Genomic DNA, 144,179 nt, shown 5'->3' on the forward strand with positions numbered 1-144,179 from the left:
AGATCTGTTTAAGGGGACCCCCACTAGACATGTATGAAAGGGTTGTTCAGGCTGAGCTAAGGAGGCACAAAACTGCGTCTGGTTCAGGCTCCGCATCAGAGTCACCCAAACGTTGTGACTCCCCTCCCAAGGTGTCGGCAGAAGGACTATCGGCTGGTGTCCTCTTGTCAGCTCCAGGATCCAAATCAGGCTTAACACACCTGGTGGGAAACCACCGCGGCCCTGCATCTGTAAAAACACAAGCATATTCACATCCCCAGGTAACTAAATCCCACGGGCCTGTCCACTTTCCCGTTTGCAGGTCTCATGCTAAAACCTTTGCCCTGACAAGAGGATTGCCTCCCTGCAAAGACAAAAAATGAGAGATAATTACAGGACACTCTTTCCCGGCTGGCACAGTTAAATGATTCAATGTGTACACAGCCTTCCATAGGCGAGCATGTGGGGTCTCAGAGCTCATTCCCCCCTTTTTGTTTTTTGAGAAGTTGCTTCAGAGTGTGGTGCACTCGTTCCACAATGGCCTGGCCGGTTGGGGAACGCGGAATGCCAGTAACATGTTCCACCCCCCAGGAGGTGAGAAATCGGGCCATGCGTGTAGATACATATGTCGGCCTGTTTCGGAATCCCAAGGGCAGCCCAGGCTTGTAGAAGATGTGAGATGGCATCGATTGCTTTCTCGCCAGCATGGGCCAATGCCCACACGACCTTAGAAAAAGTATCCACAGAGACATGAACATATTGTAGTATGTGTGTTACGTCCGTTTGCCACAGGTCCAAGGCTTGGCAGCCGCACGAGTTAACCCCACGTGGAAACAGCAGTCCGGGACCTAGGCGTTGACACTCCGGACAAGCGGCGGTGATAGATTTCGCGTCTGCAAAAGAGATCTTGAATTGACAGACTAATGCCCGAGCCCCTTGGTGAAAAAACTGGTGAGACACAAATGCTTGATGAACTAGGTCTGGCACTGGAGGGGTCCAAGCGGGGGCTGCAAGGGCGTCGGCACACGCGTTCCCTTCACATATGAATCCTGGCAGACCGGTGTGGCTGTGAATATTCAAGATATAATACCTATGCATACGTCGGTGCACTACAGTCCGTAGCATTTTTAGCAACGAAAAGAATTGTTCTGAGTTTACCTTTTTTTGAGCAGCGCACGATCAACACGCTGCGCAATGTCTGCTACATAAGCAGAGTCCGTAACAATGTTTACAGCACAATGTGAAAATGTTTTAAAAGCAACAATGGCAGCACTAAGTTCAACCAATTGAGGTGATCCCTGTACTAAATGCACCAATTCCTGCCATTGCCTTCCATCATACCAGGTAACTACTGCTTTTCCCGGTTTTCCAGAGCCATCAGTAAAGACTGTGGGGCCTTGCACTGGGCTATCTGCTGCCAGCGGCTTTTGAATCACTTGTAGCTCTGAATGAGTTTGTAATAATTTGTGACTGGGAAGATGATAAGATACCTGCCCTTCAAATCCTTCCAGGGCCAATTGAAATGGTAAACTGTTTGCCATACACCAGCTTACATAATCGCATTCAATGGGAATTATCAGTCGACTGGGGTCTCGGCCCGTGAGTTGAACGCATCGTGTGCGTCCTTTCGTGATTATTTTTGATATCAGCTCAATCTGAGTGCTCATTGTTTTTCGTGGTTGAATGGATAAAAACAGCCACTCTAGAACGTGTAGCAGATCCTGCCAGCGCTCATTCCCCTGGCCCAGTAATCCCATGGGATGACAGTTGGCAATGGCTACATATAAACTTACTGGTGTCTCTAAATCCACATGATGTATCTTTTTCTGCTGCATACCATTGACATATTGTGGGACTGTTTTTCATGCCTTGCGGTAATACCGTCCACTGATATCGTTGACAAGGCGCCATGTTGTTCCTACTAGGTATTGAAAAAGCTAATTTGCATTTGTCAGTTTCATGTAAAGGGATGGTGAAAAAAAAACAATCTTTCAGATCAATAACCAAAACGTATAGTCTGCATCAATAACTCCTGGTAAAACAAATAGACCTTGCAAGGTTACACTAGGACGTCCGAGTAATACTACACTTAACCCGTTTCCAATGGGTCCCACTGTCACCGAAATCGGGATTAAAACCTCTTAACACCAATGTAGCATTAAGAAGCAGGCATATCTTTATTGCAGCGCTGGGCAGCACGGGGGGTAGCCCCTCCAAAGTCATGCGTGCCCCCCTCGATGATTCACCTCATATTTATACAGAAAAATATTACATATTCATCACGTATCCAAGGACACCTATACATATTCATATCTTTTCCCCGAAAAGGCGGTCTTTATTATAATGAGTTCTGAGAAATCTTTTCCATAGTCTCCGCCTTTAACTCCTCCTGGTTACACACGCGCAGTTTCTCCTGGTGGTCGTGGGCCGGGGTCTCTGAGATGAAGGCTGTATGTCTTCCTCGCTGTGTACTTTTCACCTTTTCCTTCTTGTGCAGGCGTAGTAGTCCCTTGGCTCTCAATCAAGTCTCAGGATCAGTTCTAGTTGGTCTTTAACGTGTTGCAACTTGTCCATCCAGTAACTCCATTGTATTCAACTAAAGTCCATGACGGTCTCTAACAAGAAGTCCAGCAACTTATCTAATGGGGTTTCTATGGTTACCTACTTCAAACCTAACGGTGCCTATGGTTACCTGTTTCAAACTTAACAATCCTATAACTAGCTTTACAAACTCTAATACAGAACACAAACTTATCATTTTATAATTAAATTGAATTTCTTTTAATTTCAACTATTTGTAACACCACGGCATTCATTGGTACCTTATGCACTCTGCTATTCTCTATTGTGATTGCGGTTGCTGTGGTAACATCCAGTCCGGCACTCCCTGCGGTTCGGGCTGTGAGTTGACTGTTTAGGGCTGGAACTGGTTGGGAAGATTCATTTGTGTCAGCATGTGGTTCCCTTCCGCGTTCTTTCTCCAGTTTCCCTGCACTCTGCAGCTGGTTGTTATCAGCTGACCTTGAGCATTATACTGAGACCTGCACAGCTTCACAAAATGCCCCAGCTTCCCACAGCAATGACACATCAAAACAGTTACCTCTCCCACTCAGCTGTGACTTCTTAAGGCATTTTTTCTTAAAGTGACCTTCTTGCCCGCATGTATAACAACGATGAGCTACCTTAACTGCTTCTGCAAATGTTTTTGCTAAATGCTCCATCTGAAATGTGGTGGTTCCTACTTTCCCGCAAGCATCCATTAGTTCGGTTAAGGTGGGGTTACGATTTGCCATCCCTGCAATAACTTTCCTGCAATCCTCATTTGCATTGTCCTTCGCTAACTGTAGTAACAACGCTTCTTCAGCAGCCCCGTTTTTATTTGTTTGTCTAAGGCAAATCACTTCCCAGCTAAATGACTCCCATTCGGGTGGGCCGCTTCCGTCCCCTCGATATACCAGGCAAGCTAATACCCCGTCACCCATAGCAGCCGCGGCCCCAAAATCACCATCCGCAAGTGCGTGCTCTCTTAATTTTCTCCAGAACCTGGCTGGGTTCGGGCCAGACACAGTAACCTGGACTGGCTGCAACGTGAATAACTCCTCCACGCTACCGCCTGACTTTCACTACCCTCGGGCTCTGCAGCAATTATGTCCTGCTTCCACCTCTTCAGAAAGATCTATTAAGGGTGGCTCAGTCTCAGATTCGGGTAATGGGACGGTAGAAGGATCAATGTTCCGCTGCTCTTCTCTGGGCGGTGGCGGGGGGCGGGGAGCTCTGGCAGCGCGGAGGGCGGTGGGGGGGGCTCTGGAGGCGCGGAGGGCAAAGTCACTGTGAAAGGAGCTGTAGCCGCCTCAGCTGCCGCCGCCTTTGCCTCTCTGTCCTCCTTCATTTGCTCCAGTGAGTCTATAACTAATCTTCAAGTCGTCAACGATGCAGTGGTGATCTTGTCCCCCCTTGAGGCAGCCTCAAAGAGAGACGTTCCAGCGCTTTGCCACGTACTAACTTCGAAAGCTGTCTGTGCCGTAGCTGGCAAATTATTCTTTTTACACCATATCAATAGTCTCCGGAGCAAACGTTAATCGTATTTTACCCCTCTCTTAGAGAGGATATGTAGGAGAAGCCTTACTATTGCACTTTCTTCTTTAGAGATATTTTGGCCCATCTCCATTCCCCCGGCTGCTCACCTCACTGGGTGTCCCGTTGCAACGTACATTCCTTATTCTGCGGGTCGTCCTCCGCCCCACCCCGGTCTCATTCCCGCTGAGCCGTTCTCCAGACGGTGTATCTCCTTCTGGGCTGTTCCCTGAACTTGCCGTCGATTTACCACTAAATCAAAATCACGTCGGGGTCACCATCTGAGGAGAAGAAACTGGACTCCACACAATCCAATGTGAATCAAAGTGAAGACACTTTATTAAGTGTAGGCTGTCCCTTTTATACATTTGTACTTTCCCTGGCTGCAAGCATGTGCATTGCTATTGGTTAATATTACTGTCCACACTTCAAGCATACTCTTCTTTGATGTGTTGATTGGTTACTGCTCTGCCACTGGTCCTTTTTTGATTGCATCCACCAGTTTCTTCTCCTCCGTGTCCAGCTCCCCTCGGCTACTCCCTCAATTCTTGTTTGCTCAACTGCTGTTTTTCCTCATTTCTTCTCTCCAAGGTCAGCTTATTGACACTAACTACATGACTCTTGTCACGCAGCTAGGCTCTCACTCCATACTCTCATACATCTGGCTCATTACATGACCATTCTCCTCCAGAAACCCCTCTACACCCAACAGATTCCTTTCATGCACCACAGAGACTTTATCTCCTTCTACTGTATGTAAAAGGTCTGACTGAGCAGGGCCAGCTCGATTGATAGATCCCCTGGTGTTAACTAACCAGGTAGCTTTTGCCAAATACTTATCCCAGTTTCTGCATGTCCCATCACCCACTGCTTTCAGTGTTATCTTCAACAGTCTATTACATGGTTCCACTTTCCCGGCAGCTGGTGCATGGTAGGGGATGTGATATATCCATTCAATACCATGCTCTTTAGCCCAGTTGTCTATGAGACTGTTTTTGAAATGAGTCCCATTGTCTGACTCAATTCTCTCTGGCGTGCCATGTCGCCACAAGATTTGCTTTTCAAGGCCCAGAATAGTGTTCCGGGCAGTGGCATGGGGCACAGAGTATGTTTCCAGCCATCCGGTGGTTGCCTCCACCATGGTAAGCACATAACATTTACCCTGGCGGGTTTGACGCAGTGTGATACAGTCCACCTGCCAGGCCACCCCATATTTATATTTCAACCACCACCCCCCATACCACACAGGTTTTAACCGTTTGGCTTGCTTAATTGCGGCGCATGTTTCACAGTCTTGGATAATCTGTGCAATAGAGTCCATGGTTAAGTCCACCCCTCGGTCACGAGCCCATCTGTATGTTGCATCTCTCCCTTGATGACCTGAAGTGTCATGAGCCCACCGAGCTAAAAATAGTTCACCTTTATGTTCCCAGTCCAAATCTATTTGGAACACTTTAGCAGCCTGATCCGCTTGTTGGTTGTTTTGACATTCCTCAGTGGCCCGACTTTTAGGTATGTGAGCATCTACATGACGTACCTTCACGACTAGTTTCTCTAGCCGAGCAGCAATATCTTGCCACAATTCAGCAGCCCAAATAGGTTTACCTTTGCGCTGCCAGTTGCTTCGCTTCCACTGCTTTAACCACCCCCACAAGGCATTTGCTACCATCCATGAGTCAGTATAAAGATACAGCCTTGGCCACTTTTCTCGTTCAGCAATGTCTAAAGCCAGCTGGATGGCTTTTACCTCTGCAAATTGACTTGATTCACCTTGTCCTTCTGTGGCTTCTGTGACTCGTCGTATGGGACTCCATACAACAGCTTTCCACTTCCGATGCTTTCCTACAAGACGGCAGGATCCATCAGTGAACAGGGCATACTGCTTCTCATCCTCTGGTAATTCATTATATGGTGGGGCTTCTTCAGCACGTGTCACCTCCTTTTCTGGTGGCATTCCGAAGTCTTTGCCTTCTGGCCAGTCCATGATCACTTCTAAGATTCCTGGGGGATTAGGGTTTCCTATTCGAGCCCTCTGTGTAATTAATGCAATCCATTTACTCCATGTAGCATCAGTTGCATGATGGGTAGTAGGAACCTTACCCTTGAACATCCATCCCAGTACTGGTAATCGGGGTGCCAGGAGAAGCTGTGCTTCAGTACCAATTACCTCTGAAGCAGCTCTAACTCCTTCATATGCTGCCAGTATCTCTTTTTCAGTTGGAGTGTAATTGGCCTCGGAGCCCTTGTATCCTCGACTCCAAAATCCTAGGGGTCGACCTCGAGTCTCTCCGGGTACTTTCTGCCAGAGGCTCCAGGTAGGACCATTGTCCCCAGCTGCGGTGTAGAGCATATTTTTAACATCTTGTCCTGTACGGACTGGTCCAAGGGCTACTGCATGCACAATCTCTTGTTTAATCTGTTCAAAAGCCTGTCGTTGTTCAGGGCCCCACTGAAAATCATTCTTCTTTCTGGTCACTTGATAAAGAGGGCGTACAATCTGGCTGTAATCTGAAATATGCATTCTCCAGAAACCCACAACGCCTAAGGCGGCTTGTGTTTCCTTTTTGTTAGTTGGTGGGGACATAGCTGTTATTTTGTTGATCACCTCTATCGGGATTTGGTGACACCCATCTTACCATTTAATCCCTAAAAACTGGATCTCCCGGGCAGGTCCCTTGACCTTGCCTCTTTTTATGGCAAAACCAGCTTTCAGAAGAATTTGAATTATTTTCTCCCCTTTGTCAAAAACTTCTGCTGCTGTATCACCCCATACAATGATGTCATCAATATATTGCAAGTGTTCTGGAGCTCCACCCTTTTCTAGTGCAGTCTGGATCAGTCCGTGGCAAATAGTAGGACTGTGTTTCCACCCCTGGGGCAGTCGATTCCAGGTATACTGGATACCTCTCCAGGTAAAAGCAAACTGTGGCCTGCACTTTGGTGCCAAAGGAATAGAGAAAAACACATTAGCAATGTCTATGGTGGCGTACCACTTGGCTGCCTTTGACTCCAGTTCGTATTGAAGTTCTAGCATGTCTGGCACAGCAGCACTCAGAGGTGGTGTAACTTCATTTAGGCCATGATAGTCCACAGTTAATCTCCATTCCCCATTGGACTTTTGCACTGGCCATATAGGGCTATTAAAGGGTGACCGAGTCTTGCTAATCACTCCTTGATTTTCTAATTGTCTAATCAGTTTGTGAATGGGGATCAGGGAGTCTCGATTGGTGCGATATTGTCATCAGTGCACCGTGGTAGCAGCAATTGGCACCTCTTGTTCCTCTACCTTCAGCAACCCCACAACATAAGGATCTTCTGAGAAGCCAGGCAAGGTAGACAGCTGTTTAATGTCCTCAGTCTCTACAGCTGCTATACCAAAGGCCCATCTACACCCTTTTGGGTCCTTAAAATACCCTCTCTTGAGGTAGTCTATGCCAAGGATGCACGGAGCATCTGGGCCAGTCACAATGGGGTGCTTTTTCCATTCATTTTCAGTTAGGCTCACTTCGGCCTCCAATACAGATAACTTTTGAGATCCCCCTGTTACTTGCAAAATACTGATAGATTCTGTTCCTTTATGATTCGATGGCATTGGGGTGCACTGTGCACCAGTGTCTACCAGGGCTCGATACCTTTGTGGTTTTAATGTGCCAGGCCATCAAATCCACACAGTCCAATAAACTCGGTTGTCCCTCTCCTCCACCTGGCTGGCGGCAGGGCCCCCCTAATTAAGGAATGGATTCATGCTGCTCACGGGGATTGGACCTTCATTTCCCTTATTCACATTTGGGATATAGGGATTTGAGGCCCATCTACCCTGACTGGAGTCCTGCTCACTGGTAACTGGAGCAGCCATCCTTCTAGAAAAATTCTCTCTGGTATTTCTTTTAGCTTGCAACTCACGTACTCGTGCCTGTAGGGTACTGGTAGGTTGTCCATGCCATCTGCTCATGTCCTCCCCATAACCACACAGGGCAAACCACAGGATACCTCATGACGTGTTCCGTTTCCTTTGAGCCGGTCCTGTAGGAGTGAGTTTTCTCCTAAAGGCTGCAACGTGGGCCTGTGTAGGTAGAGAGTCAAGTTTATTCTCGATCATGGACAGTTTGTCTGACAGTTGTTTACATGAGTCCTGGTTTTCCTTAGTCAGTTTTTCCACAGCCGAGTTGCGTGCCTGCAGTGGGGAAGAAATACTATCTTCATACTGTCGCATACAGTTAGCCATTTCGCCCACAGTAGGTCGTGCCATATCATCTTCTCCCCAGACTAATATTGGCAATGTATGGGTATATGCTGGTGGAGCGCTCTTCACAACCTTCCGGAACATGGATCAGTTGCATTCCACTTCATCAGGATTTACAGGATCTACAATGTCCTGAGGGTGTCTATAAATGATCTCTTGCACCGCTAGTTCTCTAAGGTAGTTAATACCTTTTTCTATAGTGGTCCATTTGCTTAGGTGGCTCATAACATCATCTTTATAGGGATACCTGCTCTTTACAGCTGACAAGAGTCGCCTCCAGAGACTGATAGTGTTTGACCTTCTTGCAAGCACCTTATCAATACCACCATCTCTGGACAGGGATCCCAACTGTCTGGCTTCTCTACCATCTAAGTCCATGCTCTCCGCCCCATTATCCCAGCATCAGAGCAACCAGGTAATAATTGGCTCACCATCATAACGGCTGAAGTCTTTCCTTATATTTCACAGGTCCTTCAGGGATAAGGAGTGGTAGGTTATCTCTACGTCCGAGTCCTCCTCCTGGGATAGTTCTGCTTTAGAAGGACCTTTCTTCTGTGATGGGTCTGCTTTAAAAAGTTGATCAAGGAGACCCTCATCTGTGTCGGGCCCTGACTCTGCCTGAGAAGGGCCCTCATCTAGGTCATATGATGCCTTAGAAGGCTCTGAGTCATCATCCTTCTCTTCACGAGCTGATTTCTTTTGGTATTTCTTTCTGGTTACAGGGGCGGTTGGTACAGATTGGGTAGATGCTGGGGTTTGAGTGGATTTAGTGGCTGTAGCGGCAGCATAACACCTACAGCTGTCCCTGAACCGACATTTAATCTTATACCACATCAGAAACTGAAACACATTCAGGACACCCGAAAATAAAAACATGCCCCATCCGAATTTCGCAGAATCTAGTGGAATGAGCTTGGCAAAAAAAGGGAAGGTACTATTTCCCGAAGTAAAATTGGAAGTGTAATCATTAACAGAATCAGCTAAAGGATGCCTGGAGTGCGCAGATGAAGTCGCTGCTACCAATTCACAATTAAAGCTGCCCATCATTGTGTCATAGAGATAAGAGAATGGAATAGGAACTACCCAGTTTCCCACAACATAAACATGTAACAAACTCCATAGCAAAATGAAACGTTTCGAGCAGCGCCCACTGTTAAACCACATGTAAACATTCATAAGAAGCAAGAAATAATACGCTGCATACGGCAGGTAAGGCAGCATTGCAATACTCAGCTGTGAAAGAAACTGTATAATGAGATAACACGGTGTTCAAAAGTGACATTTCCATCTTAGCTATCTGTTTTAATTTCCAACCCCTCGTAAATCTCAAAGGAAGAAATCTGATACTCTCTCGGCTGAGCTCTCCGGGTCTCCTCCCGACGGAGATGGGATTCGACTTATCAGAGCAACCTGTCGGAGCTTCTCTCAGGCCCCATGTTGGGCGCCAATAAATCTGTCACGGTTTAAGGCTGTGCTGGCTATTAAACTGGTGGCAGATGCTCTCTGTTAACCCTCCCCCCGCCCCCGAAGGGAAAGGGAAAGGGGAAAGGGAGAGAGACTTCTGGGTTGGAAATTTAAAACAGTTTTAATAAACTATAATAATGAAAAAGAGTATAATAATAATGGAATAATCAAATATGTACAAATATATACAAAACCAAGATTGAGATCCCCCGATGTCGGCCATGTCACTACCGGCACTGCAGAGCAGGTTCTGGGAAGGCCCAGGCTGGGCCTAGCGACGGTCGAGAGCTGGATTCAGGAATGCACGGATCGGGATCGGGGGCAGCAGGAAAATGGACAGAGTCCTCTTCGGACACCGGCCATAGCAGAAAGAGAGCGAGACCCTCGTGATTCCCCTGCTTTATACTGAGAATGACGTGTATGGGATGGAACACCTTAGTTGGTCAATTTTGGGTCACCTGTCTTGTCCGCTCCTCCCTGCAGGTGCAGCCCTTCTACAGCTCTTCACTCGTAAGCAGTGAGGAATTTAGCAGTGACCTTGGTTTCTCTAAGAATAAGTACAAGCAAGATCCTTTCTGCATAACATCCCTACTGGTGCCTCAGTGATAACTATAAACTTTGAGTGTTATCAGTCCTAGAAGTAGACACTGTCTGCAAAACATGCAGTTAGTTTCAGAAAGTACAGTTACTTAGAAGAGACTTAGCTGAAAGTAAAAATCACTGAAAGGAAAATTGGCCTGGTTTAGGCCAAAACAGGACACCCCCTTCCTTCTTTCCCCAAGAATCAAAAACTCTATCATTTCATGGTTGCTGTGCCCAAGACAGCCTCCAACCACCACATCTCCCACCAGACCTTCTCTGTTCATAAACAGCAGGTCTAGCAGGGCACCTCCCCTGGTGGGCTCACTAACCAGTTGTGAGCCCACTCCAAGAACCTCCTAGACTGCCTCCTTTCTGCCGAGTTGAGTTTCCAGCAGACATCCGGCAAATTAGTGTCTCCTACTAGAACAAGGGCTAGCGATCATGAAACATCAGCCAGCTGCTTGTAGAAGAGCTCATCTGCCTCTTCATCCTGGTTGGGTGGTCTATAACAGACTCCCACCAGGATATCTGCCTTGCTGGCCTTCCCCCTGATTCTTACCCATAGGCACTCAACCTTATCATCACTATCCTTAAGCTCTATACAATCAAAATACTCCCTAATGTAAAGAGCCACCCCACCACCTCTCTTTCCTCTCCTGTCCCTTCTGAAAAGCTTGTAGCCATGCATTACAGCACTCCAGTCATGCAAGTCATCCCACCACATTTCCATGATGGCGACTATGTCATATCTTTCATGCTGCACAATGACCTCCAACTACTCCTGTTTGTTACCCATGCTGCGTGCGCTGGTGTAGATGCACTTCAGCTGGGCTATTGGTTTCTCCCCCAACTCTGGCATTCCACCCCTAGGCTCATTTCCAGCAAGCCAGGTTTTATCCCCCTCCCCCTTCAAGCCTAGTTTAAAGCCCTCTCAATTAGCCCTGCCAACTTACAGGCTAGAATCCTTTTGCCCTTATTAGACAGGTGAACCCCATCTGTCTCAAGCAGGCCTGGTGCCACATAAACTGCCCCATGATCAAAAAAGCCAAAATTCCACTGATGGCACCAGTCTTTAAGCCATGTTTTGATCAGGTGGGTTCTCCTTTTCCTTTTGCCATTCTTGCCTGCTACAAGAGGAATCAAGGAAAACACTACCTGTGCTCCTGACCCTTCAACCAGTCACCCCAGTGCTTTGAAATCCTTTTTTGATTGCCCTAGGGCTTCTCTCATCAACCTCATCACTGCCAACCTGAACAACCAGCAATGGGTAATAATCAGAGGGTTGAATTAGTCTAGGGAGCCTCCTGGTAATATCCCTTACCCAGCCCCAGGGAGGCAGCAGACCTCCCTGTGAGATGGGTCTGGTTGGCATACAGGGCCCTCAGTTCCCCTCAGAATGGAGTCCCCCACTACAATCACCCTTTTTTCTTTTTTAACACCTGTAGCTCTGATCCATCTGGTTGACTGACTTATTCTAGGCAAGCCCCCAGATGGACCTTCTTCTCCACTATCATCTGCCTGACCCTCAAGTTCCAGAGCCACATACCTATTCTGTAAGGGCACTTGGGAAGGTGAGGGGGCCTGGAGGGGGATTTTCCTATCCCCCCAAGCAGGGACCTGTTTCCACTCCCCCTCATCCTTTGGGTCCCCTCCTTCCTGATGGTGAGAGGATTTGGGCTCCTCTGACTCTTGCTGAGTTTCCATCTGCTGTATTTCTCTCAGGGATGGAAGGGTGTGACTCCACCAGTCAATTTCTCTTTCATACTCCCTGATACTCCTCAGCCTCTCTACTTCTTCTTTAAGCTCTGCTACCAGGCTGAGGAGATCATCTACCTGTTCACACTGTGCACAGGTGTCATATCTGCTGTCTCTTGATACTAATGCCAGGTTCAAGCACTCCCTGCAGCCAGAGACCTGGACAGCTGTGTGCTGCTTAGGGGGCTCCATCTGGGTCGCCACACTCCTGCTAGCCACAGCTTTCAACCTTGTGGAGACCATGACTGGATCTGTTCCAAATTGGAAAGGCGAAGCCACCAGGTGTGCTCACCCCAGGAATCGGGAGGGTGTCTGCACCCTACCTGCTTGCCCTGTCCGCGCTAACTGCCACGCCCATCCTGGTCGCTCGCGTTCCCTCAGTCGCAGTCGCCACCCCACCGACTGACTGTTTTGCTCTTTCCGCGTTTAAATCTCCTGCTGTTGCTCCTGGCAATGCCCCCTCCTCGCCTGATTGGCTGGCGAGGGCTTCCGGGTGCTGACGGGGCTCGGGGCTGCTGCTCGGGTGTCCCTGAGCTCGGGAACCCCCTGTACAGCCTGATCTAACACTCGCCCCCGGACACACCTCAGTCGTTGTTTTTGCTGCTGCCAACGACGACGACTGTCCTTATCTCTACCTTATCTAGAGGGTAGATTTAGATTTGATACTAGGAAGAAATTCTTTACTGTGAGGGTGGTGAGACACTGGAACAGGTTGCCCAGAGAAGCTGTGGATTCCTTCTCCCTGAAAGTGTTTAAGGCCAGGTTGGATGGAGCTTTGAGCGATCTGGTCTAGTGGAAGGTGTCCCTGCCCATGGCGGGGGGGGTTGGAACTAGATGATCTTTAAGGTCCCTTCCAACCCAAAACATTCTATGATTCTATGATCTTGACCCATGAGCCTTTCATCATATTTTCTCTCCCCTGTCCAGTTGAGGAGGGGGAGTGATTGATAGAGCAGCTTCGTGGGCACCTGGTGGCCAGCCAAAATCAATGAACCACAAGTAGGATGAAACAAACCTGGTCAGGAAATCTTACGGTCTGTGCCCTGTGTGCTGATGGCAAATTATGATTTTTAATGGATTCAGTCTTCCTGCACAGCAGGGTCAGTAGTAAAAAAAATCCACCTGTATCATGAACTATGTATAAACATTTAGTTTATATCAGTTTCTTTAGAGCAGGATACTGGACAGAGAATTGCAAATTTGCCCAACCTGAAGAAGGCAGGTTTTTACCAATTAGGACAGCTGTCCCTAGAGCCTGCTTCTGCATGCAGAAGGGGAAATGATTTTCTTGTTTTAAGGAAAAGGACATGAGGAAGAAGGAGGATTTAATAATTTTGTGCCAAGTCTTAAGGCAGGAGAAAGAGAGCAAGAGGCTGATAGTGATGTTTTCATTCCACAGGGAGATGGAAGCTTCTTTGGTCTCCTAATCCAAAATATTGAGGTTTTTGTCTGGTTAAGGTGGTATCTACCTCTTTAATAGGACAGTGACTCAGAGAGCAGGTGACGGCTGCTTCTTTCTGTGTATAGAACTACAATCCTTCTCAGTTATCAAAGACATAAATTACTATTATTTCCTTACCAGATCTAACATTTTCCTTAAATATGTGAAAGAAAAAAAAGCGAGTCCAGAGGAGGGCCACAAAGATGATCAGAGGGCTGGAGCACCTCTCCTATGAAGACAGGCTGAGAGTTGGGGCTGTTCAGCCTGGAGAAGAGAAGGCTCTGGGGAGACCTTCTAGCAGCCTTCCAGTACCTAAAGGAGGCCTACAGGAAAGCTGGAGAGGGACTTTTTACAAGGGCAAGTAGTGACAGGATGAGGGGGAATGGTTTTAAACTGAAAGAGGGTAGATTTAGATTAGATATTAGGAAGAAATTCTTTACTGTGAGGGTAGTGAGACACTGGAACAGGTTGCCCAGAGAAGTTGTGGCTGCCCTCTCCCTGGCAGTGTTTAAGGCCAGGTTGGATGAGGCTTTGAGCAACCTGGTCTAGTGGAAAGGTGTCCCTGCCTGTGGCAGGGGGGTTGGAACTAGATGATCTTTAAGGTCCCTTCCAACCCAAACTATTCTATGATTCTATGAAAAATTGGATGTTGTCTAGTGAATTTTCCTCTTGGAAAAGCTGCCTATTCTTAATATACAACTTTAATGAATATCCAAAAGTTTATCAGTGCAAAGACTGTATTCTAATAATTTATCTGCCAGCTTCTTAGCTCATATTTTGATACTTTGAATTAAGAGACATTTTTGTAATGCCTTCATGTAAAAGTAATCAAACAGCACTTTTCACAGGCCTATCATAATATCTATTGATCATAATCAAACTACAGAGAGTGTTAGTCTTAGAGGGTCCTGTGTAGGACAATTTGTCAATCACCAGAGAAAACTGATTCTGATTGTCGCAGGACGTTATTTTCCTTGGCCAATATAGCTCCACCAGATTTCACCTTATGAAGAACTGCCATGAGGCAATGCTCAGGGAGTTTGCAGGTAAATCAGATATTTTTTGCAGGCAAGTCAGATGTTTTCACACTTGCTGGGCTCAATGACACTCACTCATGGGGTAATACAAGGGCTATTGGATGAAGTCTCAGTGTTAGTAGTATCTTTAACAGCCTGCTCTGGAAAAGTGAGATATCAGAGAGTGGGAAAGAACAAAGTGCTTATCTTCATAAAGTGGGGCAAAATAAAGAGTAGTTCAGAATTATGGCACTCCCAAGTTATTCTTAGTTCCTGGAAAATGTTGAAACAATTAACACAAACTGTTTTTAAACATCTGGGAGAAAAACAAGTTGAGTAGAAGCAAGCATAGATTTGCCAAGAATAAACAATGCCAGTCAATCTAACACCATTTGATAAACAGTTTTCAGACAGAAAAACAGGAGTGAGCCAATTTTTTTAATTTAGGGAGATTTTCATGCTCTTTCATATGACTTTTTCCTAATGTGACTAAGTAAGAATGGCCTGGATGGGGCAGCTTCTAAGATGGGGGCAATATTATCTGAGTGACAAGAAATAGCCAGGATGTACTACTAAAATAAATTGTAGGTGATGAGATTCTGCAGGAGTCAGTCCTTGGTCCAAATCTCTTCAATATTTTTAGTATCAAGCTACATGGGGGAAAATAAAGCATTCTTATTAAATTTTCAAAAGGCACCTTATTGGGACTGACCACAGAAAATTTGGAAGATAAAGCTAAAGCTAAAAATTATCCTGACAGCTGGGGAAGATGCTCTGAAAAAGTAATGTAAAATGCAAGGAACTATTCTTGGGAAGGCTACAGCAAATAAACATAGGATAGAGACCAGCTGACAAAATACAGGTTCTTCATGAAAGCATCAGAGGAAAATTGTGAATCATGAGCTGTGGAAGAAGAAATATTTGCAAAGCCAGTAAAAGTTATAGCAGTATAAACAGGGTAACCGAACACTGGAATAGGCTGCCCAGAGAGGTTGTGGAGTCTCCTTCTCTGGAGACATTCAAAACCGGCCTGGACGCGTTCCTGTGTGATATGATCTAGGTAATCCTGCTCCGGCAGGGGGATTGGACTAGATGATCTTTCGAGGTCCCTTCTAATCCCCAACATTCTGTGATTCTGTGATCCTTCCACTCTGTTCAGTCCCAGTGAGCCCAAACTGCCTGCACAGCTGCAGGATTGTGTCCCGTATTGGGTGATGTCTTTTGAAAAACATGTGGATCAATAGTAGAAAGTCCAGAGGAGACCACTAAAACTGACCAGGAGTCTATAAAGGAAGTGAATAAACCATCTGAGGTTAGCCTAAGTTGCAGAGGACGGAGGGAGGAATCAACCCTAACAAACATAGCAACACAAAATTGCAGAAGGGGATGATTTGTTTTCCACATCCATGGTGACCCGGACAAGTCTTAGGCTTAAGCTGGAGCAATTTAAATTCAGGTGAGAGACTAGGAAAAGCCTGCTACTGGGAAAGATAATGAAGGACTGGAACAGAAAGCCTGAGCTACAAGGAAGGTCATCCCAAAAAAGGATGCATAATGAAAATTGCTGTCAATTGGAAAACAAATTCCTTTTTTGAACAGGGGCAATGTGATATGATATGAATAATCAAAAATTATACAGATATCATTTTTTAATGCAGTATAGTGCAGTATAGAAAAGGGCCATAACTTTCTGGAAAGCTACCAAATTATTTCTGCTATGACCTGCTAGTCTGACCAGTCCCTGCAGGGTAAGGCCTGTGGGCTTGCTGCTCAGCAGGACAAGGTCAGCCTCACATCTAGGTGGCCTCCTCTGTGGAGGTGGTAAATGATGAGGAACATTTCCCTTTGGGTCAGTGGCAGAAACTGTTGAAGAGGTTAAGGGAGACTGGTGCTGCTCTAAGCCGGCTGCAAAAGAGCTCAGAGGAACTTGGTAGGCAGTTGTTCTTTACAGCTGTGCATCCTGCGCACTCTCTATGGGCTGCCTTCTGGTGGACTTGTGTGCTTAGAGCGAAGAGAAAGATGTCACATAGTGGCAGCAGCTACTTCATTAAAAAAAAATTATAAGTATAAGTATATTCCTTCCTCCCCGGTCTTACTGATCTCAACCTTGACAGATTTTTTTCCTAACTCCAGGTCTAGCCTATCTAAAAAATTCTGTGAAAAATCAGACACGATGGAATTCAAAAAAAATTAGAGCTGATTGAAAACCATACCTAGAGAAGAAGTAAAAATTTTATTGGATGAAACATTCACTGGACTTCTTGAGCCACGACTTAATAATAAATAATAAATACTGCCATTTAGTGTGGGAAAAAAGTCTGTTCATTTTTATCATATGCTGTAACATGGAACAACTTTATGTAGCAAGTTCATTGCCTCTGACCTCATGCTTGCTAAATGGCATCCATAAGTACTGAACATGCCTGTGAAATATTTTTGGTGTCTCAGATTACACATTTCTGGAGTTTAGGGAATGCTTGACCAGGGTGAATTTCTTTGGCACATCATCTTTGTCCAGAACATATGTTCTTGGATCTATCCCAAAACATACAGAGGGATGGTCCAATGTTTCTGTAGACAGTCTTGTTCTTTTCCTTGGGCAGTTCAACTTTTGTTTTGAATGCAAACTAATCCTATTATAATCTAAGCCTGTTTATTGTTTAATGTTCATCCCCCAAGAAAAAAAAAGAAGGTTCTAGAAAAATTCAGTCAATTCTAGTAGAATCAGCCAATGTTCAACCAACTCATTAGTTTTGGATACTTCTTAATCATTTCTATTCATTGTTAGTGTCATGGTTTAAAGCTAGGCCAGCTATTAAACCTGTGGCAGACGCTCTCTGTTAACCCTCCCCCCCACACCCCAAGGAAAAGGGAAAGGGAAAAGGGAGAGAGACTTATGGGTTGGAAAGTTAAAACAGTTTTAATAAACTATAGTAATGAAAAAGAGTATAATAAGAATAATAGAAATAATCAAATATATACAACACCATGATAGAGAGCTTAGAAATCCTCCTCAGGCAGAGTTGCTCCCCCCAGCACAGGCAAAGGAGAAAATGCAGTAGCTCCCCCTGCCATCACACCTGCAGGCTTTTAACTGCAGAATAGGCAAAGCTGGTACCAATCAGTGGGAGACAGGAGGGCCCCTCCCTCCTGGGCCCCACCTCCAGGAGGCAGTGGGTTAGTGATAAATAGGAAAGTGAGAATGACATGTATGGGATGGAATACATCATTGGTCAATCTTGGGTCACCTGCCCTGTCTGCTCCTCCCTGCAGGTGCAACCCCCCCTTTGGCTCTTCACTTGTAAGCAGTGAGGAATTCAGCAGTGACCTTGGTTTCTCTAAGACTAATTGGCCTGGTTTGGGCCAAACCAGGACATTCCACCCCTTATTCCATACCATTCACATCATACTCAGATCACCACTACCTTTTCATTTTCAAATATATATACACATATCACTAGTTTATGATTCATCTTTATGCAAAAAGTTCATCAAGTTCATTTAGTTCAGGATTGTGGGTTTCCATCTGGCTAGCAGTCTCTCAGGGCAGGAGACATGGTATGAGTTTTGTCACAGTTCATGCCCACGGGTTGCAGGTTCAAAATGTCAGTCTCGAGGAGGTTACTGGACCCCACTTGCATCTAGCTCCGGTCTCATCACCATTGTCTTAACCTGAAAGACACTTATGCAGTAACAACATACAGTTCAGAATTAAGTAGTCTCACCCAGAATCAGATCACCTTCAGGGACACATCGGACTCCACCATCTTGCAACATGACCCACCAAGTACATCCAGGTCCCTGAGCAAAAGCAATCCCACGAATGGGTTTACCTTTGCCCGTTGCAGGAAGAACCCAGACAGTTTTTCCAAACAGATTCCTTTCATGCACCACAGGGACTTTATCTCCTTCTACTGTATGCAGAAGGTCTGATTGAGCAGGGCCAGCTCGGTTGATAGATCCCCTGGTGTTAACTAACCAGGTAGCTTGTGCCAGATGCTTATCCCAGTTTTTAAAGGTTCCACCCCCCATTGCTTTCAGGGTAGTTTTTAACAGCCCATTATACCATTCAATTTTCCCAGAGGCTGGTGCATGATAGGGGATGTGATATACCCATTCGATGCCATGCTCTTTGGCCCAGTTGTCTATGAGATTGTTTTTGAAATGAGTACCATTGTCCGACTCAATTCTCTCTGGCGTGCCATGTCGCCACAAGATTTGCTTTTCGAGGCCCAGAATAGTGTTCCGGGCAGTGGCATGGGGCACAGAGTATGTTTCCAACCATCCGGTGGTCGCCTCCACCATGGTAAGCACATAGCGTTTACCCTGGCGGGTTTCAGGGAGTGTGATATAGTCAATTTGCCAGGCCTCCCCGTATTTATATTTCAACCACCGCCCCCCATACCAGAAAGGTTTTAACTGTTTGGCTTGCTTAATTGCGGCGCATGTTTCACAATCATGGATAATCTGTGCAATAGAGTCCATAGTTAAGTCCACCCCTCGGTCACGAGCCCATCTGTATGTTGCATCTCTCCCTTGATGATCTGAAGTGTCATGAGCCCACCGAGCTAAAAATAGTTCGCCTTTATGTTCCCAGTCCAAATCTATTTGGAACACTTTAGCAGCTTGATCCGCTTGTTGGTTGTTTCGATGTTCCTCAGTTGCCCGACTTTTAGGTACGTGAGCATCTACATGACGCACCTTCACGACTAGTTTCTCTAGCCGAGCAGCAATATCTTGCCACAATTCAGCAGCCCAAATAGGTTTACCTTTACGCTGCCAGTTGCTTCGCTTCCACTGCTTTAACCACCCCCACAAGGCATTTGCTACCATCCATGAGTCAGTATAAAGATACAGCCTTGGCCACTTTTCTTGTTCAGCAATGTCTAAAGCCAGCTGGATGGCTTTTACTTCTGCAAATTGACTTGATTCACCTTGTCCTTCTGTGGCTTCTGTGACTCGTCGTATGGGACTCCATACAGCAGCTTTCCACTTCCGATGCTTTCCTACAAGACGGCAGGATCCATCGGTGAACAGGGCATACTGCTTCTCATCCTCTGGTAGTTCATTATATGGTGGGGCTTCTTCAGCACGTGTCACCTCCTTTTCTGGTGGCATTCCGAAGTCTTTGCCTTCTGGCCAGTCCATGATCACTTCTAAGATTCCTGGGGGATTAGGGTTTCCTATTCGAGCCCTCTGTGTAATTAATGCAATCCATTTACTTCATGTAGCATCAGTTGCATGATGGGTAGTGGGAACCTTACCCTTGAACATCCAGCCTAGTACTGGTAATCGAGGTGCCAGAAGAAGTTGTGCTTCAATACCAATTACCTCTGAAGCAGCTCTAACTCCTTCATATGCTGCCAGTATCTCTTTTTCAGTTGGAGTGTAATTGGCCTCAGAGCCCTTGTATCCTCGACTCCAAAATCCTAGGGGTCGACCTCAAGTCTCCCCTGGTACTTTCTGCCAGAGGCTCCAGGTAGGACCATTGTCCCCAGCTGCAGTGTAGAGCACATTTTTAACATCTTGTCCCATACGGACTGGTCCAAGGGCTACTGCATGCACAATCTCTTGTTTAATCTGTTCAAAAGCCTGTCGTTGTTCAGGGCCCCACTGAAAATCATTCTTCTTTCTGGTCACTTGATAAAGGGGGCGTACAATCTGGCTGTAATCTGGAATATGCATTCTCCAGAAACCCACAACACCTAAGAAGGCTTGTGTTTCCTTTTTGTTAGTTGGTGCGGACATAGCTGTTATTTTGTTGATCACCTCTATCGGGATCTGGCGACGCCCATCTTGCCATTTAATCCCTAAAAACTGGATCTCCCGGGCAGGTCCCTTGACCTTGCCTCTTTTTATGGCAAAACCAGCTTTCAGAAGAATTTGGATTATTTTCTCCCCTTTGTCAAAAACTTCTGCTGCTGTATCACCGCACACAATGATGTCATCAATGTATTGCAAGTGTTCTGGAGCTCCACCCTTTTCTAGTGCAGTCTGGATCAGTCCGTGGCAAATAGTAGGACTGTGTTTCCACCCCTGGGGCAGTCGATTCCAGGTATACTGGATACCTCTCCAGGTAAAAGCAAACTGTGGCCTGCACTTTGGTGCCAAAGGAATAGAGAAAAATGCATTAGCTATGTCTATGGTGGCGTACCACTTGGCTGCCTTTGACTCCAGTTCATATTGAAGTTCTAGCATGTCTGGCACAGCAGCACTCAGAGGTGGTGTAACTTCATTTAGGCCACAATAGTCCACAGTTAATCTCCATTCTCCATTAGGCTTTCGCACTGGCCCTATAGGGCTATTAAAGGGTGAGCGAGTCTTGCTAATCACTCCTTGATTTTCGAATTGTCTAATCAGTTTATGAATGGGGATCAGGGAGTCTCGATTGGTGCGATATTGTCATCAGTGCACCGTGGTAGCAGCAATTGGCACCTCTTGTTCCTCTACCTTCAGCAACCCCACAACATAAGGATCTTCTGAGAGGCCAGGCAAGGTAGACAGCTGTTTAATGTCCTCAGTCTCTACAGCTGCTATACCAAAGGCCCATCTATCAGTGTTCGCGAGAGGGCACAGAGACACCGAACGCAGACCAATATGATCGTTAAGCAGATCTCGTTTATTTACGTGTCTGAGGGTACATTTATACTATTCTGTTTTTGTACACACTCTGTGTACATGTCATTTCTATTATGATTGGTTAGTATGCTTTGATCACACGCCTCTATATTAGTTCTGATTGGCTTATGCTAAAAAGCTATATCTTGCAGGTGCAGCATTCTTTCTAATTTTTAACTTCCCCATATCTTATTTTTCTCATAGCCAAAGTCCTTGTTCTTTATTATGGTTGGCTAGTTCATTACCACCCCATTACCACCCCCGGACATGCCTGGACATAGCTTGTTCAGTACCTCGTTCCCACCATTGTCCCGTGGGAACCCCACAAATCCCCCTTTTTGTTTTTGAACGAGCCATGTCCTGTCTCATCCTTTTTGTCTTCGTTTCTTATTTAAACCTGGTTCCCTGTGTCTCGCAGAGCCCGGTCAGAGAATCCCAGCCTTGGTTACCCACAAATCCTGCTCTCTGTTGTTGTGCCAAAAAGGCTGTATTGACCATTCGTTGTACAGTTCTCTGCAAACATGCAAACAAACAGGGTAACACAAGTAGGATAATGCCTATTATAAACATTCCCATAAGCAGACTATCTACAAAACATGCAGTTTGCTTCAGAACATACTGTTATTCTCTATTATTCTAGCTGAAAGGAAAGTTACTGACAGGAAAGCTGATTCTGTATAAAGGTAACACAGAGCAGGCCTTTTAGAGCCTACACTGAGGCCTACTCTTGCTAAACCGTTGCTAAACCATCCGGTATCAATTTCCCCCTTTGGAAGTAGTTAGATTTATTATCTCACTACTTCCATATACTCTTCTCAATGATTGTCTTAACACAACCCACGCAGATCCCTATGATAACTATAATCACAACTATATAAGCTATTCCCTCTAATAATGTGGCTAACCATCCTTTTAGAGACAATCCACCTAATTCTTGCAGGATTTTGTTGAGCCAATTATTTCCTGCTGCATCCCTGATTGCCCTGCTGTCTTCTGCTACTCTCTGTCGGATCTCCGGATCTAGATTCCACCTCCACATATGGTTTAATACACTTGATCGGAAACCATCATACTCCTGTGCCTGAAGAGACAGAAGCATAACCTCGACCCATTAGTAATAGTTCCCCTGGTCCTAACCACTCGTTAGTACCTGGTTCCCTATACCACACTTTGCCTTTGTTTTGCACATAGCTTGCTCCCTGTCGATCTGCCTCCCAATGTATTACAACTGGGGGTCGCTCCTCATCTCCTGCTAAAGTTAAATGGTTAAGTACATAAACAGCTTTTGCAAGTCTCTCAGAAGGTTCAGTCACCTCTCCCCCTTTTTGTTTTTGCAGAAGCTGTTTCAATGTACTATGAGCACGTTCCACAATCGCCTGACCTGTAGGCGAATGAGGATCCCAGTGACATATGTAATACCCCATAGTTGACAAAACTGATGAAAAATCTGTGAACAGTATGCTGGTCCATTATCAGTCTTAAGTTGTTGTGGAACCCCAAGACTTGCAAAGCAAGCAAGTAAATGTCGTTTGACATGACAACCTGTTTCCCCAGTTTGTGCTATTGTCCATATTACATATGAAAACGTATTAACAGATACATGAACATATTTGAGTCTTCCAAATTCTGTAATGTGAGTAACATCCATTTGCCACAGTTGCAACGCACTCAATCCTTGAGGATTTACCCCTATTCCAATTCCCATGCCAATTTTCTGACAACTAGGACAAGCACTAACTAATTCACGTGCTTGTGCCATGGTGAGGTGAAATTGTTTCGCTAGCATTTTTGCTGATTGATGAAAGAATTGATGGGATAGGCGCACTTGTTCAAATAAATTTGGTAATATTTGCGTATAGGACACAAGTGTGTCTGCTTTATTATTGCCAATGCTCAAACCTTGATCAAATTGATGACTACGAATGTGGGTAACAAAATAAGGTACCTCTCTGAGGTTTATTGCCTGATGCAGCTGTAGCAAAATGGTGTAAAGTCATATATTCTTCACTGGTCGTATAAAAGCTCTCTCAATTCGATTTACAATGTCTGCTGCATAAAGAGAGTCTGTTACAATATTTACAGGTAAATCCTTCCAATTTAAAAAGACCTGGTATATTGCAAAAAGTTCAAGTGTCTGCAATGAGTCCTCAGTTTGTCCTGAGAATTTACAATGTTTCCATTGTCCATCCTCTTGCCAGGTAATAACTGCTGAATGTTAATGCTTTCCTGCATCAGTAAAAACAGTTAGTCCAGTCACAGGTATCTCTGATCTGATAGGTTTTTCTTCCCAATCCTGTTTGCAAATAAACTGTAGCTTTATATCTCTTGGCAAATGTGTTAACAATTGTCCAGTAAAGTCCTGTAAGGCCATTTGAAAAAGAGTTGACTGATTTGTTAACCACTGTAGATATTCCTTTCTCATAGGTAAATAGGTAGCATCTGAGTCTAGTCCGATAATGTCTGTAATCCTTTTATGCACTTTGACAAGCAATTGTGCTATTGCTTCCACTCTGGTACAAATTGTTGTTTTAGGATGAAAAACCAAAGAGTCCACTCGAGCATTGCCTTCTGCAATAAACCCAGGCAAATTAGTATGATTTCTTACATGTAAAACATAAAACAATGCAGTTCGGATTTGAATTTCTTGCCACAGAGCTCGCAGCAATTCAAAAACACACTGACTACATATATGCTCTATAACAGATCTATCCAATTGTTTTACAATGCCAGCTACATATGCTGAATCAGTAACCAAACTAAAGGGAATGGGAAAATTCTGAAATACTTCTAATACAGCTCGTAATTCTACCACCTGAGGTGAACCGTTTTTTTTTGTACTACCATAGATTCCCACTTGCCGTCAGAATACCAGACAAGGCCCGCCTTGCCTCTGTTCCCAGATCCATCTGTAAAAATGGTAATTCCATCCACGGGAGTGTCTGTACACCACACTCCCGTGGCAATTGGAAGTTCCACACTCAACAACCTGTCCCGAGAAATTCTGCATAGCTGTTTGTAAAGCAAAGCTATTAGCCATACATCACTCAAAATACTGAGCTGCAATAGGAACAGTTAGTGATGCAGGATCTCTGGCCACAAGCTCCCAACATCGCATCCGTCCTTTGATGATAATCTGTGCCAATAGCTCTGTAACGAATCTGATCATTCTGAATTCCATTGACCAATTATTGCATACGGAATTTGCCTATCAAACAAAGTGATAATTTGTATTTCCTGATTCAAATCAATACGATGTACAAATTTGGAATGTAGCCTGCTTTCTATTTCTGTAATCAGTTGCTGTACCTCTGAAGTAGTGTGTCGTGGTGCTGTTAAAGTTGTGTCCCCTGCTAACAATTGGAATAGAGACTGCAATTGTGACGACGTAAGCCCCAAGTACGGCCGCAGCCATAACTTGAGCCTTATGTTCCACAGTACCCACTTTTGCACATGCCTTTATCATAGCATTCAAATCTGTTTTTCCAGGTAAAGCTTCAATGATCTTTTGACAATCAGCATTAGCATTATCCCTGTTTGCCACAGGTCCAAGATTTGGCCGCCGCACAGGTTAACCCCGCGTGGAAACACCAGCCCTGCGCTCTGCAGCTGGTTGTTATCAGCTGACCTTGAGCATTATACTGAGACCCGCACAGCTTCACAAAATGCCCTAGCTTCCCACAGCAATGACACATCAAAACAGAGTTGTCTCTCCCACTCAGCTTCAACTTCTTAAGGCAGTTTTTCTTAAAGTGACCTTCCTGCTCGCATGTATAACAACGATGAACTACCTTAATTGCCGCCGCAAAAGTTTTTGCTAAATGCTCCATCTGAAATGTAGTGCTTCCTATTTTCCCGCAAGCATCCATTAGTTCAGTTAAGGTGGCATTACGATTTGCCATCCCTGCAACAACTTTTCTGCAGTCCTCATCTGTGTTGTCCCTCGCTAACTGTAGTGGCAATGCTTCTTTTACAATTTTCCAATGTAACGGTTGCCAAATATTTCTTCCCTCAGGACCCGCACCCACTATCACCGGATATGCTTGTGGAATTATAACTCCTAATAACACATCTCGAATGATCCTTTTCCATTTTACTCCTCCCCCCCTTTCCCCGTATACGCGGGCGGACGCTGATTCTCTCCCTCACCTCCACATTACCAGATGGACGCAAACCTCCCCCCCGCCCTGATCTAAAGGTGGAGTAGGGATTTGCAAAGGAGGTTGAGGTGGCCCTAATACTTGTCCCGAACACAGAGGGGGGTTTTGGGGAGACATAGTCACGTGTCCTGAGGCGTTGGCTGTACGATGCTGCTGCAATTCCGTCTTTAATTCTTCCAGTCGTCTACCAAGCTCTGTCATGTCAAGTTCATGTCCATTTCGTGATGGTAACGGTCCTTTAAGTCCTTGTGACTCTGGTACTGCTGACTCCGTAACTGGAGACTTTAACGGTGGTTGTTTAGCGCCGGAATGTAAACTTTGTTCAACAGACTCAGGAAACGGCGAATCCGGTAAAGGTGGATACGAAACAGTTTTACCCTCCTTCTTGTCCTCCTTCTCAGCCTCATCCGTAGAGAGATCAATGAGAGGGAGGGGGTTTTGGCCAAATCTCCTGTTCAGCGTCTGAATCAATTAGTCCAAATCGAGCTCGTGTTTTAGGGCGCACTATCAGTCCTGATGGATCTGTATCTATTTTACTCGCTCCCCGCTCGTCAGCTTTTTTCGGAGCCGTCCGTACCCACGGTGATAAAGGAGCTGCCACCGGTACAGCCACCGGGGCCGTGGGAGGTGTTGGTCCCGCAAACAGTGAGGGGGTAGTAGGCGCCTGTGGCCCTAAAGCCATAAAAGCTGAATGTGTGACTTCTCTCTCTGCTTTTATTCCCTTTAACGCTTCACTAACCAGCTTCCATGTAGCAGACAATTTAAAGGCTTCCTTATCACCACTTGACACCGCATTCCAGAGAGAGTCACCAATCTTCTCCCATAAAGGCACTTCAAAGACATCATTAGAGGTTGTAAAATGTCCTTTGTCTTTTGCCCAAAACAGTAACTGCTTTAACGCAGCTTCGTCATATTTAATTCCTCTCTCAGAGAGTATAAGTTGGAGGAGTTTCACCACTGCCACTTCTGTCTTGGTCAGGGTAGACCCCATTCCTCCCTCAGCTGCCTGGGAAGCCCTACCCAGGTTTTCCTTTGCTAGCAAAACTCGGGCTTACCGCATCCGTTCCTGCCGGTGCGAAAATCCAGTGCCGGGGCAGCACTCTACAGCTGGCTTCCTCTCATCCCCCTTTCGGTCCGCTGTCCGCTGCTTCTCCGCAGTCTCCAGGCCGAAGAGTCCCTGTCCCGGGCGCCACTTATCAGTGTTCGCGAGAGGGCACGGAGACACCGCACGCAGACCAATATGATCGTTAAGCAGATCTCGTTTATTTACATATCTGAGGGTACATTTATACTATTCTGTTTTTGTACACACTCTGTGTACATGTCATTTCTATTATGATTGGTTAGTATGCTTTGTTCACACGCCTCTATATTAGTTCTGATTGGCTTATGCTAAAAAGCTATATCTTGCAGGTGCAGCATTCTTTCTTATTTTTCAACTTCCCCATATCTTATTTTTCTCATAGCCAAAGTCCTTGTTCTTTATTATGGTTGGCTAGTTCATTACCACCCCATTACCACCCCCTGGACATGCCTGGACATAGCTCGTTCAGTACCTCGTTCCCACCATTGTCCCGTGGGAACCCCACACCTATCTACACCCTTTTGGGTCCTTAAAATACCCTCTCTTGAGGTAGTCTATGCCAAGGATGCACGGAGCATCTGGGCCAGTCACAATGGGGTGCTTTTTCCATTCATTTTCAGTTAGGCTCACTTCGGCCTCCAATACAGATAACACTTGAGATCCTCCTGTCACTCCTGAAATACTGATAGATTCTGCCCCTTTATGATCCGATGGCATTAGGGTGCACTGTGCACCAGTGTCTACCAGGGCTCGATACCTTTGTGGTTTTAATGTGCCAGGCCATCAAATCCACACAGTCCAATAAACTTGGTTGTCCCTCTCCTCCACCTGGCTGGAGGCAGGGCCCCCCTAATTAAGAAATGGATTCATGCTGCTCACAGGGACTGGACCTTCATTTCTCCTATTCACACTTGGGAAAAAGGGATTTGAGGCCCATCTATCCTGACTGGGGTCCTGCTCACTGGTAACAGGAGCAGCCATCCTTCTAGAAAAATTCTCTCTGGTATTTCTTTTAGCTTGCAACTCACGTACTCGTGCCTGTAGGGTACTGGTAGGTTGTCCATGCCATCTGCTCATGTCCTCCCCATAACCACGCAGGGCAAACCACAGGATACCTCGTGATGTGTTCCGTTTCCTTTGAGCTGGTCCTGTAGGAGAGCGTTTTCTCCTAACAGCTGCAACGCGTGCCTGTGTAGGTAGAGAGTCAAGTTTATTCTCGATCGTGGACAGTTTGTCTGACAGTTGTTTAAATGAGTCCTTGTTTTCCTTAGTCAGTTTTTCCACAGCCGAGATGTGTGCCTGCAGTGGGGAAGAAATACTATCTTCATACTGTCACATACAGTTAGCCATTTCGCCCACAGTAGAACGTGCCATATCATCTTCTCCCCAGACTAATATTGACAACGTATGGGTATGTTTCGGTGGAGCACTCTTCACAACCTTCCGGAACATGGATCAGTTGCATTCCACTTCATCAGGATCTACAACTTCCCGTGAGTGTCTATAAATGATCTCTTGCACAGCCAGTTCTCTAAGGTAGTTAATACCTTTTCTATAGTGGTCCATTTGCTTAGGTGACTCATAACATCATCTTTATAGGGATACCTGCTCTTTACAGCTGACAAGAGTCGCCTCCAGAGACTGATAGTGTTTGACTTTCTTGCGAGCGCCTTATCAATACCACCATCTCTGGACAGGGATCCCAACTGTCTGGCTTCTCTACCATCCAAGTCCATGCTATCCGCCCCATTATCCCAGCATCGGAGCAACCAGGTAATAATAGGCTCACCATTGTAACAGCTGAAGCCTTTCCTTATATTTCTCAGGTCCTTCAGGGATAAGGAGTGGTAGGTTATCTCTACGTCCGAGTCCTCCTCTTGTGATAGTTCTGCTTTAGAAGGACCTTTCTTCTGTGATGGGTCTGTTTTAAAAGGATGATCAAGGAAACCCCCATCTGTGTCAGGCCCTAACTCTGCCTGAGAAGGGCCCTCACCTGGGTCATATGATGGCTCTGCCTTAGAAGGCTCCGAGTCATCATCCTTCTCTTCATGAGCTGATTTCTTTCTGTATTTCTTCCTGGTTACAGGAGCAATTGGTACAGATTCGATAGATGCTGGGGTCTGAGTAGCTGCAGTGGCCATCTTGGGGGGCATAGCAGCTGTGGTACAGGCTGCCGAGGTTTCAGTGGGTTTAGTGGCTGTAGCGGCAGTACACACTGTAGGATCTGAGGTGGCTGCATAACACCTACAACTGTCCCTGCACCAATATTTAATCTTATCCCACATCAGAAACACATTCAGGACAACCAAAAATAAAAACATGCCACCTAGACAGCACTGTCCTAATTTCGCAAAATCTAGTGGAATCAGCTTGGCAGAAAAGGAGAAGGTACTATTTCCCGAAGTAAAACTGGAAGTGTAATCATTAACAGAATCAGCTAAAGGACGCCCAGAGCGTGCAAATGAAGTCGCTGCTACTGATTTGCGATTAAAGCTGCCCATTATTGTGTCATAGAGATAAGAGATCGGAATAGGAACTGCCCAGTTTATCACAGCATAAATCAGTATCAAACCCCATACCAAAACAATACATTTCGACCAGCGTCTACTGCTAAACTGCATGTAAACATTCTTAAGAAGCAAGCAATAACACAGTGCCCACAGCAGGTAAGGCATCATTGCAATACTCAACTGTGAAAGAAACTCCATAAAAAGACAAGATAACACAGCATTCAAAAATGACATTATCATCTTAGCTGTCTGTTTTAATTTCCAACCCCTCATAAATCTCAAAGGAAGAAATCTGATACTCTCTCAGCTGAGTTCTCCAGGTCTCTTCCCCCTAGAGCCAGGATTCAACTTATCAGAGCAACCTGTTGGAGCTTCTCTCAAGCCCCACATTGGGCACCAATAAATCTGTCACAGTTTAAAGCTGGGCTGGCTATTAAACCTGAGGCAGATGCTCTCTGTTAACCCTCCCCCCCCCCCCCACCCCAAGGAAAAGGGAAAGGGAAAAGGGAGAGAGACTTATGGGTTGGAAAGTTAAAACAGTTTTAATAAACTATAGTAATGAAAAAGAGTATAATAAGAATAATAGAAATAAACAAATATATACAACACCAAGATCGAGAGCTTAGAAATCCTTCTCAGGCAGAGTTGTTCCCCCCAGCACAGGCAGAGGGGAAAATGCAGTAGCTCCCCCTGCCATCACACCTGCAGGCTTTTAACTGGAAAAGTTGGCAAAGCTGGTACCAATCAGTGGGAGACAGGAGGGCCCGTCCCTCCTGGGCCCCACCTCCAGGAGGCAGTGGGTTAGTGATAAATAGGAAAGTGAGAATGACATGTATGGGATGGAATACCTTGTTGGTCAATCTTGGGTCACCTGCCCTGTCTGCTCCTCCCTGCAGGTGCGACCCCCCTTCGGCTCTTCACTCATAAGCAGTGAGGAATTTAGCAGTGACCTTGGTTTCTTTAAGACTAATTGGCCTGGTTTGGGCCAAACCAGGACAGTTACTCAGATTTTTCATGAAATGCTAAAACACACTTAAGAACACTCCTTTTCTGTGTCCCTTACTAATTTATTACCATTTTCTGAAGGCCATTTTCTGTTATCCTTGAAGATAATGAAAAACTCCCCTCGGCTTTAATATCAGCAGAAAATTACCCAAAGTGAGCAGTTTTGTCAATTGGAAATTATTTATTTCTTAAAGGACTTAGGTCTGTGAGTTACTGAATGGCTGCTAGTAAGGCATGACAACATTCAGCTTCCACTGATGTCCATGGAGGCTGAAAGCACTCAGTAGCTTGCAGTACTAGATCAAAATTAACAGAGAGAAGTAATTTTAAGTAAAGTGTAAAACACAAAGTAACATCTTTTCTGACATCTGTATTTTTTTATCACAGTATATAACCTGAATGCTGTGTGGAAATTATACCTTTTCAGTTATAACAATTTTTGCAACGTTTAGACACATTCTTACAATGAGAAGTGTCTGCCACATTATGTTCATGCTCATAAAGTCATGACTAAGATAAATAGATTTTAGAGAAACATTAGAGTGGGAGTATGTGGGAGGAATTTCATATTACTAGCTCTTTTTTTTTAGCAGATAGATAGAATTTTTAAAGCTTGTTGAATTTTGTGCAATGGTTCCTATAGAATATATATCCTTATAGAATAGTACATTCATCTTTATTTCTTAGTTGGGCTGTCTCGTTAACCCTGCTCTTTCCTCCTGTCTGCTTGATAACACCTCCAGCCTTCCTCAGTCTGAGACTTCTTGACAGCAACAGTTGAAAAGGGGACACTCAAGATGCTCCTTTGCATCCATCTGGAGAGACTGGGAGTGCTCTTGGGACAAAGCAGACCAGCCACTGGGCCCCCACGGCAGCTAACGTGGCATGGGTGCTGCTGTTTGCTCTGGGAAGCTGAAAAGAGGGAGGGTTTCCAGAGGTACCGTGACACCGAGGTGACTCTTCCAAGCATGGTGGCTACTCCCTCTCTTCCCTTGGGCATGAGCAGGGCAAGCAGGGTTGTAACATTGGTTTATAGGCCCAATGAATAAATTTAACAAGGAAAAATTTATTTGCTATCTATTGCTAGTTACATGCCACTGCCAAGTCCTACTCACCAGAAAGATCAGCTGTGGTTAAAGGTTTGCCCATGCAATCTGGAGATGCACCCAAGCTGCATTTATTGCAACACTTGAGGGTGTTGAATCCATCTGTGCTATTTCTGCTTTCAGCCTCCTGTGACTTTAACTGGAATGCTTGCATTGACTCTAAGATCACTAAGAGAGAATATCTGTCAAGAAGTAATGAATATTTGCCAAGCAACCATGTTAGTCACCTCATTTCAGTCTGCTTGTATATTTACATCAACGTGACTGCACAATGTGCCTCGCTTGGTATTCATGCGAAAAGTCACACTAGCCATGGGAAGAATGGAAAAGCCGCCTGGTGCAACTCTGGAGCATGGTTGCTGCCCAGCTGTGCTCAGGCAGGTGCAGGGTTGGTGTGCGCCAGCACGGCTGCCTCTCCTGAGCATTAGTCTCTTTGGCAAACAAAACCATTTACCTTTGTGAACATTTCCAATTCGGACTTGGGTGGAGTATGAAGGATAGAGTGGTTAGCAATTTTTAAATAGATAATTATTTGTGAGAAAGATGACAGCAAGTTCCTGGATGATTTGCAGAAACTCACCTCCCAATTAGCTGTGGAGAGCTCACAGTCTGGGGGGGTTCCAAAGCAAGAAGCAGTTCCCAATATGTGGGGCTGGGAGCGCTGGCAGCTCACTGCATTATTTGCATAGCGCCTGCTTCAGTGGGTGAAATCCCCGTTTAGCATCCCTAGAAAGGGAAAGAGAAAAGAGAAACATGGGGCCCAGGCCTGGAAAGTGCTTCAGCGTGGGAAGGACAGCACGCTGTGATCCCTGGGAGCAGGTGGCACAGGCTGCCAAGAAGTAGGTTTCCTCTCTGGAGGGATTATGTCAGTGTATGTTGGCTTTGTTTGGTTAATTAGACAGATACCACATCTTCATGCTCATAGAGGGTGGTGACTCACTTTAAAGGAAGGGCTGAGAAGTCAGGAAAGGGACAGAATAAAGAAAATCCACAGCAGGATGTTTGCTATGCTCCAGCTCCTCTGCATTTAACCAGTGTTTTAATCCTCATGTTGAGCTTTTCCATCACACGTTAATTTCAAATGCAGGCTCATTGTTTTGAAGGGCACTTTGTAATGGTTTTATCCAGATTCAGATTATTTGCAGTCCAGGGGGAAAGAATGCATTCTTTGCAAGGCAAGTAGAAAACATCTGAACACAAAGCAAAAGAATGATTACGGCATGCATGCTCTGTACCCATTACCAGTCCTCAAGGCTCTTTCTTTTTGTTTAGGCACTTTTTCTTCTGCTGCCTCTGGTTGGACTGGCTGTACACTCAGCAATGAATAAGAATGGTTAAAATGGATAACATAAAAAGATGTGACATTCTTGAAAGACCCCATGTTTCAAACTTAGATTCAAGTGAAAACTACCAAAGGAACACCTCCCAGTGGTCTCAAGTAGATCTTTCTTCAGCACATCAGAGGTTTGCATATCCATCTGTCATAGGGTGCTCTTCTGATCTCATTTCAATCCCAAGCAAGCTCAGATTCACTGTGTAATGAAAAATGGAATTTGCACAAAGTGGAGAGAAAAAGCATTGTTTCTACAGCACATTATGTTTTACACTGCTCATGAGTGTTTCATATCCCATAAAAAAAACATTCTCTGTAACTTACTGTGCATGCTAGAAAAAGCAACATTGTGCCTTTAAAAGAGATGTCTTATTTCTGAAAACACTTTATCTCTCACATTTCCCTGTGTCCTGGTTTGGACTAAAACAGAATCAATTTTCCTTTCAGTGATATTTAGTTTTGGCTAAGTCTCTTCTAAGTAACTGCACTTTCTGAAACTAACTGCATGTTTTGCAGACAGTGTCTGCTTCTAGGACTGATAACTCTCAAAGTTTGTAGTTATCACTGAGGTACCAGTAGGGATGTTATGCAGAAAGGATCTTGCTTGTACTTATTCTTAGAGAAACCAAGGTCACTGCTAAATTCAGGGAGGAGTGGACAGGAGAGGCAACCCAAAATTGACCAACGAAGGTATTCCATCCCATACATGTCATTCTCAGTATAAAGTGGGGGGGATGATCATGAAGGTCTCGCCTCCTTCTTCTACGGCCGGTGTCCAAAGAGGACTCCTCTGTCCATTTTCCTGCTGCCCCCGATCCCGATCTGTGCATCCCTGAATCCAGTTCCTGTCTGTTGCTGGGCCCAGTCTGGACCTTCCCTGAGCCTGCCCTGCAGTGCTGGTGGTGACATGACCATCATCGGGGGGAGCTTGATCTTGGGTTTTGTATATATTTGTATATATTGAATTATTTCCATTATTATACTCTTTTTCATTATTATAGTTTGTCAAAACTGTTTTAACTTTCCAACACATAAGTCTCTTTCCCTTTTCTCTTTCCCTTCCCCTTCTGGCGGGGGGAGGAGGGTTAATAGAGAGTGTCTGCCACCGGTTTAATAGCCAGCCCAGCTTTAAACTGTGACACCCTGTCCACAAAGTAACCTGTGTTTATAAGCAAATCCACTCAACCCCCTAATAATGACCTAGAGTAAATATCTGACATGCACTGCTTTCAAGCTCCTCTTTGTTTAGGCATGAATTGTTCATTTTTATGTCTTTTGCATATTGCCTAAAGGAAAGACAAATGATAAAAGGGACGTTTTACATTATCAATTGTGGCAGAGGTTATGTCTGTGTTTATCTGATCCTCTTTTATTGAATTACAAATGGTAAGATAAACTGTCAGGCATAAAACGGTCATCAATTTCAGGGCACATTTTTCACATTGGATTTTTAATTTAAAGTTTATTAGATGCAAGATAGCCAGTTGTCAAGGTTCCTAGTCATTTGCAAAACCTGTGGTAATCTCATGTAATAAAAAATTTCTTTCCAATATCAGTGCTCAACTCATTTTAAAATATGAGTGTCTACTCTATTTGCATTAGGAAACACCTATTTTTCTGCCTTCTCAGTTTCACAGTTCAATCAACTGTGGCAGTTTTGGTGTCCCATCTTGCTGAGTATACTCTCTTCTGCCATCCACCACTGCCAAACAGCATAAAAACCTGTTAAATGTGAGACTACACAGGGTGAGAGAGAGGAGGGGGGAAAAAAAAAAACAAAACAAAGAGCATGGTGGATACATTGCTGTAAAATACTGATGTATCTGAGTGCACCCTCTGCCCTTGCTGCAATTATCTGTCTTGGGAGAGTTTAATAAAATTAATACAGAACTTTGAAGGGGAAAAAAAAAAAAGCACACAGAAAAATATGTGCTCTTTTTTTTCTTCTGGGCTTAAGATTTCTTTGCTACTTGACAGGACTCGCTGTCATATACACTACTTGCTTCACCTGAAAGTAGTTGAAGCTCCAAACATAAATCTATCAATTAAGCAACTTGCTGCCTTGCTTTTCAGCTCTGGATCTTGCAAACGACAGCCAGTTTTCAGAGTTTTCTGAGAAAAAAAAAACAAACACTAGAAAAATGTTTACAGTGGAGGCTGTGCCTCAGCTCAGTATCACCCGAAGAGCCGAAGCACAGGCAGAGATGGTAGCAAGGACCATAGCTGAGGATACCTAATGCTTCCTAGCAAAGGTACCTGTTTTCAGCTTCCCACAGCTTTGCTGTGGCTTGGTCTGGCATTTCTGTGCTTCCTGCTCCAGGAAGAAAAGAAGCATTTTTTGAACTTTCAGCAAAAAGCATTCAGTGAGCTCCGAGAATGAGGGTAACAAATAGACAGTTTTGTTACCAGCCCTGGGTTTTGTTTATTTTGTACCTTTGATGGCCTCTAGCAGTCTGAAAATTGGCAAAGGAGCTGTCCAGTGACTAGGCAGGTGTCTTTTGCTGTCCTCATGAAGGATACTAAAATGTAACTAAATTACGCTATGCTGCATGCTGAAAGAAATTAGTGAGCTCTAGTCCCAACTTTTCCCCTTGCAGTCTGTTTTTTTGAGAGCTGTTTTATACGTAACTGGGAGGATGATACTTCAGGTAAATATTGTCCTCCTGATCTAATGCAGAGAGGCGAAAAACGGCTTTGTAGGATGCCTTCATGTGTTCAGTTGCCAGAAGGTGAAGAACTATCTTTGAAGACGCTGCCTTTTTCCTCCTGGGTCTTTGCAATAATCTTGTCCCCTAAATTCCAGACCTGGCAAAACCCATAACTGTGCGAAAACTCCGAGGAACTGCTTCCAAAGTTCAAGTCAAGGAGTGATTTTTTTCCCCTCCTCTGTGGGATCACCTCACTCCTCTCCACCAAGAGAGAAGGAAGGATGACCTCATTTCTGACACTACAGAAGCAGGTCAGTGTTTTCTTTCCACAGACATTTTGCTTTCATTGCAAATGCTATGGGCAGCTCTCCTCCTACTCCCCATCTGGGCTCTTCATATGGTCCCCAGGGAGGCAAAGGGCAGGTGGTGGCAGACTCTGGGGACCCAGGGCTCAGCATTGCACAGGTGCGCTCTGTGCGCTCTGCATGGGGGAGAGGATGTAGCCGAGGTTGGTTAGGGGAGCTGCGGGGTGGAGTGTGAATTATTTCACTGGTTATTTTCTTGTTTCTTATAGCTTGTGCGGGGCAGATGAGCTACTTCTCATTAGATGTAAGATCTATTTGTTTCAGCCTGAGAGAATAGCAGGACCCTGGAGTTACATGGGGTTCAGTAGACACTGGAGTTACGTGGGTTGTAGACTCCAGGACACTACAAGACATTGTGCATTTAGCTTTTTTTGGCTCTTTCTGTGGCTGCACCAATCCTCACCAGCCCAGCTACACAACTCTGTAGGAAGAGAAATGACAACAGGGTACATCCAGGGCTGTATAGTCTTGTCCTCAACTCCGCTTCAGAATTACACTTCCCTGAGAGTTATATTCCAGTATTGATTGACTCTAAATAGCAGTAGCCCAGCTCATGGTCTTTGATAAAATAAATCTTACTTAGGGGCTAATATAAACAGAAAAGAAACCACATCCCTGTATACAGGGCACGAAACAGCAGGTGGGGCAGGGGAAAGAAGGTTGAAGTCATCTTATTTAATATTACCAAAAGTGCAAGCAGGTGAAAGTAAAGTCAGTTATATTGTTTTACTTTCTGTTATTTGCCTGCTCCCAGTGAGCCACATAGGTAGGATGCTGTGCAGAGAAAAGAGGGGTGAGTATGAATCACTCTCAGGTAGGCAATAAGCTGTATAGGGGGCTCATGGATATCTGCAGAGGATAAAGGAGGATGACATGAAGGAGTTGGAAGGGCATAATTCTTGTTTCCAAGTGCTTCTCTCCCTTTTATCGCATCCATGTTCCCTGTAGGCAGGAGTGTGTCAGCACCAACTTGCTGCCATGTGACACCTACATTATAATGTAGTGTTGCTGTACCCTAACTGTCTTTCTGGGGCTAATGAAGGCCATGACAGCAGTCTACTCACAGCAGCATGAAATGCAATGCCTGCTAACTGCCCAGATATTTGACTTGCTGCCTGAGCCAGTTTGTCATCCTGCACTGAATTTCATGCTGTCCCATCTTGACTTTCCCAGTACCTGGTTGGGATTTCTGGGAGCCAGCTTGGATGTGTCTGAGCCACACAACAGGCTCAGCACACGGTGTAGCCACAGCACACGATGCTTGCCCCTAGAGAAAAATCTGGGGCAAAAACCAAAGAAAATAAACATCTAAAATAAGGTTACTACTGTAGCCATTTTCTGCAGCCCTTAACCACCTTACTGTCCCCCAGGCTCAAAAGGTTTGCTTGTGAACTGAAGGATCCCTGTGACTATAACCCCCTCCCCAAAAAAATGCTCTGGCTGGGACAAGGGTTCTGCTAAATTCAGTTACCAGTATTACCTCCTTGTGCTCCCTCAACTGATGTTCAGGTGGTGCAGTGACAGCTGGGCTGGTATTACCTCCGTCAGGCATCTAGAAAGCAGCAATTTCCCATCTGGAAAAAACCCACTCACATTCCCTGAACATTAAGGTGAAACTTTTTCAGTTTTGGGTACCAGCTCACACTAAACAATTGCTCTTTCCACATCAAAGCTGAGCAAATATTTGGGGGTGAATAATTTATTTAATCATTTTTGCTTCCTTCCCTCCCCTCTCTTCTAAAAACTCGAAGGGATTCCTGTCATTGCCAGCGATGTACCCCAGATGAATTCAGTGTCATGTGGTGGGGGGCACAAAGACAAGTCATTAAGTTTTAGAGGCAGATCCCATGTCCCCTTCCAGAGGTGAGTCACACCATATTTATTTGCAGATTAAGGCTGGTTCATGTGACTGAATTTGGGTCCTCTTGACAGAAAGAAGTGGTCTTCTCCACATCTACCTTCTCCATCTCCCCAGCTGCTGTTTCTAACCGAAGTAGACAGGCTGTGTTTTCTGTCCTAGAGTGAGGAGAAGGAACACGCCTCCACAAAATCCAATGTGAATCAAAGTGAAGACATTTATTAAGCATAAGCTGTCCCTTTTATACATTTTGTACTTTCCCTGGCTGTAAGCATGTGCATTGCTATTCGTTAATATTACTAAACATACTCTTCTTTGATGTGTTGATTGGTCACTGCTCTGCCACTGGTCCTTCCTTAATTGGCTCCATCAGTTCTTGTTTCTTCTCCTCCGTGTTCGGCTCCCACCGGCTACTCCCTCAATTCTTGTTTGCTCAGCTGCTGTTTTTCCTCATCTCTCGAAGGTCGGCTTGTTGACACTAGCTACATGAATCTTCTCACGCAGCTAGGCCTTCACTCCATACTCTCATACTTCTGGCTCATTACATGACCATTCTGCTCCAAAAACCCCTCTACACTAGAGGGCTGAGTTTTAGTACTTTGCACCACTGCTGCATTCATTGCAAAGATGACCACGCTTTAATAGGAGAGGAAGCGATCCCTGTGTAGAGTTGGTATGTCCGTGTGGGTTTATAAAGCAAGCTGTGGTCCTTTGGGAGGAGAGGCACCACGGAAATGTAAGATCATAATCATTATAATCATTAAACACACACAGCAAAAAAAAATAATATTTTTTCCCATATAATAAAATCAGTCGCAATAATCAGTTTATTAGACAGTCACAGGAGAAAACAAGTAATGAAGGGGCAGAGAGGGAGACTTTCTTTTGTCTCTTGCTTTGTTGGGAGGAAGGAAGCGGGGGGAAGAGATAAGAAAGAGCTGTTGTCTTACTGCAGTAGCTCTCCATTTATTAAAAAGGAAAATGTCTGGAATTTGTGGTGAAAAGATGCCTGTCTCCATATTCATCCTAAAGTACAGAGGGGCTATCTTCTGTGTTTCCCCAGGGCAATAAAAGAGAACAAGTTTCTTCCCCCCCCACCTGCATTGATTCGCAAAGCACAGGAAAGGTGGGAACACAGAGGGGAGAAGCAGTGGCTTCCCCGACTGATACCTCCCCAACCCTGCATGCAGCTACACGAAAGCTGAGGGAATTAGACTCTTTCTGCCAGCTTCAGCAGGCTTTGTGGAGGGCTCTAAAAAAACACCTCAGAGCATCAGATCCTAATTTTCTTGGGGCTTATTAGGAAAATGCATAGCTGAAAGTAAAAAAAAAGACGAAAAGTTTCTCTTCCTCCCTACTGTTTTTCTTCCCACTCTCAAATTTCTGAACTTGAGATATTATTCTTTTACCTTATATTGTAATTTATGACTGACAGCACCATGTAAGAACATGAGAAAAATAAATTAAAAAGAAAAGATCACACTAACATCAAAACTTGGTGATATAATAGCATTTTAAAAATTTTTTTTTTGCCGTTTTTATGGATTAGCACACGAAGGAAATGGCAGATATTAGCTGATGATAAATGTGTACAAACATATAAATGTATGTGAGTAGCTGTTGAGTCACGTCTGAAGGGATTGATCAGACTGGAAATTGTTCTGGTGATCTCTCACATAAACAAAACAACTATATAACTGAAAGTAGTCCAGGGTTGCTAAAGCTAACAATAATACGCACACAGAATGGTTTTAAGTTGGGCAAGTTATTCTCTAGATAAAGGGTGTATCAGTAATTCTTATTACACTGAAATAAAGTCTAAACATTTCCTGTGAAGAGAAGAGAAATAGGCTTTATGCCCTGAATTAGTGTTTTGACAAATAGAGAACTGGCTTTTAATTTCTTAATTTTTTCTCCCAGTTTCTTTCTTGCGTTATGCTGAGTGCAAGGGGCTTGGTCTGGTCAAACACCTTGTCATGTGCTCAGACACCTTGTTTGACAACTCTGACTGGAGGAGGGGATGGGTGCTACAGAGGCCTGCATGTCTGGCAAGAGGTAAGGGCCTTGGGAGCAGAACAATGCCTTAGCTGTGCCTTAATTGGCATGAATTACAACTCTGGCAGGAGGAAGAGATAAGTCGTGCGGAGGCCGGATGGTATCTTTTCCTTGGGGCAACATCTTTGCAACATGAAGGCATCAACCATGCTTGTGCAGAAGCAGGGTCATACAGCGGACACCACAACTAGGAGGGATTGCGACCACCAGACACCCCCCCCCCCCGGGGGACCACGGACTCATTTCCAGAACAATCTAAGACTACAAATGCGCAGGCGTCCCAATTAGAATGAGAAGCAAGCGGGGGGGGGGAGACAAGAGAGATGTTACCACCCTCTCCTATCTCACATGCAAATGACCTAAAGTATTTAGAACTTCTCGCTTGGAATGTTGGTGCGCGCTAGACCGATCCTGCAAGCGATTTACCGGAGTGTAGGTAGATTAGGGTACGGCGACCGGAAAATCTCGGGCTGTAACGGAAGGTAGGCGTGGCGAAAGGAGCAGGATGTGTCATTATCATGCGAGTTCGTACGGGACAAGACGACTATATAAGGCTGTTGCGCAGTTAAATAAACGCCATTTGTTGCATCCTCACATTGGTGTCAGTGCTCTATGGCCCTGGGGTGCGGATAGCCTCAGGCCAGCCAGCAACCGAACGGAGCTTGCTGCAGACAAGCGGCAACAAGTGGTGACCCCGACGTGATTGCTGGGCTGGCGGACCGCAGGCGGTCGGAGTGGGTTCGCGAACCATGGAAACCTTGATAAAGGTGATTTCGTTACTGGGCGGGGAATTTAAGATTTCTGTGAAATCGAAAGACGTAGCCCAGTGTGTGGACCGTCTCGTTAAAGGGGGGGGCGGTGGCAGGACCGGCTGATTGTTTACAGCCAAATACCTGGGAGCGGTGCTCGATGCAGCTCGCGGAGAGAGCTATGGCAGCAGGTTCTGCCAAAGAATTAAAAACATGGGGAGTTATCTTGTGGCTGCTACGGGCTGCGCGGGAGGACCGGGTGACATGGGATGCGGCTCGGACGTGTTTACATGGGGTCTACCCTGACCAAGACAGAAGTGGCAGTGGTGAAACTCCTCCAACATATACTCTCTGAGAGAGGAATTAAATATGACGAAGCTGTGTTAAAGCAGTTACTGTTCTGGGCAAAAGATAAAGGACATTTTACAACTTTTAATGATGTCTTTGAAGTGCCTTTATGGGAGAAGATTGGTGACTCTCTCTGGAATGCGGTGTCAAGTGGTGATAAGGAAGCCTTTAAATTGTCTGCTACATGGAGGCTGGTTAGCGAAGCGTTAAAAGGAATAAAAGCAGAGAGAGAAGTCACACATACAGCTTTTATAGCTTTAGGACCGCAGACGTCTACTACCCCCTCACGGTTTGTGGGATCAAAACCTCCCACGGCCCCGGTGGCTGTACCGGTGGCAGCTCCTTTATCACCATGGGTACAGACGGCTCCAAAAAAAGCTGAGGAGCGGGGAGCGAGTAAAATAGATACAGATCCATCAGAACCGGTAGTGCGCCCTAAAACACGAACTCGATTTGAACTAATTGATTCAGACGCTGAACAGGAGACTTGGCAGAAACTCCCTCCGAAACCCCCTCCCTCTCATTGATCTCTCTACGGATGAGGCTGAGCAGGAGGACAAGAAGGAGGGTAAACCTGCTTTGTATCCACCTTTACCGGATTCACCATTTACGGAGTCAGCAGTACCAGAGTCACAAGGACTTAAAGGACTGTTACCATCACGAAATGGACACGAACTTGACATGACAGAGCTTGGTAGACGACTGGAAGAATTAAAGACGGAATTGCAGTAGCATCGTTCAGCCAACGCCTCGGGACACGTGACTATGTCTCCCCCAAAACCCCCCTCTGTGTTCGGGACAAGTATTAGGGCCACCTCAACCTCCTTTACAACTCCCTACTCCACCTTTAGATCAGGGCGGGGGGGGAGGTTTGTGTCCATCTGGTAATGTGGGAGGTGAGGGAGAGGGTCAGCGTCCGCCCGCGTATACAGGGGAAGCGGGGGGAGGTGAGGGAGGAGTAAAATGGAAAGGGGTCATTCGAGATGCGTTATTAGAAGGAGTTGTGATTCCACGGGCATATCCGGTGATTGTGGGTGCGGGTCCTGAGGGAGGAAATATTTGGCAACTGTTGGATTGGAGGGTTGTGGGAGAAGCATTGCCACTATAGTTGGCGAGGGACAACACAGGTGAGGACTGCAGAGGGGTTGCTGCGGGGATGGCAAATCGTAACCCCACCTTAACTGAGCTAATGGATGCTTGTGAGAAAGTAGGAACCACCACATTTCAGATGGAGCATTTAGCAAAAACTTTTGCGGCGGCAATTAAGGTAGTTCATTGTTGTTATACATGCGAACAGGAAGGTCACTTTAAGAAAAACTGCCTTAAGAAGTTGAAGCTGAGTGGGAGAGATAACTCTGTTTTGATGTGTCATTGCTGTGGGAAGCTAGGGCATTTTGTGAAGCTGTGCAGGTCTCAGTATAATGCTCAAGGTCAGCTGATAACAACCAGCTGCAGAGTGCAGGGAAACTGGAGAAAGAACGTGGGGGGGGAATCGTATGCTGACACAAATGAATCTTCCCAACCAGTTCCAGGCCTATGCAGTTAACTCGCAGCCCAAACCTCAGGGAGCGCAGGACTGGTGTTTCCACACGGGGTTAACCTGTGCGGCTGCCAAGCCTTGGAGCTGTGGCAAACAGGGATAATGCTAATGCTGATTGTCAAAAGATCATTGAAGCTTTACCTGGAAAAACAGATTTGAATGCTATGATAAAGGCATGTGCAAATGTGGGTACTGTGGAACATAAGGCTCAAGTTATGGCTGCGGCCGTACTTGGGGCTTACGTCGTCACAATTGCAGTCTCTATTCCAATTATTAACAGGGGACACAACTTTAACAGCACCATGACACACTACTTCAGAGATACAGCAACTGATTACAGAAGTAGAAAGCAGGCTACATTCCAAATTTGTACATCATATTGATTTGAATCAGGAAATACAAATTATCACTTTGTTTGATAGGCAAATTCTGTATGCAATAATTGGTCAATGGAATTCAGAATGATCAGATTTGTTACAGAGCTATTGGCACAGATTATTCATCAAAGGACGGATGCGATGTCGGGAGCTTGTGGCCAGAGATCCCTGCATCACTAACCGTTCCTATTGCAGCTCAATATTTTGAGTAGTGTATGGCTAATAGCTTTGCTTTGCAAACAGCTATGGAGAATTTCTCGGGACAGGTTGTTTACCACTTGCCCTTCCATCCTGTTATAAAATTGAGTGTGGAACTTCCAATTGCCACAGGAGTGTGGTGCGCAGACACTCCTGTGGATGGAATGACCATTTTTACGGATGGATCTGGGAACACAGGCAAGGCGGGCCTTGTCTGGTATTCTGATGGCAAGTGGGAATCTATGGTAGTACAACAAAAGGGTTCACCTCAGGTGGTAGAATTACGAGCTGTATTAAAAATATTTCAGAATTTTCCCATTCCCTTTAATTTGATTACTGATTCAGCATATGTAGCTGTCATTATAAAGCAATTGGATAGATCTGTTATAGAGCATACATGTAATCAGTGTGTTTTTGAATTGCTGCGAGCTCTGTGGCAAGAAATTCAAATCCGAACTGCATTGTTTTATGTTTTACATGTAAGAAATCATACTAATTTGCCTGGGTTTATTGCAGAAGGCAATGCTCGAGTGGACTCTTTGGTTTTTCATCCTAAAACAACAATTTGTACCAGAGTGGAAGCAATAGCACAATTGCTTATCAAAGTACATAAAAGGATTACAGACATTATCGGACTAGACTCAGATGCTATCTATTTACCTATCAGAAAGGAATATCTACAGTGGTTAACAAATCAGTCAACTCTTTTTCAAATGGCCTTACAGGACTTTACTGGACAATTGTTAACACATTTGCCAAGAGATAAAAAGCTACAGTTTATTTGCAAACAGGATTGGGAAGAAAAACCTATCAGATCAGAGATACCTGTGACTGGACTAACTGTTTTTACTGATGCAGGAAAGCGATCACATTCAGCAGTTATTACCTGGCAAGAGGATGGACAATGGAAACATTGTAAATTCTCAGGAATTTACTGAGGACTCATTGCAGACACTTGAATTTTTTGCGATATATCAGGTTTTTGTAAAATGGAAGGACTTACCTGTAAATATTGTAACAGACTCTCTTTATGCAGCAGGCATTGTAAATCGAATTGAAAGAGCTTTTATACGACCAATAAGAAATATGCGACTTTACACCATTTTGCTACAGTTGCATCAAGCAATAAACCTCAGAGAGATACCTTATTTTGTCACCCACATTCGTAGTCATCAATTTGATCAAGATTTGAGCATTGGAAATAATAAAGCAGACACACTTGTGTCCTATACGCAAATATCACCAAATTTATTTGAACAAATACACCTATCCCATCAATTCTTTCATCAATCAGCGAAAATGTTAGCGAAACAATTTCACCTCACCATGGCACAAGCACGTGAATTAGTGGTTGTCCTAGTTGTCAGAAAATTGGCATGGGAATTGGGATAGGGGTAAATCCTCGAGGGTTGAGTGCGTTGCAACTGTGGCAAATGGACATTACTCACATTGCAGAATTTGGAAGGCTCAAATATGTTCATGTATCTGTTGATACGTTTTCACATGTAATATGGGCAACAGCACAAACTGGGGAAACAGGTCGTCATGTCAAATGACATTTACTTGCTTGCTTTACAAGTCTTGGGGTTCCACAACAACTTAAGACTGATAATGGACCAGCATACTGTTCATAGATTTTTCATCAATTTTGTCAACTATGGGGTATTACACATGTCACCGGGATTCCTCATTCGCCTACGGGTCAGGCGATTGTGGAACGTGCTCATAGTACATTGAAACAGCTTCTGCAAAAACAAAAAGGGGGAGAGGAAACTGAACCTTCTGAGAGACTTGCAAAAGCTGTTTATGTACTTAACCATTTAACTTTAGCAGGAGATAAGGAGCGACCCCCAGTTGTAATACATTGGGAGGCAGTTCGACAGGGAGCAAGCTATGTGAAAAACAAAGGCAAAGTGTGGTATAGGGAACCAGGTACTAACGAGGGGTTAGGACCAGGGGAACTATTACTAATGGGTCGAGGTTATGCTTCTGTCTCTTCAGGCACAGGAGTACGGTGGTTTCCGATCAAGTGTATTAAACCATATGTGGAGGTGGAATCTAGATCCGGAGATCCGACAGAGAGTAGCAGAAGACAGCAGGGCAATCAGGGATGCAGCAGGAAATAATTGGCTCAACAAAATCCTGCAAGAATTAGGTGGATTGTCTCTAAAAGGATGGTTAGCCACATTATTAGAGGGAATAGTTTATGTAGTTGTGATTATAGTTATCATAGGGATCTGCGTGGGTTGTGTTAAGACAATCATTGAGAATAGTATATGGAAGTAGTGAGATAATAAATCTAACTACTTCCAAAGGGGGAAATTGATACCGGATGGTTTAGCAACGGTTTAGCAAGAGTAGGCCTCAGAGTAGGCTCTAAAAGGCCTGCTCTGTGTTACCTTTATACAGAATCAGCTTTCCTGTCAGTAATTTTCCTTTCAGCTAGAATAACAGAGAAAAACAGTATGTTCTGAAGTAAACTACATGTTTTGTAGATAGAGTCTGCTTATGGGAATGTTTATAATAGGCATTATCCTACTTGTGTTACCCTGTTTGTTTGCATGTTTGCAGAAAACTGTGCAACGAATGGTCAATACAACCTTTTTGGCTCAACAACAGAGAGCAGGATTTATGGGTAACCAAGGCTGGGATTCTCTGACTGGGCTCTGCGAGACACAGGGAACCAGGTTTGATTAAGAAACAAAACCACAGAATTAAGATTCTTGGGGAGGGGGAAGGATTCCCAGACGTAATTCCTGTCAACTACCAATCTCACATTTTACATCGCCCTCTTTATTCTTTAAATCATTTTGCCCGGGGAGACCAAGAGTGTGCCCCAATTGAGCGACATTGGGGTCCAGGGGTGCCAGAAGTGGGCCCCCCAGTCAAGGTTCGGTTCCCTGGGACAGCGGAGTGTGAAACAGGTTGGGAGCTGCTACATCACGGGAGGGGGTATGCCGCCATCAAACGGGATGATGTTATACAGTGGGTCCCTACACGCTGTTTGCGCCCTGATTTAAAACAAAATCCTAACCCGAAGTAATATGTACGCTGTCCGAGCTTTATGTTTTGCAGGAGTACCTGTGGGGGAAGCCGAAACAGCACCAGCCTCGACCTTCAGACGTGAGGAGTCATGACAGTACAGAGCGTCTGGTAAAGCGGCGGGGTGCCAAGAAAGATGAGGAATGGCGGCCGTTGCTGAGTGAAACAAAAGCTTTGAACAATGTGCTCATGATTAGCTTGCTTTTGCTTTGCATCTCAGGAGTTGCAGGGGAATCTTACTGGAGAACCTGGGCTCGGGATGTTGTATCCACCAGCTACGCTTACGCTTTGACGCAAGGCTCCAGAATCAGCGATACGCTTTACTTCGCATGACTTGAAGCATGGGGAGGGGGAAATGTAGGTAGATTAGGGTACGGGGACCGGAAAATCTCGGGCTGTAACGGAAGGTAGGCGTGGCGAAAGGAGCAGGATGTGTCATTATCATGCGAGTTCGTACGGGACAAGAAGACGATATAAGGCTGTTGCGCAGTTAAATAAACGCCATTTGTTGCATCCTCCCATTGGTGTCAGTGCTCTATGGCCCTGGGGTGCAGATAGCCTCAGGCCAGCCAGCAACCGAACGGAGCTTGCCGCAGACAAGTGGCAACACCGGAGGAGCACCTCTGCAAGCAATTTACCAACTCTACAAACAACTTACATCGCTGGATCCAAGGGTGGTGATCTCTCTTTTCCTCTCTCTCATATTCTCTATCTTCTTTCTCTTTTTCCTTTTCCTTTCCTCTCTTTTCTCAATGCCTTTAGAAACCCAAGACAGTTATGACCATGCTACTTTCCCTGTATTAATAAATCGTTCTTAATTTCATATCAGTTATTTGGTGTCATTTCACCTTAATTTACTCCAAGAGATTTATGAACTAGTTGCAACCAGGTCGTAACAACCACAAACTCTTTCAGCCTCCTTGATATTGCATCTATTCTTCCACCAAAGCAATTACCCCGCATTGTGGCCAGTGCCCAGAAAAATCTCCTTGCCAGAAATACTGAAAAACCTATGACAAAAATGAATGAGACCCAGGTATGTCTTTCCTTTAATTCAATATTTTCAGTATTTGTGACCCTCAACAGAGCATCATAGATAGAGCACAGCAGAAGGGTAAAAAGGCTTTTTTGGAAAAATGCAAAGGAGCAATAAGTCAGAGTGACAGTGAATGTCATTTCTCTGCTCCTATAGAGGACAGGACTGCTCTCGGATCTTCTGCTCCTTATCAGCCAATGGCAGACTGTCCTGGTTTCATTGGGATTTGGTTTCAGTCAGTGGATATTAGACACTTCAAAGCAATGCCTTTTTCTGCTTACCTACATACTTTTCTCTCAGATATCTGCTTTCAGATTTAAAGTCTTTCCCTCTCATTGGATCACAGCTTTATCTGCCATATTTTGCTGCAAATGTTTAATTTATGCAGATTCTTTTTAACTCAGTTGCTGCTAAAGGGAGAGATGGCTGGCTCATGCAGTCCTGCAAAACCTCGGACTTAAGGCCATGCCGCTTATTTTGAACACTAGGTTATTCAGAAGTGAAGAAGGCTGAGTGCGTACGGAGTCCTGAATTTTGTGTGAGGCTTGCTTTTTTTCTAGGCTATAGGCAATGTGGGACTACAAACCTGGATCAGTGCTTGAAATAAGGTTGATTCAAGCCACCTTTTTTTCCTGTCTGCATAAAACGAAGTTGAGAAGATCAATAGATCAAAGTAGTTGGTGCCCAAAATCTGCAGGATAGGCATTTCAGAGGTTTTACTGTGAACTAGGGACAGCCTGGTTGGGACTCACCTCTCAAGCACAAGTGCTGCTCCAAACCAACCATGCAAATGTAGATGGACCTCCTCTGATCCCATGTCATATCAGCACAGATACAAGTGGTCTGTAGTATCTTTATATCCAGTGCCCAGTGCTGAATTTGTTCCTGGGTTATAATGGGGATACAGGCGATGCCACGTTTTCATTCAGGTGTTGCCTTCATCCAGGTATTCCTATCTGCTGGCAGCTCCCTCCCTGAACCAACCTGATGGGCCTCTGCTTCTCATTAAAGGACACTTCTTCCCATAAAGCTAAGTTCTGCTCGCAAAGAAATGTTAATAAATAGGCAAGTGTGCATATTTTTAAAGTTGTAAAATCATGAAATTAGGAAAAATGATGTCTGAAGTATACATGCAATTGCTTCTGTCACCTCCCTGTGTGAGCCCTGTCTGATTGCCTGGGCACTTACAAAGGTGCAAAGTAAGACATGCTGTCAGGTTACTACACTAGTTTTGGAAGTGAATGGACTAGATGACTTCCCATCTTAATTTATTATAATTCTGTGCTATTCATCCTATTTGATTTTAAGAATGATGTGCTGTCAGAGGTAGAGGTGTCCCAGAAAACTTGATGCTGAAGCAAAGTGATAAATTGTAAAGGAATAAGTCACCTGGTTCAGTGGAAGGCACCCAGCAGCGTCTGAAGGCTTAAAGATTAAATGGCTGAGCTGAAGCAAACACAACCACACAGAAACTGGAAAATTTATCTGAAAATTTATGCATGGAAAATGCTGTATTTAACTTCAAAAGTGAATGACCTGGAAAATCTGGCATGCCAGTTTTTGAACTGTTGGAATTATAATTAAAACAATAAAAAAGCATTAAAGATCACAATGTAGTCTAATTAGCACAGTTTCTTCAAATAAAAATGGTGCCTCTTTATTCTCCTAGAATGTACTAATAAATGAATAGGGGATAAAATTTATTTAGACCTTTGATAGCTTTTAGTATAGTCCACCAAGTAAAGCTATAAAAGAAACAAAGTGGCCAATTACAGAGAGGAAAAACTCTCCTGCTTTGGAAACTGGCTAAGGGACACAAAAGAAGAATAGGCTGTAAATTGCTGAAATGGCAAAGGTTAACAGTGGGAAGTTTTGATTGTGTTTTTAATAGAACAGGTTTCTGCTTAAAAAAAAAAAAGCAAATTTATTTAAATTCCATTGTCTCACAGGAACATGTTGATTTAAATGAAATTTGCTATGGAAAAGGTCAAAATGAGTGATATGAACTTTACAGATTTAATTATGTTGCAATGTGTCATTATAACTAGAATTTCCTTTCATGACATCAACACTTAATGTTGCTATTTTACTTATATTTACAATTTACTAAAAAATTCAAACTGCCAAAGCAAAAATATTTGGGCAACATTGAAATTAAATATATCCAAATTACAGAGGAAGAAATATCTCAATTGTCTTAAATTCATTTTTTCCCAGAACTTTTGTCCTGCATGAAACTGAAATTTTGTTTCTGGACAAGAGTTTAAAAAAAAAAAAAAGAAAAAAGCTTTCAAACTACTGACATTTTCTTTAGGATGGTGCTTTGCTTCACTTCATAATAAAAAAGATTGACCAAGTCCCACTCTAGAATTAGCATTCCCTAACCTATTTGTTAAAAACGAAAAAAAATGGGAAGTTGAGTTAGAGCTCTTGCAATAACCCTCCCATTAGTGTTAATCAAACACTGAAAAGATTTAGAGGAAATTCCCATGCTGAGACAAGCAAAATGAACACGAGGCAGCAGTTTGGTAGGTGAAGCTCAGTGTTGCTATCTATCTGAAATGTAAGGGGGGAAATGGTCTGTCCTATGCATACATTATTTTTCGGAGTCATTGCTATGGACAAAGACCTTAGCTCAGCAACAGCCAGCAATGCTACCAGGGTGTAAGGATCCATCATGAACAGATTGAAGAATAACATATAAGACACCACAATGCAATCATATAAATCAAATGTATGCTCTCACCTGGAGGGCTGTGTTCAGTTCTCATCACTCCATCCCACATATGTGACAGAAATGGTAGAAACTCTTCAGAGAAAAGAAAGGTCTAGAGGGCTGGAAAAGCTCTCGTACCATGAGGTCTGGAAAAGACCAGGAGCACTTATGTATGTGTTTTGCCCTGCAAGGAACATCCCAAGGTCAAAAGTATGCTGAGCTCTGTCCCCTGAGTGAGCAATGGTGTTGAGGTGTGTGTGAACATGATCCCATGTGAAAAATGTGTGTGGCTCCAGCCTTGGGAAATGGCTTCACTTGAGCTTCTCAGTGCAGGCTGATCTTGCATGCAGAGCACAAAAAGAGAAAGGGACACAATGAAAGTATGTCAAATAATGAACGGTATGGAAAAGGTGCGTTAATAAAGCCATATTTAAATAAGCAAAAGATGGCACATTAAAATGAAATAATTGCTTTTTCACACAGCACATAAACCAGATTACAGAACTTGTTGCCACCATGCAGAACTGAGCCAGATTTAGCAGAGTTCAAAACAGAATTAGAAGCAGAGGTAGACTGCAGGAACATACAGTGGTAAAGTGGTAAATAGTTTTCAGCAGAACTTTGTAATCATAAAATTCTTGTGTTAGGGTATATAGACTTTCTGTAACGGGGGTTGGACAGGAAAATTAAGTCAATTATCTTTAAGATTGAGTTTTGATTTTTTTTTTTTTCATGTAGTAATGAAAGTCTTTAGACTGTGGAATTCTGGAAATTGTGGAAAACACCTAGTTCATAGAGAATATTATACCCAATGTATAACTGATTGTCCTGGTTTCACTGAGATTTGGTTTCAGTTTGTAGCCAGCCATAGTGATCAAGGCCCTCAGCAGTTAAATCCAGGGCAGCTGACCGAGGCTGGCCCACAGGTGTATTCTATATCATTGACATCAAGCTCACTATAAAAGAGAAGGTTTGGTAGGAAGAGGTGGGGCTCCTTCCCCTTGCAACTTGCTAGTGATTTGTGGATAAGTATGCTTTTGTCTGTTTTGTGTTGTCATTTATATTGATTTTGTCCTTTCATTAAATCTGGTTAACTTCATCCTACAGGTCTCCCTCTCATTTTCCCAATTCCCTTCCTCATTTGGGGAAGGGACATTGGGTGAGAGGAAAAACTGCTATTGTTTAGCCCTGGGTGCAGGCTAAATAAAGACAGTTTATCTAGTGCCTAATGTAAATAGATCACCTGGGAGAACCATAGACTTTTGGTTTAAGAGTCTTTGAGGGCTGAAGTTTTCAGACTTTACTGTTTTTTGGTACAGACAATCATCATGTTGGTGTCAGTAGCAGAGCCACTGGGTGGCATTCTCTGGTGTTCGGTTTTATAGTCACTTTTGGGATGGCTAATCAAATGTGTGGTTTTGCCATTGTTTGTTACTGGTTTTGTGTGGTTTGTCACTTCTGGGTATGGACTTAAAGGTATCACTCTGCTATGTGGTTTGGCATTGGTTTATGGTATTATAAATTCATTTGGAACTGTGTCCATTTCTGATTTCTATGGAATGGAAATGAGTGACCTGTATGTTCTTTTTTCCTTGAGGCTGATCTTACTGGCTTTTGAAAATTTTGAATACCCATGGGATATTTCAACCACCGTGCTCATATTGTCAGGCCTTTTGAATGTTTTTCAGTTCTTGCTCTCGCTTCAATATTGATGTAAGGGCAGATATGGCACAGCTGCTGCAACCACTGTAACAGACACTGCAGCTGCCCTGGCCCCACAACTGGAATCACAGATACTCAGACCCTGCCAGTCCTTACAGCAGGCACCCTGGCTACCCCAGAGGCTATTCAGATCTCTGCACTGGGTACTGTGATTGCTCAACTACAGGAAGCACTTGCTGTGATTACCTAGACCTTGGCAACAAGGGCTGCAGCTAATCAGCCCCCAGTGATGGGTGATGCAGCTAACCTAGGGAGTCAACCAGTGCCAGTATCAGTCGCCCCTGTACAGAAGACAAAAACCACAAAAAAGAGCGGGTTGTGATGGCCTACCAGGGACATCACAGGAGGCCGAGCCAGAGGTAACCACTCAATCCCTATCCCTGAGTGATCTGCGAGACACATGTAGAGATTGTAGCTGTCATGATGGTGAGCAGCTTGTTACTTGGCTGCTCTGCTGCTGGGATAATGGAGCCAATAGTCTCAAGTTAGATGATGGTGAAGCCAAGCAGCTGGGACCAATGTCTACAGCAGTGGGTATTGATAAGGGTCTTGCAACTGGTGCAGAGCCCCTCACTCTCTGGCAGTGACTCCTGCCAAGCATAAGGAACAGGTATCCCTTTAGGGATGATGTCATATACCACCCAGGCAATTGGAAAACCATTGAGAGAGAGGGGTTAAGAATCTCAGGGAAATAACTGTGCGGGAGCTGATTTTTGCTGACCTGGATGACCTGCAGACACCACCGGATCCAGACGCACTCAAGGTTACCAGACCCATGTGGCGCAAGTGGGTACAGACCACGCCACCGTCATATGGCAACTCATTAGTGTTATTTAGCTGGGCAGATGCCGATGCACCAACAGTGGGCAACATAGATAATTGTATGCGGCAATATTCAGACACTCTCATTTCCTCCACACAGGCCACTGTCTCTGCCATGGAAAAACCATCTGACAAATCCACAGAACTGCTCGGTAAGGTGTTGGACAAATTCTCACAGATAGAGGACAAACCCTGCTCCCCCCCTGCGCTGAAGAATGTCTCAGCCTTCAGGAGACAGCATTCCCCTGCAAGACCTACTCGGGAGAGACGGTATACATCATGAGGCGCCCTGTGGTTTTTCCTGCATGACAATGGAGGAGATATGAGGAAATGGGATGGAAAAGCTACCTCAGTTTTGCAGAAACACGTACATGAGTTACAAGGTGAACAGATTAGGAATGGGGCTTCTTCCAGGAAACTTGTTGCTCTAGTTTCCAATGGGAAGCTCTCCAAACAGCATAGATGGGCTTCAGATCTCTATTTACCAGATGTGAATAATGGGGATCAAATCTATGTGAGCTGCTTGAACTGAGTTGTCGATAATGAACACTGTGTTCAGGATTAGAGGGGCCCTGCCTCCAGCCAGGTGGAAGATAGGGACAACTGTGGTTTTTTTTGGACTGTGTGGGTTCAATGGCCTGGGACATCAGAAATACAGCAGTATAGGGCTTTAGGGGATACTGGTGCACAATACACCATAATACTGTCAAACTACAAAGGGACTGAAATTATTTCTATCTCTGGCATGACAGGGGACTCCTAAGAACTGACTGTGTTGGAAGCTGAAGTGAGTCTGACTGGGACTGAGTGGCAGATGCACCCTATTGTGACTGGCCCAGATGCCCCATGCATTCTTGGCATAGATTACCTGAGCAGAGAGTATTTCAAGGACCTGAGGGGGTACTTGTGGGCATTTGGTGTAGTGGCTGTGGAGATGGAAGAAATTAAAATGCAGAAGGGAATTGGGGAAAAAGAGAGGGAGAGTCATGGGATGAAGTTAACCAGATTTAATGAAATGAAGAAATCAATATAAATGACAACACAAAACAGACAATAGTATACTCATCCACAAATCACTAGCAAGTTGCTCCAGGAATCACAACAACAAACAGGGAAGAGAGGCAAGGAGAGCAGGGGAGAAAAAAAAAACCCACCTCTCCTTAGCAAGCCCTCCCTTTTATAGTGAGCTTGATGTCAATGATATAGAATACACCTGTGGGCCAGCCAGGGTCAGCTGCCCCGGATTTAACTGCTGAGGGCCATGATCACCATGGCTGGCCACAAGCTGAAACCAAATCCCCATGAAACCAGGACAGGATTCCACCCCTTATTTGATATCATTTACATCAAGTCACTACTATTTTCCCCATCCCTCAACATAAATACACATCCACACAGATAATTTATCCAGTCCATTAAATCAATTCAGTCCAAATCCATGGGTTCCATTTCTCAGAACATTTCTCAGGGCAGGAAAAAATGTTGGTGTGGGATCCACTCAGTTAGGAGCTTGGGACTAGGCCTCAATACGGTGTTATGGACTGGTGAAGTTGGGCACAGCAGGATGGTGTATTGCATCTTGATCTTGCAGTGCATGTATCTGCTGCAGCCCATGTTCAAGGTCTGGGGTGATTCTTACTATAATAAATGACACTTAGCATCATACAGTTATGGGCTATTCTCACCCAGAACTAAATCTCCTTGGGGTACACATTTAACTTCCCCATCCTCCTGCATCATCCTCCTGCATCATCCACCAGGTGCACCCAGGTCCTTGAGCAAAAGCAATTCCACACATAGGTTTGCCTTTGCTTGATGGAGGAGTAATCCAAACTGTTTTCCCCAACATATTACTCACTCTTTCCCGTTGTCGGCATCTATTGGCAGATGGTCTAAATTATCTTGTGAGTCTAGCCTGGACATTGCAGGATCTGCCTTGAGAGGTATCCCAACTCAAGGGGAAATGCAGGGTCACAGCCTGCTGCCATCCCAGAGAGCTCAAAGGGTCTCGCTTAGGATCAGTATTTATAGGATCACAAGATGATTGACTTTGGTCATTATTTTTTTTTTTTTTTTGAGATGGCCATAATTTTTGTCAGGTAGTCTTGGCACCTTTCAGAGAGGGAGATGGTCCAGTGTAGGAGGAGACTGTGGCTTCTCAGCCAACAGGAGTTGGGTATGGTTGGGGAGTGCCCAATCATCCCAACTCGTTGTTTTTGTCTATTTCCTAAGCAACAGCAGTTGCTGGTGCGGTTAGGGTGTGCCTAATCATACTAACTCACTGTACTTGTGCCTAGGATGGGGAGGTACCAGGTCGTCTCGACTTACTTACTGCACCAGCAAGCAGGATCAGAGAGTGCCTAATTGTCTCATCCCACTCACTGTTCCCTGATTAATTTTGGCTGGTCCTGACATTATAATGCGGCCTGGGAGGGGGGTGTCTGCACCACCACAGTGATCTCCCTGTCCTTATCTCGACCCACGAGCCTTTCATCATATTTTTCTCTCTCTGTCCAGTTGAGGAGGGGGATTGATAGAGTGGCTTGGTGGGTACCTGGCATCCACCCGACTTCAGCCCACCACAGACTTTTTTGAGCATATAGTAGATATCCATGTAATTTAAGTGAAGCTGCCTATTTTTAACACAATATGAAATCTATCTGAATATAAATACATTCCATGTGGTACTTTGTGGTAGTGTCTTGAAAATATTGTAATAATTAGTGGAGAACCACAGTAGAAAACCTTTTAATTCTGTGCTGTTATCCTCCCATTCCTTGGTATCACAGATGAAACAGAATGGATCACATCTGCAGTATTATATAGGGTTTCGTTTGATACACAGTACTGCATTATACACATATTCAAAACTGTAATAACACTGAAGTGTAAAATAGCTTACTCCTGAAAGCATTCATGGCAGGATGTAGATGCAGCCTTTTGCTCCTTAGCCAGCATATATATCTGGATCAATGACTATGTTGTGGTTTAACCCCAGTAGGATGCTAAGCACCACACAGCCACTCACTCACTCCCCCCACAGTGGGATGGGGGATGGAATAGGAAGGGTAAAAGTGAGAAAACTCATGGGTTGAGATAAAGACAGTTTAATAGGTAAAGCAAAAGCCGCGCACACAAGCAAAGCAAAACAAGGAATTCATTCACTACTTCCCATCGGCAGGCAGGTGTTTAGAGCCATCCCCAGGAAATCAGGGCTCCAGCACACATGTTGGTTACTTGGGAAGACAAACGTCATCACTCCTAACGTCCCTCCCTTCCTTCTTCTTCCCCCAACTTTTATTGCTGAGCATGACATCATATGGTATGGAATATCCTTTTGGTCAGCTGGGGTCAGCTGTCCCAGCTGTGTCCCCTCCCAACTTCTTGTGCACCCCCAGCCTACTCACTGGTGGGGTGGTGTGAGAAGCAGCAAAGGCCTTGACTCTGTGTAAGCACTGCTCAGCAAGAACTAAAATATCCCTGTATTATCAACACTATTTTCAGCACAAATCCAAAACATAGCCCCATGCTAGCTACTATGAAAAAATTAACTCTGTCCCAGCCAAAACCAGTACAGACCAGAACTGGCAGGGGTCTGTTGGAAGGAATCCATTACCAGGGTCTGCCATGCCACAGTTTTGTGCAGAGAAGCTGAACAGTGGAATAGGAGCAATCAAAATACGTATACAATAAATCACTGGCAAAATTTTTCTGTTCAGTTTCCATAACATATTCCCTCTGTTGTTACCTTCTATTACAACTGACTTTTTTTATATAGCAGAACAATGATAAAGAAAATGTTTTACTGGAGCCTAGGCCTTTTCCATTGTGCCACTGCCCTTGGAATCAATTTCTTTATTCTTAACCTGACCTTTGTATCCATTTTCCTCAGTATTCAACTGAGCTGTAAAATCTTGAACTTCTTTAGACCTTCCCCCATCTCCCAGATATCCAGTGAAAGGGGCATTTGTACAAGGAAACTAGAGACTGAAAGGCTCTTGCAAAGAAAAATCGTAACTAGATAAACAGACCTGAATGCACTCAATCTAACATGTGCCTCATTTACACAAAACACCATTAGCCCGATCCTGTTTACTCAGAGTACAGCAGAGGCAACTTAGCTTGCATGTCTGAATAGGGTGCTTTAGATAATACCGTGTGTCTACCGCAAGAACTATTTCCATAATATATAAGGAAAATTGTTATATTTAATCCATCACCAGTGGGTTCATGGAGCATAAGGATTGGATTTCTTTTTTTCACATTCTTACATCACTGCCTGCATTAATATTAGTCTGAGATTGAAGTGAAAATGAAGTGCCAATTTCAGCATATGAGCTAGGGAAGACAAGCAATCAATAAAAGAGGAAAAAAAAAAATTCTTAGCAGCAAAAGAAATAAAAACATTTAAAATGAATAGTCTGCATTGCAGAAGCTCTCACTGTCTCTCTCTCTCTCCGCACCCCACAAGCCCTGCCGGGAAGCCATCGGTGAGGAGCAGCCTACTGCACTAGTCCTTGGCAAAGGGAAGCGAGGAGGGCAGGGGCGAGGGCTGGGGTGGGCTGCTGCGGGGTGGCCAGCGTGCCCCAGCGGAGGGGTACACGATAAACACATGGCGGCTGGCAGAGCAGCTGCAGCCCATGACCTGGACACCACAAGGCCTATGCCAGAGGGTCTTCACCCTGCAAATGGCATGGCTCCCAGAACAGTCATGTATGCCGGGAGCCAAGCAAAATGAGAAAAAAACAATCAGTCATGGAAAAAGTCCAAGAAAGGTGCTGGTTGTCCCTTGCCAGCTCTTCTGTGTCACTGCAGAGGATGTAGTAAGACGTACCAGCATGGGATGGTATGCCACCATGTTAACCTTCAGCCTTCCTCCAGGGCAGGTTTCTGTTGGGGTGCATCCCATGAGTGAGGGGCAGGTGCAGAAGGTGCCTGGGGCCCCCATCTGGAAAGATGCTGAAGACGAGTAAGCAAGGTCTAGTTCTAGGACTGGAAAGTTTCTTACACATGTGCTTGGGTCTCGGTAATAATAGCACTCACTCTTGTCCAGGGATGCCTTCTTGTCTCCACAGCTCCAAGTCGGGCTGACTAGCCTCCACCAACACAGAGATGGCTTCCCTGACTCTGGAGCAATTGCAGGGGGAAAAAATCAGGAGCGAGCCTGTGGAAGTGTTACCTACTGTATTAGCATGAGATTTTTGAAATAAAAGATATATTCTTGGTGTGACAGAGAGAGCAGCTGTACTGGTGATGTAGAGAAGTCCCATGCCTGGCTGGGGCTCGCAGACCCCAGGACTGCAGGATGTTTCATTTTTGTTACCACAGCCAAGCAAACCGTTAGACTCGTTGCACTTTAGCTAATGACTAAGATAAACTTTTCAGAGGGGATGGTTTCACTTCAAAGCTGTGCTTGCCCATGCTTCGCAGCACCAAGGATGATGCCAGGGCAGCCCTGGCCCCGCAGTGGATGTTCCAAGCCCTGGGGATGGGGCTTGCTTTCCTCTGGGGGACGGTGGTTTTGGGGGCCGGGGTCCACCTGCACAGTGCGCAATCACCTTGGGGCTGCCAGGCTGCCCCCCACCTGCCATGGCTGCCCATGTCCCATTGCCACCCCCGCGCGCATCTGAAGAGTGAATTAATAACCAGGAAACAAGACAGAAATGGGATCCAGAGAGATCTTGGCTTTTGAATGTCACCACAAATATGCAGCACGGGAAAGTAAAGGTTTCTTTCCATCCCTGTGTTTACTGCTGTCTGTGCATTGACTAGTCTCCTGACACAAGCCATGACTTGAAGGGAATTCAGGCTCCAGCAAATTTTGCATCACCTTTCAGTGTGGCCTCTGGGATTGAATAAGGACAAATCTATTATAGTGTTGCCATGGCGACCCTGGCACAGCCCCGATGAGAAGCATTTATGCTGACAGCCCCCGCACTTGACTGTAGCACGCAGGCGCGCAGCCGGACACAGGGCTGACCCGAGGGGTGCAGCACCCTGCTTCACCCGTGCCAGGCGAGGCTGCCCATCGGATGTGTGCATGCCAGATGGACAGAAGCAGCAGAAGACACCGAGTCCTCTCCCAGGTTCTGGCAAAATTAGTCCTTAATTTATTTGGGGGGGGGGAATCAGGGTCCTATAGTATAAGTGAGAAGGGTGTCCTTCGCCTTGGTTCGTACAGGCAATGAGAATCCCGATGTCTAGCTATTTAGGGATCAATGGCAAGCCTGTAAGGACAGTCTGTGCTTACTAAGGAAGGTGATCACAGTGATGGATTTTAATCATTAAAATTATTTTATTACAAAGAAACAAAGGAAGTTGTTCTTTCTTTTCTTCTTCTCTTTCTTGTGAGCAATGTCAGCTTTGCAGATATTGATTCTTCTTGCTTGGACAGACTTTATTTTCTATCATGGATGTGAATGTTTAATTTTGGTAAATTATATTTTAGACGTTTTGCCTTCATCTTTTTCCCTTTTAAATGGTCAGCAATGGAAGTTCATATTTCCCCTTTTTGCTCAAGCAATGATGTTACAGTTTGTCGTGAGCTGCAATCATGACAATACTTTGATTCAAAGCATCTCAGCTTCAGCATACAGTAACTAAGCCCAGGAGTGAAAAGCACTAACAATAGGAAACTAAAACCTGCCTCCGACACTTGATAAGATTATTATAGAGCACAAAAAGCTTTTGCTTTCTTTTCTGCTGCTTTGCAGACCTCATAAGGCCCCGCTTAGATTTCTGCATAGTTAATTTATTATTTTATAAATTACCACATTACGTTAACGCTGAATGCTTCAAAACACAAATATATGCACAGAGAGCTTGAACATTTGAAGTGTTTTAGTACTATAGGGAAATAATGTTGTTGTCAAGCTGTAGCAGATATAGAAATGCTAAGGGATACATGACCATTTCATCAGGACGGTGTCGATGATGGCTTATGAACATCCAAGGGGGAAATCATCTTTTGTCACTATTGAGTAGCTTGCAGGTCCAGATGGAGGATAAAATATGCATGAGTTGCCTGCAGATCTGAAAATAATTATACTAATTTGCCAGAAATGTAGAAAGTGCATCCAACCAAGTTACTACCCATCATAGTGACACTCCATTTGCATACTGATGAAGTTTAAAGCCAGAGACAATGGTGTTGGTATCAATAGCAGAGGGGGCTGAGAATCACTAGTGCTATAGGATTAATAGCACCATCATTTTATATTATGCAGCATTTCACTTATATTGCATATCAAAAAACTCCTGGCACTGATGCTCACCTAGCTGTTTACAAGATTGGTTTGGTTTAAGACTCCAAACAGTACAAGAGATTCTGGGGAGAGGACTGTTATATCCAGCCCCTGCGAAGGGCTTCTTGGCAATTACGTGTGATGCGCTATGAATGTACACACAGATCTATGTGTGCATATGTGTATGGCAGGGGAGTCACATATGCTATGCACACTCGCAGTTTCTATCTTCCTTTCCAAAAGACTGCACTGGAATATGAGCGAAAGATAAATGGGTAAAGCAGTTATGTTTTATAAAAAGATATAGTTTAGACTTCCAATTTTATTTTAGTTCTGGTAAAACTAGTATGTAATCATCATAATGACATAAGGACCCAAGATGATCTCTGCTGTAATTCCATAGATCACTTATGTGATGCCGGCAATGAATCAGGCCCATGTGTTTTATCGTTTGATAGAGTTTTCAACAGTTTGATACTTTGTGCTTTCAAGGCTTTAAAAAATATCTTTGGAAGAAAAATGGTGATAGAGTAATGAAAGTGTTCTTGCTCAACACTGTAGCAGACTGATCTGGATCTAAGTATACCACTATGAAAAATTAATTCTTGTCGTGTATAAACAAAAAAAGAGCAGAGGAAGTATGGACTCTGTAGTCTCACTGCTTGTGGACCCATTTCCTTTTCTCGGTGACACATTTCACTAAGTGATAATGCAGTTTTTATAAAGTCCAGCTGTCATCAGAGGCTGCAGGACAGCATACACTAATGTACACTGTCTTATTAACATGCACTGTGTTCTGGTATAGGGAGACTCCTGGCATTTGGATGGGTAATGAATCAAAGGAAATATCTTCCAGTTATTTGGCCAGCAAAAAGCGAAGATGGTGATTCGAATAAGGAAGAATCTAGGAACTGAGGCGCACCGAGATCAGACCTGTAGAGTAAATTCCAGGGCCAAAAGGATTTCAAAAATACTTGATTGAAATAAGGATAGCATAAAGCAATTAAAACTTCATTACAAAGAGACATTTCTACCGGAAAAGCCAAACAAGGTCAAGAGATTATTTTCAGAGCTAATTTGACAACATAATCCAACATCTAAATGGAAAAAAAACCCACAACCCCTGCAACAAAAAAATAAGTTTAAATCACACCAAACATAAAACATGACTTTACACAGTATTTCTGCAGCCATAATAATAGAGGTACTCAGATGAGTAACTAAGCAGAAGGGAAAAGCAGATATAGTTGAAGGCAGGTTTCATAAGGGGACCTTCTGAAGCATAGGAGACACACAAGTCTCATCCCTGGAGGTTTCCTTCTTGCCTCAGAAGGCTGGCTCTCAGGGGACCTTGTCAGTCATCGGCTTGTCCCTAACCTCCTTTTCTTGAGAAAAGCTATTGCAGAGTTGGCAAAAGGGCAAGCTCAGCTACCTTCTGACTTGCTGGGGTATTTCCCTGTGGGAAGCAGTACCTCCAAGGGGCTCTGAAATGCACCAGTGGGACCAGTTCCTTCATCATGCGCTGGGCCAAATGAAGCACAAGTCTATAGATACCTTGATTCTGGCCAGTTGCTGAACAATACCTGCCACTACCTATAAAATGAACCTCAGAAATATTCCCAAGTAGCAGAAGGGAGCAGTTAAAAGTGCATCATTAAATTGATGGATGTGGCAAAGATAACCGGAGATGGTTTAAACAGGACTTTTCCCTGTCTCTGCAAGCTGTAACCACCAACAAGGGGGCAGATCATCAGAAAGCAGCTTTATTTCTGGCAATCAGTGGTTCTCAGACTATTGATGTTCTTAATAGTTTTCAGTTAACTCATGCAGAGAGGGCTAACTATGAAACTCATACATAAATTTGAGGAATACTGCACTCTGTATAAATATATTTGCTTTCATAAGACTCTTCAGCATATGGTTTATATGTTTTTAAATAGGGACAACAGGAAAAAAGGAAGAAAACAGAAGTCTTCTGAATGATCGAACCTCAAGGGGGCAATCTCGCTGTCGGGCTAGAGGGGTTAACTATGTCCCTGATTAGGGATGAGGTCCTTGTGCCAGACACTCTGAGAAACAACCAGAGGACCCAGAAATAACTTTTAACAAGACATTTAGAATTTGCCAGGCAAATGTAGTTGGCTGCTTCCGTCTGAAGCTGAGGGAAAGCAGACAGTGCTGTACACTTGTTTTGCCAGTGGACAGAGTCAGCACAAGGGACACAGACAACAGGTTCAAAAGATAAGCTTACTTTTACTTTAGTTTAAAGCAGCAAAAAAGAAAGCAAGCAAGGCAATGCACCTAATCATTACTACATAGAATTAAGTATAGCGAATAAGAAAGATACATCACCAATTGCCCTAATACTTTACCATCATCCAGATCCGTGCTTCAGCTGGGGAGCCCCTGTCACAGTGAAGGATTGGAGAACCGCTCCCGGCAACTGGGAAATCATACGCAGTGCGTCCACTCGTAGGTGAAGTCTTCATCGTCACTGTGAGAGGGTCCTGCTTTTATACAGGTTAATAAATAAATCTATATAACAAAATGCACAGAAACATCTGGTAGATTGGCTTCCTCACTCGGGTACGTCCCGGAACTGGCCAGGATCCCGGGTGTGTCCGAGGAGTTTTGTTTTGACTATTCTATTTCTAAGTTTGACAGTTTCCAGGGATAATTCCCATGGTCATATTTCATGCTGATATGATGCTGATCGAGCAGTTCACTCAGAAGTCAACTTTGGTTCGAGGCCTATAGTTTAGGCCTTTTTATATCAACACTGTGAGCACCAGGAGATCCAAAACAGCATGAAAATAAACAAGTGTCAGAAAGAGTCAATAGGATCAAAGCTGGAATTGATAAAACTAGCATTGATCTGAATACACTATGGCAAAGTACACAAGTCAAGACAGTGTCCAGCATTTAAAAATGGAGGCGCTCTGCTTAGATAGAGATAACAGCACCATTAGATCACAGAAAAATCCTCTGCAAAGCATTCACCAGTATTATAGTCAGGGTGAATGAACCATTAACTTACACTAGACATACAGAAATCCTGTCTGGGAGGAGACATCTAATCCAGCCTTCTGTTCAAGGCTGGACTTTCAACAGCACCAGATCAGGTCAGCCATGGCTTTATCTACTCCACTCTTGAAAACCTACAAGGATGGAGATTCACCAGTATCTCACAGTAACCTGTTCCAGGGCTGCACTGCCCTCCTTGTCAAACTGATCTCAGAGGGATCATTCAGTAATAACAGGATGGGAACATGTGCCCACAGTGCTAGAAACTGTGATGTGAGCATGGCACAGGCACCAAAGGTGACTAATACAACTGAAGACTTATAGGGTAGTCTTTTTTTTGAACAAGGATTTTTTTGATCAAGGATATGAGAGGCATGAAGGCAAACCTTAACAAGTGTTTGCAACAGTGAGGACCCCTCTGAGCTAAAGTCTGTCTTATTCACAGTTGCTTCCAAAGAGAATGCTGGTGCTGTGCTAATACCTCTGTAAGGTCATATCTGGACAGTTTTAACATACATGCCATAGGTATCAATAAAAACTAGAAGTCAATACACTTACATAGATGCTTAGTCCTCAAATGTAAAAGGTTTCAGAACTTTATTTCTGAGAGGCCAATGTCAGAGAAGAGTGATCATATAACATTCATCATGACAACCAAAATGAACTTCACAAATGTTATCCAAGACTAAAGGGATTTCATTTTCTCTGAAGATTTATGATTTGCTGTTTGAATGCAATCCTGGGGGAGATCTGGCTATTGTAAAAGCACTTGGTAGAACATTTGACAATAGCAGAAGAACAAAATCCAGAGAAAGATTTCATATACGTATCAATCAGCTTAAAAAAATTATCTCAAATTAAATATGGATTCTGAATGCCAGAGATACAGCTGGAAATGAGATCACACTGGTGATGGTACGTACCACCACCATCAGGCGTACACTTCACTGGATAAAAAAAATTGGTTGGATGGCTGGGCCCAAAGAGTTGTGGTGAATGGAGTTAAATCCAGTTGGTGGCCAGTCACAAGTGGTGTTCCCCAGGGCTCAGTGTTGGGGCCAGGTCTGTTTAATATCTTTATCAATGATCTGGACGAGGGGATTGAGTGCACCCTCAGTAAGTTTGCAGACGACACCAAGTTGGGCGGGAGTGTTGATCTGCTTGAGGGTAGGAAGGTTCTGCAGAGGGATCTGGACAGGCTGGGTCGATGGGCCAAGGCCAACTGTATGAAGTTCAACAAGGCCAAGTGTCAGGTCCTGCACTTGAGTCACAACCACCCCATGCAATGCTACAGGCTTGGGGAAGAGTGGTTGGAAACTGCTTGGTGGAAAAGGACCTGGGGGTGTTGATCGATAGCTGGCTGAATATGAGCCAGCAGTGTGCCCAGGTGGCCAAGAAGGCCAACAGCATCCTGTCTTGTATCAGAAATAGAGTGGCCAGCAGGACTAGGGAAGTGATCGTCCCTTTGTACTTGGCACTGGTGAGGCCACACCTTGAATACTGTGTTCAGGTTTGGGCCCCTCACTACAAGAAAGACATTGAGGTGCTGGAGAGAGTCCAAAGAAGGGCAACGAAGCTGGTGAAGGGTCTAGAGAACAAGTCTTATGAGGAGCGGCTGAGGGAACTGGGGTTGTTTAGTCTAGAGAAAAGGAGGCTGAGGGGAGACCTTATTGCTCTCTACAACTACCTGAAAGGAGATTGTAGAGAGGTAGGTGTCAGTCTCTTCTCCCAGGTAACAAGTAGTAGGATGAGAGGAAGTGGCCTCAAGGTGTGCCAGGGGAGTTTTAGATTGGATATCAGGAAAAAATTCTTCACTGAAAGGATTATCAAACATTGGAACAGGCTGCCCAGGGAAGTGGTGGAGTCACCATCCCTGGAGGTATTTAAAAGACAAGTAGATGTGGTGCTTAGGGATATGGTTTATTGGTGGACTTGGTAGTGTTGGGTTAACGGTTGGACTCGATGATCTTAAAGGTCCTTTCCAACGAAAACAATTCTATGATTAGAAACATTTCAGCAGTAATAACAGTAAGGTGCTACCCTGAATAAATGTCTGTGCAGCAGTCTGTAATGCTGCATGTTGCACTCTTTAGAAGAGGAAATATAGCCCAGAATATGGGATAGCAATGTCATTTTTTTTTATTGCTGGTGGACAGTATCTTTGGAACTGCATTCAACCAAAACCACAATCAATTATTTGACATGACACAGATGATTTTATTTCATTTTGTTCCCTAGTAATTCCAGAGAAAGTTGTGATGGAGGGAACCCAAGTCTTTGGAACATATCCCTATAGAGACTTGCAGCTGTATTGCAAGAGCAACTCCAGCCCCACTCTGCATCGTGGGGCTGCTCTCTGGGCGGCCGTAGCAAAGCCCAGGAGAGTCACACCACCAGGAGGTGAGTCTCAAGTCAGGGTGGTGATGGGCTTACATCTTCCTTTTCCTCCTTGAAGCTTCAGTGGAGGATTTGGCTAAAGCAAGGGGTTAATGGCTGAAGTTACTTTGTGTGTTGATTTTGCTCATCCTGCATTTTGGGGGTCTACATGTTGGAATATGTAATAAAAACCCCTCTGCTTACCAGCTCACATGTTTGGTATCCCAAAATGCTTCCACTGAGGGATTGAACTGGGCTGCTGGCGGCCCTGACCTTGAAGGAATGGAGCTATGTCCTTGAAACGGTTAAACGTGAGAGTGAAGAGGAATTTAGCAAGAAAACAGGATGTGAGAAAAACAAGATACAGAGTGACATTCCAGCTGCCAACCACGGACTCGTGGCCAGCGCGTGACGGCCAATCAGCGGTTGTGGTCGGGTGCGTGAACAGCGAGCGCAACCAATCATAAAGCTAACCAGCTAGAGGGGGGAAGATATAAAAATATGTAGCAAAATAAACGCAGGCGCTCTTTTTGCTTTTGCTCTTGCTTTGCTGCCTGCTTGAAACTATCCTTCTGTCTCCTGTTTTTATTTGATTGCCGTGACAAATATAACGACATTCCCACCATGCATGATCAGCAAGTACCGCGAGGCAGAGCCCTGTCGGGTGATGCACCAGCAGCCTTAGACTGGTTCATAAGCAAAGCCCAGTGTTTGACTCCATGTCAGTGACCTCCTGGGAGCCTTCCTTTGCCGTTTGCTGTCATCCCTCCCAGTGCTTCTTACTCAGTTTATAGGAAAATTCCAGTTATTTTAACAACAGTTTATAGAGCTATTGAGATGGGCTAGCTAAGAGTAAATCAAGCAGGAATCTTTGAAACCATTTAAAAAAAATTACTCTCCTCTATGGGATGACTTCTAGCAAAGACCTGGTCATGTTTCCACTGAACTCAGGGAGAATTATCTGCCACTAAATCAAAGGAGAGCTGGTTTAACTAAAAATGTCTATGTCAGTCCATCTTCTCTTGTTGCCTGTCAGAAATCCTAATGGTGCCAAGGGACCTATCTGACCCTGGGTAATATCTTCTCCCTTGCAAGGTCCCTGCACAGCAATAGAAATCATCATGAGTGCCATTACATGGCACATGCAGGCCAATCGGGGCATCGGGGCCAGCCAACACGGATTCATGAAAGGCAGGTCCTGCTCGACCAACCTGGTCTCCTTCTATGACCAAGTGACCCGCTTAGTAGATGAGGGCAGGGCTGTGGATGTAGTCTATCTAGACTTCAGTAAGGCATTCGACACTGTCTCCCACAGCATCCTCCTAGACAAACTGGCTGCCCGGGGCTTGGATGGGTGGACTCTTCGATGGGTTAAAAACTGGCTGGATGGCCGAGCCCAGAGAGTGGTGGTGAATGGGGCAAAGTCCAACTGGCGGCCGGTCACTAGCGGTGTTCCCCAGGGCTCAGTTCTGGGGCCGGTGCTGTTCAATATCTTTATAGATGATCTAGATGTAGGGATTGAGTGCACCCTCAGCAAATTTGCAGATGACACCAAGCTGGGTGGCAGTGTCGATCTGCTGGAGGGTAGGAAGGCCCTACAGAGGGATCTGGACAGGTTAGATAGATGGGCCGAGACCAACGGCATGAGGTTCAACAAGAACAAGTGCCGGGTCTTACACTTTGGCCACAACAACCCCATGCAGCTCTACAGGCTGGGGGAAGAGTGGTTAGAAAGCGGCCCGGTGGAAAGAGACCTGGGGGTGCTGATCGACAGCCGGCTAAACATGAGCCAGCAGTGTGCCCAGGTGGCCAAGAAGGCCAATGGCATCCTGGCCTCTATTAGGAATAGTGTAGCCAGCCGGTCTAGGGAAGTGATTGTCCCTCTGTACTCGGCACTGGTGAGGGCGCACCTTGAATACTGTGTCCCGTTCTGGGCCCCGCACCTCAAGAAAGATGTTGAGGTGTTGGAGCGAGTCCAGAGGAGGGCGACCAAGCTGGTGAAGGGTCTGGAGGGTCTGACCTATGAGGAACGGCTGAGGGAGCTGGGGTTGTTTAGGCTGGAGAAGAGGAGGCTCCGAGGTGACCTTATTGCAGTCTACAACTGCCTAAAGGGAGGTTGTAGAGGAGTGGGAGTCGGCCTCTTCTCCCAGGCAACTAGCGATAGGACAAGAGGACATAGCCTCAAGCTTCGCCAGGGGAGGTTCAGGTTAGACGTTAGGAAGAATTTCTTCTCAGAAAGGATCATTAGACATTGGAACGGGCTGCCCAGGGAGGTGGTGGAGTCACCATCTCTGGATGTGTTTAAGAAAAGACTGGACATGGCACTTAGTGACATGGTCTAGTTGACATGGTGGTGTCAGGGCAATGGTTGGACTCGATGATCCCAGAGGTCTTTTCCAACCTCATTGATTCTGTGATTCTGTAATTAGATGGTGGGGCAGGAGTGGGAAGTCCCTTCTGAGGAGGACCTATGTGCACACCTGCCCATATCTGCTGTCAGGAAAGATTTTGAGCAAATCTGCATTCATTTACATATCTTCCAGCAGCAATAACCATCTTCTCATTCTACAATTATGCAATAACCAAATACAGTGGAAAAGGAAATAAATAGGGAGTTTAAGTGGAGTTAATTTCTGAGGTGCCTTATTTGTAAAATCAAAGTATCTCCAGTATCGTTTTGGTGGTCATAAAATCCTTGGAGGGGGTGAGGCATGCTTATTGCCCATTTAGTACTTAGAATCATAGAATATCTCGAGTTGGAAGGGACCCTTGCCAGCCTGTCAAAGGTAAGTGGAAAGGCAAATTATTTTCAACGTTCTCTCTTGTAATGTGGGTGTTCTTTTTCTTATTTTTTTTTTCTGAAAAATCTGCCATGCTGACCTCAGTTCCCATATGCCTCATATCTATTTGAAAACCTGTACTAGTCCAGTGCTGGTCAGAAGACATGACCCTTAATTCTGAATGCTACTGAACTATCTGATCCAGCAAAATATTTAATAGAATCACTTAATTGCTTGAGCATATATAGATACATTGCATAACTAAATTTTTCCAGAAAGACCTTTTTTATTTTCTAGACAGATAATTATTCAATAAAATGAAGGTTTGCTTTTACTAAAACTGTTCACTTGAACTCAGCACCAAAAAATACACCTTGAAAAGTGAGAAAGTTTTGCTTCTGGAAAAAATTTTAACTCCTACCTGTCTTGCTCTGATCAACATTTATCTCCTCTCTCTGGAAACATTTCAGCCAAGAAAAATAGGAAGGTGATAAAAGAAGATGTATTACAATGTAAAGTAAAAGCAAGTGAAGAGCCTTACAACATAGATTTGTGAATTTTATTTATTCTTAGTGCTAATTGTTATAATATTTCCCTGGACCACATCCATAGCACTGTTTCCTTGAGGACAAAGAACTGCAGTTTATTTTGCTGGGTTGAGTTTTGTTACTTCATGCTGCTACTCAAATAGTGGATGGCTGCCAGTTTATTCATGTATGTTGTTTTGGGCCTGGTTACTGGTTAGGAGTCTTTCTAGAAAGGCTTTTTTTCCTTAAATAGCTGTTTTAAAAGTTTGATTATTGTTTGCAATTTTAAATGCGTAAGAATCTTAGTAAGCAGAGAGGTAATGTGTAACGTGATCTATATTTATCTCCTACCTAAGGCTGTGCATACATTCATTTTACTTAATTATTCTTCTGGTCCCGCACAGTCCCTTTCCTGTTCCAAGAGAAAGACTGTTAGTGATAGCTTTCAAATGTAACTCCCCAGCTAGAAAACAAAGCAACATAGAGAGGCTTTTTTTGTCTGTATGGGGTTTTCAGGAGGGGAGGGAAGAGATGAAGTGTGTCCAACAGGCAACCCAAGCAAGGCTGCTACTGCTGGCTGGGTGACTTCGCAACCTGCAGGAGAGGCAGAGCAAGCACGGGACCTCCTAGCCATGCCCACCCAACCTCCAACCTCCGCACAGCTCTGAAACTGACTGTCCCTGTGGTTTACCTTTGAGAAGCATTAATTTTAAGCAACAGAACCTTGCAGAACCACTTCAGTCCTCCGCAGTCTGAGGAGGAAAGACCTGCCGCATCAGGAGAGACGCTGGAGCCCGGTAAGGCAGCCCAGTGTGCTCCCTGTATAAAGACCAGTGCTACCAAGAAAAAGCGACAGGTGATAGTGGTTGGTGACTCTCTACTGAGAGGCACCCATCTGCCGACCTGATGCACTCTCTAGAGAGGTGTGCTGCTTACCGGGGGCTCGCATCAGGGATGTAATGGAGAGACTACCAAGCCTAGTACAGCCCACGGACTATTACCCGCTGCTGCTGTTTCACGTGGGCACCAGTGATACAGCTAAGAGCAGTTCGAGGCATATCAAGGAGGACTACAGAGCCCTGGGAGCAGTGGTAAAGGACTCTGGGGCCCAGGTAGTTTTCTCATCAATCCTCCCAGTCAAAGGAAAGGGGACTAAAAGAGACAGTTGAATTAGGCAAATCAACACATGGCTACAGGACTGGTGCCACAGCCAGGGGTTTGGCTACTTAGACCACGGGACTCGTTTCGAGAAACCTGGTCTACTGGCAGCCGATGGTGTCCATCTGTCAGAGAAGGGCAAGAGTGTCTTGGGTCATAGGCTTGCCAAGCTGGTAAAGAGGGCTTTAAACTAGATTTGCTGGGGGAGGGGGACCTCAGTCCATCCCAATTCAGCCAGTCCAATGCCAGGGCCAGCAACAGGTGCCCAGAGACTGGAGAAGGATGGCAGGTCAACAGGAGAGCGTGGGAAGAGCAGCGGAAAGGAATTTCAGGCAGCAAGGCAGCCTCATTGGGGGCCCAACTGAAATGCCTCTATGCAAATGCACAGAGCATGGGGAACAAACAAGAGGAGCTAGAGACGTGTGCATACCTGCAAGGCTATGACCTTATTTGCAACACAGAGACGTGGTGGGATGGCTCTGATGACTGCAGCATTGGAATGGAGGGATACAGGCTTTTTAGGAAGGACAGGCAGGGGAGATGAGGAGGGGTGTTGCCCTATATGTCAATGACCAGTTCGAGTGCCTGGAGCTCTGCCTGGGGATGGAGGAAGAGCCGATGGAGAGCTTATGGGTCAGGATTAAAGGGTGGGCAGGGACGGGAGACATTATAGTGGGGGTTTGCTACAGGCCACCTGACCAGGAAGACCGAGCGGATGAGTCCCTCTACATACATAGATGTAGCCTCACATTCACAGGCCCTGGTCCTCATGGGGGACTTCAACCACCCTGATATCTGTTGGAGGGACAACACAGCAGGGCACAAGCAATTCAGGAGGTTCTTGGAATACGTGAATGACAACTTCCTTCTCCAAGTGATAGAGGAGCCGATGAGGAGAGGTGCCATGCTGGACCTTGTTCTCACCAACAAGGAGGGGCTGGTGGGGGATGTGAAGCTCAAGGGCAGCCTTGGCTGCAGTGACCATGAAATGGTGGAGTTCAAGATCCATAGGGCAGCAAGGAGGGCACGCAGCCATCTCACCACCCTGGACTTCAGGTGAGCAGACTTTGGCCTCTTCAGGGACCTGCTTGGGAGAGTCCCTTGGGATAAAGCCATGGAGGAAAAAAGGGGATGAAGAAAGCTGGTTAACATTCAAGGACCACCTCCTCCAGGCTCAGGAGCAATGCATCCCAACAAAGAGGAAGGCAGGCAAAAACGCCAGGAGGCCTGCATGGATGAACAAGGAGCTCCTGGATAAACTCAGGCACAAGAAGGAAGCCTACAGAAGGTGGAAGCAAGGGCAGGTAGCCTGGGAAGAATACAGGGCAATTGTCCAAGCAGCCAGGGACCAGGTTAGGAAAGCTAAAGCCCTGATAGAATTAAATCTGGCCAGGGATGTCAAGGGCAACAAGAAATGCTTCTATAAGTATGTCAGTGATAAAAGGAAGACTAGGCAAAATGTGGGCCCTCTCCAGAAGGAAACGGGAGACACGGTTACCCGGGATATGGAGAAGGCTGAGGTACTCAATGACTTTTTTGCCTCATTCTTCACCGGCAAGTGCTCAAGCCACACCGCCCAAGTTTCAGAAGGCAGAGGCAGGGACTGGAAGGATGAATATCGCCCACTGTAGAAGAAGATCAGGTTCGAGACCATCTAAGGAACCTGAAGGTGCACAAAGCCGCAGGACCTGATGAGGTGCATCCACGGGTCCTGAGGGAACTGGCGAACGAAGTTGCTAAGCCACCATCCATCATTTTTGAGAAGTCATGGCAGTCTGGTGAAGTTCCCACTGACTGGAAAAGGGCAAACATAACCAAGGAAGACCCAGGGAACTACAAGCCAGTCAGCCTCACCTCTGTGCCTGGTAAGATCATGGAGCAGATCCTCCTGGAAACTATACTGAGGCACACGGAAATCAAGGAGGTGATTAGTGACAGCCAACATGGCTTCCCTAAGGGCAAATCGTGCCTGAAAAATTTTGTGGCCTTCTATGAGACAGGGTTACAGCGCTGGTGGATAGGGGAAAAGTGACTGATGTCATCTACCTGGACTTGTGCAAAGCATTTGACACTATCCCGCATGACGTCCTTGTCTCTAAATTGGAGAGACATGGTCTTGATGGATGGACCACTTGGTGGATAAGAAATTGGCTGGATGGTCACACTCAAAGATTTACAGTCAACAGCTCGATGTCCAAGTGGAGACCAGTGACAAGTGGCGTTCCTCAGGGGTCGGTATTGTGACCGGTGCTGTTTAACATCTTTGTCGGCAATATGGACAGTGGGATTGAGTGCACCCTTAGCAAGTTTGCCAATGACACCAAGCTGTGTGGTGCGGTCGACACGCTGGAGGGAAGGGATGCCATCCAGAGGGACCTTGACAGGCTTGAGATCTGGGCCTGTGCGAACTGCAAGAAGTTCAACAAGGCCAAGTGCAAGGTCCTGCATATGGGTTGGGGCAATCCCAAGCACAAATACAGGCTGGGAGGAGAATGGATTGAGAGCAGCCCTGAGAAGGACTTGGGGGTGATGGTTGATGAGAAGCTCAACATGAGCCAGCAATGTGCACTTGAAGCCCATGTGGGAGTCTGCTCCACGTTCGGCATTGTCTCAGAAATCGTATACCATGTGCTCGGGCGACATCTTGTGGGGGCTGCCTGGAATGCCTGATCTTGGCAACGTTCGATGACCCAATAAGCTAGGCACCGGCTTAAGGGAGGCTTCCTGCCCCCCCCTCCACCCGCCTCCGGATGTGTGTCTCCAGCAACCGCCTGACAATGGGCCAATCCTACGGCGCAGGAACCGGACATGTCCCGCCCTCGGACCTGTGATTGGTGCGAACTGTTGACTGGCGGCTCCAAGTCACATGACTCTGCCGAGAAACTCTATAAAAGAGGCTGGATCGCTCGACCACGCGGGACCCCACCGCCATTTTCCGAGAAGGAACAAAGGATTCCTGCGGGACGCCGCTGGAACTCGGGGTGGTGACTATTCTTTCTCTCTCAACTGTTCTCTTTTCCTCTCTTTCTTTTACTTCTCTCTCTTTCTCTCTCTCTCTCCCTTCCTTGCTCATTGAGTTGCCTCATTGTTGGACTTAATAAAGTCAGAGTTAAGTTTGTTGATACCGTGCCTCGGTTGTGCTTCGTCCGAACTCAAGGATCACGAATCTATTTTATTTCGGGTCAGGATTTTTGGGGGTGCTTTACCTGCAGGCAGGTTAAGCATACCGGGTGATAATTTGGCGGGCCCCGCGTGGGGGGGGCTGTCTGCATTGAACCAGGCACGCCGCACGTGGGCTGCACTGGAGTTATTTATAATTTGGCGGGCCCTGCGCGCGGGCTGTCTGCATTGGACCAGGCACGCCGCACGTGGGCTGCACTGGAGTTACTAATTAGGCGGGTCTCTCTCTCGGGGACTGTCTGCATTTTATTTCTAGATTTACTCCTTTTTACTAATCAGGTGAGCCTATTAGGCTGTCTGCATTTTATTTCTAAATTTGCTTTTGAGGCGGACCTTAATCCGGAACCCGACAGCCCAGAAGGCCAACCGTATCCTGGGCTGCATCAAAAGCAGCGTGGCCAGCAGGTCGAGGGAGGTGATTCTGCCCCTATACTTCTCTCTCGTAAGACCCACCTGGAGTACTGCATTCAGCTCTGGGGCCCCCAACATAAGAAGGACATGGAGCTGTTGGAGTGAGTCCAGAGGAGGGCCACGAAGATGATCAGAGGGCTGGAGCACCTCTGCTATGAAGACAGGCTGAGAGAGTTGGGGCTATTCAGCCTGGAGAAGAGAAGGCTCCGGGGAGACCTCATAGCAGCCTTCCAGTACCTGAAGGGGGCTTACAGGAAAGCTGGAGAGGGACTTTTTACAAGGGCATGTAGTGATATGATGAGGGGGGATGTTTTTAAACTGAAAGAGGGTAGATTTAGAGTATATATTAGTAAGAAATTCTTTACTATGAGGATAGCGAGACACTGAAAGAGGTTGCCCAGAGAAGTTGTGGATGGCCCCTCCTTGGCAGCTTTTAAGGCCAGATTGGATGAGGCTTTGAGCAACCTGGTCTAGTGGAAAGGTGTCCCTGCCTGTGGCAGGGGGGGTTGGAACTAGATGATCTTTAAGGTCCCTTCCAACCCAAACCATTCTATAATTCTATGAACATGGGTAAAAACAGCCTCTCTCATTTATATTACAGTGTTTATTCTCTGAATTGGTCTCTAACCTACCAGCTACAGGTACTGCAGTCCAAAAAAGTGCATGAGGTTGAAATGACAGAGCAATGCAGAGAGAAATTAATCATGATGGTGTAAAAGCAGGTTCCTATAATTTCAGGATAAAAAGTTATCTGAGCAACTTAAAAATATCTATGTAGAAAAGGGGCATCACCCTGAGATCAGTTTCTGACCTCATTTACACCATAGAATCATAGAATGGTTAAGGTTGGAAAAGACCTAAAAGATCAAGTCCAACCATTGACCCAATGCCACCATGCCTGCTAAATGATGTCCTGAAGCACCACATCTAGACGTTTTTTGACACCTCCAGGGATGGTGACTCCACCACCTCCCTGGGCAGTCTGTTCCAATGCTTGATAACAATTTTTGTGAAGAAATTTTTCCTAATATCCAATCTAAACCTCCCCTGGCACAACTTGAGGCCATGTCATCTCATTCTATCACTTGTTACCTGGGAAAAGGGACTAGCACCCTCCTCGCTACAACCTCCTTTCAGCCTCCTTTTCTCCAGACTAAACAACCCCAGTTCCCTCAGCCGCTCCTCATAAGACTTGTGCTCTAGACCCTTCACCAGCTTCGATGACCTTTTTTGGACTGACTTCAGCACCTCAATGTCCTTCTTGTAGTGAGGGGCCCAGAACTGATCACAGTATTTGAGGTGCGGCCTCACCAGTGCTGAGTACAGGGGAACAATCACTTCCCTCGTCCTGCTGGCCACACTATTTCTGATACAAGCCAGGATGCTGTTGGCCGCCTTGGCCACCTGGGCACGCTGCTGGCTCATATTCAGCTGGCTGCCCACCAGCACCCCCAGGTCTTTTTCTGCCAGACAGCTTTCCAGCCACTCTGCCCCAAGCTTGTAGTGTTGCATGGGGTTGTTGTAACCGAAATGCAGGACCCGGCACTTGTCCTTGTTCAACTTCATATAGTTAACTTTGGCCCATCGATCAAGCCTGTCCAGATCTCTCTGCAGAGCCTCCTACCCTCAGGCAGATCAACACTCCCACCCAGCTTAGTGTCGACTGCAAACTTACTGAGGGTGCACTCGATCCCCTCATCCAGATCATCAATAAAGATATTAAACAGACCTGGCCCCAACACTGAGCCCTGGGGGACACCACTGGTCACCGGCCACCAACTGCATTTAACTCCATTCACTACCACTCTCTGGGCTCGGCTGTCCAGCCAGTTTTTTTACCCAGCGAACAGTACTCTTGTCCAAGCCACGAGCTGCCAGCTTCTCCAGGAGACTGCTGTGGGAGACTGCATCAAAGGCTTTATTGAAGTCTAAGTAGACCACATCCACAGCCTTTCCCTCATCCACTATGTGGGTCAACTGGTCATAGAAGGAGATCAGGTTGCTCAGGCAGGACCCATGCTGGTTGGGCCCGATCCTGTGGTTGTCCTGGACATGCCGTGTGATCGTGCTCAGGATGATCTGCTCCATCACCTTCCCCGGCACCGAGGTCAGGCTGACAGGCCTGTAGTTCCCGGGATCCCCCTTCTGGCCATTCTTATAGATGGGCATCACATTGGCCAGCCTCCAGTCATCTGGGACCTCCCCAGTTAGTCAGGACTCCTGGTAAATGATGGAGAGTGGCTTGACGAGCTCATCCGCTGTTGCCGCTTGTCTGCGGCAAGCTCCGTTCGGTTGCTGGCTGGCCTGAGGCTATCCGCACCCCAGGGCCATTGAGCACTGACACCAATGTGAGGATGCAACAAATGGCGTTTATTTAACTACGCAACAGCCTTATATAGTCGTCTTGTCCCGTACGAACTCGCACGATAATGACACATCCTGCTCCTTTCGCCACGCCTACCTTCCGTTACAGCCCGAGATTTTCCGGTCGCCGTACCCTAATCTACCTACATTTCCCCCTCCCCATGCTTCAAGTCATGCGAAGTAAAGCGTATCGCTGATTCTGGAGCCTTGCGTCAAAGCGTAAGCGTAGCTGGTGGATACAACATCCCGAGCCGAGGTTCTCCAGTAAGATTCCCCTGCAACTCCTGAGATGCAAAGCAAAAGCAAGCTAATCATGAGCACATTGTTCAAAGCTTTTGTTTCACTCAGCAACGGTCGCCGTTCCTCATCTTTCTTGGCGCCCTGCCGCTTTACCAGACTCTCTGTACTGTCATGACTCCTCACGTCTGAAGGTCGAGGCTGGTGCTGTTTCGGCTTCCCCCACAGGTACTCCTGCAAAACATAAAGCTCAGACAGCGTACATATTACTTCGGGTTAGGATTTTGTTTTAAATCAGGGCTCAAACAGCGTGTAGGAACCCACTGTATAACATCATCCCGTTTGATGGCAGCATTCTTTCTTATTTTTCAACTTCCCCCATATCTTGTTGGTCTCATAGCCAAGGCCCTTGTTCTGTATTATGATTGGCTAGTTCATCACCACCCCATTACCACCCCCTGGACATGCCTGGACATAGCTCATTCCGTAGCTTGTTCCCACCATTGTCCTGTGGGAAGCCCACAATTTCCCCTTTTTGTTTTTGAACGAGCTATGTCCTATCCTGTCCTTTTTGTCTTTGTTTCTTACTCAAACCCGGTTCCCTGTGTCTCGCAGACCCCAGTAAGAGAATCCCAGCCTTGATTACCTATAAATCCTACTCTCTGTTGTTGTGCCAAAAAGGCTGTATTGACCATTCGTTGCACAGTTTTCTGCAAACATGCAAACAAACAGGGTAACACAAGTAGGATAATGCCTATTATAAACATTCCCATAAGCAGACTCTATCTACAAAACATGCAGTTTACTTCAGAACATACTGTTATTCTCTATTATTCTAGCTGAAAGGAAAGTTACTGACAGGAAAGCTGATTCTGTATAAAGGTAACACAGAGCAGGCCTTTTAGAGCCTACTCTGAGGCCTACTCTTGCTAAACCATCCGGTATCAATTTCCCCCTTTGGAAGTAGTTAGATTTGTTATCTCACTACTTCCATATACTATTCTCAATGATTGTCTTAACACAACCCATGCAGATCCCTATGATAACTATAATCACAACTACATAAACTATTCCCTCTAATAATGTGGCTAACCATCCTTTTAGAGACAATCCACTGTACTCCTGCGCCTGTAGAGACAGAAGCATAACCTCGACCCATTAGTAATAGTTCCCCTGGTCCCAACCATTCGTTAGTACCTGATTCCCTATACCACACTTGGCCTTTGTTTTTCACATAGCTTGCTCCCTGTCAAACTGCCTCCCAATGTATTACAATTGGGGGTTGTCCTGGTTTGGCCCAAACCAGGCCAATTAGTCTTAGAGAAACCAAGGTCACTGCTAAATTCCTCACTGCTTATGAGTGAAGAGCTGAAGGGGGCTCGCACCTGCAGGGAGGAGCAGACAGGGCAGGTGACCCAAGATTGACCAATGAGGTATTCCATCCCATACATGTCATTCTCACTTTCCTATTTATCACTAACCCACTGCCTCCTGGAGGTGGGGCCCAGGAGGGAGGGGCCCTCCTGTCTCCCACTGATTGGTACCAGCTTTGCCAGTTTCCAGTTAAAAGCCTGCAGGTGTGATGGCAGGGAGCTATTGCATTTTCCTCTCTGCCTGTGCTGGGGGGAGCTACTGCATTTTCCCCTCTGCTTGTGCTGGGGGGAGCTACTGCATTTTCCCCTCTGCTTGTGCTGGGGGGAGCAACTCTGCCTGAGGAGGATTTCCAAACTCTCAGTCTTGGTTTTGTATATATTTGATTATTTCTATTATTATTGTTATTATACTATTTTTCATTATTATAGATTATTAAAACTGTTTTAACTTTCCAACCCATAAGTCTCTCTCCCTTTTCCCTTTTCCTTAGGGGGGGGGAGAGGGTTAACAGAGAGCATCTGCCACCTGGTTAATAGCCAGCCCAGCTTTAAACTGTGACAGATTTATTGGCACCCAACGTGGGGCTTGAGAGAAGCTCCAGAACATTTGCAATACATTGATGACATCATTGTATGGGGTGATACAGCAGCAGAAGTTTTTGACAAAGGGGAGAAAATAATCCAAATTCTTCTGAAAGCTGGTTTTGCCATAAAAAGAGGCAAGGTCAAGGGACCTGCCCGGGAGATCCAGTTTTTAGGGATTAAATGGCAAGATGGGCGTCGCCAGATCCCGATAGAGGTGATCAACAACATAACAGCTATGTCCGCACCAACTAACAAAAAGGAAACACAAGCCTTCTTAGGCGTTGTGGGTTTCTGGAGAATGCATATTCCAGATTACAGCCAGATTGTATGCCCTCTTTATCAAGTGACCAGAAAGAAGAATGATTTTCAGTGGGGCCCTGAACAACGACAGGCTTTTGAACAGATTAAACAAGAGATTGTGCATGCAGTAGCCCTTGGACCAGTCCGTACGGGACAAGATGTTGAAAATGTGCTCTACACTGCAGCTGGGGAAAATGGTCCTACCTGGAGCCTCTGGCAGAAAGTGCCAGGGGAGACTCGAGGTCGACCCCTAGGATTTTGGAGTCGAGGATACAAGGGCTCCGAGGCCAATTACACCCCAACTGAAAAAGAGATACTGGCAGCATATGAAGGAGTTAGAGCTGCCTCAGAGGTAATTGGTACTGAAGCACAACTTCTTCTGGCATCTCGATTACCAGTACTAGGCTGGATGTTCAAGGGTAAGGTTCCCACTACCCATCATGCAACTGATGCTACATGGAGTAAATGGATTGCATTAATTACACAGAGGGCTCGAATAGGAAACCCTAATCGCCCAGGAATCTTAGAAGTGATCATGGACTGGCCAGAAGGCAAAGACTTCGGAATGCCACCAGAAAAGGAGGTGACACGTGCTGAAGAAGCCCCACCATATAATGAACTACCAGAGGATGAGAAGCAGTATGCCCTGTTCACCGATGGATCCTGCCGTCTTGTAGGAAAGCATCGGAAGTGGAAAGCTGCTGTATGGAGTCCCATACGACGAGTCACAGAAGCCACAGAAGGACAAGGTGAATCAAGTCAATTTGCAGAGGTAAAAGCCATCCAGCTGGCTTTAGACATTGCTAAACGAGAAAAGTGGCCAAGGCTGTATCTTTATACTGACTCATGGATGGTAGCAAATGCCTTGTGGGGGTGGTTAAAGCAGTGGAAGCGAAGCAACTGGCAGCGCAAAGGTAAACCTATTTGGGCTGCTGGATTGTGGCAAGATATTGCTGCTCGGCTAGAGAAACTAGTCGTGAAGGTACGTCATGTAGATGCTCACGTACCTAAAAGTCGGGCAACTGAGGAACATCGAAACAACCAACAAGCGGATCAAGCTGCTAAAGTGTTCCAAATAGATTTGGACTGGGAACATAAAGGTGAACTATTTTTAGCTCGGTGGGCTCATGACACTTCAGGTCATCAAGGGAGAGATGCAACATACAGATGGGCTCGTGACCGAGGGGTGGACTTAACCATGGACTCTATTGCACAGGTTATCCATGATTGTGAAACATGCGCCGCAATTAAGCAAGCCAAACGGTTAAAACCTTTGTGGTATGGGGGGCGGTGGTTGAAATATAAATATGGGGAGGCCTGGCAAATTGACTATATCACACTCCCTCAAACCCGCCAGGGTAAACGCTATGTGCTTACCATGGTGGAGGCGACCACCGGATGGTTGGAAACATACTCTGTGCCCCATGCCACTGCCCGGAACACTATTCTGGGCCTTGAAAAGCAAATCTTGTGGCGACACGGCACGCCAGAGAGAACTGAGTCGGACAATGGGACTCATTTCAAAAACAATCTCATAGACAACTGGGCCAAAGAGCATGGCATCGAATGGGTATATCACATCCCCTATCATGCACCAGCCTCTGGGAAAATTGAACGGTATAATGGGCTGTTAAAAACTACCCTGAAAGCAATGGGGGGTGGAACCTTTAAAAACTGGGATAAACATCTGGCACAAGCTACCTGGTTAGTTAACACCAGGGGATCTATCAATCGAGCTGGCCTTGCTCAGTCAGACCTTCTACATACAGTAGAAGGAGATAAAGTCCCTGTGGTGCATGAAAGGAATCTATTGGGAAAAACTGTCTGGATTCTTCCTGCAACGGGCAAAGGTAAACCCATTCGTGGGATTGCTTTTGCTCAGGGACCTGGATGTACTTGGTGGGTGATGTTGCAAGATGGTGAAGTCCGATGTGTCCCTGAAGGTGATTTGATTCTGGGTGAGACTACTTAATTCTGAATTGTATGTTGTTACTGCATAAGTGTCTTTCAGGTTAAGACAGTGGTGATGAGACCGAAGCTAGCTTCATCAAGTGGCGTCCAATAACCTCCTCGAGTCTGACACCTTTAACCTGCAACCCGTGGGCATGAACCATGACAAAAGAGAGACTGCTGAGAAACTGCTGGCCAGATGGAAACCCACAATCCTGAACCAAATGAACTTAATGAGCTTTTTGTATAGAGATGAATCATAAACTAGTGATATGTGTATATATATTTGAAAATGAAAAGGTAGTGGTGATCTGAGTATGACATGAATGGTATGGAATAAGGGGTGGAATGTCCTGGTTTGGCCCAAACCAGGCCAATTAGTCTTAGAGAAACCAAGGTCACTGCTAAATTCCTCACTGCTTATGAGTGAAGAGCTGAAGGGGGCTCGCACCTGCAGGGAGGAGCAGACAGGGCAGGTGACCCAAGATTGACCAAAGAGGTATTCCATCCCATACATGTCATTCTCACTTTCCTATTTATCACTAACCTACTGCCTCCTGGAGGTGGGGCCCAGGAGGGAGGGGCCCTCCTGTCTCCCACTGATTGGTACCAGCTTTGCCAGTTTCCAGTTAAAAGCCTGCAGGTGTGATGGCAGGGAGCTATTGCATTTTGCCCTCTGCCAGTGCTGGGTGGAGCTACTGCCTTTTCCCCTCTGCCTGTGCTGGGGGGAGCTAATGCATTTTCCCTTCTGCCCGTGCTGGGGGGAGCAACTCTGCTTGAGGAGGATTTCCAAGCTCTCAGTCTTGGTTTTGTATATATTTGTATATATTTGATTATTTCTATTATTATTGTTATTATACTATTTTTCATTATTATAGTTTATTAAAACTGTTTTAACTTTCCAACCCATAAGTCTCTCTCCCTTTTCCCTTTTCCTTAGGGGGGGGGAGAGGGTTAACAGAGAGCATCTGCCACCTGGTTAATAGCCAGCCCAGCTTTAAACCGTGACAAGAAGCTATTTCAATGTACTATGAGCACGTTCCACAATCGCCTGACCTGTAGGCGAATGAGGAATCCCAGTGACATGTGTAATACCCCATTGTTGACAAAATTGACGAAAAATCTATGAACAGTATGCTGGTCCATTATCAGTCTTAAGTTGTTGTGGAACCCCAAGACTTGCAAAGCAAGCAAGTAAATGACGTTTGACATGACGACCTGTTTCTCCAGTTTGTGCTGTTGCCCATATTACATGTGCAAACGTATCAACAGATACATGAACATATTCGAGCCTTCCAAATTCTGCAATGTGAGTAACATCCATTTGCCACAGTTGCAATGCACTCAATCCTCGAGGATTTACCCCTATTCCAATTCCCATGTCAATTTTCTGACAACTAGGACAAGCACTAACTAATTCACGTGCTTGTGCCATGGTGAGGTGAAATTCTTTCGCTAACATTTTCGCTGATTGATGAAAGAATTGATGGGATAGGTGCACTTGTTTGTGGGGTTCCCACGGGACAATGGTGGGAACGAGGTACTGAACGAGCTATGTCCAGGCATGTCCAGGGGGTGGTAATGGGGTGGTGATGAACTAGCCAATCATAATACAGAACAAGGGCCTTGGCTATGAGAAAAATAAGATATGGGGAAGTTGAAAAATAAGAAAGAATGCTGCACCTGCAAGATATAGCTTTTTAGCATAAGCCAATCAGAACTAATATAGAGGCGTGTGAATAAAGCATACTAACCAATCATAATAGAAATGACATGTACACAGAGTGTGTACAAAAACAGAATAGTATAAATGTACCCTCAGATATGTAAATAAACGAGATCTGCTTAACGATCATATTGGTCTGCGTGCATTTACTCCGTGCCCTCTCAACAAGTGGCGCCCGAACAGGGACATTCCCCCGGACCAGGGGCCTTCGGCTGGAGACTGCGGAGAAGCAGCGGACAACGGCATGAAAGGAAAGGGTGAGAGGAAGCCAGCTGTAGAGTGCTGCCCCGGCACTGGATTTTCGCACCGGCAGGAACGGATGCGGTAAGCCTGAGTTTTGCTAGCAAAGGAAAACCTGGGTAGGGCTTCCCAGGTAGCTGGGGGAGGAATGGGGTCTACCCTGACCAAGACAGAAGTGGCAGTGGTGAAACTCCTCCAACATATACTCTCCGAGAGAGGAATTAAATATGACGAAGCTGCGTTAAAGCAGTTACTGCTTTGGGCAAAAGACAAAGGACATTTTACAACCTTTAATGATGTCTTTGAAGTGCCTTTATGGGAGAAGATTGGTGACTCTCTCTGGAATGCGGTGTCAAGTGGTGATAAGGAAGCCTTTAAATTGTCTGCTACATGGAAGCTGGTTAGTGAAGCGTTAAAGGGAATAAAAGCAGAGAGAGAAGTCACACATTCAGCTTTTATGGCTTTAGGACCGCAGACGTCTACTACCCCCTCACTGTTTATGGGACCAACACCTCCCACGGCCCCGGTGGCTGTACCGGTGGCAGCTCCTTTATCACCGTGGGTACGGACGGCTCCGAAAAAAGCTGAGGAGCGGGGAGCGAGTAAAATAGATACAGATCCATCAGAACCGGTAGTGCGCCCTAAAACATAAACTCGATTTGAACTAATTGATTCAGACGCTGAACAGGAGACTTGGCAGAAACCCCCTCCGAAACCCCCTCCTCCTCTCATTGATCTCTCTACGGATGAGGCTGAGCAGGAGGACAAGAAGGAGGGTAAACCTGCTTCGTATCCACCTTTACCGGATTCGCTGTTTCCTGAGTCTGTTGAACAAAGTTTACATTCCGGCACTAAATGACCACCATTAAAGTTGCCATTTAAGGAGTCAGCAGTACCAGAGTCACAAGGACTTAAAGGACCGTTACCATCACGAAATGGACACGAACTTGACATGACAGAGCTTGGTAGACGACTGGAAGAATTAAAGACGGAATTGCAGCAGCATCGTTCAGCCAACGCCTCGGGACACGTGACTATGTCTCCCCGAAAAACCCCCCTCTGTGTTCGGGACAAGTATTAGGGCCACCTCAACCTCCTTTGCAAATCCCTACTCCACCTTTAGATCAGGGCGGGGGGGGAGGTTTGCGTCCATCTGGTAATGTGGGAGGTGGCGGAGAGGGTCAGCGTCTGCCCGCGTATACAGGGGAGGGGGGGGGAGGAGTGAAATGGAAAGGGATCATTTGAGATGTGTTATTAGGAGTTATAATTCCACAAGCATATCCGGTGATTGTGGGTGCGGGTCCTGAGGGGAGAAATATTTGGCAACTGTTAGATTGGAAAATTGTAAAAGAAGCATTACCACTATAGTTAGCGAAAGACAACACAGGTGAGGACTGCAGAGGGGTTGTTGCAGGGATGGCAAATAGTAATGCCACCTTAACTGAGCTAATGGATGCTTGTGAGAAAGTAGGAACCACCACATTTCAGATGGAGCATTTAGCAAAAACTTTTGCGGCGGCAGTTAAGGTAGTTCATCGTTGTTATACATGCGAACAGGAAGGTCACTTTAAGAAAAACTGCCTTAAGAAGTTGAAGCTGAGTGGGAGAGATAACTGTTTTGATGTGTCATTGCTGTGGGAAGCTAGGGCATTTTGTGAAGCTGTGCAGGTCTCAGTATAATGCTCAAGGTCAGCTGATAACAACCAGCTGCAGAATGCAGGGAAACTGGAGAAAGAACGCGGGGGGGGAACCGTATGCTGACACAAATGAATCTTCCCAACCAGTTCCAGGCCTATGCAGTTAACTCACAGCCCAAACCGCAGGGAGCGCAGGACTGGTGTTTCCACACGGGGTTAACCTGTGCGGCTGCCAAACCTTGGACCTGTGGCAAACAGGGATAATGCTAATGCTGATTGTCAAAAGATCATTGAAGCTTTACCTGGAAAAACAGATTTGAATGCTATGATAAAGGCATGTGCAAAAGTGGGTACTGTGGAACATAAGGCTCAAGTTATGGCTGCGGCCGTACTTGGGGCTTACGTTGTCACAATTGCAGCCTATATTCCAATTGTTAGCAGGGGACACAACTTTAACAGCACCACGACACACTACTTCAGAGGTACAGCAACTGATTTCAGAAATAGAAAGCAGGCTACATTCCAAATTTGTACATCGTATTGATTTGAATCAGGAAATACAAATTATCACTTTGTTTGATAGGCAAATTCCGTATGCAATAATTGGTCAATGGAATTCAGAATGATCAAATTCGTTACATGTATTGGAATGGTTGTTTCTACCTTTAAGAACAAAGAAAACTGTCCCCATGATTGCAGAGCTATTGGCACAGATTATCATCAAAGGTCGGATGCGATGTCGGGAGCTTGTGGCCAGAGACCCCTGCATCACTAACCGTTCCTATTGCAGCTCAATATTTTGAGTAGTGTATGGCTAATAGCTTTGCTTTGCAAACAGCCATGGAGAATTTCTCGGGACAGGTTGTTTACCACTTGCCCTCCCATCCTGTCATAAAATTGAGTGTGGAATTTCCAATTGCCACAGGAGTGTGGTGCGCAGACACTCCTGTGGATGGAATTACCATTTTTACGGATGGATCTGGGAACACAGGCAAGGCGGGCCTTGTCTGGTATTCTGATGGCAAGTGGGAATCTATGGTAGTACAACAAAAGGGTTCACCTCAGGTGATAGAATTACAAGCTGTATTGGAAGTATTTCAGAATTTTCCCATTCCCTTTAATTTGGTTACTGATTCAGCATATGTAGCTGGCATTATAAAGCAATTGGATAGATCTGTTATAGAGCATATATGTAGTCAGTGTGTTTTTGAATTGCTGCGAGCTCTGTGGCAAGAAATTCAAATCCGAACTGCATTGTTTTATGTTTTACATGTAAGAAATCATACTAATTTGCCTGGGTTTATTGCAGAAGGCAATGCTCGAGTGGACTCTTTGGTTTTTCATCCTAAAACAACAATTTGTACCAGAGTGGAAGCAATAGCACAATTGCTTATCAAAGTACATAAAAGGATTACAGACATTACCGGACTAGACTCAGATGCTATCTCTTTACCTATCAGAAAGGAATATCTACAGTGGTTAACAAATCAGTCAACTCTTTTTCAAATGGCCTTACAGGACTTTACTGGACAATTGTTAACACGTTTACCAAAAGATAAAAAGCTACAGTTTATTTGCAAACAGGATTGGGAAGAAAAACCTATCAGATCAGAGATACCTGTGACTGGACTAACTGTTTTTACTGATGCAGGAAAGCGATCACATTCAGCAGTTATTACCTGACAAGAGGATGGACAATGGAAACATTGTAAATTCTCAGGACAAACTGAGGACTCATTGCAGGCACTTGAATTTTTTGCGATATATCAGGTTTTTGTAAAATGGAAGGATTTACCTGTAAATATTGTAACAGACTCTCTTTATGCAGCAGGCATTGTAAATCGAATTGAAAAAGCTTTTATACGACCAATAAGAAATATGTGACTTTACACCATTTTGCTACAGTTGCATCAAGCAATAAACCTCAGAGAGATACCTTATTTTGTCACCCACATTCGTAGTCATCAATTTGATCAAGGTTTGAGCATTGGAAATAATAAAGCAGACACACTTGTGTTCTATACGCAAATATCACCAAATTTATTTGAACAAGCTCGCCTATCCCATCAATTCTTTCATCAATCAGTGAAAATGCTAGCCAAACAATTTCAGCTCACCATGGCACAAGCACATGAATTGGTCAGTGCTTGTCCTAATTGTCAGAAAATTGGCATGGGAATTGGAATAGGGGTAAATCCTCGAGGATTGAGTGCGTTACAACTGTGGCAAATGGATGTTACTCACATTGCAGAATTTGGAAGGCTCAAATATGTTCATGTATCTGTTGATGCATTTTCACATATAATATGGGCAACAGCACAAACTGGGGAAACAGGTCGTCATGTCAAACGACATTTACTTTCTTGCTTTGCAAGTCTTGGGGTTCCACAACAACTTAAGACTGATAATGGACCAGCATACTGTTCATAGATTTTTCGTCAATTTTGTCAACTATGGGGTATTACACATGTCACTGGGATTCCTCATTCGCCTACGGGTCAGGCGATTGTGGAACGTGCTCATAGTACATTGAAACAGCTTCTGCAAAAACAAAAAGGGGGAGAGGTGACTGAACCTTCTGAGAGACTTGCAAAAGCTGTTTATGTACTTAACCATTTAACTTTAGCAGGAGATAAGGAGCGACACCCAATTGTAATACATTGGGAGGCAGTTCGACAGGGAGCAAGCTATGTGCAAAACAAAGGCAAAGTGTGGTATAGGGAACCAGGTACTAACGAGTGGTTAGGACCAGGGGAACTATTACTAATGGGTCGAGGTTATGCTTCTGTCTCTTCAGGCACAGGAGTATGATGGTTTCCGGTCAAGTGTATTAAACCATATGTGGAGGTGGAATCCAGATCCGGAGATCCGACAGAGTAGCAGAAGACAGCAGGGCAATCAGGGATGCAGCAGGAAATAGTTGGTTCAACAAAATCCTGCAAGAATTAGGTGGATTTTCTCTAAAAGGATGGTTAGCCACATTATTAGAGGGAATAGTTTATATAGTTGTGATTATAATTATCATAGGGATCTGCGTGGGTTGTGTTGAGGCAATCATTGAGAATAGTATATGGAAGTAGTGAGATAATAAATCTAACTACTTCCAAAGGGGGAAATTGATACCGGATGGTTTAGCAACGGTTTAGCAAGAGTAGGCCTCAGAGTAGGCTCTAAAAGGCCTGCTCTGTGTTACCTTTATACAGAATCAGCTTTCCTGTCAGTAACTTTCCTTTCAGCTAGAATAATAGAGAATAACAGTATGTTCTGAAGTAAACTGCATGTTTTGTAGATAGAGTCTGCTTATGGGAATGTTTATAATAGGCATTATCCTACTTGTGTTACCCTGTTTGTTTGCATGTTTGCAGACAACTGTACAACGAATGGTCAATACAGCCTTTTTGGCACAACAACAGAGAGCAGGGTTTATGGGTAAACAAGGCTGGGATTCTCTGACCGGGCTGTGCGAGACGCAGGGAACCAGGTTGAAGTAAGAAACAAAGACAAAAAGGACAGGACAGGACATAGCTCGTTCAAAAACAAAAAGGGGGATTTGTGGGGTTCCCACGGGACAATGGTGGGAACGAGGTACTGAACGAGCTATGTCCAGGCATGTCCAGGGGGTGGTAATGGGGTGGTGATGAACTAGCCAATCATAATACAGAACAAGGGCCTTGGCTATGAGAAAAATAAGATATGGGGAAGTTGAAAAATAAGAAAGAATGCTGCACCTGCAAGATATAGCTTTTTAGCATAAGCCAATCAGAACTAATATAGAGGCGTGTGAACAAAGCATACTAACCAATCATAATAGAAATGACATGTACACAGAGTGTGTACAAAAACAGAATAGTATAAATGTACCCTCAGATACGTAAATAAACGAGATCTGCTTAACGATCATATTGGTCTGCCTGCATTTACTCCGTGCCCTCTCAACACTTGTTCAAATAAATTTGGTGATATTTGCGTATAGGACACAAGTGTGTCTGCTTTATTATTTCCAATGCTCAAACCTTGATCAAATTGATGACTACGAATGTGAGTAACAAAATAAGGTATCTCTCTGAGGTTTATTGCTTGATGCAACTGTAGCAAAATGGTGTAAAGTCACATATTTCTTATTGGTCGTATAAAAGCTTTTTCAATTCGATTTACAATGCCTGCTGCATAAAGAGAGTCTGTTACAATATTGACAGGTAAATCCTTCCATTTTACAAAAACCTGATATATTGCAAAAAATTCAAGTGTCTGCAATGAGTCCTCAGTTTGTCCTGAGAATTTACAATGTTTCCATTGTCCATCCTCTTGTCAGGTAATAACTGCTGAATGTGATCGCTTTCCTGCATCAGTAAAAACAGTTAGTCCAGTCACAGGTATCTCTGATCTGATAGGTTTTTCTTCCCAATCCTGTTTGCAAATAAACTGTAGCTTTTTATCTTTTGGTAAACGTGTTAACAATTGTCCAGTAAAGTCCTGTAAGGCCATTTGAAAAAGAGTTGACTGATTTGTTAACCACTGTAGATATTCCTTTCTGATAGGTAAAGAGATAGCATCTGAGTCTAGTCCGATAATGTCTGTAATCCTTTTATGTACTTTGATAAGCAATTGTGCTATTGCTTCCACTCTGGTACAAATTGTTGTTTTAGGATGAAAAACCAAAGAGTCCACTCAAGCATTGCCTTCTGCAATAAACCCAGGCAAATTAGTATGATTTCTTACATGTAAAACATAAAACAATGCAGTTCGGATTTGAATTTCTTGCCACAGAGCTCGCAGCAATTCAAAAACACACTGATTACATATATGCTCTATAACAGATCTATCCAATTGCTTTATAATGCCAGCTACATATGCTGAATCAGTAATCAAATTAAAGGGAATGGGAAAATTCTGAAATATTTTTAATACAGCTCGTAATTCTACCACCTGAGGTGAACCCTTTTGTTGTACTACCATAGATTCCCACTTGCCATCAGAATACCAGACAAGGCCCGCCTTGCCTGTGTTCCCAGATCCATCCGTAAAAATGGTAATTCCATCCACAGGAGTGTCTGCGCACCACACTCCTGTGGCAATTGGAAATTCCACACTCAATTTTATGACAGGATGGGAGGGCAAGTGGTAAACAACCTGTCCCGAGAAATTCTCCATACTGTTTGCAAAGCAAAGCTATTAGCCATACACCACTCAAAATATTGAGCTGCAATAGGAACGGTTAGTGATGCAGGGATCTCTGGCCACAAGCTCCCGACATCGCATCTGTCCTTTGATGAATAATCTGTGCCAATAGCTCTGTAACGAATCTGATCATTCTGAATTCCATTGACCAATTATTGCATACGAAATTTGCCTATCAAACAAAGTGATAATTTGTATTTCCTGATTCAAATCAATATGATGTACAAATTTGGGATGTAGCCTGCTTTCTATTTCTGAAATCAGTTGCTGTACCTCTGCAGTAGTCTGTCGTGGTGCTGTTAAAGTTGTGTCCCCTGCTAACAATTGGAATAGAGACTGCAATTGTGACGACGTAAGCCCCAAGTACGGCCGCAGCCATAACTTGAGCCTTATGTTCCACAGTACCCACTTTTGCACATGCCTTTATCATAGCATTCAAATCTGTTTTTCCAGGTAAAGCTTCAATGATCTTTTGACAATCAGCATTAGCATTATCCCTGTTTGCCACAGGTCCAAGGCTTGGCAGCCGCGCAGGTTAACCCTGCGTGGAAACACCAGTCCTGCGCTCCCTGCAGTTTGGGCTCCGAGTTAACTGCTTAGGCCTGGAACTGGTTGGGAAGATTCATTTGTGTCAGCACACGGTTCCCCCCCTGCGTTCTTTCTCCAGTTTCCCTGTATTCTGCAGCTGGTTGTTATCAGCTGACCTTGAGCATTATACTGAGACCTGCACAGCTTCACAAAATGCCCTAGCTTCCCACAGCAATGACACATCAAAACAGAGTTATCTCTCCCACTCAGCTTCAACTTCTTAAGGCAGTTTTTCTTAAAGTGACCTTCCTGTTCGCATGTATAACAACGATGAACTACCTTAACTGCCGCCGCAAAAGTTTTTGCTAAATGCTCCATCTGAAATGTGGTGGTTCCTACTTTCTCACAAGCATCCATTAGCTCAGTTAAGGTGGCATTACTATTTGCCATCCCTGCAACAACCCCTCTGCAGTCCTCACCTGTGTTGTCCTTCGCTAACTGTAGTGGCAATGCTTCTTTTACAATTTTCCAATCTAACAGTTGCCAAATATTTCTCCCCTCAGGACCCGCACCCACAATCACCGGATATGCTTGTGGAATTATAACTCCTTCTAATAACGCATCTCGAATGACCCCTTTCCATTTCACTCCTCCCTCACCTCCCCCCCCTTCCCCTGTATACGCGGGCGGACGCTGACCCTCTCCCTCACCTCCCACATTACCAGATGGACGCAAACCTCCCCCCCCGCCCTGATCTAAAGGTGGAGTAGGGAGTTGTAAAGGAGGTTGAGGTGGCCCTAATACTTGTCCCGAACACAGAGGGGGGTTTTGGGGGAGACATAGTCACGTGTCCCGAGGCGTTGGCTGAACGATGCTGCTGCAATTCCGTCTTTAATTCTTCCAGTCGTCTACCAAGCTCTGTCATGTCAAGTTCGTGTCCATTTCGTGATGGTAACAGTCCTTTAAGTCCTTGTGACTCTGGTACTGCTGACTCCGTAAATGACGAATCCGGTAAATATGGATACGAAGCAGGTTTACCCTCCTTCTTGTCCTCCTGCTCAGCCTCATCCGTAGAGAGATCAATGAGAGGAGGGGGTTTCGGAGGGGGTTTCTGCCAAGTCTCCTGTTCAGCGTCTGAATCAATTAGTCCAAATCGAGTTCGTGTTTTAGGGCGCACTACCGGTTCTGATGGATCTGTATCTATTTTACTCGCTCCCCGCTCCTCAGCTTTTTTCGGAGCCGTCCGTACCCACGGTGATAAAGGAGCTGCCACCGGTACGGCCACCGGGGCCGTGGGAGGTGTTGGTCCCGCAAACCGTGAGGGGGTAGTAGACGTCTGCGGTCCTAAAGCCATAAAAGCTGAATGTGTGACTTCTCTCTCTGCTTTTATTCCTTTTAACGCTTCGCTAACCAGCCTCCATGTAGCAGACAATTTAAAGGCTTCCTTATCACCACTTGACACCGCATTCCAGAGAGAGTCACCAATCTTCTCCCATAAAGGCACTTCAAAGACATCATTAAAAGTTGTAAAATGTCCTTTATCTTTTGCCCAAAACAGTAACTGCTTTAACGCAGCTTCGTCATATCTAATTCCTCTCTCAGAGAGTATATGTTGGAGGAGTTTCACCACTGCCACTTCTGTCTTGGTCACGGTAGACCCCATGTAAACACGCCCGAGCCGCATCCCATGTCGCCCAGTCCTCCCACGCAGCCCGTAGCAGCCGCAAGATAACTCCCCATGTTTTTAATTCTTTGGCAGAACCCGCTGCCATAGCTCGCTCAGCAAGCTTCATCAAGCACCGCTCCCAGGTATTCGGCTGTAAACAATCAGCCGGTCCTGCCACCGCCCCCCCCCTTTAACGAGACGGTCCACACACTGGGCTACGTCTTTCGATTTCACAGAAATCTTAAATTCCCCGCCCAGTAACGAAATCACCTTTATCAAGGTTTCCATGGTTCGCGAACCCACTCCGACCGCCTGCGGTCCGCCAGCCCAGCAATCACGTCGGGGTCACCATTTGTTGCCGCTTGTCTGCGGCAAGCTCCGTTCGGTTGCTGGCTGGCCTGAGGCTATCTGCACCCCAGGGCCATTGAGCACTGACACCAATGTGAGGATGCAACAAATGGCGTTTATTTAACTGCGCAACAGCCTTATATAGTTGTCTTGTCCTGTACGAACTCGCACGATACTTGCACATCCTGCTCCTTTCGCCACACCTACCTTCCGTTACAGCCCGACATTTTCCGGTCGCCGTACCCTAATCTACCTACAATCCGCCAGCTCCCTTAGTACCCTCGGGTGGATCCCATCCAGCCCCATAGACTTGTTCATGTCTAGGTGGAGCAGCAGGTCACTAACTGCTTCCTCCTGGATGATGGGGGATTATTCTGTTCCCCATTCCTGCCATCCAGCTCAGGGGGCTGGGTGCCCTGAGGATAACTGGTCTGACTGTTAAAGACTGAGGCAAAGGCGGCATTAAGTATCTATGCCTTTTCCTCATCCTTGGTGACAATGTTTCCCCCCACATCCAGTAAAGTGTGGAGATTCTCCTTGGTCCTCCTTTTGCTGTTAATGTATTTGTGAAAACATTTTTTTGTTATCTTTTACGACAGTGGCCAGAGTGAGTTCTAGCTGGGCTTTCGCCTTTCTAATTTTCTCTCTGCACGCCCTGACAGCATCCTTGTACTCTTCCCGAGTTGCCTGTTCCTTCTTCCAAAGGTGGTAAATTCTCTTCTTATTCCTGAGTTCTAGCCTGGCTAGTTCAACCAGGCCGGTCATCTTCCCCACTGCCTCGTCTTACGGCACATGGGGACGGCCTGCTCCTGTGCCTTTAAGATTACCTCCTTGAAGAATGTCCAGCCTTCCTGGTCCCCTTTGCCCTTCAGGACTGTCTCCCAAGGGACTCTCTCAACCAGCGTCCTGAACATGCCAAAGTCCACCCTCCGGAAATCCAAGGTAGTGGTTTTGCTGACCCTTTCCTTACCTCACCAAGAATCAAAAACTCTATCATTTCGTGATCTCTATGCCAGAGAAGGCCTCCGACCTCCACATCTGCCACCAGTCCTTCTCTGTTTGTATACAGCAGGTCTAGCAGGGCACCTCCCCTGGTAGGCTCACTTACCAGCTGCATCAGGACGTTATCTTCCACACACTCCAGGAACCTCCTGAACTGTTTTCTCTCTGCTGTGTTGTATTCCCAGCAGACATCTGGTAAGTTGAAGTCGCCCACGAGGAGAAGTGCTCTCCCAGCCGCTTACAGAATGCTTCATCTGCCTCTTCCTCCTGGTTGGATAGTCTATAACAGACTCCCACCAGGATATCTCCCTTGTTAGCTTTCCCCCTGATCTTTACCCATAAGCACTCGCCCTTATCATTGAGCTCTATACAATCAAAGCACTCCCTAACATATAGAGCCACCCCACCGCCTCTCCTTCCTTGCCTATCCCTTCTGAAGAGCTTATAGCCATTCATGGTAGCACTCCAGTCATGAGACTCGTCCCACCATGTTTCCGTGATGGCAACTATGTCATAGCTTTCCTGCTGCACATGGCTTCCAGCTCTTCCTGTTTGTTACCCCTGCTGCGTGCATTGGTGTAGATGCACTTCAGCTGGGCTATCGATCTCACCTCTAACACTGGCCTCCCAACCCTAGGCTCATCTCTAGTGCACCTGGTTTTGTCTCCTTCCCCCTTCGAACCTAGTTTAAAGCCCTCTCAATCAGCCCTGCTAACTCATGGGCTAGAATCCTTTTCCCCCTTTGAGGGAGGCGAACTCCATCTGTCGCCAGCAGGCCTGGTGCCGTGTAGACCGCCTCATGATTGAAAAAGCCAAAGTTAGACCGATAGCACCAGCCCCTGAGCCATGTGTTAATCAAATGGGTTTTCCTGTTCCTTTCAGTATTCATCCCCGATACTGAAGGGATTGAGGAAAACACTACCTGTGCTCCTGACCCTGCGACCAATCACCCCAGCGCCCTGAAGTCCCTTTTGATCACCCTCGGACTTCTCTCCGCCACCTCATCGCTGCCAACCTGAAAGACCAACAGCGGATAGTAGTCAGAGGGCCGTACCAGACCAGGGAGTTTCCTGGTGACATCTCTTACCCGGGCCCCAGGGAGGCAGCAGACTTCCCTGTGGGATGGGTCCAGCCGGCATATCGGGCCCTCTGTTCCCCTCACAAGGAAATCGCTTATGACAATTACCCTTCTTTTCCTTTTCTCAGAAGTAGTCGTAAGGTGTGGGGTAGACTAACTTGCCCCAGGCAACCCCCTGGATGGACCTTCAGCTATGTCCTCAATTGCGTGGCCCTCAAGTTCCAGAGCCTCGTACCTATTGTGTATGGGCACCTGGAAAGGCAAGGGACGCCAGTAAGGGATTCGCCTGCCTCTCTGAGCAGGGACCCATTTCCATTCCCCCTTGTCTCTTAGGTCCCCTCCTTTTGCCTGGTGGCATGAGGATATGGGATCCTCTGCTTCTTGTGGAGCATCCGTCTGCTGTATCTCCCTCAGGGATGGTAGGGTGTGGCTCCACCAGTCTATTTCCCTCTCGCACTCCCTGATACTCCTTAACCTTTCTACTACTTCTTTCAGCCCTGCCACCAGGCTGAGCAGATCTTCCACCTGTTCGCACCGCACACAGACGTTCTCTCTGCTGCCCTCCAGTACCAGTGGCAGGGTCAGGCACTCCCTGCAGCTGGAGACCTGAACAGTTGCATGTTTACGTGGCAGCTCCGTCCAGGTCGCGACATTCCTTCTGGTGACAGTTTTCTGCCGAGTAGAAACCATAGTTAGGTCTCCTCAGTGCTGGCTGCTTGTTGCTGTCTGAACTGATGGCTTTGCCAGATCCATCACTCCCATGCTCAAAAACCAGGTGCCCCATTTCTTGTGCGGTTGGTTCTGAGTGCTGGCCAACAACAAAGACATCTTTACACCAAGGGCTGCAAGTTAACACGTGGCTCTTGAGTTGACCAATTAGTTAGCCACATGCCAGGAAACTCACTTGTGATGTGCTTTTCTAACTCATTTTCCTTACACATCAAACCTATTTTTCTGCAACGTCCTTTTCCCACCATCAGCCAGACTCCCCTAATGACATCTACCACTACGAGCTGCTCACCCAGGATTTCTTTCAAACCACCTTACACAGTATTGCTTGAAAAGGTGCCACTGATATCACCATAGATAAGTTTCCACTGTGAAATTCTGACATCCAAATGAGTTTCAAATTTCTTCTTTCTGTGCTGCTGTCTTGGTGACTGGAAGTTGTGACTGAAGCAATAATTGATGGGTTTTGACAAGTGCAGCTTTTAAGTAACTATTGAGGAAAGTGATGCCCAGAATAACTGTATAAAACAGTAAATATAAAACAGTTTAAAGAGGAATTTAATGAGTGGTGACTGTGATGACATCATTGTATGGAGTAATAGAGCATGAGAAGCTTTTGAAAAAGGGGGAAAAGTAATTCAAATTTTTCTAGAAGCTGGTTTTGCCATCAGACACAAAAAGGTCAAGGGACCTGCAAAAGAGATGCAGTTTTTTTAGGGATCAAGTGGCAAGATGGCCGTCGTCAGATCCCAATGGATGTGATGAACAAAATAACAGCCATGTCTCCGCCAACTAACAAAAAGGAGACACAAGCTTTCCTAGGTGTAGTAGGCTTCTGAAGGATGCACATTCCCCATTACAGTCAGATTGTGAGCCCTCTCTATGAAGTAACGCGGAAGAAGAATGACTTTAAATGGGGCCCTGAGCAACAACAGGCTTTAGAGCAAATTAAACAAGAGACAGTCCATGCAGTGTCCCTTGGACCAATCCGGATGGGACCAGATGTAAAGAATGTCCTCTATACTGCAGCCAGGGAGAACGGTCCTGTTGGGGGAATATTGTTACAGCTAACGGAAAGAATCAAGATCTGAAGTCAACAAGCTCTCCAAGCAAGGCCACAGGCCTATCTCCTGTGTGCTTCCCACGGAGCCTCTGCATGCCAGACTTAGCACCTGCAAGGTCACAGGCCAATCTCCTGTGTGCTTCCCACGGAGCCTCTGCATACTTGACCGTAAACATCACTGTGAACAGTGCTGGACTTGGCACCTGCAGGATCATGTTACAGCACAGGGGGATGGTGAAAGGACTGACCAATGGGAGGTTGCAGGGGGGCACGTGGACAGCGTGTGGCAGAAGCGGGGCGACCAATCGGGTTTTGCATGGACAGTGCCTGGCTGCATGTATGGAAGCAAATATGTTATAAAAAGGGGCTTTTTTTTTGTAATAAACGGCTTATGCTTGATTCACATTGAATCATGTGCTGAGTCCTTTTCTCCGCAACTGGCGACCCCGACGTGATCGTCCGGCTGGCGAGACACGTTCGGAAGAAGGTTTTACTGGTGAAACAGCGGCGGGCAGAGCTGCTTTACCCGGGACTTAGAGGACACCGTGGATTCGGTGAGCCACCAGGGGCACGATGGGGGGTACTATAACTAAAGAAGAAAGTACGGTCTTGTCTATGTGGCAGCTTGTCTTGAAACAACGGGGGGCAAGTCTCCCGGACCCATCATTGCGAAAAATGTTGTTGTGGGGGGAAAAAGCATGGATGTGATACATCTGCTACTACTGCCTTCAGTTTAACAGTATGGGAAGGATTAGGATCTGCCCTTTTTGAGGCAGCGACAAAGGGAGATAAAGCTGCCATGGAACTGTTAACGACATGGCGTGTGATGAAAGAGACTGTACAAAAAGTAAAGCAACAGCAAGACAAAGAGGAAAAGAAGGAGGATTTGGAGCCTCCTGTACTAGTACACAGCACTTCTGTGCCTCCTCCTACGTCAAAGAATGAAGGGACAAATGTTCCAGAAGAAGAAAAATCAAAGGAGGTAATGACAGAAGAATCTACAAGTGCACCGTCAGTTAAGGTGAAGTTGCCGATACCTACCACTCCTCATGTGGTGGCCAAGTATTATAAAGACTTATTGATCACGGGCACCCCAGAATCGGATGACGAAGGGGTGGTACAGAAGCCCCGGCACATAAAGCGACCACCCTCTGCGAACCCGAGATTGCCACCCTTCAGTGGAGCAACCCCGACGATAACTGAAGGAGCTGCACATTCTTCTCCTTCTGCGCCACCTGCTGACGATGAAGAACTGTCTCAGGCGCTTAGTCGGCTAAGTATTAAAACCCCTCAGCCCACACCAGATAAATTACTTAGTTTACCTGGGATTACTGTGTTCCCTCGGGATCCTGGGAAATTTTGGGAGGCTGTAAAATCATCGGCAGCTCAGGAGGGGGAGTGGGAGGTGGTAGAGAAACTGGGAGGCATGGGAGGTGCAGCGGGTGAATCTGGGTCTTTTAGTACTGGTCCTTCTGCTTATCCTGTGATTTTCAATGACCCTGCAGCAGGACAGCCTCATTCACATGTTCCTTTTTCATGGAAGGTGGTACAAGATCTACAAAGAAATGTAGCTCGATATGGGGTGAATTCTCCCCCATGTATGCAAATGTTAAGGCTGTTGACAATGGAAACTTAGACTCCTTGGGATTTTAAGCAACTAGGGAGGATAATTTTTCAACCTGTGCAATTTTCGGTGTTTATGTTAAATTGGAGAAGTGCATGTGAAGCGCAAGCTGTAGTAAATTTTCAACTCAATCAGAATGACCCTAGGTATGGTAATGGGGTGGATGTTTTAATGGGAGAGGGTCAATTTGCTAATCCTAGCCATCAGGCTCAATGGGACCTTCTTATCCTGGAACAAATAAAAGCGCTGGGTATGAATGCAATTGTAAAAACTGCACAATTGGCATCCCCAATATGCAGATATACTACGGTAAGACAAGGACCCAAGGAGCCCTATTTATCCTTTGTTGAGAGGCTACAAGAAGCAGTTGAAAAGCAAGTTTTTGATGTTGGTTTACAAGATACTCTAGTTAAGCAATTAGCTAGGGATAATGCTGATGCTGATTGTCAAAAAATCATTGAAGCTTTACCTGGAGAGCCAGATTTGAATGCTATGATAAAGGCACGTGCAAAAGTGGGTACTGTGGAACGTAAGGCTCAAGTTATGGCTGCGACAGACTACTGCAGAGGTACAGCAACTGATTACAGAAGTAGAAAGCAGGCTACATTCCAAATTTGTACATCGTATTGATTTGAATCAGGAAATACAAATTATCACTTTGTTTGATAGGCAAATTCCGTATGCAATAATTGGTCAATGGAATTCAGAATGGTCAGATCCGTTACACATACTGGAATGGTTGTTTCTACCTTCGAAAACAAAGAAAACTGTCCCCATGATTGCAGAGCTATTGGCACAGATTATCATCAAATGATGGATGCTATGTCGGGAGCTTGTGGCCAGAGATCCTGCATCACTAACCATTCCTATTGCAGCTCAATACTTTGAGTGGTGTATGGCCAATATCTTTGCTTTGCAAACAGCCACGGAGAATTTCTCGGGACAGGTTGTTTACCGCTTGCCCTCCCATCCTGTTATGAAATTGAGTGCGGAACTTCCAATTGCCACGAGAGTGTTGTGCGCAGACACTCCTGTGGATGGAATTACTATTTTTACGGATGGATCTGGGAACACAGGCAAGGCGGGCCTTGTCTGGTATTTTGAGGGCAAGTGGGAATCTATAGTAGTACAAGAGGGATCACCTCAGGTGGTAGAATTACGAGCTGTATTAGAAGTATTTCAAAATTTCCTCACTCCCTTTAATTTGGTTACTGATTCAGCATATGTAGCTGGCATTGTAAAACAATTGGACAGATCTGTCATAGAGCATACACGTAACCAGTGTGTTTTTGAATTGCTGCGAGCTCTGTGGCAAGAAATTCAAGTCCGAACTGCATTGTTTTATGTTTTATATGTAAGAAATCATACTAATTTGCCTGGGTTTATTGCAGAAGGCAATGCTCGAGTGGACTCTTTCGTTTCTGACCCCACAAATTCTACTGCAATGACTGTACAGGTGCCGGACATTAAACAGCAGGCACGTATGTCACATGAGTTTTTTCATCAAGGACATCGGGCATTACGACGACAATTTCATTTGTCACACGGTGACGCTCGGAATATCGTGGCTATGTGTCCTGATTGTCAACAACTACCACAACCTATGCAGATACAAGGAACTAATCCTCGAGGACTGCAGGCCTTGGACATTTGGCAAACAGATGTAACTCACATTGCTGAATTCGGCAGGTTAAAATATGTTCATGTAACGATTGACACTTTTTCTTCCTTGATTATTGCTACAGCGCAAACAGGTGAGCGTGCTGGCCACGTGATTCAACACTGGCGGAAAGCTTTTGCAACTGCGGGCATCCCTAAACAGATAAAGACTGATAATGGACCTGCTTATCGATCCACTAAAGTTCAGGCTTTTTTACTGGCATGGGGTGTTACTCATATCACTGGAATCCCTCATTCTCCCACGGGACAAGCGATCATCGAGCGAGCACATCAGACTCTGAAACGCATGCTTTTAAAACAAAAAGGGGGAATGAGTGGTAAGACACCTGAAGCTAGACTGGACAAGGCAGTATATGTATTGAACTTTCTCCAAATTTGAACTGATAAAACTGATCCTCCTGTTGTAATGCATTTTGGATCAATGAAAGGACGATCGCAAATGGAACCTGGTGTAAAAGTTTTTATTCGAGATTTGCAAACAGGGCAATGGACGGGACCACATGATTTATTAACCTGGGAACGGGGTTATGCTTGTGTTTCCACAGATGTAGGACCTCGTTGGATGCCAGCCAGGTGTGTGCGTCCCACCGTGGGAAAGGAAAAAGAAGTAACTCAGAATCAGGAGACAGTCACTTGAAGATGGGAGGGTTGTATATAGCTGTTTTTCTATATACTCTCATAGCAAGCCTTATAGCATGGATACCATCTCAACCGAAAACCAATGTCTGGGTCACATTAAAAATTTTTGCAGCTTCTTTACTAATGCCTGGAGCAGCTGCTGCTAGAGCGTTAAGTGCCTTGAATAAGTTGGGATGCTGGCTTTCAAAACAGACCAATGCTACTTCTGCAGCCTTAAGTAATTTGCTGTTAGATGTAGACTCAGTTAGACACGCTACACTGCAGAATAGGGCTGCTATTGATTTTCTTCTATTAGCACATGGGCATGGGTGTGAAGATTTTGAGTTAATGTGTTGCATGAATCTGTCAGATCACTCAGAGTCTACACATAAGGCGATTCAAACATTGAAAGATGGGGTCAGCAAGCTGAAAGAATCAGATGGATTTGGATGGTTGAATTCTCTTCTATCAGGTTGGGGCATTAAGGGATGGTTATTGGGATTAGTCAAGATGGGATTGATTGTTATCCTTGTAAAATTTTTGATATTGTGTTTTGGATGATGTTTGTTGCGGTGTGTCTCAGGCATGATAGAAGTGAAAAAGGTATGGATGGTTCAAGAACTTATGGGATCTGCTGATCATATGATGCCTGAGGAAATGGTGGGAATGAAGGAAATACGGATGTATCCATGATCTTTTTAAAACAAAAAGGGGGAATTGTTGGGGGATATTGTTACAGCTAACTGAAAGAATCAAGAGCTGAAGTCAACAAGCTCTCCAAGCAAGGCCACAGGCCAATCTCCTGTGTGCTTCCCACGGAGCCTCTGCATACTTGACAGTAAACATCACTGTGAACAGTGCTGGACTTGGCACCTGCAGGATCATGTTACAGCACAGGGGGATGGTGAAAGGACTGACCAATGGGAGGTTGCAGGGGGGGTGTGGACAGCGTGTGGCAGAAGCGGGGAGACCAATCGGGTTTTGCATGGACAGTGCCTGGCTGCATGTATGGAAGCAAAGATGTTATAAAAAGGGGCTTTTTTTTGTAATAAACGGCTTATGCTTGATTCACATTGGATCGTGTGCTGAGTCCTTTTCTCCGCACAGTCCTACCTGGAGCCTCTGGCAAAAGGCACCAGGGGAGACTCGAGGTTGACCCCCTAGGGTTTTGAAGCTGGGGATGCAGAGGATCAGAGGACAATTATACTACAATTGCAAAAGAGATACTGGCAGCCTATGAAGGAGTTTGAGCTGCCTCAGAAGTAATTGGCACTGAGGCACAGCTCCTCCTGGCACCCCGATTGCCAGTGTTGAACTGGTTGTTTAAAGGAAAGACACACCCCTCCCCCCTACATATCATGCAACTGATGCTATGTGGAGTAAGTGGGTTGCACTGATTACTCAGTGGGCCCGAATAGGGAACCTCAATCGCCCAGGAATCCTGGAAGTAATCATGGACTGGCCGGAAGGCAAAGATTTCGGAACGTAGACAGAGGAGGAGGTAATGCATGCTGAAGAGGCCCCACCATACAGTCAACTATAAGAAAATGAGAAGCATCATGTCTTGTTCACCAATGGATCTTGTCGTATTGTTGGCAAACAGCAAAAGTGGAAAGCTGCTGTGTGGAGTCCTACATGATGAGTGGCAGAAGCAGCTGAAGGAGAAGGTGAGTTGAGTCAGTATGTAGAAGTAAAAGCCATCCAGCTGGCTCTAGATATTGCTGAGCGAGAAAAATGGCCAGTACACTCCCTGTATACTGACTCATGGATGGTAGCAAATGCCCTGTGGGTATGGCTGAAGCACTGAAAGAAAAACAACTGGCAGCACAGAGGCAAACCCATCTGGGCAGATGAATTATGGCAGGATATTACTACCTGATTAGAGAAGCTGGTTGTGAAGGTACATCACGTAGATGCTCACGTCCCTAAGAGTCGAGCCACTGAGGAACATAAAAACAACCAGTAGGTGGATCAAGCTGCTAAGACTGAAGTGCCACAAGTAGACCTGGGCTGGCAGCATAAAGGTGAATTATTTTTAGCTTGGTGGGCCCATAATACATCAAGTCATCAAGGCAGAGATGCCACATATAGATGGGCCCATGATCGAGGGGTGGATTTGACCATGGACACCATCGCACAGGTCATCCACAAATGTGAAACATGCACTGCAATTAAACAAGCCAAATGGCTAAAACCACTGTGGTATGGAGTATGATGGCTGAAATATAAGTATGGAGAGGCCTGGCAGACTGATTATGTGGGAATATAACGGAAGATTAGCGAGGAGGATTGTAAACACGCTCAAGTGACTTGCACCTGGGGTGTCAAAAAACACATATATCTGTCCTGGTTTGGCTGACAATATCATATTACTAACTGTTGTTTAGTCTTGTGTGCTGGACAAGTAGAACATCTGCATTCAGATAACATAGGCCTGTGATAAGACTCAGAGCACCTAATTGTTCATGCCTGAGATTCCGGCCCTGCTGTGAGAAAGATCAAAGCGCAGTGGAAAACTACTGCCTGCAAGAAACCCCTAATATACAGGTGAAAGCAGCAGGCCCAGAATCTCTCACTCTCTCTCTAGCAGGAACCAAGCTCCGCGGTGCCTGCGTCCCGCTTGTGTGCCTTTGCCCCGGGTGCTGCTTCGGAGATCCCCCGGTTTGCGAGGTAACGGGAATAAATTTGCTCTTTGCATTTTATCTGTGGTCTTGTGGCTGTTCTTGCGTCCTGCCTGTGTCGGCTCACACAGATTACATCTCAGATCCACGAAACCAACAAGGCGAACGCTATGTGCTCACAATGGTGGAAGCAAGTACCGGCTGGTTGGAAACATACCCCGTGCCTCACACCCCTGCCCATAACACTATTATGGGCCTTGAAAAGCAAATTTTGTGGCGACATGGTACTCCGGAAAGAATAGAATCATAGAATAGTTTGTGTTGGAAGGGACCTTAAAGATCATCTAGTTCCAACCCCCCTGCCACAGGCAGGGACACCTTTCCTCTTGACCAGGTTGCTCAAAGCCCCATCCAACCTGGCCTTAAACACGTCCAGGGAGGGGGCATCCACAACTTCTCTGGGCAACCTGTTCCAGTGTCTCACCACCCTCACAGGAAAGAATTTCTTCCTAATATCTAATCGAAATCTACCCTCTTTCAGTTTAAAACCATTCCCCCTCATCCTCTCACTACATGCCCTTGTAAAAATTCCCTCTCCCGCTTTCCTGTAGGCCCCCTTCAGGTATTGGAAGGCTGCTATGAGGTCTCCCCGGAGCCTTCTCTTCTCCAGGCTGAACAGCCCCAACTCTCAGCCTCTTTTCATAGGAGAGGTGCTCCAGCCCTCTGATCATCTTTGTGGCCCTCCTCTGGACTCACTCCAACAGCTCCATGTCCTTCTTATGTTGGGGGCCCCAGAGCTGGATGCAGTACTCCAGGTGGGATCTCATGAGAGCGGAGTAAAGGGGCAGTATCACCTCCTTTGACCTGCTGGCCACACTTCTTTTGATGCAGCCCAGGATACGGTTGGCCTTCTGGGCTGCAAGCACGCACTGCCGGCTCATGTTGATCTTCTCATCAACCATCACCCCCAAGTCCTTCTCCTCAGGGCTGCTTTCAATCCATTCTCCGCCCAGCCTGTATTTGTGCTTGGGATTGCCCCGACCCACATGCAGGACCTTGCACTTGGCCTTGTAGAGTCAGGCAATGGGAGTCATTTCCAAAATAGCCTCATAGACATCTGGGCTAAAGAGCATGGTATTGAATGGATATATCACATCCCCTACCATGCACCAGCTGCTGGGAAAGTGGAATGATGTTTTGGACTGTTGAAGACGACACTGAAAGCTATGGGTGATGGGACATTCAAAAATTGGGATGAACACTTAGCAAATGCCACCTGGTTAGTTAATAGCAGGGTATCTGTCAATTGGTCTGGTCCTGCTCAATCTGAACTGTTGCGCACTGTAGAGGGGGGGGTAAAGTCCCTGTGGTTCATGCAAGGAATATGTTGGGAACACAGTTTGGATTACTCCTGCATCGAGCAAAGGCAAACCTATGTGTGGAATTGCTTTTGCTCAAGGACCTGGGTGCACGTGGTGGATGATGCAGGAGGATGGGGAAGTTAAATGTGTACCCCAAGGAGATTTGATTCTGGGCAAAAATAGCCCATAACTTGAACTGTATGATGCTAAGTGTCATTTATTACAGTAAGAATCACCCCAGACCATGAACATGGGCTGCACCAGATACACTAGCTGCAAGATCAAGATGCAATACATCATCCTGCTGTGCCCAACTTCACCGGTCCATGACACTATGTTGAGGACAGGTCCTGATCTTCCAACTGAGTGATTCCCACACAGTTTTTCCTGCCCTGAGTGACTATTATGAGAAATGGAACCCATGGATTTGGACTGAATTGATTCAATGGACTTCTTGGAGAGAAGGCCCATGGACTGGAGGAGGCACCACGGGCGGGACATGGACGGAGGCACCGCGGGCGATTTAAACGCGGTGAAACCAGAACAAACAGCTGACAGCGGTGGCAGCAGCGAAAGCAGAGGCAGCGACTTGAGGTTAGTGTGGGGGCGAGGGCGACATCGGGCTTAACCAGGCGGTTTTTTGTACTCTGGGCCCCCCCTGAGCCCCCCGCGAGCATCAGCCCCGAGCTGCTTCCTCCTGACCCCGGACCCGGACCCGGAGGTTCCCGGCAACGAATCAGGAGAGAAGGGGGCGTAGCCGGAGGCACCGCGGGCGATTTAAGCGATTTAAACGCTCCACCCCCTGTTATCGGGTGATAAAAAGTCTCTTGGAGGGCAGGGACTAGTCAGAGGGGAGACTCAGCTGTGACTGTGTGAGTTAGCAGTGACTGGGTGTGTCCCAGGGCAGGAGAGGCTGCAGTTGTTTGCAGCTCGTTGGGGAGGGCACTGACTCCCTCCCAGTGCACAAGGTGAGGAAGGTGCCAAGGAGCTGTGAACCAGGGGTAGCACCAACAGGTATTTCCCAGTTCAGTGGAAGAACAATGGTATCTACCTGGTGGAAGAAGACCAAAATGGATGTGGGAACCCAGACAGAGCTCCCACGGAAGGAGGTGATGGTGCAGGTTGCGGGCTGCAGGGAATGCTACACCGTCTCTGTGGTGTCAGGGGGCTGTGTGCGCTGTGAGCAGGTAGATGATCTGCTCGGCCGAGTGGCACAGCTGCAAAGCCAGGTTGAAAGGCTTCAAGCCGAAGTAGAAAGGCTTAGGAGCATTCGGGAGGCTGAAATGGAGATAGACTGGTGGAGCCAGGCTCTGCCCTCCCTGCAACAAAAATGGGAGCACCTGCCAGAGAGCTCCCAGGATCGAGGGACCCCTGTACTCTGCCCCTCTCAGGTGGAAAACAATAACCTAAATGAAAGGAGTGAGTGGAGGCAAGTTTATGGCTGTGGCAAAAGGCGAGTGCCCTCCTTGCCTACCTTGCCTCCACAGGTGCCTCTGAGCAATAGTTATGAAGCCCTAGTGGAATACAGCCGGTCCAATGGGGATGTGGTGGAGAGGCAACCTATATCAGAGGTCCCACCACAGTCAGAAAGACCTGACAGGTGTATAGCTACCTCCTCCACAAGGAAGAAGAGAAGAGTTTTAGTGGTTGGAGACTCCTTCCTAAAGGGATCTGAGGGCCCAATATGCAGAGCTGACCCCCATCACAGGGAGGTCTGCAGCCTGCCTGGAGCCCGAATCAGGGATATCACCAGGAAACTCCCCAACCTGGTGAAGGCCACAGACTACTACCCCCTGCTGATCTTCCAGACAGGTGGGGAAGAAGCTGCATCCTGTAGTCTGAAGGGGATGAAGAAAGACTACAAGGCCCTAGGACGGTTGGTGAGAGAGTCTGGGGCACAAGTTGTTTTCTCCTCCCTCCTTCCATTTTCAGGTGATGACGTGGGATGGAATAGTAGGATTCTCTCTATTAATGCCTGGCTACGAGACTGGTGCTACAGGCAGGGCTTTGGGTTCTTTGATAATGGCTGGTTTTATAAGACACCAGGCGTGACAGTGATACATGGGAAAGGTTTATGTCGTAGGGGCAAAAGGGTTCTGGGACAGGAATTAGCAGGGCTCATTCGGAGAGCTTTAAACTAGATTCGAAGGGGGATGGGGTAGTAGCTGGGCTTGCACCACTGGGGCAATGCTCTAGTGTTGAGGCAGACCAGGAGGCCTCCCATCCCCCTGGGGTGAAATCGGTGTGCCCAGCTCGCTCCCTGAAATGCCTGTACACCAATGCACGCAGCATGGGGAATAAGCAGGAGGAGTTAGAAATCCGTGTTTGGTCGGGGGGCTATGATCTAGTGGCAATTACAGAGACTTGGTGGGATGCCTCGCATGACTGGAATGTGGTCATGGATGGCTATGTCCTGTTCAGGAAAGACAGGCCGCTAAGGAGAGGTGGTGGAGTTGCTCTTTATGTGAGTGAGCAGCTAGAATGTATTGAGTTCTGTCCAGGGGCGGATCAGGAGCGAGTTGAGAGTTTGTGGGTGCGAATTAAGGGGCAGGCTGGCAGGGGTGATACTGTTGTGGGTGTCTATTACAGGCCACCGGATCAGGATGAGGAGGGTGATGAGGCCTTCTACAGGCAGCTGAGAGCAGTCTCGCAATTACAGGGCCTGGTTGTCATGGGGGATTTCAACTACCCTGATATTTGCTGGGAGGCCTACTCAGCCAGCCATCCCCAGTCCAGGAGGTTCCTCCAGTGCGCTGATGATAACTTTCTGATGCAAATGGTGGATGAGCCAACTAGGAGAGGAGCGCTGCTGGATCTTATCCTCACTAACAAGGAGGGTCTGGTTGAAGAGGTGAAGGTTGAGGGCAGCCTTGGTTGTAGTGACCATGAGATGGTAGAGTTCAGGATCTCATGTGGCAGGAACAGAATAGCTAGCAGAATCACAGCCCTGGACTTCAGGAGGGCCAACTTTGGCCTTTTCAAGCAATTGCTAGGGGAAATCCCATGGGACAGGGTACTAGAAGGTAAGGGGGCCCAAGATAGTTGGTTAGCATTCAAGGACTGCTTCTTCCGAGCTCAAGATCAGAGCATCCCAACAGGTAGGAAGTCAAGGAAGGGTACCAGGAGACCTGCATGGTTGAACAGGGAACTGCTGGGCAAACTCAAGTGGAAGAAGAGGGTGTACAGATCATGGAAGGAGGGGCTGGCCACTTGGGAGGAATATAAGTCTGTTGTCAGAGGATGTAGGGAGGCAACTAGGAAAGCTAAGGCCTCCTTGGAATTAAACCTTGCAAGAGAGGTCAAGGACAACAGAAAGGGCTTCTTCAAATACATTGCAGGTAAAACCAACACTAGAGGCAATGTAGGCCCACTGATGAATGAGGTGGGGGTCCTGGAGACAGAGGATAAAAAGAAGGCAGAGTTACTGAATGCCTTCTTTGCCTCTGTCTATACTGTTGGAGGCTGTCCTGAGGAGCCCCGGACCCCTGAGGCCTCAGAAGAAGTCAGGATAGAGGAGGAATCTGTCTTGGTTGATGAGGGCTGGGTCAGGGACCAATTAAGCAACCTGGACGTCCATAAATCCATGGGCCCTGATGGGATGCACCCGCGGGTGCTGAGGGAGCTGGCGGAAGTCATTGCTAGGCCACTCTCCATCATCTTTGCTAAGTCGTGGGCAACGGGAGAGGTGCCTGAGGACTGGAGGAAAGCGAATGTCACTCCAGTCTTCAAAAAGGGCAAGAAGGAGGACCCGGGTAACTATAGACCGGTCAGCCTCACCTCCATCCCCGGAAAGGTGATGGAGCAACTTGTTCTTGGTGCTGTCTCTAGGCACATCAAGGATAGGGGGATCATTAGGGGCACTCAGCATGGCTTCACCAACGGGAAGTCATGCTCAACCAACTTGATAGCCTTTTATGAGGATGTTACCCGGTGGATAGATGATGGTAAAGCTGTGGATGTGGTCTATCTTGATTTCAGTAAAGCGTTTGGCACGGTCTCCCACAGCATCCTCGCAGCTAAACTGGGGAAGTGTGGTCTGGATGATCGGGTAGTGAGGTGGATTGTGAACTGGCTGAAGGAAAGAAGCCAGAGAGTAGTGGTCAGTGGGACAGAGTCCAGTTGGAGGTCTGTGTCTAGCGGAGTCCCTCAAGGGTCGGTTCTGGGACCAGTTCTATTCAATATATTCATTAATGACTTGGATGAGGGATTAGAGTGCGCTGTCAGCAAGTTCGCTGATGACACAAAACTGGGAGGAGTGGCTGACGCGCCGGAAGGCTGCACAGCCATTCAGAGGGACCTGGACAGGCTGGAGAGTTGGGCGGGGAGAAATTTAATGAAATATAACAAGGGCAAGTGTAGAGTCCTGCATCTGGGCAAGAACAACCCCATGTACCAGTACAAGTTGGGGGCAGAGCTGTTGGAGAGCAGCGTAGGGGAAAGGGACCTGGGGGTCCTAGTGGACAGCAGGATGACCATGAGCCAGCAGTGTGCCCTTGTGGCCAAGAAGGCCAATGGCATCCTGGGGTGTATTAGAAGGGGTGTGGTCAGCAGGTCAAGAGAGGTTCTCCTCCCCCTCTACTCTGCCCTGGTGAGGCCGCATCTGGAGTATTGTGTCCAGTTCTGGGCCCCTCAGTTCAAGAAGGACAGGGAACTGCTAGAGAGAGTCCAGCGCAGAGCCACGAAGATGATTAAGGGAGTGGAACATCTCCCTTATGAGGAGAGGCTGAGGGAGCTGGGTCTCTTTAGCTTAGAGAAGAGGAGACTGAGGGGTGACCTCATTAATGTTTATAAATATGTAAAGGGCAAGTGTCATGAGGATGGAGCCAGGCTCTTCTCAGTGACATCCCTTGACAGGACAAGGGGCAATGGGTGCAAGCTGGAACACAGGAGGTTCCACTTAAATTTGAGGAAAAACTTCTTTACGGTGAGGGTGACTGAACACTGGAACAGGCTACCCAGAGAGGTTGTGGAGTCTCCTTCTCTGGAGACATTCAAAACCCGCCTGGACGCGTTCCTGTGTGATATGGTCTAGGCAATCCTGCTCTGGCAGGGGGATTGGACTAGATGATCTTTCGAGGTCCCTTCCAATCCCTAACATTCTGTGATTCTGTGACTGGAGAGAATATCTGTATGCATATGTGGATGTGTATGTATGTTGAGGGATGGGGAAAATAGTAGTGACTTGATGCAAATGATATAGAATAAGGGGTGGAATCCTGTCCTGGTTTCATTGTGATTTGGTTTCAGTTTGTGGCCAGCCATGGTGATCAAGGCCCTTAGCAGTTAAATCCAGGGCAGCTGACCCAGGCTGGCCCACAGGTGTATTCTCTATCATTAAAAATCAAGTTCACTATAAAAGGAAGGGTTTGCTGGGGTAAGGTGGGTTTGTTTTTGCTCTTTTTGCTTTCTCCCTTCCCCTCCCCCTTTGCTGATTAGTGGTATTCCTGGAACAATGTGCTGCAATTCTGTAGCTAAGTATAGTTTTGTGTTAGCATTTATATTGGTTTCGTTATATTATTAACTATGTTTATTTTTAATCCATGTGTCTCTCTCTTTTCCCCAATTTCCTTCCTTGGTTTGGGAAGGGACATTGGGTGAGAGAAAAACTGCTATTGTTTAGCCCTGTGTGCAGGCTAAATGAAGATACGTAGTCACGCAGGAAACCCACAGGGTGCCTCGTGACGTGTACCGTCTCTCCCAAGCAGCTCTTGCGGTGGAACACTGTTTCCTCTTGGCCTTGATCACTATACCATAGCTGTCCACAAACTATAACAAAATGTAACAAAGAAGTAATTCTATAAATTTTATCCCCAAGAAACCAGGACATACGTCTCCCTTGAAATCAGTGAAGGCACAATGACCCTGGATTGAGGAGAATCATTCCCCTAAAATGGTTGCGGTTGTAGAAAACATAAGAGAAATTCTTACGTGGAAAGAACAATTAAAAAAGAAATTTCAGCTTATTGCTCTCTGGACTGTGTCCATTGCTTTTCACTATCTTTATGCCATTCCCCTGCCCAGAAATCCTTCAGAGCCATGGGCTGAGCATTGGAGTTATAAGTGATCAGCACAGAGGATGAAAGGCTCCTGTACAAGATAATTAGCTCCAGCTGTCTCAGACCAAAGCCTCTTAAAAGTATAGCTCCCCACATCTTCCTTCTTTAGCCACACCTAGATACTTGACAGCCACGTCCACCTGATTTGCAGTGTGCCCTGCGCCTTTGCATTGGTTTGCAATGGTGGGTTGCTGGGTGCATCCACCTGCTCTGCCATCATGGCTGCTTGTCTAAGGCCTTCTGACTCCCCTTCTCTTTTGGGGTATGGACTTGCTGCCAAGTTTGCTGCGATATGTTTCCCTTGGGGTGATAATTTCATATTGCCTACAAGGCTACCTCTTGTTATACTACTGCTGCCTTCAAAACTTGTTTCCCATTCCAGATGCTGGCAGAGTAATTTTGGAAAGTGGAGAGAAATATTGGGTTCTCAATGTACATCTTGATTTTTTTAATATCCCCCTCTCGTTCCCAGGGACTCTCACATGAGTTTCAAAGCATGCTGGCATTCCAGCTTTAGGTACTCAGTGGGACAAAATGTTAGCATGTGACATCCATGCTTCATTACTTACATCCAGCCAATGCTACATGCAGACTAGACTCCAGCTTCACAGCCTGGTGCAGTCCATTGGAGAGCCCTGAGGGTGAGCCCCATGCTCCCAGGGGTTGAAGTCATTGCACAGCTCCCCATAGGTTTCCCTATGCCCTGAATTCACCTAGTCCCCTGTGATGGGTCTGCTTTAAAAGGATGATCAAGGAAACCCCCATCTGTGTCAGGCCCTAACTCTGCCTGAGAAGGGCCCTTACCTGGGTCATATGATGGCTCTGCCTTAGAAGGCTCTGAGTCATCATCCTTCACTTCACGAGCTGATTTCTTTTGGTATTTCTTCCTGGTTACAGGAGCAATTGGTACAGATTCGATAGATGCTGGGGTCTGAGTAGATGCAGTGGCTGTCGTGGGAGTGCTGAGAGTCTGAGTAGCTGCAGTGGCCATCTTGGGGGGCATAGCAGCTGTGGTACAGGCTGCCGAGGTTTCAGTGGGTTTAGTGGCTGTAGCGGCAGTACACACTGTAGGATCTGAGGTGGCTGCATAACACCTACAACTGTCCCTGCACCGATATTTAATCTTATCCCACATCAGAAACACATTCAGGACAACCAAAAATAAAAACATGCCACCTAGACAGCACTGTCCTAATTTTGCAAAATCTAGTGGAATCAGCTTGGCAGAAAAGGAGAAGGTACTATTTCCCGAAGTAAAACTGGAAGTGTAATCATTAACAGAATCAGCTAAAGGACGCCTGGAGCGTGCAGATGAAGTCGCTGCTACTGATTCGCAATTAAAGCTGCCCATCATTGTGTCATAGAGATAAGAGATCGGAATATTAACTGCCCAGTTTATCACAGCATAAATCAGTATCAAACCCCATACCAAAACAATACATTTTGACCAGCACCCACTGCTAAACTGCATGTAAACATTCATAAGAAGCAAGCAATAACACAGTGCCCACAGCAGGTAAGGCATCATTGCAATACTCAACTGTGAAAGAAACTCTATAAAAAGACGAGATAACACAGCATTCCAAAATGACATTATCATCTTAGCTGTCTGTTTTAATTTCCAACCCCTCATAAATCTCAAAGGAAGGAATCTGATACTCTCTCAGCTGAGCTCTCCAGGTCTCCTCCTACCAGAGCCAGGATTCAACTTATCAGAGCAACCTGTTGGAGCTTCTCTTGTGCCCCACATTGGGCACCAATAAATCTGTCACAGTTTAAAGCTGGGCCAGCTATTAACCCAGTGGCAGACACTCTCTGTTAACCCTCTCCCCCCCCACACCCTAAGGGAAAGGGAAAAGGGAGAGAGACTTACAGGTTGGAAAGTTAAAACAGTTTTAATAAACTATAGTAATGAAAAAGAGTATAATAGTAATAATAGAAATAATCAAATATATACAAATATATACAAAACCAAGACTGAGAGCTTGGAAATATTCCTCAGGCAAAGTTGCTCCCCCTAACACAGACAGAGGGGAAAATACAGTAGCTCCCCCTGCCATCACACCTGCAGGCTTTTAACTGGAAAAATTGGCAAAGCTGGTACCAATCAGTGGGAGACAGGAGGGCCCCTCCCTCCTGGGCCCCACCTCCAGGAGGCAGTGGGTTAGTGATAAATAGGAAAGTGAGAATGACATGTATGGGATGGAATACCTCATTGGTCAATCTTGGGTCACCTGCCCTGTCTGCTCCTCCCTGCAGGTGCGACCCCCCTTTGGCTCTTCACTCGTAAGCAGTGAGGAATTTAGCAGTGACCTTGGTTTCTCTAAGACTAATTGGCCTGGTTTGGGCCAAACCAGGACATCCCCTAAGCACTGCTAGGTGTTGTATTGGCTTTGTGTGGCAAGGTTTTGGTAGCAGGGCGGGGCTACAGGGGTGGCTTCTGTGAGAAGCTGCTAGAATCTTCCCCAATGTCTGATTAGAGCCAAAGCTAGCCGGCTCCAAGACAGACCTGCTTCTGTCCAAGGCCGAGCCAATCAGCAACAGTGGTAGCACCTCTGTGATAACATATTTAAGAAGGGGAAAAAAAAAACCTGCTGCAACAATGGCAGTCAAAGGAGACAAGTGAGAATATGTGAGAGAAACAACTATGTAGACACCAAGGTCAGTGAAGAAGGAGGGGGAGGAGGCGCTCCAGGCGCTGGAGCAGAGATTCCCCTGCAGCCTGTGGTGAAGACCATGGTGAGGCAGGCTGTCCCCCTGCAGCCCATGGAGGTTAATGGTGGAGCAGATATCCACCTGCAGCCCATGGAGGACCCCACGCCAGAGCAGGTGTATGCACCCAAAGGAGGCTGTGATCGTGTGAGAAGTCCTCGCTGGAGCAGGCTCCTGGCAGGACCTGTGGCCCCGTGGAGAGGGGAGCCCACGCTGGAGCAGGTTTGCTGGCAGGACTTGTGACCCTGTGGGGGACCCACGCTGGAGCAGGTTTGCTGGTAGGACTTGTGACCCTGTGGGGGACCCACGCTGGAGCAGTTCGTGAAGAAATGTAGCCTGTGGGAAGGACCCACGTTGGAGAAGTTCATGGAGGAATGTCTCCTGTAGGAGTGACCCCATGCTGGAGCAGGGGAAGAGTGTGAGGAGTCCTCCCCCTGAGGAGGAAGGAGCAGCAGAGACAACGTGGAATGAACTGACCACAACCCCCCATTCCCTGTCCCCCTGTGCCGTTCCACAGGAGGAGGCAGAGAAAATCCCGAGTGAAATTGAGCCCAAGAAGAAGGGAGGGGTGGGGGAAGGTGTTTTAAGATTTGGCTTTATTTCTCATTATCCTACTCTGATATGATTGGTAATAAATTAAATTAATTTCCCTGAGTTGAATCTGTTTTGCCTGTGATGGTAATTGCTGAGTGATCTCCCTGTCCTTATCTCGACCCACGAGCCTCTTGTTGTATTTTTCTACCCCTGTCCAGCTGAGGAGGGGGAGTGATAGAGCAGCTTGGTGGGCACCTGGCATCCAGCCAAGGTCAACCCACCACAGGTGCTTAGGATGATTTCTTCCCTCCAGGACAGAGCTGAGAGTCCTAAATAGAAAGTATATTGAAAGCTCCTGCTGTGTTCAGCTAAATTAGAAAATTGAAGTACAGAAGGGCAAGGAATTTCTTGATTACTTGGTTAATTCAAAGGTCTGTGCATTTGGGGATTTTCTTATCTAGAATAAATGTAGCCTATTTTTAAACATTTCTCTTTCCTTTGCACCTTTAAGCAAGCAGCATCTATACTGTTTGGACATGTTGTTTAAAAAATTCTCCTATGTTACTGGGGACACAGGAGTTATTAAGGACAGATATTTGTCCCTTTTAACTATCATTACTAATCAGGCAAGAGAAAGCTCCATCTCTCCGTTGATTTAAATTGGTCCCTTAGTTTCAATATTATTAATTACATGAGTTATTGTACAGCAGTTTAGTGGCAGCTAAACTCCCAGGTTCTTTGAGTTAACTCTTTCATTTGCAATTTCCTACTGGAGATATGAAGTCAAGTCACTGACTTTGAATACAAATAGTCTCTACAGGCAGTTTCTGCAAACCAGAATTAAGTTATTAAAAGGAACTAGTGGCTTTGTTTCGATCTGCATGTGCATCTCTTCCCTGAAAGGAAATCAGAAGACACTTAAGATTGCATTTATATGCCCAGACCAACACTAGGTTCTGACTTGCGCATATTGCATGGAAAATAAAAGGGTTCATTTAGTCCTCTAATCTGTTGTTATAAGCCTAATTATTTTACATGTCTTCGGTTATTAATGAATTGCTGCTTTTTACATGCATTTCCTTCTCCATTGCTTTTGTTTAAACCCCCTTGTGGGAAGGGATAGATTAATTTTGTTGTGTCTTAATGAAACTGTATGCTACATTAGATTTAACCATCTGGCATGCACTGCCAACATCAGCATTATGCATAATGAATTACTTTTTGAGAGTCCCAAATTAACACAGACCTTCAATGTTCCTCTGTAGATATTGCAACAACACAGACGGAAGACATACCAAGTTCAATCATTACCTTCAACTTACATGGAAACCTAGAGCAGTTGCTCTGTCCTTGACACAAGAACACAGCTTTTGAAAATTTTTCATAAAGAAATGGGAAATTGACTTAAAAAAATGCAAATGCTTTCAAGAGAAGATGTGGAGAGCTCATTAAGCTTTGCTGTTATCTACCATTAACTGTGTTTGATATGTATATGCATGTAGGTGGATATGCATGCTGGGTCTGCAGCCACACGCAGAATCCCCAATGTATGCTGGGTCTGCAGCCACATGCAGAACTCCCAACGAGGCAGTGTGTGCTTTGCACTAGGACCAGCCAACCTTCCTGCCCTCTGTGCAGTTTACCTATCTGCACGTGCATAACACAGATTAACATCTGTTTCAGCTGTTAAATCTTTTGACACATGAACTCTTTGCCTGAGCAGCCAATCTGCTGACCCTGACAGCATTTCTCTTGCCCAGCTTGCTGTCAGTGAAGTGACATAGGGAAATTATTGATTAAGCATGCAAACCAAGCTCCCTTCTCCCAGGTCCAGCATCCTATAACCTTTGGTTTCTTTGTTTGCTGTTCATCAGAGGTGCTCAGCCTGTTCGTCACTGGGGCAGAGATATGCAGCTCTTCAAGAGTCAGGGATTCAGTGGCTCCTTTCACCACTCCTCCAAACACCTGGCTACACCTGAGGACATGGGGGGGGGTCCCAGGCATGACCTGCAGCAGCAGGACCCTTTCCCAGGAGCATGACGAGTTATCCAAGGAGAGGAGAACTAAATGTGGTCCCATGCACCTACTCCTGTGCCAGTTAATGTCTGGCCATTGCAGCTCAACCTCCAACACACCCACGTCTGTCATCCCATCCATCTGATGTTGTTTGTTAGGGAGTAACAGAAGTTGTCTGAACCAAGAGACAAAAGTGACATACCCCAGCACTGAGGAGCCTCATTGACGACATCTGCCTTGCTGGCTTGTCTGCCTCCACCACCACTCACCTTCAGCCTCTGTGTCCCCAGCTCTGAGCACTCAGCTCTCCCTCTTTCACATGTATCCCCTCTGAGCTCTGCTCACCACCCTGTCCTTGCTGGACAGAACAAAGTTAACCTTAAAGACACACTGAACCCTCAGGTAGAGAGCAGCAACTCTGTGGGGACTATTTTATTGGCTATACTCTGATTTAACTCATGAAGAGCTTGACATGTCTGTCAGAGGGGTTCACATGCCTGAGCAAGATAAGCAGCATTTGGACCAGTGTTCTGAAGTGGATTGAATGTAAGAGTGATAATAATGCATTTATAATACAAAGAAATTTTCTTTCCTCCTGGTTACAGGAGATGCTTTCAGATTCACCTCAGTGATTGTTGTCCCAACGTATCTTTTCACTTTTTTAAACTTAAAAATCCTCCTAGAAATTCTGCATTGTCCTGGTTTCATGGGGATAAAATTTATAGAATCAAGTTTCTGTTACATTTTGTTTCAGTTTGTGGCCAGCTGTGGTATGGTGATCAAGGCCATTAGCAGTTAAATCCAGGGCAGCTGACCCAGGCTAGTCCACAGGTGTATTCTATAACATTAATGTCAGGTTCAGTATAAAAGGGAAAGCTTTCTAGGGGGAGCTCTTTTTGCTCTGTTCTCTTCTTGATGAGTGCTATGTCTGGAGTGACTTGCCACAAGTCTGTAGGTAAGTATAATTTTGTGTGTTTTGTATTAGTATTGGTTTTACTTATTTTATTAAATCTGTTTAAATTTTAACTCATGAGTCTCCCTCCTTTTCCCAATTCCCTTTCTTGGTTGGGGAAGGGACATTGGGTGATAGAACAACTGCTTTGTGTTTGGCCCTGGGTGTAGGCTAAAAGGAGACATGCATGTGTAGAAAGCAATCTCTATTGTGGCAGAGTTTAGTTACTTGGATCTAATTTTGAAGTTGACCCTGCTCTGAGCAGGGCCATGGCAGTCTCCAGAGGGTCCTTACAATTATGTAGCCCCTGTGATCTCCAGGGACAATATCCAGTAGATTTTCTCCAAACTGACCTAAATCTGTAGAGGTGGTTTCCACATACACATAAAGGCAGCTTCTGCTTCATAAAACAGCTGGAGGAAGGAGTTGCTCCTTTATCTTTCATCTCCTAGCAGAGTGATTAGTTCTTTCCCCAAGACCCAGTTATAATTTACACTTCTGCCTTAGATGATTCTGGTTCCTGCCTGCTGCTGCGTCTGGTTCAGGACTCCCCAGCACCTGCCTTGCAGTGTCAGCAGTGCTGGGATCATCACTGGGGGGAGCTCAGTAGCGGTTTTGTATATAGTTCATTATTTATTATACTCTTTTTCCTTGTTATTTTTTATTAAAACTGTTTTAACTTTCCAACCAGTAAGTCTCTCCCTTTTCTCTTTTCCTTTTCATCTCTGGGGAAGGAGAAGGTTAATAGAGAGCATCTGTCTGCTTAAGTGCCTGCCCAGCCTTAAACGGCAACATCTGATAATGCTAAACCTTTAATGATCTAGTTCTTAACAGGAAGAAAAAAAAAAAAACACACACAAGAAAAATTTAAGCTACTTCTCCATTTCTTATAAAAAAATGCTAATTGTTGGAAAGCACACATCTGAATATATTTGCAAAGTGGGAGGCAGCAAGGATCTTTTAATTAACTCTGGTGGCCTTTGTAGCAAGTATCAGACTAAAACTATGAAGTCCTAACCCCTAGAAAACTCCTCTGCCACACATATCTTTAAATATATGAGTTGTCCCAGTGGCTTAGATAGCATTGCTTTTATACCTGAAGCTCAGCTGCATGTGACTGCGTCACAGCTTTTCCTGCAGCAGCCCCCTCTTCTCCCAGCCCAGGCCCTCACCTGCCTGGCTGTGGGTCTCTGCAAAAGCATCACCTATGCGCAGGCCATGCCAGTGTTTTAATCCAAGCAAGTTGGAGAGAGGCTAAAGAGTGAACTAGCTTTGATGCTGTTTAAAACCTGTCAAAAAAAAAAAAAAAGTTGACCCAGTTATGTTTAAAAACCATGAGTGCTATAGCAGACATTGCAGCAGCTGCTAGTGAAACTCTGAATGATTAGAAAGAATCAGGAAAAGTAAAAATAAATTAGATTATAATTACACTATATCAACCAAACAGGAAATGATCAGATTTTGCAACTCAGTTGTAAAATCCAGGCAAAAGTGGTGACCCACGTTTGCAAACGCTTCTGTAAACTGATGTGGTTATTTTTTCACCTCAACTAACATTCTTTACATAAGCAAATTCAAAGGATATTTGAATAACACATAAGTGAGGCAAACCTGAGATAGGTAAGGTGGTAAAATATGTGAGCAAGCAACAGAGGTAGCAGAAAAATACTGATTGGCACTGCTGATGTTCAAGTGGCTCTTCAGTTTTAAATTAGAGGTGCAAAATTTAAATTTATTAACCACAAATGCCTTTGATCATTGCGTGAGCATCCTACAAGAGGAATATTTAGATCTGTGTCCTACATACAGCTCATAGCAGCCATCCTTCAGAGAGGGGGAATCTCCCTCACACTTGAAGAAACAACAAACTATGCATGAACTTTGAAAAGCTTGTTTGAATATAGATCATAATTGGATTCTGGTCTTACTCCTAAAAACATATAGAGAGGCTAATATTATTCTTCTATATGTGCCAGGTAATAGGTCCTATAATTACAGCAGAAATCTCTGGCAAGTATAGAGAGAGAGCTAAATATCCTGTAGGGTCCATGAATATTCTATGGATAGCCAAGTAATCAGCCTTCTAATGAAGGTGCTTGCCAGATCAGAACAGAGCTGAGTAAATCATGTTTGGTTTATTGGCGTTGTCTAAGCATCCCACAGATTAAAGCAGAAACCAGTTTAATAGGACATGTGAACAAGATTTGACATACTCTTTTTAACTGATAAAATTGGATGTTTTTCAAATAGGGTGTGATTAACCAGACCCGATTGTACTTGACAAACATAATGGTATTTTAGGGTTTTTAACAAGGTTCTTGGGGCTTTCAATGTATTTTGACCATCAATGTATTTTGATGGTCACGTGTCTGTGGTGAAGTTCCACTGAAGGTGATGGCAACATCCTTCCAGGGCAGGAATTTGCCCCTAATCTTCAAACAATCTGAACCAAACTTAACTACCAATAAAGTCAGTAGTGGATGTCAGTATATACATATAAGTTAGCTTCAGAATCACAAACCTTCTAAACACAATAGCAAGCATGAACATCAACAAGCTTTTGACAAATACATTTGACAAGATCTCCTTAACACCAGGCAGGAGCTCCCTGGGGTGGCAACAGCAGTGTTTTCTTCACAGTCCTGATTATTCCCTCTCAGAACTGCCCCATCTCTGCACAGGCATTTGCATCTCTCCAGGAACGTCTGGGACAAATACATCTCATGAAGGAAGATATGAAGAGACAAAGAGTTTTAAAGAAAATCCAGCAATATAACAATCCAGAAACAAAAAAAACCTCAAAGTTTACACAAGCGTTATACCCTTCGCTTGAGTTATGAGTCAAAGTTCCTTGTCCACAGCAGAGTTATTTAAGAAGCCTGTTCCACCAAATACCTGTATCTGAAACATTCCTAGGTAGTTTAATGAGCTACATGTGGGAGACAGATCTTCTTATCTCCAGATTACAGATTGAATTCAACCCAGGTCAACTATCTGACGGTATTCAAAAACACATTGAAAGCATAAGGTGGCATATGAAACAGAAGATGCCAACAATTTAACAGCAGTGCTGTGGTTGGTCTAAAGATGGAATATGAACATTTATGAAGGGAGAAGTAGTATCTTTTCTTAAGCAAGCTGATGGAGTTAAAGTGGGTAAGTTTTCAGGCTTGCCATTCCTTCACCTGGTCTGACCAAGCAGTAACAAACTCCAAGCCAAAACAGGTCAGAGGCAAAGAGGCAGTGATTCAGTCTGAAAGAGACACTGGTCTAAGGTTCATTAAATCATCCTCTCCTCTAGAGATGCTCTACAGATGCCAAAAATGTTTCACTCTCTGCTCTCAAGGAGCCACCATATCTCTCTGGCCTTGCTAACAGCCTGGTCTCCTCTCCTCTCCATACCTTCTCCTACTTCATCCATTCCTCCACCTCTGCTCCTGCCCAACAGCCTCATATACAAGTGATTCCTGAGTGAAAAAAGGGTGAGAGAAGACAGCACTGACCATCCCATTGCTTATTTTCACAAAGCCTCTAGAGACTTCATCTCTGAGGCCTTCTCCCTCCAGCCAGGTGAGATGGAAAATGGTCAATAAGTTTGGAAGTTACTGAGAAGGAGAGACAGACACACCCAGAGCAGGCCCCTAGATCACACAAGACTCAATTTCTTAGGAAAACCTGTGAAAAAAACACATTGCTTGATGTTTTTTCTTATCAAGTACTTCATATTCATCTTGTCTAGCATTCATGGTAATTATTGTAGCACAGCTGAAGCTGTTGCATCCACTATCTGCCTGAAGAACTGGAGTTTGCCTCTTCCTTTTTTTTACACTGCTCTCGTATATGTAATAACTAATAACAAGCAGTGCTACATGAGCCTCTGACTGAGCATGTCAAAGACTTTCTGTCTGTATCTTGGACTTTTCTTAAATGACATTTGCCCAGGTTACGCTGAACTGACTAATCCTAACTGGTGCAAATCTCTGCAAAGGCACTGCACCTCAGATCACATGCCCCAGTTTAGGCTAGATAGAAGATGAAATTAGGACATATTCTCACAAACCTGCACAAAACAGCTTTAAGTACTACCCTCCAGCTGTTTGTTACTCCCCTGCAGCATAAGGGCTACATCCCTAAGCTGAAGTAGGTGCTGAACTGAAACAAGCGCCTCCATACAGAGGGATATTCCACCAGCTGAACCACAGTGTTTAAAAGACATTATTACTGACATTGTTGTAAGGCTGTAGGTAGACAAGACTCCACGTGTGCATTGGCAAAATCTGAACTATTAACATTTAGAAAGTCTCCACGTGTGCCAAGCCCAGATAATGGTATTTAAATGTGTTACATTTATACTTGCTGGGTGGCGAGGGATAGCTTTGCAAATTGAACAGTCCTTTAGTATTGTTTTCCTCAGAGGCTGTATGTAACATGGCATTATTCCATACTGTCTTTCACACAAATTACATCGTCTTTAATTTGTTGCACCTTCTTTGCCCTGTGGGTACTGGAAGATCCCCGTGTTGTGCTTTATTGCCACTCAAAAACCTTGAGGGCTCACACTCCTGCCCTGGCTCCTAAGGGGCTGCCAGTCACCTGGCTGCCCCAGCCAGGACCTCCATGAAGCCTGGCCAATAGCTCCTCTATGTGAGGGAGCTACATAGCCCCTCAGAGAGGAGCAGCCTTTCCTCTTCTGTCTCACTGTATCAGGGGAAACTGCAAGCAAAGGGTGCAGTGAACCTCCAGAAAGATCTCTCACCAACCCAGTCTGCAAAACAGAAGGAAGGAGTCATGTCTGAAGTCCAGCTGCCCACTACACAGAATGTTTGGTAGGATTTGCAAGGAAGCTAGCTGTTGTCCCAAGGAAAAGGATACCGGAGCATCCTCTTTGTCCTTGGTCCCTGCTACGGTTGAAGATTTGAGGTACATCTGTAAAGCTTTTGTTCAGCTGGAGAGGCTAGGTGTAGACTGACAGTGTGCTATGGGATAGACTTCCATTTATTATGGTATAGAAGGATATGTACATGTGGAGAGTCCCAGATATATTTTGAGGAGGTGACTCTCACCATATTCTGAGCATTGCTGGAACAGTTGAAGCCCCAAATTCAAATGTTACCTGAGAGTAAACAGCTCTCTATTTGTTCTTTCCTGACAGCAACCAAATATATGGCAGGACTGGCTTGACAGACATGTAGTGAGATGGTTCTCATGGAAACCAGGTGAAAAAAATAGCATAGAAAATAGCTGAAGGGGACACTGGAGGAAACTGAATAATAGTGACAGGTAGATGCTAATTGCCAATCAAAATTTAATCGATATAAACAGCTGTTTTTCCACCACAGTTATTAAGAATGAGTCAGGATGCACAACAGCTTTTCTGACAGAGGCAAAGTGAGACAGTGTTAGCACACCAGGTGCAGGCAGCAAAACCAAGAGACTGAATAGTCAGGCAAGCTGGGAAGACCAGAAATGGGGAGGCAGGCTGGCCTGCTGAAAAGATCTGGGTACAGAGAGTCAACTGCAGAGAATATGGGGGACCAAAGACAAAGACAGAGTAGCTGGAGAGAACAGGACAAAAATAATACACTCCACAGACATAAAGGGAGCTGGGCAGTGCAGTAAGTTTTGATACAGTGATGAGCAAAGCAGCTAAGGGCCTTCAGAGCCTCAGATGAGATCTGAAACCTGCCTGGAACAGTGCTTCCATTAAAGATTAGTTAGGGTAAGGAGCCCTGACCTTTAAGATTTCCTGATCTTTAAATCTCTTTAAGATTTACACAGACTCAGCACTTACCAGTAGTGAGAAATGCGTGGTAAATAGTGAGCACTGAATGAAGGAGGTCTCAGAGTGAACTCCAGAGCTTCTTGCAACAAAAGTTTGTGGGAGAAGGTGCAAGCCAAGCATGCTGGCCTGGAGAAATGGAGGTCAGGGTGGAGGACCTGGAAGGAAAGAGGCACACAGCAGGTCAGCTACTTCTTGAATTAGCCCAACTACATGTAAGCAAACCAGATCCCTGGGCATGGCCTTATGTATGAAGAGGCAGACTGGCAGTGCCTTTGTCAGGGTAGGAACAGAAGATGGGACTTGAAGACAACTCAAAGCTGGACACTGTTCAGAAAGGAGCCTCCACCTCATACTTTAAGGGAGAAGCTTGCCAGTGCTCCTGAGAAGGGATGGGACTGCAGTTAAAGCCACCACTGTGTTGAAATTTATGCTTAGGCTGGGTTCTTATTTCTGCTACAAGGTGCCTTCCAGCCCTTCACAATCACTCATGGTTTATTTCTGATCTACCTGACAGCAGATCTTCTCAGAGACAGCCCACTCAGACTCTGTTCCTCCAAGAGAAAAGAAGAGGTCTGTTGGTGAGGTTAAGCCACAGAGGACTGGAAGTGCCTTTGTTGGTGTAGCTCTGTTCCCCAGCAAAAGAATTTATTCCAGCAAGGGCCTTTTTGTGAAGGTCTAACTACCTCTAAGTTAGAGCTTTTTCTGCCACAGCAATGTCATTTCAAGAAATCGCCTCCCTAACCCACACTGTGATACCAGCCAGTGTCTAGGGTCGACTGGGGCTTGTGTAATATGTTTTCTGTGATTCTGGCTTTCCTCAGAGGGAGCAAAAGGAAGGGGACAGCCGTGTCCCCGTCTCCCTGGATGTCTGTAGCAGCTGCCGCAGTCTGTGGTTCTGTCCAGGCTTGTAGGCAGAGAAAAAAAAAAAAATTGTCATTGTGTACTCTGCAAGAGTGCACCATATAGATGGGAATAGCAGATCTCTCACATCCCTCTTCCTCTTTGTTTATATCCAGGCAGAGCTAACCACAATCCATCCCCAAGTTATAAAATATTACTAAGGCCAAAGTGAATGGCATTTCTTGGCTAATGTAATTAGATTTCAGCAGCCTCAGCCAACAGGACAGTACTGTTTACTCTGCAGAATATTAAGTCCAATAACTGGAAAAAGTCTTGCTTGAAATAATATATAATAATACAGTAGCATAATAAATAATAAATACCATTAATACTGCTGTAAATAACATATCATGCTAGATTTGTGTAATAAGTAGTACATAAATATGTAATTATTCTTTGAAATAATATAAAATTAGCAATTGTGAAGTTAACTTAACCTATTAACATGCTTCAGGAGAAGCAGCCTACAAGTTATTTAGAGCCTGAATCACTGCGGCACTGTAATAGCTTAGCCAAGAGTAACACCAGCAGCACCACATGAGGATGCAAAGGAGCAGAGAGCTGCCTGTTGCCTCACAAAGCAAATATTAATGCACTTCTCAATTTTATGTTCAGGGCTAAAGGTCAGTTGATCTACTGGGTGTGCCATGGTTTGTTTTTGGTTTTTTTTAAGTTAATTTATTGCTGACTCAAGGCCTTGAGTAAGTTGTTTTCCAACAACTAAGATGAAATAAAGCAACACAGACAGCCAGCAGATTTAAGAGAATATAAAGATCATTCCTGTGGTGGAGCAACACAGAAATACTCTGGGCTCCAGCAGGGAGCCATGTTTTGGCTCTGTTCCCAGAGTCTTCATAACACTTTTTCTCTCCAAGCACCTTACAAACTTGGGTCAATTAATATGCATGCAGTCCCTTTCAGGTCAGCCTGCTTTATTGGCTCTGGTTTCCAGAGGGAGAAACTGGTACGCAATTTTTTTGAGGCAGATTGCTAAAGATTTCCACTCTGCTTTACAGTGTGTTAGTATAGACTAGTTAGCAATGCCATATCTATGGCCACACTTTCTGAAGATCAACATCAAAATGTTTTGTACTTATCAGCAAGTTGTGCCACACATTTCTGGGCTAAATGACAGGGGAGTGCTAATGAGAATAGTCTCTATATGATTCACTCAAAACCACAATGAGACACCGGTTACTAGAACAAAAGTATTTATGCAGCTTAAAGCAACCATGGGTATCTTTCAAAACTGACCTATGAATTTTCAAAGGCATTTGGGCACTAAAAATTGCAGGTGTGTACCTGGCAGTATTTTTCACAAACATGTAAGCTAGGAAAGTAGCTAATTCCTATCCCTTAGGCACAGCTGCTAATCGTGGAAAGTACCTGTGAGAAGCTCAGCAACTAACCTTCTGAAAATACCACTCATCATCAAAAGCTGGGTCTAAAACACATGCTACTCTTAAAAGAGCAGTGGAGTCTGTGACTTCCAGCTCCCCTAAGCAACAAAGGGAATGGAAATCTCTGGTATTGCTTCAGGATGTTTACTTTCCAGCCATGGAAAGAAGCAATGTCATTTACAAAATCATGCATGCAGTAATAAGGTGATTTCAGAACTGTTATTCACTAAATCCCATAATGCTAGAACCAGGGAGCACTAGACGAAGATCAGTTTAAAGCAGATGAAAGAAAATATTTCTCTACTCAGTCAGCAGTGAACATCTGGGAGTTGTTGCTACAAGAAGTGACAGAGGTGGACAGTGCCAGCAGGCCCCGTGTGGGGTTGGGCAAATTTGTGGACAACAGATCCTTAAAGAGGTTCTAAAAGAACTGTGCAGGGAGGTGCCCTCTGATGTCCCTACCACCACAGCTCTGGCTGCTGGGGCAGTGTGTGGAAATGTGCACACAGATACAGGTGTTGGCCATACAGGTCATGGCCAGGCTCACAAGCTCTCCCCACATAATATCTACTGTTTGCACCACAAAAGACAGAATATGGGGAGGGATGAATTGTCTCTTGGACCCAGGAGGACATTTCTTATGCCCTTGTGTCATGGTGCAACGGAGGTCAGATGAGGAAGCACCAGAATACCCACCTGCAAGAAGGAAGCAGCTATTGCTGGGTACATGTGATACAGCCCCTCATTCAGTCAGACTGACAGCATTTGATGCCTAAATCCACATCAGGAATGTAGCAGTATTAGAGAGAACTGCAGCATCAGAAAGCAAGTCTCGCTGGCTGGGGAGGAAGTGCAAGCCCTGCTAGGGAGGGAGTGAACCTTTGTGCCGACACCAGCTGCCGGAGCAGCTCAGCACCCCACAGGCCTGCCAGGAAGCCCTCACCACAAAGCAAGCTCTCTGCTCCCAGCCCAAATTCCTGTGTCTGAGCAGAAAGGGCAGTGCTGCTCTACCCCAGCAGAGGATGCATTTCGCCTCACTCCTGAGGAGCTTGACTAGTGCAGATGCAGAGTTTCCTCTGAAGGGAGCCAGGTTTAAACTCTCTCCATCAGAGACTTTGACTTTCGTGAGCTGAAAAGCTTTTGGTTGGTTAGAACTGAGCCAGCTGCAGTTGGCTCTAATCAGCTTTGGCTATCTGACATCAATCAGTGAGTTACCAAATAAAGAGCATTACTCAGATTTCCTTACTTTGCCTATAGGCCACACTCAATTAAAATTGATGAGTTTTTATTTCATATGAGGGAAAACCAGGCCCCTAATTCTATGGTTCAGTGACAATTACATAATGTGTCAAGGATGTCGCATCCAAAGAAACAGATGATCCGCAAATTGCTTTCTTGGAAGCTCCTCTTAGGTATGATTCAGGCAGCCATTCCTGCAGGGCAATAAATGGAGTTTTTACCTCTGTAACTATTCCAAGTAGGTTTTGAGATTGTTCACTCTGCTGGATTTTGTAATCTCTGCCTAGTCACTTACCATTTCATCAGCTCCAGAAGGCAGAAACAAAACCAAATAATTTGTCTTCCTCTCATTCTAGTGTCTGAAGCAGCACAGCATCTCGGAAGGCTGCAGCAGGCAGGGAAAGGCTCATCGTGATCACCTCTGTTGCTGTCTCAGTAAGCACCTGACTTCTCACCACAACCCCAAATATTCTGATAGTCAGTAGATAAATTGTCTCCTGGGAAAGCTCCTTTAGAAAATTCCAACAGACAGAAGCCTGGCAGTGGGATGAAGGACTAAGTGCCGCGGTATGATACTCATTGAAGGCTGGCCTGGCATCTGGGACACCGCTCAGAGACAGTGACAGGCAAATAGCCCTGAAAAAGGATGTATCTCTGGAGGCCAGGAGTGCTTGTGGAGTTGGGGAAGAAGCAACAGGGAGAGAAGACCCTTCAATCAAAAAATCTCTCCAACGTGATCTTGAGAGGAGGGAACGCGGTACAGTTTCACAGAAAGATGCCAGAAGAATTGAAGTTTGTAAGCCAAGCAGTCAAATCTTGAGGAATTTGAACCAGCTCCACCTGAATCAACTTTGATAAGTTTGGTCAATAGTTCCCAAGGGAAGCAGTCAATAAGATGCCGATTCCCAGGAGCTCCAGCTCCTCTCTATATCAGATCCTGTGCACTAAGAAGGAGGTCAGATGGGGATTTGTATGGTTGTCATGAGTAAAAACAAACTATATGTGAATTTTAGATACTGGCTTTCTTTCACTCCCTGCTACCCAACAGCATGATCACTGACACCGTCTCCACAAAAAGCACAGGTTGTGGCCAGGGGTGCATGCCATCAGTGCCCTTCAGCACATCATCCCCTCCCCAGCAGCTGCCAGCCCTAGCCCCAAGACAGGAGGTGGTTGTGGCACGCAGAGGAGGAGAGCACTCTCCAAGCCAGCCTGTGCTGGGCTGGCAGCAGGGGTTACTGCAGCCAAACACTGTCCTGCAGGCATGCTGTAGCCATCGTGCCTCAACAGGTATAACCATGACTTCCCTGAGGGCTAGCACACAGCATGGGTAAGGCCCAGGACTCCTGCTTTTCAGGCCTTCCGAGTTCAGTAATAAATTAACTCAGCTGTTTAAGGTAAACCCTAGCCCTACTGAAGTTGGCGAGAGCTTTGCCGCTGAATGAACTGAGCTGAGACATCACCTAATGAATGTGTATGTTTTGCAAGCTAAATTAATCCTCTTTTTTTCTGAGCTGAAGACTTCTGAGTGTATTTTGAAAGGGAATCATCTTTGCAGGGAGAAGGCAAGTGTGGGAATATAACGGAAGATTGGCGAGGAGGATTGTAAACACGCTCAAGTGACTTGCACCTGGGGTATCAAAAAACACATATATCATACTACTAACGGTTGTTTAGTCTTGTGTGCCTGACAAGTAGAGCATCTGCATTCAGATAACATAGGCCTGTGATAAGACTCAGGGGCACCTAATTGCTGAGGCCGGAGATTCCGGCCCTGCTGCAAGAAGATCAAAGCACAGTGGAAAACTACCGCCTGCTAGAAATCCTTTATATACAGGCGAAAGCAGCAGGCCCAGAATCTCTCACTCTCTGTCTAGCAGGAACCGAGCTCCGCGGTGCCTGCGTCCCCACTTGCGTGCCTTTGCCCCGGGTGCTGCTTCGGAGATCCCCCGGGTTGCGAGGTAACGGGAATAAATTTGCTCTCTGCATTTTATCCGTGGTCTTGTGGCTGTTCCTGCGTCCTGCCTGTGTCGGCTCACACAGCAAGAAAGGAAAAGGAAACTTTGATACTTGTTTCATTCAGGTATCTGTGCAAATTTATAATTACCTTTTAAGAATGCCATCGCAAATAATTCAGTTGTGAAACACCATGGGAGATATATTAAAATCCAGTTCTAATTTTTGCTTTCAGTGATGATTGATCTTTATGGGTTTTTAAGCTCACTTCCACTGGATTAGTAAAAACTTGGGAGCAAAAAACATTATGGTATTGTCCTTGCATTGCAGTTATGCTCCTTTGTTAATTTTGGGCTGAGTGTAGAAAAATTATTGAGCTTGGTTTTGCTTAGATCTCTAATTCCTGTAGCTCCTCTATTACCATGTGGCAGGGCACCCTATAGGCACAATAATAATACAACACTGAGAGCTGTAACAAATCACAAAACACATTATTAAAAAATTAAGAAATAAATATCCCCCTCTTACTTAAGTAGAGATTGATTTTATAATATGGAATACTGAGGAGAGCTGCTGGAAATATATGTGGATCTGGGGACATGGAGAATACACTGTAATGGGTGATTTGCTCCTCCAATTAGAAAAACAAAAAAAACACTGAGTGAACAGATGTATTTGTCAAATGGAAACTGAGTTTGTCTATTCACAACCCAGGTAGGATGCAGTGATTGCTTCAGCCCCTCGTGTCAGAAATGACCTGGAGGGAGCAGCTGCAAACTGTGCTGTGCAGCGAAACCACAGAAAGACACAAGCTGGCACCCAAATCTTACTCTTTTATCTTAAACTGTGCGGCAGGATGCAAGAAGAGGTTTCAGAAATGAGGAGTAGATGATGCCCTCCCTAGGTCGCCGAAACATCTCTCAGTGATGTTCCTCAAACTGTGGGAGAAGGTCCCCAGGCGGGATGCTGACCTGCCCCATGGACCTGGCATGGGTCCCTGGCCCCACCGCGTTGCTGCAGCCCGGGCAGAGGTTTTGCTGCCACAGGGCACAGGAGGAGGGGCCATTTGGGTTAAGTTCGCTTGCTCCTCCTGTGCCCTGCGGCAATCAAACCTCTGCCCGAGTTGCAGAAAGGAGGTGGGAATGTGGGGTGCTGCTGAATGGCCAACAAGTCTGTCTTGTTTCTTGATGGAAGGAGGGAGCAATATGCCCAGCATCTCATTAAAAGGCTTGCAGCTTCAGTCAAGCCTGAGTCTCATTAAAGATGCCCTTTTCTCCTTGTCTCAGGTCCCTTTTTCCCCTTCCCCATGAGCAGGAGAAGAGGCACGCAGGGAGCTGGCAATTCACTTCTGTGCAGTGCAAGGAGCTGCGACGGGGCCTCATCTTGCTCGATGCAGCACTCCTTGCTATGCACATGCTTTTTCTAGAGTACAGCAACCCCTCTGCACTTGCAGAGCCATGCAAAATCGTTTTGAGTGCAGCTGCTTTCATAGAATCATAGAATGCTTTGGGTTGGAAGGGACCTTTAAAGGTCATCTAGTCCAACTCCCCTGCAATGAGCAGGGACATCTTCAACTAAACCAAGCTGCTCAGAGCTTTCCATAGCTGAATATTAAGAAGTAACACTAATATCTTACTCTTACGCTTTTTTGCCAGTAGACCTACTTTTTACGTCATTTTTACCCACCCATTATCTCTGACTCCTTCCAGTCCTGAAAACCTTCCAGGGAGGGATTCCCCAGACTCCCTGGATAACCTGCTCCCTCATTGCACTCTTCACCTAGCAAATAAATTTTCCTAATGTCCACTCTGATCTTCCCAAGGCGCAGTTTGTGGCCATTGCCCCTTTCTGTATCATCTTCCAATTCCAGGAAGAGTTTGGCTCTGTCATCTTTGTAAGTCCCCTTTAACTAGTCGTGGGTGCTTATTAGATCATCCCTTTTTCCCCTTTTCATATGATTGAACACCAGCTCCCCAAGCCACTCCTTGGTGGTCATGTCCATCCTGGTAGTCTTCCCCTGGACCACATTTCCAAATTCCTCCTGAGCCAGGCTTTATCCTGGGTGTGACCTCTCCAGCACTGAGTAGAGGGGAATAAAAACATCCCTTGATCAAAGGTATCGCTCCTTCTAATGCAGGTCAGTGTGCAGCTGTCCTTGTTCACAGCGAGCATGCCTGGCTGGCTCAGCCTGCAGCCCACTGCAAGCCCTGGGTCCTCTTCAGCAGAGTGGTGACCCAGCCTGTCAGTCCCCAGCTGCGCCATACCTCAAGTTGTCCTGCCCGGGGGCCGAACCCTGTACTTCTCCTGGCTGAGCCTCATGAGGTGGCTGCTGGCTTGAAACTCTGGTGTCTTCTGGACTGACACTCTCAGGTGTCTGAACTTCAAGGTGCTTCTGGACTGAAATGCTGTCATTCCCTGTGTAGGTCACACTTCTTCATTTAGTGTCACGTACAAATTTGCGGCAGGGCAGGGGGCTTTCTGTGTGACCATCCAGGCCATTGATTAATATATTGAAGAGTTTCATGACAGTTTGATGACCCACTTACTGGATGACTGGATGAGGGAAAGGCTGTAGATGTTGTGTACCTGGACTTTAGTAAAGCCTTTGACACCGTCTCCACAGCATTCTCCTGGAGAAACTGGATGCTCATGGCTTGGATGGGCGTACGCTTTGCTGGGTAAAAAAATGGCTGTATGGCCAGGCCCAAAGAGTTATGGTGAATAGAGTTTAATCCAGTTAGTGGCCAGTCACAAGTGGTATTCCCCAGGGCTCAGTATTGGGTCCAGTTCTCTTTAATATCTTTATCAATGATCTGGATGAGGGGATCGAGTGCACCCTCAGTAAGTTCTCAGACGACACCAAGTTGGGCGGGAGTGTTGATCTGCTTGAGGGTAGGAAGGTTCTGCAGAGGAACCTCGACAGGTTGGATCGATGGGCCAAGGCCAACTGTATGAGGTTCAACAAGGCTAAGTGTTGGGTCCTGCACTTGGCGCACAACAACCCCATGCAACGCTACAGGCTTGGGGAAGAGTGGCTGGAAAGCTGCCTGGATGAAAAGGACCTGGGGGTGTTGATCAATGGCCAGCTGAATATGAGCCAGCAGTGTGCCCAGGTGGCCAAGAAGGCCAACAGCATCCTGGCTTGTATCAGAAATAGTGTGGCCAGCAGGACTAGGGAGGTGATCGTCCCTTTGTACTTGGCACTGGTGAGGCCGCACTTTGAATACTGTGTTCATGTTTGGGCCCCTCACTACAAGGAAGACATTGAGGTGCTGGAGAGAGTCCAGAGAAGGGCAATGAAGCTGGTGTAGGGTCTGGAGAACAAGTCTTATGAGGAGCAGCTGAGGGAACTGGGGTTGTTTAGTCTGGAGAAAAGGAGGCTGAGGGGAGACCTTATTGCTCTCTACAACTACCTGAAAGGAGGTTGTAGCAAGGCAGGTGTTAGTCTCTTCTCCCAAGTAACAAGTGATAGGATGAGAGGAAACGGCCTCAAGTTGCGCCAGGGGAGTTTTAGATCGGATATTAGAAAAAATTTTTCACTGAAAGGGTTATCAAACATTGGAACAGGCTGCCCAGGGAAGTGGTGGAGTCACCATCCCTGGAGGTATTTAAAAGACGAGTAGATGTGGTGCTTAGGGATATTGTTTAGTGGTGGACTTGGCAGTGTTAGGTTAATGGTTGGACTTGATGATCTTAAAGGTCCTTTCCAACCAAAACAATTCTATGATTCTATGATTCTATGCCTGGGTTTTGAGAGGCCACATTTCGCCCTATTAGCCACATCAGAGGGTGCAGAACAGCAACACAGCCTCATCAGCCCTGCTAGGACAGTGCCCAGTTTTACCAAACACAGCCCTCTATTTCCCCGTTCCCCTCCTGCTCCTACCCAGCTCTCACCCTCTGCACAGTCTTTCTCATTGTGAGCCAAGGTTGGACTTTGCATCCAGCCTTAGTGAGTTTTCTGCTGAGACTGCCATGAAAACAGTGTAGTGTGATGGTGGTGATGCTCTTCTGTGAGAGGGACTTACGTCCTGAGAAAAACACTAACACTATTTGCCCCTAGATGGTAAGGATTGCTGAGCTGCTTTGTCTATCCATTCAAAAGACAGAAATTTTCTCTCTTAAATAAAACTGATAGTGACTTGTACCCCTGTTTGGTCTTCATGTCGAAGTCTCAGTCTACAATATGAAGTAGTGCCAAATTGTAATGAACACACATTGAAATGGGGGACAGTGATGTGGAGGACCATTCAGCCAAACCAGCAGACCTCCTATTCATTCCGCAATATGATTATGAGCTGGAAAACATTGACAGAAAAAATACCTTAAACAGAGCTGCCTGCAGGCTATTTCTCTTCTGCAGTTTGTACAGACAGCTAGCTTTAGAATAGCTAGCTTGGCTATTGCAAACATTGCAATTGTGGGCAGATGCAGCTTGATGCAGATTAATCCCACAGATACTCCCTCATCCCCTGCATGAGTCTTGCAAGCTACACCAACTCCTCCACTTCACCAGTGTCCTGGTTTGGACTAAACCAGGCCAATTTTCCTTTCAGTGATTTTTACTTTCAGCTAAATTTCTTCTAAGTAACTGCACTTTCTGAAACTAACTGCATGTTTTGCAGACAGTGTCTACTTCTAGGACTGATAATGCTCGAAGTTTATAGATATCACTGAGGCACCGGTGGGGATGTTATGCAGAAAGGCTCTTGCTGTACTTAGTCTTACAGAAACCAAGGTCACTGCTACATTCCTTACTGATTACAAATGAAGAGGCAAAGGGGGGGGGGGGGTCGCACCTGCAGGGAGGAGCGGACAAGACAGGTGACCCAAAATTGACCAACAAAGGTATTCCATCCCATACACGTCATTCTCAGTATAAAGCAGGGGGATCATGAGGGTCTTGCTCTCTGTCTGCTATGGCTGGTGTCCGAAGAGGACGCTGTCCGTTTTCCTGCTGCCCCGCCCGAACAGGGACTTTCCCCCGGACCAGGGGCCTTCGGCCGGAGACTGCGGAGAAGCAGCGGACAACGGCACGAAAGGAAAGGGTGAGAGGAAGCCAGCTGTAGAGTGCTGCCCCGGCACTGGATTTTCGCACCGGCAGGAACGGATGCGGTAAGTCCGAGTGTTGCTAGCAAAGGAAAACCTGGGTAGGGCTTCCCAGGCAGCTGGGGGAGGAATGGGGTCTACCCTGACCAAGACAGAAGTGGCAGTGGTGAAACTCCTCCAACATATACTCTCTGAGAGAGGAATTAAATACGACGAAGCTGCGTTAAAGCAGTTACTGTCCTGGGCAGAAGATAAAGGACATTTTACAACCTCTAATGATGTCTTTGAAGTGCCTTTATGGGAGAAGATTGGTGACTCTCTCTGGAATGCGGTGTCAAGTGGTGATAAGGAAGCCTTTAAATTGTCTGCTACATGGAGGCTGGTTAGCGAAGCGTTAAAAGGAATAAAAGCAGAGAGAGAAGTCACACATACAGCTTTTATAGCTTTAGGACCGCAGACGTCTACTACCCCCTCACTGTTTGCGGGACCAACACCTCCCACGGCCCTGGTGGCTGTACCGGTGGCAGCTCCTTTATCGCCGTCGGTACGGACAGCTCCAAAAAAAGCCGAGGAGCGGGGAGCAAGAAAAATAGATACAGATCCATCAGAACCGATAGTGCGCCCTAAAACACGAACTCAGTTTGGACTAATTGATTCAGACGCTGAACAGGAGACTTGGCCAAAACCCCCTCCAAAACCCCCTCCTCCTCTCATTGATCTCTCTACAGATGAGGCTGAGCAGGAGAACAAGAAGGAGGGTAAACCTGCTTCGTATCCACCTTTACCGGATTCGCCATTTCCTGAGTCTGTTGAACAAAGTTTACATTCCGGCGCTAAATGACCACCGTTAAAGTCGCCATTTACGGAGTCAGCAGTACCAGAATCACAAGGACTTAAAGGACTGTTACCATCACGAAATGGACACGAACTTGACATGACAGAGCTTGGTAGACGACTGGAAGAATTAAAGACGGAATTGCAGCAGCACCGTTCAGCCAACACCTCGAGACACGTGACTATGTCTCCCCAAAACCCCCCTCTGTGTTCGGGACAAGTATTAGGGCCACCTCAACCTCCTTTGCAATTCCCTACTCCACCTTTAGATCAGGGCGGGGGGGGAGGTTTGCGTCCATCTGGTAATGTGGGAGGTGAGGGAGAGGGTCAGCGTCCACCCGCGTATACGGGGGAAGGGGGGGGAGGAGTAAAATGGAAAAGGATCATTCGAGACGCGTTATTAGAAGGGGTTATAATTCCACAAGCATATCCGGTGATAGTGGGTGCGGGTCCTGAGGGAAGAAATATTTGGCAACCGTTAGATTGGAAAATTGTAAAAGAAGCATTGTTACTACAGTTAGCGAGGGACAACACAGATGAGGACTGCAGGAGAGTTGTTGCAGGGATGGCGAATCGTGGCCCCACCTTAACCGAGCTAATGGCTGCTTGCGGGAAGGTAGGAACCACTACATTTCAGATGGAGCATTTAGCAAAAACTTTTGCGGCGGCAGTTAAGGTAGTTCATCGTTATTATACGTGCGAGCAAGAAGGTCACTTTAAGAAAAACTGCCTTAAGAAGTCGAAGCTGAGTGGGAGAGATAACTCTGTTTTGATGTGTCATTGCTGTGGGAAGCTAGGGCATTTTGTGAAGCTGTGCAGGTCTCAGTATAATGCTCAAGGTCAGCTGATAACAACCAGCTGCAGAGTGCAGGGAAACTGGAGAAACTGTGTGCTGACACAAATGAATCTTCCCAACCAGTTCCAGGCCTAAGCAGTCAACTCGCAGCCCAAACCGCAGGGAGCGCAGGACTGGTGTTTCCACACGGGGTTAACCTGCGCTGCTGCCAAGCCTTGGACCTGTGGCAAACGGCCGTTGTGGAACGAGTGCAGATGTGGAACATAAGGCTCAAGTTATGGCTGCGGCTGTACTTGGGGCTTACATCGTCACAATTGCAGTCTCTATTCCAGTTGTTAGCAGGGGACACAAATTTAACAGCACCACGACAGACTACTGCAGAGGTACGGCAACTGATTACAGAAATAGAAAGCAGGCTACATTCCAAATTTGTACATCGTATTGATTTGAATCAGGAAATACAAATTATCACTTTGTTTGATAGGCAAATTTCGTATGCAATAATTGGTCAATGGAATTCAGAATGATCAGATTCGTTACAGAGCTATTGGCACAGATTATCATCAAAGGACGGATGCGATGTTGGGAGCTTGTGGCCAGAGATCCTGCATCACTAACCGTTCCTATTGCAGCTCAATATTTTGAGTGGTGTATGGCTAATAGCTTTGCTTTGCAAACAGCCATGGAGAATTTCTCGGGACAGGTTGTTTACCACTTGCCCTCCCATCCTGTTATGAAATTGAGTGTGGAACTTCCAATTGCCACAGGAGTGTTGTGCGCAGACACTCCCGTGGATGGAATTACCATTTTTACAGATGGATCTGGGAACACAGGCAAAGTGGGCCTTGTCTGGTATTCTGACGGCAAGTGGGAATCTATGGTAGTACAACAAAAGGGTTCACCTCAGGTGGTAGAATTACGAGCTGTATTAGAAGTATTTCAAAATTTTTCCATTCCCTTTAGTTTGGTTACTGATTCAGCATATGTAGCTGGCATTGTAAAGCAATTGGATAGATCTGTTATAGAGCATGCATGTAATCAGTGTGTTTTTGAATTGCTGCGAGCTCTGTGGCAAGAAATTCAAATCTCAACTGCGTTGTTTTATGTTTTACATGTAAGAAATCATACTAATTTGCCTGGGTTTATTGCAGAAGGCAATGCTCAACCGGACTAGACATTACTGGACTAGACCCAGATTATATCTATTTACCTATCAAGAAGGAATATCTACAGTGGTTAACAAATCAGTCAACTATTTTTCAAGCGGCCTTACAGGACTTTACTGGACAATTGTTAACACATTTGCCAAAAGATAAAAAGTTACAGTTTATTTACAAACAGGATTGGGAAGAACAACCTATCAGATCAGAGATACCTGTGACTGGACTAACTGTTTTTACTGATGCAGGAAAGCGATCACACTCAGCAGTTATTACCTGGCAGGAGGATGGACAATGGAAACATTACAAGTTCTCAGGACAAACTGAGGACTCATTACAGACACCTGAACTTTTTGCAATATACCAGGTCTTTATAAAATGGAAGGATTTACCTGTCAATATTGTAACAGACTCTCTTTATGCAGCAGGCATTGTAAATCGAATTGAAAGAGCTTTTATACGACCAGTGAAGACTATGCGACTTTACACCATTTTGCTACAGTTGCATCAGGCAATAAACCTCAGGGAGGTACCTTATTTCGTTACCCACATTCGTAGTCATCAATTTGATCAAGGTTTGAGCATTGGCAATAATACAGCAGACACACTTGTGTCCTATACGCAAATATCACCAAATTTATTTGAACAAATACACCTATCCCATCAATTCTTTCATCAATCAGCGAAAATATTAGCGAAACAATTTCAGCTCACCATGGCACAAGCACGTGAATTAGTTAGTGCTTGTCCTAGTTGTCAGAAAATTGGCATGGGAATTGGGATAGGGGTAAATCCTCGAGGGTTGAGTGCGTTGCAACTGTGGCAAATGGATGTTACTCACATTGCAGAATTTGGAAGGCTCAAATATGTTCATGTATCTGTTGATACGTTTTCACATGTAATATGGGCAACAGCACAAACTGGGGAAACAGGTCGTCATGTCAAACGCCATTTACTTGCTTGCTTTGCAAGTCTTGGGGTTCCACAACAGCTTAAGACTGATAATGGACCAGCATACTGTTCACAGATTTTTCATCAGTTTTGTCAACTATGGGGTATTACACATATCACTGGGATTCCTCATTCGCCTACGGGTCAGGCGATTGTGGAACGTGCTCATAGTACATTGAAACAGCTTCTGCAAAAACAAAAAGGGGGAGAGGAAACTGAACCTTCTGAGAGACTTGCAGAAGCTGTTTATGTACTTAACCATTTAACTTTAGCAGGAGATAAGGAGCGACCCCCAATTGTAATACATTGGGAGGCAGTTCGACAGGGAGCAAGCTATGTGCAAAACAAAGGCAAAGTGTGGTATAGGGAACCAGGTACTAACGAATGGTTGGGACCAAGGGAACTATTACTAATGGGTCGAGGTTATGCTTCTGTCTCTTCAGGCACAGGCGCACGATGGTTTCCGATCAAATGTATTAAGCCATATGTGGAGGTGGAATCTAGATCCGGAGATCCGACAGAGAGTAGCAGAAGACAGCAGGGCAATCAGGGATGCAGCAGGAAATAATTGGCTCAACAAAATCCTGCAAGAATTAGGTGGATTGTCTCTAAAAGGATGGTTAGCCACATTATTAGAGGGAATAGTTTATGTAGTTGTGGTTATAGTTATCATAGGGATCTGCGTGGGTTGTGTTAAGACAATCATTGAGAATAGTATATGGAAGTAGTGAGATAACAAATCTAACTACTTCCAAAGGGGGAAATTGATACCGGATGGTTTAGCAACGGTTTAGCAAGAGTAGGCCTCAGTGTAGGCTCTAAAAGGCCTGCTCTGTGTTACCTTTAAACAGAATCAGCTTTCCTGTCAGTAATTTTCCTTTCAGCTAGAATAATAGAGAATAACAGTATGTTCTGAAGTAAACTACATGTTTTGTAGATAGAGTCTGCTTATGGGAATGTTTATAATAGGCATTATCCTACTTGTGTTACCCTGTTTGTTTGCATGTTTGCAGAAAACTGTGCAACGAATGGTCAATACAACCTTTGTGGCTCAACAACAGAGAGCAGGATTTATGGGTAACCAAGGCTGGGATTCTCTGACTGGGCTCTGCGAGACACAGGGAACCAGGTTTGATTAAGAAACAAAAACACAGAATTAAGATTCTTGGGGAGGGGGAAGGATTCCCAGACGTAATTCCTGTCAACTACCAATCTCACATTTTACATCGCCCTCTTTATTCTTTAAATCATTTTGCCCGGGGAGACCAAGAGTGTGCCCCAATTGAGCGACATTGGGGTCCAGGGGTGCCAGAAGTGGGCCCCCCAGTCAAGGTTCGGTTCCCTGGGGCAGCAGAGTGGGAAACAGGTTGGGAGCTGCTACATCACGGGAGGGGGTATGCCGCCATCAAACGGGATGATGTTATACAGTGGGTCCCTACACGCTGTTTGAGCCCTGATTTAAAACAAAATTCTAACCCGAAGTAATATGTACGCTGTCCGAGCTTTATGTTTTGCAGGAGTACCTGTGGGGGAAGCCGAAACAGCACCAGCCTCGACCTTTAGACGTGAGGAGTCATGAAAGTACAGAGGGTCTGGTGAAGCGGCGGGGCGCCAAGAACGATGAGGAGTGGCGACCGTTGCTGAGTGAAACAAAAGCTTTGAACAATGTGCTCATGATTAGCTTGCTTTTGCTTTGCATCTCAGGAGTTGCAGGGGAATCTTACTGGAGAACCTGGGCTCGGGATGTTGTATCCGCCAGCTACGCTTACGCTTTGACGCAAGGCTCCAGAATCAGCGATACACTTTACTTCGCATGACTTGAAGCATGGGGAGGGGGAAATGTAGGTAGATTAGGGTACGGCGACCGGAAAATCTCGGGCTGTAACGGAAGGTAGGCGTGGCGAAAGGAGCAGGATGTGTCATTATCGTGCAAGTTCGTACGGGACAAGACGACTATATAAGGCTGTTGCGCAGTTAAATAAACGCCATTTGTTGCATCCTCACATTGGTGTGAGTGCTCAATGGCCCTGGGGCGCGGATAGCCTCAGGCCAGCCAGCAACCGAACGGAGCTTGCCGCAGACAGGCGGCAACACTGTGCCTTAAGTATTGTGATTTACAAGTCTGGCTGGAGGAAGAGATAAGTCCTGCGGAGGCCAGCCTACATATGCAACAACTTTGCAAGGCATCAACCATGCTTGTGCAGAAGCGGGGTCATACAGCGGACACCATAACTAGGGGGGATCACGACCACCAGACACCCCTTGGGGGACCACCGACTCATTTCAAGAACAATCTAAGACTACAAAGCGCTGGTGTCCCAATTAGCATGAGAAGCGAGCAGAGGGGGGGGAGACAAGAGGGATGTTACCACCCTCTCCTATATCCCATGCAAATGACTTAAAGTATTTAGACCTTCTGGGATGCTGATGCATGCTCCTGCCCGCCACCTGAGGACAGATCCTGCAAGCGATTTACCGGAGGAGCACCTCTGCAAGCAATTTACCAACACTACAACCAACTTACATTGCTGGATCCAAGGGTGGTGATCTCTCTTTTCCTCTCTCTCTCATAGTCTCTATCCTCTCTCTCTTTTTCCTTTTCCTTTTCTCTCTTTTCTCGATGCCTTTAGAAACTCAAGACACTTACGACCATGCCGCTTTCCCTGTATTAATAAATTGTTCTTAATTTCATACCAGTTCTTTGGTGTCGTTTCACCTTAATTTACTCCAAGGGATTTATGAACTAGTTGCGACCAGGTCGTAACAAGGGGGCATCCACAACTTCTTTGGGCAACCTGTTCCAGTGTCTCACCACCCTCACAGGAAAGAATTTCTTCCTAATATCTAAGATAAATCTACCCTCTTTCAGTTTAAAACCATTACCCCTCGTCCTATCACTACATGCCCTTGCAAAAAATCTCTCTCCAGCTTTCTTGTAGGCCCCTGTCCTGGTTTGGACCAGGATGGAATTTTCTGTTAAGTTTCCTTTGAGTGACTTTACTTCCTGAAGTGGACTACACTAGTGTCCCTGCTGGGTCTATTTGTCCTACAGAGGAAGGGGCTGTAGAGTGCCACACCTGTAGGGAGGGGCGGACAGGACAGGTGACCCGAACTGACCAACAGGGTATTCCATCCCAACCATGTCATACTCAGTATAAAGCTGAGGGACCACGAGGGTCGCGCTCTCTTCCCCTATGGCCGACATCCTGGGAGGAGTCTGCTCACGATCCTGCCATCACTCCTGAACCCAGTTCCCACCTGCTGCCACGTGTACTCCAGGACTGCCCAGCGCCTGCCCTGCAGCAGCAGCAGTGACATGGTCATCATCGAGGGGAGCTCAGTAGTGGTTTTGTATATAGTTCATTATTCATTATACCCTTTCTTTTCCTTGTTATTGCTTATTAAAACTGTTTTAACTTTTCCAACCTGTAAGTCTCTCTTTTCTCTTTTCCTTTCCCCTCTGGGGAAGGAGAAGGTTAACAGCGAGCATCTGCCGTCCGTTTAACTGCCCGCCCAGCCTTAAACGGCAACAGATTTATTGACGCCCAATGTGGGGCTTGAGAGGAGCAGCCCCGAACAGCCGGTCCCCTGATTAATTTGCATTTTGGCTCTGGCACAGGGAGAGACCCGGCCAGCTCAGCCGAGGGTTTCCATTTCAGCTCCAGTGGGGGGGACCCAGCCAGTTCAGCCAGGGGAGTACCAAATTCCTTGCTTTGGAGGGGCTGGAAGTTAAAACAGTCTGCAACATGCTGATATCCTTGTCCCTGAGTACAATTCTTTATCATGTTTTCAAGCAGCTTTGTCCTGAGTTAAGTACCCTGATATTGTCTTACATGCCGTACGCGTGGTTTATGGGCATGTGCATGCAGTTTGTCGGGGCTGGGTGAAAGGCATTGTCTTGTTATACGTTTTACTGTATATGTACTCCCTGATAAAGTGGGCCATTATCACCCCGATGGCTTATCTCTATGCAGCACTGACAGGCAGCAGGGAGCAGGAGTCAATAGCAGCAGCTTTAACCACTGAGGTTACAAACCTCATTGACAGAAGCCATGGCCACCCCTACTCCACCGGTGTTAATGTCGCCCCTGTAACCAGGAGAAAAAAACAAAAGAAAATCCATTCATGTAGTGGAGGACAGTGAGGATGGAGGTGAGGGAGAAGGTCCTTCTCAGTCAGGCCCATCGCAGGATGAAGACTCAGACGCAGAGGTAACGGTCCACTCTCTATCCCTGAAGGAGCTAAGAAACGTGCGGAAAGACTTCAGCTGCCATGAAGGTGAGCCAATTATCACCTGGTTGCTCCAGTGCTGGGATAATGGGGCCAACAGCTTGGACTTGGAGGGTAGAGAGGCCAAGCAATTGGGACCTCTGGCCAAAGAAGGGGGCATTGATAAGGCACTTGGCAGAAAGGCAGATACTCAGCTTCTGGAGGCGACTCCTGTCAGCTTTAAAGACCAGATATCCCTTTAAGGATGATATCGTGTGCCACCCAAGTAAATGGACCAACATGGAAAAAGGTATCAAGTACCTGAGTGAACTGGCTGTGCGGGAGATGATTTATAGTGACCCGCAGACAACTGTAGACCCTGATGAAATGCCATGCAGCCGACCTATGTTGCGCAAGTTGGTGCAGAGTGCCCCATCAACGTATGCCCGCACATTGTCAATATTGGTCTGGGGAGGAGAGAGAGACACTAACTGTGGTGATGTGGCCACCCAAATGCAACAATACGAAGACAGTCTCTCCCCTCCTGTACAGGATTATGTCTCAGCTGTAGATGAAATGACGAAGCAATATGATAATATATTTGATAGAATATTTGACAGGTTGTCGAAGGTGGAGAATAGATGCTACTCGCCACCTGAATGAACCCATGTTGCATCCATCCAGAGAAGATGCCCTCCAACAAAACTGGCCCAAGAGAGATGGAACACGCCTCAAGGTGACCTGTGGCGTACCCTATGTGACTGTGGAGAGGACATGAGCAGATGGGATGGAAAACCCACTGCTGCTCTATGAGTACGTGAATTGCGAGGTAAATCAAATGCACAAGGGGGTTCTTCCAGGAAGGTGGCTGCTCCAGTTTCTAGTGGGCAGATGTCCAGGCAGAATAGATGGGATTCTGATCCATCCCTACCAGGCACTAGCAAACAGGATTAGAGGGGCCCTGCCTTCAGCCAAGTGGAGGAGAAGGATAACCGAGTTTACTGGACAGTGTGTATCCGATGGCCTGGCATGTCAGAGCCACAGGAGTACAAAGCCCTGGTAGACACTCATGCACAGTGAACCCTGATGCCGTCAAATCATATGGGGACTAAATCCATCAGCATCTCTGGAGTGACAGGGGGATCGCAAGAGTTAACGGTATTGGAGGCCGAAGTGAGCCTAACTTGTAATGAATGGAAAAAGCACCAGATGCTCCATGCATCCTTGGCATGGACTACCTCAAGAGAGGGTATTTTAAGGACCCAAAAGGGTATAGGTGGGCCTTTGGTATAGCAGCTGTAGAGACTGAGAACATGACACAGCTGTGTACCTTGCCTGGCCTTGTCAGTGTTCGCGAGAGGGCACGGAGACACCGCATGCAGACCAATGTGATCATTAAGCAGATCTCGTTTATTTACGTATCTGAGGGTACATTTATACTATTCTATTGAGGGTACATTTATACTATTCTATTTTTGTACACACTCTGTGTACATGTCATTTCTATTATGATTGGTTAGTATGCTTTGTTCACACGCCTCTATATTAGTTCTGATTGGCTTATGCTAAAAAGTTATATCTTGCAGGTGCTGCATTCTTTCTTATTTTTCAGCTTCCCCATATCTTATTTTTCTCATAGCCAAGGTCCTCAACTTCCCCCATATCTTGTTGGTCTCATAGCTAAGGCCCTTGTTCTGTATTATGATTGGCTAGTTCATCACCACCCCATTACCACCCCCTGGACATGCCTGGACATAGCTCGTTCAGTACCTCGTTCCCACCATTGTCCCGTGGGAACCCCACAAATCCCCCTTTTTGTTTTTGAACGAGCTATGTCCTGTCCTGTCCTGTTTTGTCTTTGTTTTTTACTTAACCCTGATTCCCTGTGTCTCACAGAGCCCGGTCAAAGAATCCCAGCCTTGGTTACCCATAAATCCTGCTTTTTGTTTTTGAACAAGCCAGGTCTGATGGAACATTTTCAGCAACGCCTGCTTGATACAACTCATCATACATCCCATTATTAGCAAGACAATTATTACAACAACCAACACAGTCATTCCTTGTACTAGCAAGTCCTGTATCCATCCTGTGATGCCAATAGACTGTAGACAGTCCAGGAAAGGTGATGTTGATACGGTAAGTTTGCGCATGTTATCCTTCAGTTGACGAAGATGCTGGTGAACAGAAACAGAATGATCTGAAAGATTCATGCAACACATTCCTTCCACATCCTCACATCCATGCCCTTGAGCTAAAAGCAAAAAATCAATTGCAGCCCTATTTTGTAATACTGCATGTCTAATGCTATCAACATCAGTAGCTAAAGTTGAAAGTATCTCAGAAGTTAGATTTAATTGCTTCGCTGTCCAGCACCCTAATGTTTTTGTTAGTTGTAATGCTTTTGCAATTCCTACTGGCGCAAACAAAGCAGCAATAAAATTAGTAGGTTTGTTCCAGAACCGTACGTGATCATCGCATTCTGGTCCTAGCGGTAATACCGCACGCTTTTTTCGAGAGGCCATGTAATTCCATAATGTTTTGTTTAGCAATTCTCCCACTGAAGGTCGAAACAAGGTAAGTTTCCCTAGGTAACATGGACCTCCAATTGGCCTACTAGGAATCCCTGGCCAGGCTCGATCACCACAAATTAAAAACAAGCCTCCTGGTAACTTCCGGCCTAGTATGTTGTTTCCCTTCGTGTCAGAATATCGACACCCTAATGGACAAAAGTCATTTTCCCTTATTCCTGTATACAATTCATTTTTTGGAGATACATCTTGTACAGCATATAGTAGTGTATTGTCGTTAATGAGGGCGTGATCAGTTGCTTTGTCACTTTTAAACATAACTGCCCCATAGGTAGGTCCTAAGGCACCTAACAAATCTAGCTCCTGTGGTTCTATCATAGTGTGATTAAGTGACATGATTATCTGTCCCTGCCACCATGCAGTATAGTTGACACCTGGATTCATGGAATTTGCACATTGACTAGCTGTTGTTGCACTCATTGTGGCAAGGGCAGGGTTTTGTATGTAACCTTGAAAACTAATTGGATCGAAAACAGGAACTCCTATCAGGCAAGTACGAAAAGGATCTCCAGGGGTTGCCATGGACAAGCAAAATGATTCTTGTCCGGTCGCATTTGCGATGGTAACCCAGATATTTTGTCTGATATCTATCACTGCCTGCCCAATGGTTGTGATACATAAGACCATTGCGATTGCTGTCGCTCCCAATCCTCGGGAGAAACTTCCCATGATCGTGGTATGTTAATTTGTTCCCCACACTGTACCTTCACCACACTGCCTGCCAATATAATTTGCTGCTCCAGCACACGTCTTTGTAATGAACTAGCTATTTCAGCTATATGAATTTGTTGACAGTCACCAATTCTATTTGCCACATTAAGTGCTGGAATATCAAATCTCCCAAGCAAGTTAGCCTCTCTCCCTAATAATTGAATTGCCTGTCTCTCTAGCGAATTTTCTGTTACCCACTGTCTTACACACGGTACACACCCAACATGTCTCCACCACGGCTCAGATTGTCGAATAACCCGCCATTTACTTTCCCCACATACATTACAGTTTTTTAGAAACCATGGTTCGCAACAATGTCCATGTCCATCACAACCACGTGCCAATTTTTCTTCTACTTCAGCTGTTGCATGTAAAGGTGGTAATGACGTAAAAGGATCCTCAAGGTGGCTTATCGATGGCGTTGCAATCCCCAGAGTCTTTAGGTACGGGGCCAAGATCCTCAGTGCTCGGTGCTGCTCTCTCTGTCGGATCTCCGGATCTAGATTCCACCTCCACATACGGTTTAATACACTTGATCGGAAACCACCGTACTCCTGTGCCTGTAGAGACAGAAGCATAACCTCGACCCATTAGTAACAGTTCCCCTGGTCCTAACCACTCGTTAGTACCTGGTTCCCTATACCACACTTTGCCTTTGTTTTTCACATAGCTTGCTCCCTGTCGAACTGCCTCCCAATGTATTACAATTGGGGGTCGCTCCTTATCTCCTGCTAAGGTTAAATGGTTAAGTACATAAACAGCTTCTGCTAGTCTCTCAGAAGGTTCAGTCACCTCTCCCCCTTTTTGTTTTTGCAGAAGCTGTTTCAATGTACTATGAGCACGTTCCACAATCGCCTGACCCGTAGGCGAATGAGGAATCCCAGTGACATGTGTAATACCCCATAGTTGACAAAATTGACGAAAAATCTGTGAACAATATGCTGGTCCATTATCAGTCTTAAGTTGTTGTGGAACCCCAAGACTCACAAAGCAAGCAAGTAAATGTCGTTTGACATGACGACCTGTTTGCCCAGTTTGTGCTGTTGCCCATATTACATGTGAAAACGTATCAACAGATACATGAACATATTTGAGCCTTCCAAATTCTGCAATGTGAGTAACGTCCATTTGCCACAGTTGCAATGCACACAACCCTCAAGGATTTACCCCTATCCCAATTCCCATGCCAATTTTCTGACAACTAGGACAAGCACTAACTAATTCACGTGCTTGTGCCATGGTGAGCTGAAATTGTTTCGCTAGCATTTTCGCTGATTGATGAAAGAATTGATGGGATAGGCGAGCTTGTTCAAATAAATTTGGTGATATTTGCGTATAGGACACAAGTGTGTCCGCCTTATTATTTCCAATGCTCAAATCTTGATCAAATTGATGACTATGAATGTGAGTAACAAAATAAGGTACCTCTCTGAGGTTTATTGCCTGATGCAGCTGTAGCAAAATGGTGTAAAGTCGTATATTCTTCACTGGTCGTATAAAAGCTCTCTCAATTCGATTTACAATGCCTGCTGCATAAAGAGAGTCTGTTACAATATTTACAGGTAAGTCCTTCCATTTTATAAAGACCTGGTAGATTGCAAAAAGTTCAAGTGTCTGCAATGAGTCCTCAGTTTGTCCTGAGAATTTGCAATGTTTCCATTGTCCATCCTCTTGCCAGGTAATAACTGCTGAATGTGATCGCTTTCCTGCATCAGTAAAAACAGTTAGTCCAGTCACAGGTATCTCTGATCCGATAGGTTTTTCTTCCCAATCCTGTTTGCAAATAAACTGTAGCTTTTTATCTTTTGGCAAATGCGTTAACAATTGTCCAGTAAAGTCCTGTGAGGCTATTTGAAAAATAGTTGACTGATTTGTTAACCACT

This window comes from Nyctibius grandis, chromosome W, assembly GCF_013368605.1.
Source record: "Nyctibius grandis isolate bNycGra1 chromosome W, bNycGra1.pri, whole genome shotgun sequence".
Lineage (NCBI taxonomy): Eukaryota > Metazoa > Chordata > Aves > Nyctibiiformes > Nyctibiidae > Nyctibius > Nyctibius grandis.